The 144,179-nt window shown below is 36.4% G+C and overlaps 8 protein-coding genes, 1 long non-coding RNA gene and 1 pseudogene across 19 annotated transcripts; 6 read left to right on the forward strand and 4 right to left on the reverse strand.

Annotated features, from left to right (window-relative positions):
• Nucleotides 1-908: 908 nt before the first annotated feature.
• Nucleotides 909-2,643, reverse strand: LOC116165003. 2 transcript variants are annotated; one of them, XM_031479270.1, is made up of 5 exons: nucleotides 2,480-2,643; nucleotides 2,061-2,252; nucleotides 1,811-2,011; nucleotides 1,556-1,745; nucleotides 909-1,024 (listed from the first exon to the last, which is right to left on the reverse strand). In XM_031479270.1, exons 1-4 carry the CDS (start codon nucleotides 2,536-2,538, stop codon nucleotides 1,625-1,627), a joined length of 573 nt encoding a protein of 190 aa, XP_031335130.1. In that variant the 5' UTR covers nucleotides 2,539-2,643; the 3' UTR covers nucleotides 909-1,024; nucleotides 1,556-1,624. The 2 variants fall into 2 exon arrangements, with proteins under 2 accessions (XP_031335130.1, XP_031335131.1); XM_031479271.1 differs by having other exon boundaries at nucleotides 999-1,024; nucleotides 1,562-1,745.
• A 4,292-nt stretch (nucleotides 2,644-6,935) lies between these two features.
• Nucleotides 6,936-14,645, reverse strand: LOC116164425 (glycerophosphodiester phosphodiesterase 1). 2 transcript variants are annotated; one of them, XM_031478610.1, is made up of 7 exons: nucleotides 14,519-14,645; nucleotides 10,614-10,766; nucleotides 10,395-10,570; nucleotides 10,243-10,348; nucleotides 9,814-9,906; nucleotides 7,498-7,727; nucleotides 6,936-7,437 (listed from the first exon to the last, which is right to left on the reverse strand). In XM_031478610.1, the coding sequence occupies exons 1-7, from the start codon at nucleotides 14,615-14,617 to the stop codon at nucleotides 7,278-7,280; spliced, it is 1,017 nt and encodes a 338-aa protein (XP_031334470.1). In that variant the 5' UTR covers nucleotides 14,618-14,645; the 3' UTR covers nucleotides 6,936-7,277. The 2 variants fall into 2 exon arrangements, with proteins under 2 accessions (XP_031334470.1, XP_031334469.1); XM_031478609.1 differs by lacking the exon at nucleotides 14,519-14,645 and having other exon boundaries at nucleotides 10,614-11,024.
• On the forward strand, nucleotides 13,564-19,246 carry LOC116164424 (UPF0415 protein C7orf25 homolog). The gene is made up of 5 exons (XM_031478608.1): nucleotides 13,564-13,757; nucleotides 13,806-14,126; nucleotides 14,177-14,492; nucleotides 18,692-19,014; nucleotides 19,062-19,246. Exons 1-5 carry the CDS (start codon nucleotides 13,608-13,610, stop codon nucleotides 19,137-19,139), a joined length of 1,188 nt encoding a protein of 395 aa, XP_031334468.1. The 5' UTR covers nucleotides 13,564-13,607; the 3' UTR covers nucleotides 19,140-19,246.
• Nucleotides 19,247-20,737: 1,491 nt separating this feature from the next.
• LOC116164422 (probable E3 ubiquitin-protein ligase HERC1) lies at nucleotides 20,738-72,961 on the forward strand. 4 transcript variants are annotated; one of them, XM_031478607.1, is made up of 18 exons: nucleotides 20,738-22,034; nucleotides 31,363-31,690; nucleotides 31,853-32,199; nucleotides 32,247-32,827; nucleotides 32,873-33,182; nucleotides 33,234-33,687; nucleotides 41,752-42,528; nucleotides 43,846-45,608; nucleotides 45,656-45,790; nucleotides 59,884-60,052; nucleotides 60,131-60,328; nucleotides 60,378-61,268; nucleotides 61,315-61,703; nucleotides 70,961-71,185; nucleotides 71,240-71,309; nucleotides 71,352-71,453; nucleotides 71,499-72,038; nucleotides 72,091-72,247. In XM_031478607.1, exons 1-18 carry the CDS (start codon nucleotides 20,850-20,852, stop codon nucleotides 72,108-72,110), a joined length of 8,484 nt encoding a protein of 2,827 aa, XP_031334467.1. In that variant the 5' UTR covers nucleotides 20,738-20,849; the 3' UTR covers nucleotides 72,111-72,247. The 4 variants fall into 4 exon arrangements, with proteins under 4 accessions (XP_031334467.1, XP_031334464.1, XP_031334466.1 ...); XM_031478604.1 differs by having other exon boundaries at nucleotides 71,499-72,961; XM_031478606.1 differs by having other exon boundaries at nucleotides 71,361-71,453; nucleotides 71,499-72,961.
• Nucleotides 72,962-78,498: 5,537 nt separating this feature from the next.
• Nucleotides 78,499-80,766, reverse strand: LOC116163831 (zinc finger MYM-type protein 1-like). Its single transcript, XM_031477961.1, has one exon. It carries the CDS (start codon nucleotides 80,764-80,766, stop codon nucleotides 78,499-78,501), a length of 2,268 nt encoding a protein of 755 aa, XP_031333821.1.
• Nucleotides 80,767-100,407: 19,641 nt separating this feature from the next.
• LOC116164606 lies at nucleotides 100,408-100,995 on the forward strand. The gene is made up of 3 exons (XR_004143949.1): nucleotides 100,408-100,578; nucleotides 100,666-100,810; nucleotides 100,865-100,995. It is a non-coding gene; the product is annotated as an uncharacterized LOC116164606 (long non-coding RNA).
• A 59-nt stretch (nucleotides 100,996-101,054) lies between these two features.
• On the reverse strand, nucleotides 101,055-102,618 carry LOC116164605 (annotated as a pseudogene).
• A 3,689-nt stretch (nucleotides 102,619-106,307) lies between these two features.
• LOC116165170 lies at nucleotides 106,308-108,643 on the forward strand. Of its 2 annotated transcripts, XM_031479478.1 has the most exons (3): nucleotides 106,308-106,872; nucleotides 107,894-108,421; nucleotides 108,557-108,643. In XM_031479478.1, exons 1-3 carry the CDS (start codon nucleotides 106,354-106,356, stop codon nucleotides 108,584-108,586), a joined length of 1,077 nt encoding a protein of 358 aa, XP_031335338.1. In that variant the 5' UTR covers nucleotides 106,308-106,353; the 3' UTR covers nucleotides 108,587-108,643. The 2 variants fall into 2 exon arrangements, with proteins under 2 accessions (XP_031335338.1, XP_031335337.1); XM_031479477.1 differs by having other exon boundaries at nucleotides 107,894-108,636.
• Nucleotides 108,644-111,431: 2,788 nt separating this feature from the next.
• Nucleotides 111,432-118,040, forward strand: LOC116163597. Of its 5 annotated transcripts, none has more exons than XR_004143775.1 (9): nucleotides 111,432-112,144; nucleotides 112,261-112,883; nucleotides 113,008-114,035; nucleotides 114,126-115,037; nucleotides 115,130-115,765; nucleotides 115,829-116,453; nucleotides 116,524-117,387; nucleotides 117,444-117,702; nucleotides 117,795-118,040. XR_004143775.1 is itself a non-coding variant. In XM_031477612.1 (7 exons), the coding sequence occupies exons 2-7, from the start codon at nucleotides 112,267-112,269 to the stop codon at nucleotides 117,083-117,085; spliced, it is 4,380 nt and encodes a 1,459-aa protein (XP_031333472.1). In that variant the 5' UTR covers nucleotides 111,432-112,144; nucleotides 112,261-112,266; the 3' UTR covers nucleotides 117,086-117,781. The 5 variants fall into 5 exon arrangements, 1 of the variants encoding a protein (XP_031333472.1); XR_004143776.1 differs by having other exon boundaries at nucleotides 111,432-112,027; nucleotides 112,083-112,144; nucleotides 116,524-117,702; XR_004143774.1 differs by having other exon boundaries at nucleotides 116,524-117,702.
• A 16,002-nt stretch (nucleotides 118,041-134,042) lies between these two features.
• LOC116162617 (zinc finger MYM-type protein 1-like) lies at nucleotides 134,043-137,434 on the forward strand. The gene is made up of 2 exons (XM_031476259.1): nucleotides 134,043-134,807; nucleotides 135,067-137,434. Exons 1-2 carry the CDS (start codon nucleotides 134,555-134,557, stop codon nucleotides 137,316-137,318), a joined length of 2,505 nt encoding a protein of 834 aa, XP_031332119.1. The 5' UTR covers nucleotides 134,043-134,554; the 3' UTR covers nucleotides 137,319-137,434.
• Nucleotides 137,435-144,179: the final 6,745 nt, after the last annotated feature.

The raw sequence follows: 144,179 nt of genomic DNA on the forward strand, positions 1-144,179 counted from the left end.
GTTTTATTTTTGCATAGTCGTAGAGATTCAAGGCGGCGGCGACAGGAAAAGTAAAAACTGCTCTAACGATAATGTCAAATTTTGGGGCCTACTACTCAGTCGAACAATGGCCTAATATTTTGAAGTTTGAAAAAAAAATTTATTATTCATGTCTAATGGTCGTTTGCACTCAATTTGTCTCAATAATCGTTGTCATGGATTTTAACATACGCTTAAGCTAAGCGCCGCTTAAATTTGTCGGTGCAAACGGCCATAAATAGCAGAACATGATGAAAAGTGTTCTTACTTTTGTGCGTTTTTCAGAGTACTCTTGCTATAAAATGGTAATTTTACTTTCAAGTACTCAGATCATGTTGTAACATATCCTTTGAAGTAAATTTTTAAATTATTTTTACTTTGCATACATTTAAACATTAATAATTATTGAAAAGAGAACTTTGTCATATTTCCTGCAAACGCTCTCAGTTTGCATTACAACAGAATCAACATCATTTGAAGGTGAAGTTAAAAGTACACCAGTTTCATCTCAAAGAGAAGGCAAGTATACTTCTTGATGTGTTCACTATAGGTAGTTGTCAATAAAACTGCTACAAAAACATTTATTACATTTATTTTTTGAGAACGCATTCCTACTAAGTATTTAAAATATCAAATGTCGTTTACGATTTGACAAAACTGGGAAGTTGGAGCTGCATCTTTACATTGTACTTATCGAAGTAGGTGTACATATTTTGTCTTGGGAAAATTCTAATTCAGCCTACCATCAACGTATTTTTTGTTTCTTTGTTAATTAAATTTTTATCTTTAAGATGACTAAGCAAATTTTTGTAATGATCTAACAGTATACTGAGTCGATTATTTGTTTGCTTTAGTATTTTTATCTCATTTTTTCTGTTCTTTTATTTTTGATATATTTCTTCATCTTGGAGATTGTAAATGTTCTTGTTTAACATCTCCAATATAACGAGGATTCCAAAGTCTCATTGTGTGGGTTTTTGTAGACTGAGGCCTAGTAAATCAATTCCTAAAACATTAATTATTATTAAGTATAAGAAATAAACATAGGGTCAATCCATTCCCAGCAGTCCAGAAAAAAATCGATTGGCAAAAGTTTGACATCGCTATCTCTGTTCGATCTCGAGTTAGACGAGAAACAGAGGGACAAAACCATTACATAAGGGGAATTTTTTTCTTTCGAAAAATTCCCCTAAAAATGACCGCCATTTCTAAACGGTAAGCAATAAAAAATTTAAAAATATACTTGGGATGCAATGCATGAAGGAGTTCAATCACTAAATATCAAAATTTTCTGAGATGGTCAAGCAACCAGTGCTGCACCACTTGTATGGATTGACCCATTAAAATTCAGGTATAAGTGATTTGTGTAGGTGATACCAAGGTTAATTTACAGATGGGGCAATTTATCAAATGGATTAATTTTCTTAATATTATACTGCGGCCAGGTGTTGTATCAAGATTCATTCTATTAATTATATACCCAATATTCATATGCAACTGCAATAATTAACCTCGGTCTACCCTACAAAGTACGTACATTTACCTTCTGGTAGCTTTCGTTATGCAGTTCTCTTTGTAGACGAATGAAATGAATTCCATTTATAATTTAAGTGTGATGCCCAGACCTGTAAGAGACTTCTTGTGCTGCATTGTCCTCTTCATCAAACTTAGATATCTTCAAAGTGCTTTGATCATTGATCATTTCAGAAGAATCCACTGAGCAATCCCTATAACAATAAATAAATTCATAACCAAATAATTATAATTTACCTCGTAATTTACTATAACTTACTGTTTTATAATGTCTTTATGATCGTTTGCAGTGCCATCCACAGCAAATTCTGTAAATGTTTCATATTTTAATACATCTCCCACACAATTGAGCAGTAAATTACAATTACTCTGCTCAGCTGCGTTTTCAGTAATAATTGTAGGTTTTTGCTGTATTGTTTGATTAAAAGTAAGCTGTTGTATGGAGTTAAACATTTTATGCCTACAAAACAAAAGAGATCAGTGCATGTTTAAAAGCAATTTATACTTACGCTTTAACTACCCTACGAAGATTTTGTGTTGGTACAGCAGTTCGAGTTAATGTTCTTCTATCTATTATTCTATCTACTTGATAGTCGTTAACTGTAAAGTGTTTCGAGCAAACTTTTGCATATGTACTAGTATTATCTGGTAACCTAAAAGCTTCCAACCAAAGTTTCCTACGATTTGAATCCTTCGGAAAACTGGAACAAAAGCAAAGCGTTTGTGATGTGAATATTTGGTGTAATTTTAATTTTGCAGTACTCTGTATAGTGGATTCATTTTGTTCACATTTAAAGGGATGCACACTATTTTATATTATATTTATTATTCAATGCTAGTATATAATCAAGAGTGTTTATGCAGCAACTAAAATACGTTATTAGGTACTATAACTTAGAAATTACGAAGGAGATATTTTGTAACTTACCCATGGAATGAAATTGCACTTTCAGTACTACTACGTTCACCACAAATTAAACATAGCATTTTAAACTTTCGGAAAAACTACACGTCTTATATTTTCTACTCCAAAATAACGAAAATATACAACAAATTACAAAACCTTGATCATAACAAAACACGGTAAAACGAACGGAAATGTCCGAAATAACACGAAACACGACAAATTTGCATGTACAGTCATTGACAAAAGTAATGATCGCCGAAAGAGTAAGGTCTATATGAGAGCAAAGGGTATACAAGGAAACCAGCGAAAATCATACGTATATTATATTAGCGTGCCGGTATGCGTTCCCCGTTCTCTGCGTTAGTTCGTCGGGGAACGCCTAGCTACGAAATGAGTTTAATTTAAATTTTCCACCACGTTTTAAGACATAAATACAATTTAACCGGAATATAGTTAAACAGACAACTAGGTACTTTCATCATACTGTAATGGTCAACTACAAGTGTTCAACGTGAAATATGAATGTGTAGATAATCACTTGGAAGAAAAACAGAAGGCACAGCGAAGGCACAGCTTACTTAAGTAAGCTGTGCAGAAGGTGCAAACTTTAGACAATTAGGTTTTAATTTTTATGTTATGAAATTGAAATCATAACTGCATTATATTTTGAAAATTAATTTTCGACATTTCTTGAGTTAATTACCTAAGTAATACTGGCGGACGCGACCGACATTGTTCTCCCTGCGAAAATCTATAAAGTATAAAATAATAAAAAAAACTTTATCGGGGAGTTCAGAGTTCAGTGACACACACATACAGATGTAATAAGTATTTTTCATACAAACTTTCACACCTCTTTATACATCTTTTAAAATTTAAGGGATGAAATTTAAAAATTCCTTGACACGTGTTATTTTTTTTATATTTAGACACTAAATAGATACCTAAAGTGAGAAAGTTACCAAACATCCCATTTCGAAGGGACAGTCCCGTTTTCGTGATATATACGAGGGTGAGGCAGAGGAACTTGCTGATTTATTGTATTCGGCGCCCTTGGGCGACGGTTGCNCCTAAGTGGGCGTTCACAACGGCGCACCGCACATCGCACTGCACTTAGCATCGTACATAGCATCGACCGGTCGAGGCGAATAAAAGCATACATTTAAATGCACATGTTCATAACGAAGCATCGCACATCGCACGCCCAATGTTGGAGGCGATGGTACCATGCTATGTTAAATGAGCTTAGTATTTTGCATAGCATCGTATGGGTTGCACGAATATGATGGACAAGGAAAAGTTAATAACTTTAGTATTCTCAAGAGAGGGTATATGGAATAAGCGTCATAAACATCATCATAATAGCTTTATGGGATGAACAGTATCCTTTCTCACATTTTCAATGTACCACAAGTGCAATGGATTATTCAGAAGAATTAATTCTTCATCTGAAGAAGATTCGGTATAATTCGCCATGATACACGCGAGACGTTTCGAGCAAAACTATCGAGGCGATGCTCCAAACTTCTTTGCAGTGCCCCAACGTGAACATATCCATACCATGCTAAGTGCGATGCTATGTGCGATGCTAAGTGCAGTGCGATGTGCGGTGCGCCGTTGTGAACGCGCACTGTAATACTGGCGGACGCGACCGACATTGTTCTCCCTGCGAAAATCTATAAAGTATAAAATAATAAAAAAAACTTTATCGGGGAGTTCAGAGTTCAGTGACACACACATACAGATGTAATAAGTATTTTTCATACAAACTTTCACACCTCTTTATACATCTTTTAAAATTTAAGGGATGAAATTTAAAAATTCCTTGACACGTGTTATTTTTTTTATATTTAGACACTAAATAGATACCTAAAGTGAGAAAGTTACCAAACATCCCATTTCGAAGGGACAGTCCCGTTTTCGTGATATATACGAGGGTGAGGCAGAGGAACTTGCTGATTTATTGTATTCGGCGCCCTTGGGCGACGGTTGCTCCGACGAAAGTGGGAATAGGTATATTTGAGAGAAGGGCATATAAATTTTTTCCGCCGCGTAGTGTAGTCACCATCAGGGGGTGGACGAAGGCGGAACGCCCGTTCGCTGTCGAGGCATACTTTTTTAACGGTCGCTCAGTCATAGCCACGCAACGTGCATTCCGTACTCATTTTAATTTTTTTTCTTCACATCACCAGTTTCCCTAAAATTGTTTTTTCACTACTAGCGTCTGATGACATGATTATTAACCTTTTTTCCACTTGTAAAGTAGCCTTTCTCGGCATTTGTTCAAAGTGGTTAATAATGTGGACATTATTAACTAGTAGTCAATAATGAGAACTGTCACGCTGTCACTTTTAGAAAACACAACCCGAAATTTCGCTCGATAAACGGTTAGGCAAGTTCTCTAAAATGAATAATTGCCACCATCCGCCATTTCCAGAGAAATTACATACCTAAAATCATCACATTTTGAAAAAATTCGAACGAAATTACTCTTTGAAAATATCTCAATGACAGAACAAAATACGGCCTGTTTGAATTGTACTTCTACGTACTTGATTGACATGTTAAATTAATAAACAAAAAATTCTGTCCAACCGTTCACTTTCTTATCAGTATAATATGTTAATTTAGAGGACTTCAAGTGCTAGTAGTGAAATAAATAGTATATATATACCACGGTAGAGAAGTCTATTATTGCTTTCGCACCTTACACCCCTCGGCGCAAGCGCCTCGAGATGTAATCTTGCTGCTCAGGCAATAATACTGTACTTCTCTACCTTGATATATAATGTACTACTATTACCCATGAAACAATGGATTGTCGGCCAGGAACACGTCCACGTGGCGCGATATTAAAATGAGTACGGAATGCACGTTGCGTGGCTATGGCTGAGCGACCGTTAGAAAAGTATGCATCGACGGCGAACGGGCGTTCCGCCTTCGTCACCTAATGGTGACTACACTACGCGGCGGAAAAACTTTATATGCCCTTCTCTCAAATATACCTATTCCCACTTTCGTCGGAGCAACCGTCGCCTAAGGGCGCCGAATACAAATCAGTTCCTCTGCCCCACCCTGTACAATGCGATCAAAAATAAGTTATACTATCGAGTCACATTTGAAATTTTTGTTTACATGGGAAAGCGTCTTAGACTCTTTATTTCTTACTCTGAGTCTCAGACCACATAGTACATGGACTGCTAATTGTAACTAAAATATGGTCAAGGACATTGGCCCGTATGAATAAAAATAAGCAAATGCTTATACAATTCAAAGTAAATACTCGTAAGTGCCCCTTTATACTGGTTTGTTTAGCAGCGCTGCACTACGTCCTGTCCTTCTGCTTAGCAGCGCTGCTAAATCGCCCAGTACGAAGGAGCACTTACGAGTATTTACTTTGAATTTTGCAAGTATAAGCATTTGCTTATTTTTATTCATATACGGGCCATTGTCTGCGTATGTGAGTTCAGAGCATACTTCTCTTATATGTATGGTTCAGGGTAAACGAATTTGTCCGAAATTGTCCGATGAGACCCGATTTGAGACTGTCAACCTATAAATTAACAAACGTCAATTAATTAATCGACTAAATATGGCAAAAATAACAAACTTATTCTTATTTGTGGGCGTATAGAAGATAATGAAGAGCATTTAAAGCTCCCCGTACTACGCGGTTACCATAAAAGCTACTCTTTACTTACGCGATCCGATTGGTGTTCATACGACTTTAGTTTACCCTGAGATTCACATACCCACGACTACAGTGACCACCCATTTTGTATTGAAAGCATAGGGCTAATATGTAGCAGTCCATGTACTATATGGTCTAAGGAAAGCGTTTAACTTGAACTACCAAAGGCGACTCGATTGCCACTTATTTTTGATCGCCCGTTCCTAGTTCCGTGCTCCATCAAACATCTTTATAAAACATTAGTTTCTGTAAAAAATACATGTGACAATGGATTTCAAAAGTTTTGCAACACATGAACCAGAGGCTTCAAAAGTTCAAACCACGAGTCTACAAAATTGAGTCTTTTACTTTTAACCCATGGGGGGTGCTTTTTTTTGCACTTTCACTTTCAAAAAGTGTTCACGAAGGCTGTGGAACTACAGACTTGGTATTATGGTGTCAACTGTCATTCGATCCGAAACTAAAAATTATTTCATGTTTATCTGGGCGCCATCCCCAAGCGTGGCGGGCGAAGTAACATGGTGATTTTTTAGTTTCGTTTCCTATCTTCTTCTACAATTTTGGTCCGATTGTTCTCTAATTTATTTAGACTGAAGCGTTTCAAATTCGGCCTAAAAACACAACTTTTCAATAATTTATTTTGGGTTTATTTTACTCGCAAATAAAAATTGAGGATACACTCGTCTTTTTATTTTTAATGTACTTTGTAGATCAGAAATAAAAAATGAAGCCGGGATGCCCCCAGTTTGATTGAATTACTCTTTTGCACCAACATATAGACTAGGATATATAATCATATTTTATTGCTTATTTTGTACATACTCTGAGCCATTTCAGAGTCACTTGTGCATTTAAATACGTAATTAATTGAAAAAACATTACAACACATATAGACATACATATTCTAGCATGATACATAGGAGTAAATAAATGTAAAATCTTTACCTTAAAAAAATGTGCACTTCAAAAAATAATTACAAACTTAAGTATAAATCACAGATAAAAAAAGTGTTACTGGTTATGCTAGATACTTACAATTCCTGTATATCAGCCTTGTAATAAATACAAGATACAAATTAAAAGATTTAATTGTAAAAAAGTATGAAACTAAAGCTGCCAAGATGAAACTTATTCCAAAGAATTTGAATGTACAGTACTCTCTCCAGTTAAAGTATCAGTCAAATAAGTGATTTTCAGAGTTTTAGCAAAGTATTGTTTGTCGATGGGATGATTAACCGTCCATGCCATCACTCGTACTCCCTTAGCCTGCCAATCAGCCACCACCTTTCTATAAGAGTTTTAAATGTTAATCAGTTGTATACTATACAAAAGGCAAGGTACGACTTACGGACTAATTACATCTTTGTGCAATAATACCATGGATAATCCTAAGATGTTGTATGTTAGCCGAGGTAAAAGCCATTCGTGAAGATTATCACATAAGCAAAGAAATAGATGTTTTAAAATGTTGGTAGATCTTCTTTCTCCTGGTCCAGTCATAGCATTATACGATACATTTGCGAAAGAGTAAGGGCGCCAAGCTAAAGAACACACAATTTTAGGGTTGCTTCTTCTTATCTGCAATTTCAAAAATATACACTTAATTACTACAAATAATATTGGTGGCTATATTAAATAAAAGCAAGAATCGGGACAAAATCTGTACCTACACCCCTATCAGGCATGTAAGACTAATTTGAATATAACGAGGGGTAAACCACTTCGCGAAATCGTGTCACAAATTTCAATAAAACATGCGAAATGGCGAAATCTTTGTAAAAACTCTGGAAATCACGTTAAAACTTGCGAAATCGTTACATTTCTGAGAACTTTATTGCGATTGCGCCTACAGTGGAGGGTGTTTCTTTGATTATCGTCGATGAGCAAAAGGTATTTGAAATCTATTGCAGGTTCTAGCACTCGCCGATTATTTCGCGAAATTCCTAGGACATCTTCCTAATCTTTTAAAAGCTGCGAAATCCCTAACTATTTCGCGAAATCTGCAACTATTTCGCGAAATCCCTTACAATTTCACGAAATCTCTTGGAAATGCGCGAAATCCCTTATGTACAATTGCGCGAAATCCTTGCGAAATCGCATCAATTGCGCGCAATACTGTCACAATTCTTAATAGTAGTTAACCCCTCGGAATATAAGTATGTTCATTTCCCTGCAACGCTTGCCCCCTTGCTATGATTTCATATTTTGAGGTCTCTCACTTGAAATTGCATATTTATTTTTTTCTTAAGGAACATTTGGTTTTGGTTATCGTAGGGAAATTGTAGATGGTAAGAAGTAAAATTATTGAAATAATGTTCAAAGATAACAATGTAATTTAATTAAATCGTATATATGGGCACAGACAACATAGTATACAATTATCCACACCACGGTCACAGTATCAGCTGTGGTTCAATGGCCCGTATGAATAAAAGTAAGCAAATGTTTATACTTGCAAAATTCAAAGTAAATACTCGTAACTGCCCCTTCATACTGGTCTGTTTAGCATGGTTTAGCAGCGCTGCACTGTGTCCTGTCCTTCTGTTTAGAAGCGCTGCTAAGTCGCCCAGTGCGAAGGAGCACTTACGAGTATTTACTTTGAATTTTGCAAGTATAAGCATTTGCTTACTTTTATTCATACGGGCCAATGAATAAGAGAAATAGAAAATCAGTACCTAATAAATTATAACACAACAAAGAAAGAATCATGAACTTATATAGGTCACCACTATGTCACCCCTTTAATTAGTTACTTATTTACAATACAACTTCAGCAAAAATTTATATCAGGTTCCTGCAATCGCATATACATGAGTAGCACAATGCAATAATTTATTTCATCTAGGTAGTGGTTCTCAACCAGCGCAGCGTCCCGCGGAACATTGGTGCTCCGCGAATGCCTATCAAATGTTCCGAGAAATATAATTATGTAATACGTTACCTCTTAATCAGAATTTTGGATTTCTGTACAAGAAGAATATCCACTTCTTTTCAACATAGCTATAAATATTTTAATACAATTTTCAACATCGTGTTTATGCGAATTAGGTTTCTCCTCTCTAACAAACATTAAAAATAAGAAAAGGGAGAGACTACTAAATTTAGAAGAAGAAATGAGAGTCGCTCTTTTTCACATTAGGCCTGATATTGACAAAATATGCCAACAACATCAGGCACAAGCCTCCCACTAATAAACTTTGTTTCTTGTGTTACTTTTGGTTTTATATATTTTTAAGTTTCAGTTTGAAAAAAAATATGTTTTGTTAGTGACTTAAAATAAAACTTACTTCTTGATCAATTTTCGTTTGTGTTAACAACTCGAATTTGATTGAAATATAGAAAAACACAGATTTACTATCGTCATTTTATCTTCAAAGACTTTAAACCTTAAAATTAACTATTTCCAGTGTTCCAGTGGTCCAGACCTAAGGTCACGTGACTTTTTCGAGCGCTCCGGCCGGTAAGTATCGTAGGCCTCGGTAGAGGCCATGTAAGAGTATTAATCGAATTCTTATATAGAAGTTTCATTACTTACTAAACATTATAGTTGTACCGTGTGTTGCCTACAGGCAAGTTACAAAAGCTCTATGCATTGAGCAAAACAGTGGGTAGATATAGCATTTCTCACAAATAAATTACATTATAATTTAAAAAAACTACTTACATAGTAAATAATATTGGGGTAAAAAGATGTAACTACAGCCATCGAGTGTAAGGAAGGATATTTCTCGTATAGATCCAGTATTATGTCAATTATCTAAAATGAAACCATTTCAATATTAATAGCTTTGTGTGTACAGTTGAGGTCATGATGTAATTAAACTGACACAATTAGCATAGTAGCCACATTAAATAATATGCTTAAATTAACTCTTAATTTGACTTTTTTGAGCACAGGAAGTTTAAATTTAGGTACATGCATGCAAATGCAGGATTCCTCATTTTAAGGTACCTATTAAGAATGCTCGCTTCCAGATTACTATTTGATTATGTAATTTAAACATATTTTAAAATGCAATTGTAGTTATCATTTAAAAATAGAATTGGTATCTCATATGATTTTTTTCTTCAGAGTTCTTCCCACAGTCTATACCTTGCCATTTTGTGTCTTGATATCTATAAACATCCGCTGTTCTGCTTTCAATAATTGCTGAACAGTTTCATCCAAAGTGGGTATCCGCGTATTGATAAATCGTTCTCTGAAAGTAGTGTAGTTTACATAAATAAAAAAATCACTCAGCTCACCGATATGGATGTCGAACCGAAATATCAATTTTCTGCAGGTCTTCCCAAAGGGTTTTTGACAAAACTTTTTCGGAATCAGCCACTCTATCCAAAGTTTTATCGTGAAACACGACAGGTACATTATCGGCAGTAAGCGTTACATCAAATTCGATTATGTTACAACCCTTTTTGCTACACTAAACAAAACATAATTTCCGTTGTTTAATTTTGTACTCTCACCAAGTCAAATGCAACTAAGCTATTTTCCGGTGCATCCAAGCCAGCTCCGCGATGGGCGACTGTTTTCATGTAATACTCTGTGGGATTTTCACTTTCCTCTGTCAAAGGGAGTCCAATAAGTTTTTTAACAGTGTCTTCATCAGGCGGAGGAACCTTTACGGCATACAACCCAAAAGTAAAAATGAAAATTAATATAATCCCAATTGGTATAATTGTTTGAATCATTTCAAAAGCAATGTGACATGATCCATATATGTAAATAAAAATTAAACCACAATTTTTTAATATTCCACATAAACCGGTATTGCACATAATTGTAGGTAATTAACACCACAAAATTAAATATTATATTTGTGCTGTGTGGGAAAATACCCAACACAAACAGACTGATTTCAAAAGCAAATAAACATATCTAACCGCGACTCAGAGTGTGATACGCAGACGTCGAATTTCATTCCAGCAGCAACAAAGCTCAAGTCAAACGTTGCATAGGGTAGGTAGGCATGACCGCATGATATATAAAGCCCAGTAACCATGGGGTGCGGACGTGCGGTTGTTATACAGGTACCGGAGTGGGCTTATTTATGGGGTAGGTATCGTTTCTGTATCTACAGGTATTTCGAGGTCCACGAATTCGATTTTGGTACCTAGTTTTAAAAATACAATATCTGAAATGCGGAATTAAAATGATTAAAGAATCAATATAAGACAGATTTTCGGTTCAAGATAAAGCCTTTTGTTTTCCTATTTCGAGATTGTCATAGAATTCAAGTGTTGTGTTAGACAAGTTATGAGTTGCCTTAATATTTGCGTTATTGTTAGGTTTTTTCCCGTTGACCTGGGCAAGCGATTCCGGGATAAGTGGTATCACATTGGTGAAATTTCAAAGTAGGCAACAACGTCAAAAGCAGACATTGCTGCATGTTTGCTGCGCTTACAGTACACGCGGCCTTTGAATATAAAATTTTATAAACTTCAGATTCTTCATGTTTTTCGAATTCTTTGGATATTTTAGATTTTTCCGATCTTTATATGATCTTCCCTTTCATCAAATTCTTCCGATGCTTACATTTTTTCGGATTGTTCATTCATCCGTTTCTCTACCATACTAAGGTTCAGATCTTTCAAATCTATAAGTTCCTTCTTCAAATTCTTTAAGTTTGTTCATTGAATAAGTAATCATTTAGGTACTTATTCAATGGGTTGTTTCAATACTTCAAATTATTTAATGATTGTCCTCGTGATTGTCCAATAATTTGAATTCTGGAAATTAATTCGTCCGTTTCATTGATCCGTTAAATAAATATATATACGTAAAATTTTTTAGACACTCGGTATATTTTTCAAATCTATCCAATTCTTCAAATTCCAAAAGCCAAGAGATTCTTTTGTTTCTTACAATCATCTGGATCTTCCGGACTTTCTAGACCTCGGGCTCGTTTTGTCCCACGTATGGAGACAACCGCGATTTATGTGCACTAGAACTGTTTCTTGCGTATGATAGTTTTCGTACTCGATATAGTTATTAAGTCGCTTATTCTCTTCACAACTGTATTAATTGGTCCTACCCAAGTTGTTTTTTAACCGAATTTTTCCTGGAGTATGGACTTTTTTTCTCTATGCTTGAAAAATTAAAATCGTCGCACCTCTAGTTGATTCAGCTATCATGCTCGCAAATAAAGAGAATGGTATAACGACAAAGACGAGGATAATGAAGAATGGAGTCGAGTCATATCGATATATCGATATTATCGATATTTTCCTAATATATATATGACGATATGGCAAAACATCGACGATCGATATATCGAATATCGATATATCGACATATCGAATATCGATATAATATCGAATATGGAATATCGTTCGTCAATATCGACATCGAAATATCGAATAGCGATGTGTAGAACTTCGATATGCTGATGTTGCATAATAAATATCGAGTACCGATATACGTTATCGTTCACACGGACAGATAGATAGACAGACAGACAAAGGAACAGACGGACACACCAACAGACGGACGACAGACAGCAATACAAAATTATAAACGATCTCTAAGATCGGCAAAAGTGTAAAATTATGGAACATGTAAAAAACGATTTTTTGGTTTTTTTGCAATAACTTTTTTACCAATAAACGCAGAAAAGCAAGCCTCGACACCATAACGAACCAAATAGCGAAAAAAGTAGAACAATAGCTCTTAAGATAAAGAACTAGTAGCGTCTCAACGGACTAGCGGACGGACGGACGAACGGACAAACGGACAAAGTGGCCACAATAGCGCATCTTTTTTTATTTTTTTGGAAATGCGCTAAAAAGTTGGCACTGCGCATGCGCAAAAACAAATTTTGAAACTGGCGTTTGATTTTCCTTTATTCCACGGGCCTATGTATCAAATTTCTTTTAAAAGCTTCCATAAATACAAAAGTTGGCACTGCGCATGCGCAAAAACAAATTTTGAAACTGCCTTTAGATTTTCATTTATTCCAAGTGTCGATGTATCAAATTTCATTTAAATAATTAATAAATAGTTTGCAATTCGCTTTATAAATGGTCGAGATGCGAAAAGGGCACTGTGAATTTTGAATCGATTTGACTCAACTTTTGGCATTCCGTGTTATATGGCACAAGCTATGCCCATATTGAATTTCATGCAATTAATATAATAATAATAATAATCTAATAAACGGAGATATAAAAGCGATCGGACATTTCTAAACAAAGTTATCGTTTACACGGACAGATAGATGGACAGACAGACAAAGGAATTTTTATGTCATCCTATGGATATTTTAATTATCTATCCGAGGATGTTTTTATTTTTCCTGTAGGATGAAATGGGGAGCAGGAATTGCCGAAAATGTATTTCCCATCCCATGTTATTTCCCTATGTCCCGCAGTTGCCACACTGTATATAAGAGTGGCCCGGCTGAACGCGCCCATTGCTATACTTTTGTCTTTTTTTATGACAATTTCGAAAATATCAAAATAATGAAAGATTGTTCCGATCTGTTAAGTTTAGCCCAAGAAAAAGTGCAATTTGGGCAATCATTACTCAATTCTCTTACGCAATACAATCAAATCGAAGGAATACAAAAATTGAGCAGAAAGATAAAGCAAGAGCTAAGCTTTTTGGAAAAGGTTAGTAATTTTTTGCTTTGCTTTCTCAAGAGAAAACTAATTGTTTAGATTTCTAGGGATGAGAGTATTAAAAAAGAGCATTTGCAATGTTCCAATTTGACCCATTTCAATGCATTAATCCAAACCTTACGCGAATTACAAAACTGTCAAAGTGTCAATAAAGTGTTTAACTTGGGCGATAAGAAGATCAGCGTTGATATTATATGTGATGAAGGTTTAACATGGGTGAAAGTCATCGCTCGCAATCCGAAATCGCTAGCACAGATCAGTGCTGGTGATACTGGTTATGGTGTACGTAGTATTGTAGATCAAGCTGAAGATTATTTAGAATGTGCAAAACAACATCCATGTCTGTTTCGGACACCAAAGGTAACTTGTGTAGCTTATTAGTAGCACTTGTTTATCAATGTATATTTTAGATAATGTTTGTATTTTTCTCTGGAATTTCCAATGACTTGTCTGAAACATTAGAAGAACTTGGAATTGTAGTGAGGAGAACTAGAATAGAACACCATGTGGAAAATGGTTACAGTGCGGACAGTTCTGATCTATCAACCAAGAATGTGTCTCACATACTAAAGATAAACTTGGATGTGTCTGCAATGTTGGCATATGTTAGTTCCATTACGAATGGAAGTTGCAATAGGTATAAATTTACAACACCAGTTCTTATTCAACAAGCAGAATGGGAATCGAGAAGACCAGTGAAGCCCATTCTTGACGCTTACTTTCAAGGTAATTTCAGTAGTAACGACTCTTACCTTGATTAAGAACTTTCTTGCTTCTTTCACAATTAACTTATTGTACTGACGTATTGTGAAGATTCTAGCCATTTGAAAACCAACAATTCTGTTTAGCATCACTTAGCAGTAATTTTCATCACATCAATTAGACAATGCATACTACAACACTATTTGTTAAGTTGTAAACATGGAAACCTAATCCAGTAGGTATAGGTACACTTATGCCATCTTCATACTGTATGAGTGAATAATGTGCAATTATCACATGCAATAAACTTTTAGAAATCCAAAAACCTTCAGTTAAGGTTGGACTTTTTAAATTTACTTATTGCAACTACAGGCATCCTATTTTTTATGGGCGATATAATGGATTTTTACAGAGTGCGATAAAGGACAAAAAGAGAAATTCAATTGAATGCATCGCCATCATAGCCATGTTGATTCCGTAAGATCTAGTCACCCATGAATGTTTTGTTGAGAAACTTATGTAAAAATATAACCTATGACACATCGTTATTTTTGTTCTTTTGTCCTCTTATCTCATTCCGTAAAAATCCATTATGGCGCCCATAAGAAATAAGAAAGATTAGTAGCGTGGATGAACTATGAAACAGATTCACATGCTCCGAAAAAAGTGCCCTGCTAACGGGAGACGTCCATTTCTGACCAGTTAAGCTAGGGAAAATGAAAATGAAATTTAACATTTTCAGTTTTTGAGTGATATCTTAGTTATTTTCAAAGATTATTCAAACATTTCAAATCGGTTTCTTTACTCGCAAAAATGGGCATTCTAATGGTGGGCCACGAATTTGTAACACCCTGTACAGGCTGTAACCATTGGGGTCTCGGGAATCGTAAGAGATACGAAGCTGATTAAATGGAGGCGAAGTTATGTATTTTAGAAGCGAATGTAAAGGAATTCCAAGTACTTTCCAGAAGAAAACCAAAATTCTCTGATTTCCATTTTATTTTGTTGTTACTCTGTTTGCAGAGATTTTTGAAAATAAATGAATGTTTTGTTTATTTTGTTTTGGTGATTGTAAATTTAAATTCCGTGTTACAAGACTAGATTTAAACATCTGGAAATAATTGCATAGGATTTATAAAAGTTTATCTCCAGTTGTAGATAAGAATTTTTATTATCGTGGCGTAAGCTAATTAGTTTCAAGATAAGAAAACGCAGGTGCAGTTTATCGTTTAACTACGCATTAATTTGTTCAGAAAGTGAAGGCGGAAGTTGCAAAGCAAGGGAAATTGTTTTTAAATATAAGAGACGGGCGTTAATCGTGGCTTGTTTGGTTTGTTGGACGTTTAAATCGCAGCCGTTTATTGTTTTGTGTGTGTGGTAGATTTGCCGTTATTTGAGCGCATTATTGGTTAGTCAGTCTTGTTTAATTGTAAAGTTGTGCAGAAGAGAGCTAGAGAGTGCTGAAAGAATTTTCTGTACGGGGTGATAAAAGGGAACCTTATGTCGAGAGCGGAAGCGTATTTTCCTGTTTACGAAGAAGTTTAGACGGAGTGCAGCTGTGGTTATCGAGCGTTTGTTGCTGAAGAGAAGGTTTTCTTTAAGGTCTTCAAGTTGTTACGTATTTTTCGTTCGTAATTCCTACTCTCGTTTATATTTAAATTTGACGTTTTATTTCATATTATTATGCTATCTAGGTGTTTCGTTTTGAATCCACTACTTTTAGATGTAACTTAATTTTTGTAGTAAATTTGTTACTATCTTAGTAATATGTTTCTTTTACGATGTTCTTTGTTTCGCCGACGGAGGTCGTGCAGTTTTCCTTTAATTTCTTTTGGCGCACGTATTTCTTTGTACAAAGACGAGGTTTGATCATTACTTGTAGAAGAACATACACGCCATTACAGTTACTTGACAATTTTTGTCCGTGTTTTGGGACTTTAGTGCTGCATGAGTTTAGTGAAGTTTTTCTCCTATTTTGCTTTCTACACTTCACTGACGCGTTTGCGGATATAGTTCTACAGTAAGGAACACACGATCGATCATTAAAACAAACGTGTACGCGTGAACATTCATTTAGTCTGTATGGTAATGTTTGACGAATATGTACATGTTTGTCGTAATGACCAATCGTGTATTTCCAGCTTAAGGCCTTTTGGGTATGGTAACCAAAATAACGCTTTTACCTTTTGACTTTGAATAATCATTTTTAGGCTTCTGGTTTACTCTTTTCTTTATTATTACCTATCGGATTGTGCTTTCTATATCCACATACTACATATTCTTGAGTGAAAACCGCCGAATTTTGGATTTTCTGAATATTGCGTGTGCAAGGAAGATTCATTTGGGCGGTTCACCACCATCTTATCAAGTCAAGTACGCCATAGATGAGTTTCTATATTACCGGCTGGGAAAATTGTACTTCATCTATTGACCTACACTATTGTCTTAACGAACCGTTTAGAGAACATTACTTATGTAAATTGCTTCGATATCTCAGATTTTACTTAACATTACCTGGAGAATATACCATTACGTTTGTGTGACTCCGCGAATTCATTTAACTACGTTTCATATCCTTTATATTAATAATTGGTTTACCGATATTATTAGTCTTAGTGGCGTTATTCCAACGGCGTACAAACGGTTTAAAGTTTTTTGTTTACCATATATGCCAAAAAATACTTTTTACTTTTTTTTACTTCCTCTGAATACAAGACAAATATTTACAGTGCCTTCTAATCTTTTCAGTCCTAATTCGATGTTGCATTGATCTCCGTAGATTTCACCAGGTATATGGACATTTTTTATTAAAGTTGTATTGTTTTACGTTTCCGTCCCAAGGTTCATCAGGTGATAAACTGGATGGCCTTCAAAGTGGTCTCGGCTATCCTCCAGGTCAAAAGTATTCGCATGTACCAATATGAATAGTATCAAAGTTCACAAGTCTTGATTGTCGCGTTTAGTTTATTGTGAGTCATCCATATGTCACTGTGCAGTAATTTCGTAATTGTTTAATCCCGCTAGTAGATAACGTAAAATTTTCTAGATTATTGATTTTTATCATTTAAATATCACTTTGCACTTCGTAATTGTTTGATCCTTTGCAATCAAAATTTTGCAATTGTTTATACTTTGCTCTTTTTCAACTTCACACGACGCGAGAATCTATCAGAGTGTTTAAAAAAAAGAACACCCCACGCTGTCAGATTCAGGTTCTGTACTTAACTCCACTAAAAAAATCACCGGCGCTGTCAAGATTTTTACTTGACCCTGCGAGAGCAACAATTTCCCCATGTCTTCACGTTTCAGGACTGACACTCCTTTTGACATGAATCTTTTTCCACCAATAAGAAAACATGAATTTATTGACAGCTATACTTTTAAGTTCACGTTGACTAATTTTCCACCCTCTTAATTATAACGCAAAAGCCAGCGAAAGAGCGATTGTGGCGGAAAAAAATTTTTCATGCAACCTTAGACAATCCCGCCACATCTCACGCCTTAACCTTTTAACGCCCATTTAAAAAGGTAGGACCGGACTCAAGACCACTCGCGCAATGTACGTCAAATACTTTAAGAACGCGCTATCGTGAACCTCCCCCAGATTCTATTTTAAAGACGCGCAATTTTGTCCACTTTTTTCTTATCACGTAAACAAGAATGTTATCAATTAATGTCTTATCCAAACCGATTAACTTTTAACACACCTTTATTTTATACAAACGTAATGCCCACCAATTAATCTCTAAATATAAAGAAGTTTTACACAGAGAAACACCTGCAAATTTTATCTAATTAAATAACAGTAGTAATTTTGCATATCTTATCTGTCCTACACACATAATAAAACGAACCATCTGTAGCTTGAACAGCCTTTTACGTAAACTAAAATTATGCGTTTTATCATAGCATATTACCATCCTACATTTTAAGAATTTTGATGAATACGGTGGAATCTTGTATAAATTTGGAAAACCTCACATCTTAAAAGGTAAATGCATGTAGGTATGTCAAAACTTTTCAAATAATGTTTGCAAATTTACATCAGCACGACTTGTTTTTGTATGTGAGGTTGTTGTATATTCATATCTGAACCATTTTTCCCTATTCAGGATATTTACTAGAACCAATGCTTTTGAGATAGTACAAGGTTTCGTTTTTAACAAGAAGCGCTTCGCATTTCAAACACATGATTGTAAACTGATCTATGGCTCTTGTTTTAGGTAAAAACTTGTACTGTTGCGAAACTGCGAGAAATAGCTTCATTAACATCCTCAACACAGTTGGAGGATCAAATGAAAAAATACGAGGCCAAGAACTACTTTCAAAGTTAATTGTTCTTCCGGATAACGCGACTGCCAGCGACACCGAAGGAACAAATGCAAACCTCATCTGTTTTAGTAGCGTTCAATTTTCCTCAAACAAGGTTCTAAACGTCGGCGGTAAAATCAGAGAAAGATCTTTGATTATATTTAAGTTTGGCGACCGTATTCAGGCTGTAACTGTAACGTCAAATGATGGGTTTGTCCGAGCAGCAAAACAACAGGTAAGTTATTGGAATTTTTTGAGCAGTATTAATCACTATTTTTTTAGGGTATTTATTTTGTTGTGTTTGTTCATGAATCAAGGGCACTTACTGAACAAAAGGAATCAAAAGCTATTAAACTATAAAATAGAAACATTAGTAGGTAATGTAATTAAGTAATTTTTTTATACTTATATAACCAAGTTTATAAAATGTAAAACAGTTATAATGCATTATATAATTTAAATTTAAACATGTATTTAATACAGATGTATAATGCAGACATCCTCTTTTAGTGCCTCCAATCCCCAAGAAACCTAGATGGCAAATTTTGGCTTTCTATGTCCAGTAGTTTTGTCTGTGCGTTGTCTGTCAGTCACTCCGTCAGTAATGGAAAAGTTTTATACTTATACGTAGAAGATGTAATGCTGACTTGACTTTGCAAACATGGTTTCCTCGCCATACTATGCCTCTTAAGGTGTAACGAAGCTCCTGTTATCAGACTGGTTAGCAAACTACAGTTTCTTCAAGGTTTTCTAAATCCTTTCTGTACCGTCTGCAGGGTCTAGATCCTCATGATCTCTTGGATTGTTTGCCTCGCTTTTTTGTGTACCGGGTGACCCAATAAGACTGTTCCTCGGCCATATCTCGGGAGCCGTTCGTCGTATGACTTAGGAGCAAATAAAATTATTGGGTAAATCGGTTATGAAGAATCGCGGGAAAATATTTTCAAGTTCTAAAAATGGCCACCAGAGGGCATAACTGCCATCTTAAATTTTAAAATTGCATTTTCTTTAAATTTCACATAATAAACTAAACATTCTTTTTTCACATTTTTAAAGAGAACCAGTTTATCAATCATTTTCTTAAAAACAAAAACTCGGTAAATTCGAAAACAAAGATGGCGTAGGGTGTTCAATTGTTTTTGCAATAACCTGCTTTAACTTGTTAACCGTTTGACCGATTGTAACAAATTTGGTATCGTTGAAAAGAGCATTCCTTGGGCAACGAGAATCAACCAAAATATAGTTAATTTAGTTGAATCCTTCTCCGCCAGAGGGCTAGTTTTGACGCTATGATCCAAAATCCTAAAAAAATCAAATGGAATGATGACTTTTTCTTTATGAAAAAGTCGCCAAATAACACCCAAAGATGCCAATGACAACCGTTTTTCAAAATCTCGTACCTAACCTCAAATATTGGGAAAATGAGATTAATTAATTAATTATTACAAATTCTTAAATTGTATCTTACTTGACGTATTTCCGGTATTTGTCGATGGCGCGAAAGATTGTTTTGGAAAAGGACCCTACACTTTTAGGTAGGCATTGGAAAATTAAACAAATGAAACATGATGCATTATAAAATAATAACAGCCGTAATTTGTAAATTATTCTGCTGTGTTTTAATTCAGAAATTGCAGTTTTTTGAATTTGTAATTTTTTCTACACAATTAAAAAAATGACAACCTAACCTTAAAATAATTAAAGGTTGGTGAAATTGTACAATGACTTTAAAAACAACAAGAAATTGATTAAGTTAACAGCAGCGTAAAACCGAGTGTAAAACAAAGAAATTGTTCAATAAATTGACAAATAACTTCATGAAGTAATTGATGAAGAAATTGTTGATGTATAACTAGCTTTACATTTCTGGAACTTGACTATATCGACGTCAGCTTAGCTACAGTTGGCGCATAGAATAAGACCAAAGTTTAAAAATCTTACGGCTAGTGAGCCACAGCTCAACTTCATCAAAAATCTAGAAATTCTTGTTCGTTGAAAATGATAATTATTATTTATTAATTTATAATACTAAAATGATTTGTACACGAAGTACAAGAAGATAAATAGAAAATGAATGAAAACTTGTTTGCAAATTCCCAAAGTTCATCGACGATGGCAGGTTTGTCGCCTCTCAACGTTGAATTGGAATGGGCTGATCATACAAATAGCTCCTGGTCATCTAAAGACTGTGATAGTTTAGCTAATCGCGATACAACTAAAGCAATGTACGATAATCTGTTGTATAACAAAGAAATTCGAGTGGTGCCTCCAACAGTTCTGACGTACAATGATGTTCAACTGCTACCTGATTATCAACTAGAGTCCCTTTCGATTATTGAAACGGAAAATTATATAACATCGCTTTTATCGGCCCAACTAGAATTAGCGAGACATGTTTGTTCCTCTACACCGTTTGCGGTAATTTTGAAGCAAAGACTGATTGTGCTGAAGCGAATTTATCAGGCATTAGTTCTTAAGTATCACGAGAAAGCCAAAGTGAAACCGTCTGTACCGGAGGTCGCAAGTAGTTCCTTATCTGGTCCATCAGAAACTCTTTTTGGTTCTCAAGCTCTTTTGGAGATTGGTGTACAAACCGGATTAAGTTTCCTCTTTGCTTTATTAAAGCAGAACTGGTACTGCAGCAATGCCTTAGGTGTTCCATCTTTGTGCAATTCCGTATTAAAAACGGCCATGGAAATGGTTTGTAAATTGCCTCCTCTTTCACTTTCAAACGATTCACATCTAACTGCGCTGGGTGTTAACAGTTTGCATCAAGTGTGTACGTTTTTAAAAGAAGTAGTTCTGTCACCGGTAGTCGAAAATGCGGACGGTCAATTGTTAGCAGCCGAACTCGTACTTGGCATAGCTCTACAAAGGGGATCCCTTCGATACTTTCTGGAGTGGATCGATATGGCCTTAGATGGTTCATCTAAGGAGGGTAGTACCTGCAAAATTAGTCGTGAAATGTTCGAAACTGTTACTTCCCAAATGGAAAGTGCTCAAATCAATTTGGACAGCGAAGATAATGAAGTAGACCTTTACCAAGCCGCGTATTATTTGATGGATGCAATAGTTGCGATGGCCACGAATTGTCACAGTAATTATTCCATGGATTTAAATAATGGTAGAACGGGAATGGTAAAAAGTACGGAGGTTTATGTTTGGGGCAGTAATTCGTCACATCAATTAGCAGAGGGAACTCAAGAGAAGATTGTTGTGCCTGTTAAATCCAAGGCATTCACCCAAGTTCAACAGGTAATATACTTACTATCTCTTTTATTTATTTATCGTATGGCAGTCGACATTATTATAAAATTTATGTTGTTAGAAGTTGCCGTGTTCAGTTTGTATTCTGTTTAATGCCGATCAAGTTTTACCTGACAATTCAAAACTTGGAGGTGCCGGGGTAATGCAAGGCATCATAGGTTTTTGGTAACCGGTCCACTCCTGAATCCATGAATCTGTGAGTGTTAGTTGACAGCTTGCTTGATTTAAGTCGGTTGTGACTGGCTGCTTCAAGATCAAGATCATATATAAATAGTTTGCTGTTTCCCACAATTTTCTAATACACCAGAAGGTTTTTTCGGCGCATTTGTGGTGGCGGAATGCGTCTTAGTATTGGGAGTCATTGTGTGGGAGTGGATTTTACGATGTGTAAACTATTCAACTTGACTGGTACACAGTATATAAAACAAGTTAAAAAGTTCTTATGCAAACATAAATGAGGAGAGCGTATTTTCCTGTCCTGTCCTGTCCCCGCCAAGTGCCTATGTATTAAATTTCATTTAAATGGTTCAGTAAATAAGGATGTTTCTAAGCGCATATGCAAAACTAAATTTTGCAACTGGTCTTAGATTTGTCTTTATTCCAAATGCCTATGTATAACATTTTATTTAAATACCTTCATAAATAAGAAAGTGGGCATTGCGCATGCGCAAAACAACATTCTGAAATGTCGTTAATTTTACTTATATTCGTAGTGTTTACATATAACGTTTCATTTAAATATCTTCATAAATAAAAAAGTTAGCATCGCACATGCGTTAAACCAAATTTTTGACATTGCGCATGCGCAAAACCAAAAAAATATGGGTATGCACGGAATCCTTGGACCAAGCCCTTTCAAATGAGTCCTATATCGCCAAAATCGGTTCAGTGGTTTAGAAGGAGTGTGACGGACGGACGTCAAAGTGCAGCCAATAGCGATTTTTCACTGAGGAAAATACGCTAAAGATAAGAGGAAAAAGTAGAACATAATTAAGTACCTAGTCCTATTTTTTCAATATTTTTAAAAACAAGTGCAAAAACCGAGGCAAAAACTAATTGAACCATTTTTTGAAATTGCTATGTTACCTACCTTTTGAGATAGATCAAAACGGCTAAGCACAATCGAACTTTCTTGGGAAAGCAAGTCAAGAATCACAAAACCATTTCCCAATACCCTATACATCAGTGGTACTCAACCTTATTTCCATGGCGCTCCTTTTTATAAAACTAAAATTACTCACGCCCCCCCCCCCCATCCCGATTAAAAAATAAAAAGTACTGTTACTACAAACGTATTTATTAAAAAAATTACAGGGTGAGTTTTTTTTTTCATTATGGGGACTCGGAAACCGTAAGAGATACAAAGCCGTTTGGGGCTAATTTATTCAAAATTGTATGGTGATTATTTTTCCCCATTCCAAACAGTATTGTATTCCTACAAATAGCTCAACTTTCTGACGGTGCTAAAAAAGTTGTTATGGCCCCTAAAATATTATGTTTTTCAATCAAGTCGGATATTGCATCCATAACATCAACTGCTTTTGAGATCGTTTTTAGTTGATTCGAAATCTCTTCTTTTATAGCACATGTCATTAGCACCATCATATATCGCACACTGGCAACACTGTGCAACATCAATGCTTTCATCAGCATAAAAAGGCGAATTTACCGAGTTGTTAAATGCGAGGTTAAATACAATTGTACATAAAAATACCAAATATAAATATTTTAAACGTAAATATTTGTCTCAAACACATCAGGGATCACGCGCCTCGCTTAACAAAGCCTTGCGCCCCCCAGATTAAGAAACACTGCTATACATAAAAAAAAGTTTGCTTATTGGGACATAGAATTTAGGACACCCTGCTAGCGTAATTTGTACATACATGTAGGTTTTATTCCTGTTTTATTGTTGGAATATGAGAATAAATTAATTTTTTATAGGAATCGACCGATGCGTCATTTCGGCGTAATTTACAGAACGTTCACGTTTCATCTTTAATTTTTTTCTCAGGAACCATAGCGGGTAGAATGATGGTACTTGCGACTTTACCTAAAGGTCCCACACTCGGTCCCAAAATTAGTTTTTTAAAATTTGAAAAAAAGATCCAACTACAATTGAGAAGTTTCCAGTTTTTTGTATAATTAAAACAAAATAAAAATGCCAAACAATCATAAAAATACCTCCACAAATGAAAAAGTCACAAGAATTTAAAGTTGTTCTTGGAAGAATAATTTCGTTTCAGCGTACAGTGCAGTGCTACAGTACTTGATTAAGGTAGCAGATTCGTCTGCCATTTTGGACCCCACTGACAGTCCAAATCTGTGCACAGAAAACACTGTTTAATGCGAGGTTTAATGTGTAAAATCTATCTAATCTAAAATAGTTTTTCCTTTAAATGGTAAGACAATACCTCGGACAATACATGCAGGATATGCAACGTTTAGCAAGCGTTAATTGTCAGTGGGCTCCAAAATGGCGGGCGAGCTCATGGACTAAGCTTACGGACAAGTCAGCTGTGGTATATATAGTAGCTATAGGCAGTGCAGACCACTTATTAGGTTAAATATTGTATTATCAACATCGTTAATATATATTATTCGAATTAGAAAGAACACCTTTTTTTTATCTATGACAGATTTTATTTATTATATTGAACATAAAAAACCATAGCAACCGAGATAGCAACTCTTCCACAAACTACTATCGTCGCCAATTAATATACAGGCTGATTCAAATTCGAGGGCCACCATGGGGATCTCGGGAACTGTAAGAGATAGATAGGAAGTTTAAATTTGGCAAAGTTGCATATTTTGATGTTTCACAAAATGCAGTTTTGAAACTTAAAAAATTCCGATTACTTTCGGAGATATCCGGAAAACACCGAAATTTTGCAAAATCGTTTTTATTTTTTACTGAAGTTATTTAAAAAGATATTTCGAAACAAATAACGCATTTTTTCCCTCTACAAGATGCTGGATTCAAATTTTAAATCGGACGTTTGGTCTCCGGTTGACCATCATCAACTTTGTTTTTCTTATGGAAGTAATTTTTACTTTTTGGGTAATTTGATAGAGAATTCAAAAGAGAGTCCAAAAATATAAACATCACAATTTTTTTTAATTATTAATATATTTTCTTTTTTGCCTAGAAAACGTTGCGTTTTTATGAATTATATTTATGATTAAAAGATAGTGATGTTTACATTTTTGGAACCAGAAAAAAATTCTCCATCAAATGACACAAAAAGTAAAAATTACTTCCATAAGAATAAACAAAGTTGATGATGGTTGACTGGAGACGAAACGTCAAACTTAAAATTTAAAAGTAGCATCTTGTAGAGGGACAAAAGTGGTCATAATAATGTATCATGCTAAATAAATAAATAAATAAAAAATAATGTATCATTTATTTAGAAATATCCGAGGAAATATCTTTTAAAATAATTTTGTGCTATTTATTGCTGCAAATAAAAAATGTTGTGCTTAATAACTTCAGTAAAAAATAAAAACGATTTTGCAAAGTTTCGGCTTTTTCCGGAAATCTCCGAAAGTAGTAGGAATTTTTTAATTTTCAAAACTGCAAATTTAAACTAACTACCTATCCTTTACAGTTTCCGAAATCCACATGGTGGCCCTCGAATTTGAATCACCCTGTATATTATTCGAATTGGAAAGAACACCTTTTCTTTTATCTATGACAGATTTTATTTATTATCATTATTGAATATGAAAAACCATAGCAACTCTTCCACAAACCACTACTACTATTAATATACATATAGGTAACAATCGTGAAACTTATTCATTCATTTTATGCACTCTTTAGGTCCTTAATAACAAAAGCGTGGAACGGTATTTTTATACAACTCGCATTTTACTGGGAAAGACTATTCGACCCTAGATTCGGTCCTCGGCTCATCTTGGTAAAAAGTAGTTGCGCATCCGTCGAATGTAGAGCAAGGGCATCTTTTTAATTGTCAAAAAAAGTTAGGTTTCATTATTTTCTTGTTGAAAAGATACGAAGATACCAAATTTCATTGAATTCCGAATTTTCGGAAAATTTTGCAAAATGAGAGAAGGCATACACAAAGTTCTACCCAAATCCATTAATTCCATCTTCGTATGTTCCTATTGTTCGTATTAAACAACAAAAGCTAGACTTTGAAGTACGATCTCAGTTTGCAAATTGGAATTAGGCTACGAGTAAGGTCATAACTCATAAGTATATGCAATACTGGGACACCAGAGTGCGATTAACACAAAGTTCAGTATGTAACATAGGGCAATGTTATTTTTATGGACATAAATTACACAGCGTTGTCACAATTCCTTTACCTATTCTATCTAAAAAATACCACTGTGCATTCTCATAGGCATACGTTTAATCAAGGTTTATCCACTGGATTAAAAGCTCCAACTTTCGTGGTGCGGGATCCGTCTTGGTTTATGCCGGAAGCAAGGACGGGTTCATTGTAAAAAAATTCTGCAGATTGGTAATCTGCGACTAGATGAATGGAATCGTTGCGACGGATATTGCGCCCTATCACAGTAGGAAGTTGGAACGCATTGGAAGACGTTAAAAAATGGCTTGTTAGCAAAGATATTTTTTTTAAGATTTCAAAATGTGAATTATATGTGTCGTGATAAAGTTCAAAGATGAATTCAATGGATACGTCGTAGAAAATATTGCACAAAAACCGCAATAAAAATATAAGAATTTTAAGATTATCCCTGTGTCACTGTGATCTGAACCCTATTGAAGTGGTGTGGGAGCAAGTATCCACATAGTTTAATCTAATTCATTAAACTTTACTTAATTTCCGAAGCATATACCTATCAGAGAGTAACAAATGAAAATTGGGCTAATTATGTTCGATATATTGAGAACGTTGAAGAAAAGATGTTGCAAGTTGATCATATCACAGATGATGTGCAACTTCTTATTATAAACATAAACAATGATAGCAGTAGTGAAAGTGACTTATTACTTAATTTATGTAATGTGATGTAAATAAAACAATTTATTTATCTCACGTGATTATCAATCCAAATTAGCTTAATTAAATTAAATTGCGTATGATTGTTTGAGCACCATTGGTAAATTGCTTCTTTCCTTGAAATAGATGTATTGTATTGCCTAATTATCGCATCGGTACTTAATGGCACCTGCCATTGTTACATTAATAGGATTCTCCAACCCAGGTCTTTTGTGGGACAACACATTTTGTAACGCTATAGCTGCCTTCCATAAGCCCAATACTGAACTCTAAGTGTGAATCGCACTATAGAACGTGTATTATGTCATGTGGTGACGGGCAAAGCTGAAGCGGATACATTGTTTAATAGAAGGAGAGCTAGTGGCACATTTTATAAAACAGTTTTATTATTATTATTATTATTTTTTATAAATAAACGTTTAATGAAAATAATAGAAAAGGAACAAATTACATATAAGAACGGGGTTTTAAAACATAATAAATTTCGTCAAAAGAATTACAAAAAAAAAGGTAAAGTTCCTAAAATACATTCGGCATTGCCTTTTTGAATTTCTATACTTATTCGTTGGTAAATAAACTGGGTTGAGCGGATCTCTTCTGTTTTTTGCCTGAGTCTTTTACCAATTGCCGCTGTCATGATTTTGGCTTCATTTCCCCACGGACCCATGGTTTCTACAGCGAATCCATTAAAAATAAATGTAAGTTCTAAGGCAGCGTAAGTATTTTTCTTTCTGCGTTCAGCTAAAGCGGCTGCAGAACCTGCTTTCTTCACTGAGGAGAAGAGATATGAAGGACATAAGGTATCAACACAAGTAAAGTCCCATGCCAGACATCGTCCTTCCATCCAAGGTGTTAAAGTTCTCCCATCAGGTCGTTTTTTATCAATTCCAAAAAGATGAGGAGGTTCTAAGATGACTGAATAACCAGCCTCATGGAATGCTCTTTTCTGACATTCTAAGATGTTTCGATGGCGACTGTACTTTCCTGTATTCTTCTGACAAGATAAACCATGATGCCCAAACTTATCCACATTGGCACCACATTTACAGATATGAGGAGTACAAACTGTAGCGTAAAGCAACACTTATCTGCAAAACAGAATCTTCAAGATATGTGGAGATTATTGATATTGGGATATAAGTTGTATCCGCATAAATGCTTATCTAATAGCCTATCCGAGATGCTGGAAGCAATTTCGAGGATGGCGCGGCGGTGGTGCTCAATATTACTATACAAACGCACTCGTGCAATCGGTTAATGCGCGCAAGATCTTCAATACATATAGGTATATCTATTTGGGAGTAAGAGGAATAGACTGCCGTTAATAAATCTCACTCGAGTATCCTTGAACGGTACAATACTCCCACTTGTGGGTAGTGCTAAAAATCTTGGGCTCATTATGGATTCAGATTTGCGATTTAAGTTGCATATCTCAAAATTAATACAAAAATCATATTTTACTCTGAAATTGTTGTATTCTCATAGGCATTCATTAAACCAACATTTAAAAAATTTGCTTTGCGATACTCTCATTTTATCGAATTTTAATTATTGTGATGTCGTCTACAGTTCAAATTTGGATTCCTGTGAAATAAGACGAATTCAAATCGTTCAAAACTCCTGTCTTAGGTTTATATTTGGCGTCAGAAGAAGGGAAGGAATTTCCCATTACATTAGTAAGGCAGGTTGGTTGAAAATGGAAGATCGAAGGAAGCTGCATTGCTACTGCACTTTTTATAAAATAGTTGTCAATAAATGCCCACAATTTCTCGTTAACAAAATACGGTTCAGAACTGACACTCATAATATTAATATACGAAGAAAGGATTTACTTATTACAATCCCTAAGCATAATCTTCAATTATATAAAAGGTCCTTCTCTTATTTAATAGCTTTTTATCTAAACAAACTAAAAATTAACTTTTCATCTATGTCGCTAGCACAGTTCAAAACCTTAATTAAAAATAAGCTTTATTCTGGTGAAGTATAATACCTACCTATAATTAATGTACATTTGTACCATCTTCCTCAATTGAAATCATTGACTGATAACTTTCTCTCGTTTCCACAATTTAATGGATGTAGGTAGATTTCCACGACTGAAGTATACCTCTCTATGGCGTATTGGGGCTGAGTGGTAGACCAGATGGTTAATATTTTTGACCAATCTGAATCTTAACCCCTTGGGGGAATCTGGAAGGACTAAGAAATTGTAATGATCATGCTCATGTACCTGATGATGTATTCCATGTCAAACTAAATAAACGATTTATTATTATTATTATTATATAACTACGCCTACAGTTTTTAATATAATTAGGTCGTTCTTTTTGAATTTGGTAGCTTATAGCTTTGGAACCTGAGCCAAGAAAAATCATGACGATTAATGTGCGCATGCGCAGGCTGCGGATTATCAACTTTCTTATTTATTAATACAGTTTGTTGAAATTTTAACCACAGATACATCTAGTGAAGGGTAACACATCGAATATAATAAAAATCAGATGTGCGCATGCGCAGACTGCGCAATGTCAACTTAATTATTTATGGACATATTTCTTTTAAAATTTTAACTAAAGATATTTTTAGTAAAAGCAAATGTATCACATATTGTAAACATCAAATGTCTTATTTATCGAGATCTCTTTTTGAAATTTTAATCACAGATGCTTTTGTCAAAGGCAAACATATTTCTTATTGTAAACATTAGATGTGCGCATGCGCAGTGCCAACTTCCTTATTTATGAAGATATGTATTTAATATTTTAACCATAGATGCTTCTATTTTGAAATTTGCCGCAACAGGCGTGATAGTGCACCAATACTAAAACATAAGCTTAAAATTCAAAACAAAGTCAACTTTTGACGTTTAACCTAAATCAATGATTTAACCTTGTTTCCAAATTGAAAATGAAAAACAAAGAAAACAAAAGAGATTAAATCGCCCTATTGCCATTTGTTTCTCTGGAGAATTATAAGTTCTGTACGTAACATGCTCTTGAAAGTATTAACATTTTTGCAGTTGGTTTAATAATTAAAATAATTGTTTAAAATCTTGCATGACAAATATGAAAAACAATTTTCAAATTTGGAGGACTTATTTTTTTTATTTATTTTATTTTATTGCCTTTATTTTATAGTGGGCGGAGTGTTAGCAATTTGCTACTCTTCCCACTCAACCCACTATACAATCACAAACAGCCATGCCTTACCTGGGATTCGAACCCAGGACCCTTGTAGCCAAAGTTAGAGCTTCTAACGTAAGCTCTTCTGAGCACATTAGATGTACTTATGTTCCATGAGTGAGTAATACTCATTATCCTTTAAAGATTTGCTGTGTAAACTATTATGTAACTAGACATTTCTTCAGCAACATTTAGGAGTTCTCGGTACTTACTATATTTTTTACCCCAAGTTTAATTGCTAATTCTTCACTACCATTCGGATAAACTTCACCCAATAGTGGCACGTGTTGTTTCTGGAATTTGGACCACAAATCTTCACACATAAGCGAAATAAAACAAAAATTCAAATTCAGCGCACTTAAAATGGTACACGGTGGTTCTCAAAAATCAACATAGATTTTTCAATGAATCCGTGAATCGAGACCTATTTTTTGAACGAAACAATCTCGATTCGCGTACCTTTTCAAACGAACAGAAAACCTAATTTCCGTCACGTGCTCGGCTTTTCACAGAACGAAATGAAACTTTTACGTCCAAAGAAATTGTGGTAACTGCGCTTCTTGATTATTGCTTGACATACTTCCGTGCACGTTCGTTATGAAGCGGTACATGTGTAAATTTTTTTATGTTGAACAAAATACAAATTCGAAAAAGACATGCCTGCAATTAACTTCTGTGAGGGGGTGGGGTGTTTGAACTTGAACTTGTCACATCGCTTGCTCCGTTTGCATTTTACGTTTTACTTCGAGCACACACCAAGTGCCATGACACATGGTTCAGATCTTTAAATTGAAGATTTACCTTTGCGGACTAAATGGTGGCGATTGGGGTTAAAGTGAAGGCTGTTCCTGAATTTTTCGTAAAATTATGGTACCTGCATGGCGTTGTTAGGTAGAGGGTTGATTATGACAAGAGGGTCCCTACTTTGTGGGTCCAATCGTTGTTTGAGCATCGACAACCGCAACCAATTTGCTATTTTGAGTTTGCAAACGCAAATTTTAGGTAAGTCTTTCGGTGTTGTATCCTCCAGTTCTGGTTTTAGAAAGAAATGACCTTCTGCCATATGATATATTCAGTAGCTGTTTATTCTGTATCTGTGTGCTATTACCGATTATAATTTTTCATTTTAAGGTTGAAGCTGGTCAATTCTGCACATTTATAATCCATCATGACGGAAGCGTAAGCGCATGCGGGAAAGGTAGTTATGGAAGATTAGGACTGGGAGATTCGGCTAATCAAACAGTTCCGAAGCGCGTACTTATTGACAGTGTAGTGAAAAAAATGTCCAGTTCTAAAGGTAGCGATGGGCATACGTTAGCCCTTAACGACGATGGAATGGTATATAGTTGGGGAGACGGAGACTATGGCAAACTTGGACATGGCAGTAGCTCGACATATAAACAACCAAAAATCATTGGCGGCCCCTTTTTGTCAAAGACACTCAAATCTATTCATGCAGGTACTTATTACCTTTGTTTCCTTCCAACTTTTTGTTTACAAACTAGTCACAATTCTTGGTGTATTTTCTAGGAGCTATCGAAATTAGTTTTTTAACTAAAATGTTGTACATAATGGATAATCAAACATAGTTTTACCGTTAAGGCTTTAATGCTTTATATAGGTTATAGGCACAGTGCAGCTGTGACAGTCGACGGTGAGCTCTACACGTGGGGCGAGGGAGATCATGGTAGACTAGGCCATGGTGACAATAACAGTTGCCATAAACCAACACAAGTGAGGGACCTAAGTAATGTTGGCTCAGTAGCCTGTGGGAGTGTTCATACTCTGGTACTTTCTGAAGATGGAAAAACAGTATGGTCCTTTGGATCAGGTGACAGTGGTAGATTAGGACACGGAGAGATCGCGAGACTGTACAGACCAAAAGTTATCGAAGCGCTACAAGGTTTTACAATTACAAAAATATGTGCCGGTGCTCTCTTCTCAATGGCACTTACAAGTTCGGGACAGGTAACATGCTAATTTAACTGGAGTTCCGTTTTTCAAATTTTGCATAGGTTTACACGTGGGGAAGCGGTCCATGTTTGGGAATAGGATCAACAGATACAATTTCGCTTTTGCCTACATTAGTTCAAGATCTGACACCTTATAGAATTGTGGACATTGTTGCCGGAGACGCGCATTGTCTGGCGCTCACAGATAATTGTGAAGTTTTCGCTTGGGGATCCAATGCCATGGGACAATGTGGTCAAGGCCACACCAACAGCCCCATATCGGTACCTTTAGAAGTTCTTGGGCTTGCAAACGTGAACGTTCGACAAATCAGCGCAGGAACTTCGCATTCAATCGTTTGGACATCAGTTCCTATTGAAAGTCGACAGATTGCGCGTCATCGGCCCTTTTGTCTAGATATACACGAACGTACTTTCGAGTTACTTAAAATATTTTTAGAAAAATATACAAAGAATTTTTACGAAAAGGATCCACCTGCGCCTTTTAAAAGTTCTGCCGAACACCATCATTTTGTCCTTTTATGTTTGAAATTGCTCTTCACTCATTTGACTTTGTGCGTTAATGGTGGGTTGAATACTACAATATTAGGACAGCAGGCTAAAGGATTACGATCGCTTTTATTCAAGTAAGTAACTCTCTCTAGTTGCTACTGTTGCACCATTTAATTTAGTTTAATGGACGTGAATACGCCTACAGATATACAGTCTCTAGTCAAAGAAGTGTTAAATGTAGGTGCTTCGTTGCTATTACCTACATTGCGAGAACGAATGGAATTATTACACGAACAGTTGCTTCATGGTAAACACTTATCCACCGGTCAACATATGCTGTTGGGGATTATTCTAAACAGTTTAGAGGAACCTGAGCATATTGCTGCACTGCTCGGTTATAACGATGTACCTGAAAACTTAGACTCGAAAGATTTTCGTATTTTGGAAATGTTAATGACAACACTCTTACAATCGTTCAATAGTCATACGGTAATAGAATTATCTAGCTAGATTAGGGCGCTCTACTTTATCAAATTTTAGGAAGAAAATCTAAGCAGCATAGTATCACATATTGATAGCGGAGCTGAAGGCAATTGGCAGAATATCAGTAATCCAAGAATTGATCACTTGCGAAAGCTATTGTCCGCCTTACAAAATCACATACTCGCTGATTGCGTGGGAGTTCGGTCTAACAATGTAAATAACAGCATGGGTTTATTAAGCAATCACCTTGAATGTCTTCTGCCGCTCGCTTCGGAGATATTCCGCAAAGCCGGGCACATGTTGGAGCAGTGTCCTGCAAGTCTAGATCTCTTGTTTAACGTGTTACTCGATTCCTTGGCCGGCTCGATGTTACTTAAAATTTTGACCTCATCTCTGCTTTTGCCCGGGGCATTCCTGAAACTATTACTGCCACATTTGTTAAATGTATTGCCAAGCTTGGATCGACTGAATAAGTTGTTGCCCATGGAAGTGTTATCAGAAAATTTATCAGGTAAGTTGTAATTTACTTCATATTTTTAATATTTTATGCACGATTTTACTCAAATGTGGATGATATACGCTGACTGAAATTTTACATGTGCTTTTACCTCGGCTTGTACCTTCAATATTCATTTGCAGGACCAATATTTCATGTTATTGTTAAATTTATCTACTACATAGTTCATTTCATAGCCGGTTATCTAGAGATAAATTTAACTGAAACATGCAAGACCCATGTATAAATTATTAGTGAATTGCAAAAATAGCAAAATAGCAGAGTCATTTAAGGTAAAATACACAGTGATAGGTATTATCCTATGGCCACAGTCTTGTACACCTACCCCTAAATCGGCAGTGTTTACAGTTACTACAAGTACTGTGTAATGTATGTGTTACAATTTATATTTTCTCCTTCCTACCTCTGAGAGTTTGAGGCGAAACAATCCTGTAAAGTAAGAGGTTAAACGACATTCATGCGCATTGATAGGAAACATGCAAATTTAGTTGTAAATGAAACAAACACACTGTATAATGAATCACCGCCAGGTACTAAACAAAATTAATTGTATTTTTGTGAACACCCTGTATAATAAAAACTAAGCGAACTGTAATACGTTAATATATTAAGGATTTCCAGGCGACACCGACACCAACTTCATATAAAATTGCAAGTACTTAGGTCAGGCATGTCAAACTCGTTTATCGCCCAGGGTAAATCTAAGGGTTCCACATACAGCTTGTGGGCTACATCATAAAAAAGTTCACATTAAGAAAATTTTGATTTTTTATTATCAACATAAAAAGTAGGTATGCAAAATAATACAATAAATGAAAAAATACATATAATCATAAAATCATGAAAATATACCCTGTGTCCCTCGCTGTGTCCTATTTTTTTTGAGACTGCAGTCGTGTATCTCAACTGTTTTTAAAGATAAGAGACATGCGGTTTTCGCGACTATGTGCCATACTTTTTGGTAAACTTAACAACATAAACAAACAGAACAAACAGAATCAATCCAACTAAGTGTGTTTTTTTCTTATTAGATACGGGGTAAAAACGAAAAGGTTGACTTTTTGAGATGTTATCCTTATCAATCATACTTTTCTACCGATGTACGATAGAAAAAAAGGTAAAAACTACTTATATTAGATATGTTTACGTAAAATCCAGTAGCGTAGTAAAAAAAATTTGAATCACCGTTTCTGAGATTGAACCCAAACTTGATATTTTTTAAATGTAACACCCTGTATTTTAACGTCAATTTTTTGCATTTCTTTTTCGTGATTACATTGATGAATCATCCTATATTTTTTTAAATTATATATCATATTTTTCAAAATGACATGTTTCTACCGCCAGCCATTTTTATTGATTGACATCGGCTGCCGTAGTTACCATGGATCCAATAAACAGAACAAAATCTCCATGAATCCATGGCCTAACTATTTAAAAAAGTAAAAAGTAAGGTTTTTATTAATTTTCATCGATAAGATTTAAAAAAATATATAGGTTGTGATGCATCAGTGTAATCAGGAAAGGGTATGAAAAGCAATTGACATTAAGATATACAAGGTGTTTAAAAAAATACCAACTTTAGATCAAATCTCAGAAAGGGCGGTTCAAAAATGTTTTTACTACGCCGCTGAATTCTACGTAACTATATAAAATAGCCAGTTTTTATCTTTTTTCTATCTTACATTGGTAGTAAGGTATGATAACCTTCCAAAAAGTCAAAATTTTTGTTTTCACCCTGTATCTCAGAAAAAAACGTAGCTAGATTGGTTCTGTTTGGGGTATTATACGTTTCACCAAAAAGTGGCAGAGGGTCGCGAAAACCGCAAGTCTCTGCCTTTAAAAACGCTACAGTCTCAACCAAAATAGGACACACGGTACAATTAAACTAGCAATTGAATTTTATAATTTGCAAACATCGCCGTAGGTTGCAAAACGGCGAGCCGCATGCGGCCCCGCGGGCTGCGTGTTTGACATGCCTGACGTAGGTGGTTAAATTGCTTTTACATAAGTATATAGGTATATGTTACCGGCAAACTGAGAAATCCCGCATTTTGCAAAATCCCTAGGCATTTCCCGAAATAACCAATTCAGCAGGCAAAGTGAGAAATGGGGCTCGAGTTCGCACTTTGCCTCCCTCTCTTTAGGGATTTCGCGAAATACCCATACATGCAGGCAAACTGCAAAGGCTTCGTCATTTCCCACAGATTGCGCGTACAGCGTTGCCATTTGATTGTACGATGATTGCGATTTTATATAAGTTCATACGAATTTCTTCTCGATCGAATATCAATCTGGTTGAAATAAAAATATTGTAATTACACTAACGTATTGGGTGTTTGAATGCAATTACCTCCTTCTCTTACGGCTAACTGGTGCGTGGTAAAAGAAATAGAATTAGTACCTACTAAAGATAATATAATTTTCCACTTAGTATGTTTGCTGGTTTAAAATGGCCAAGAAAAATATGTTAGTACCCAACAATATTTGATTTCAAAAATAAAGCCATGCGTGTAGAATATATCAGATTGGGGAAGGTATACTAACGCGACAGGTTTACGTTTGACACCGCTGTACCCGCAATCTGTGGAAAATGGCAGAGCATTCTCACTTTGCTTGAATGTTTGGGCATTTTGCGAAATCCCTAAAGAACAGCAGGCAAAGTACGAACTGGAGCTCCATTTCTCACTTTGCCTGCGGCATTAGTCATTTCGCAAAATGCCTAGGGATTTTGTAAAATGCCGGATTTCGCAGTTTGCCTGTAACATATACAAACTTATGTAGCGCTTGAGCATAACATTCTCTTCTAGTCCAGGAAATGAAAGTTTTGCCCTGGCAATTTTTTCAAATTAAATCGATTAACTTGAAATTTTGACAGTAGGTAGAGAATAGCCTAAGGATCAAAATTTATATCATGCCAAAGGGCGCTTTCCCCCTGAGGGTGGTTGCCACCCCATTTCAAGGATGGTAATTTTTTATTGTAATGTTTAGACAGAAATAGCGTATTTTCCTCAAAGTGAAAAATCGGTATTGGCTGCATTTTGACGTCCGTCTGTCCGTCACACGTCCTCCTTCTAAACCGCTGAACCGATTTTGGCGATTAAAGTTTGAAAGGGCTTGGTCCAAGGATTCCGTGCATACCGATATTTTTTGGTTTTGCGCATGCGCAGTGTCAAAAATTTGGTTCAACGCATGTGCGATGCTAACTTTTTTATTTATGAAGATATTTAAATGAGATTTTATACATAGCATTTGGCATCAAGACAAATCTAACACCAGTTGCAAAATTTGGTTTTGCGCATGCGCAATGCCAACTTCCTTATTTACTGAAGCATTTAAATGAAATTTAATACATAGACACTTGGAATACAAGCAAATCTAATATCAGTTTTACAATTTGGTTTTGAGCATGCGCAATGGCAACTTTCTTATTTATGAAAGCCAGTTAAACGAAACATCATATGTAGGCACCTTGAATGAAACTAAAACTCATACCGGTTTCAAAATTACTGTTTACGCATGCTGTATGTTTAATTTATGAAGGTATTCAATGAAATTTCTAATGTAGACAATGCGCGATGCTATTTACGAAAGCATTTATAAAAAAGTTCAATATGTAGACACTTTGAATAAAAGTAAAACTAATGCCCATTTCAAAATTTGTATGTATTTGTAATCGCTCCACTATTTTTCATTAAACTGTATAGACTTCGACGATAGGCGGCTCATTTGAAAGAGAATGGGGTAAGGATCTCGGGCCTACCGGTATTTTTTCCTGGTCCTAGCATTAATATTATTAGGAGGAAAATACGATCTCGTCATTTATGTTTGCAGAAGGACTTTTTAAACTTGTTTTAGAAAGTTAATACTTCTCCAGTTATTCGCGACCAAAAGTATGAGTTTTTCATAGAAAAGAAATGTTTTTAATTGGTTATTCGCGAAAAAGCTCGAAAAGTATGCATTTTATTAAAAAAACTGTGGAGAACAAAATCGTAGCTTTTAAAAAACACAAAGAAAATGGTTTTTTAATACTTGCTGTATGACCAACACGAACCGAGATGTGACTTGTTAAAGGTTAGCTCTTATTCGTTAAACGCTAAATTAGAGAGTTTCACAGTCAAATAACGGCAAAACTATGCATTTTTCGAGAAAAACTTGTACAATAGTCTTTAAAGTATTTAAAAAAACCTTTCTTTTTTTTTTTTAAACAAACTAGCATAAAAGTTAAGTGAGTTATGATGAAAATAAGGTAGATCCGTACTTTTTGCAGCAAAAAATCAGCGTAAGCAACCCCCTAATTACCACCCTCATTAAAATTAGTCCTTCCCCTTTTCCAGTTTTCTCTAATTACGTATTATTAATACATTCTAGAAGTGCGACCAGTTTAGAAGACTTAATTTTCAAATAATTAAAGCTAAAAGTGAAAAACGAATTTTACTCACCTTATTAAGCTTTAATATGTAGTTTTATGGGTTTGGCAAAAAGGAGTAGTTTTCACCGCTAAAAAACGAAGAAATTTTCATGCGAATCTATGCATTTTGAAAAAATTGCCAGGTTTTACAATATTTTAAGTTTCGTTTCCTGGACTATTCAATAAGTCAAATAAATCAACGCACTACTTACGACGCTAGTTCAAATATAAGAATAAGAATTTGAATTTGAATATACAACGAGGCTGTCAACAACAAATTGCAACACGATGGAAAGCGGCAAAACTACATCGCGATAGAACAATTGTTCGTAAATATCTTTAAAGGTTATGGTGCCAAATTTGATACATATATGTACTTAGAATAAAAGCAAATGTACAACAAGTACAACAGGTGCAAAATTTGGTTTTGCACATGCTGTAGCCATCCAGGAGCTCGTTTGCTATATTTGTTTAAACGTTTATTATTATGGTTATTATTATTATTAGTATTACTTTAATTTTTATAATGTTCAAATTTTCATCGTTTCTTAATTGGAAATAAATACAACTGCCCTGAAAATTTTATCAAAATTGATCAAAGTACGCTGGGTGTTCAGATACTTATGGAGGGTAGTATAAACTTGACGGCAGCTGCTACCCACTACCCGCGATCCATTGAATGCAATGCCGAACACAACGACCCCGACAGGGACCTCTACAACTTGACTAAGAGGTTCGAGTGGGACGGAGAATATTAAGCGACATACCATCTCGTGATAAAACAAGATTGACCCGGGATTCATGTTTGAAACTTGATATTTACTTTTTTTCTTACATTTTTGAAAAAATATACATAATTGGCCCATGTCACAGGTATGGCGTATCGAAATTTCTATTTCTGACTATAAAAATAACTGGTGGAAAAATTTATAGGGTGTAGCCAATCGCCCAAAATTATTAACAAAAATGACATCTTTGTGCCGGTATGGCGGCTATGCGGGCCCGTCGCAGCGGTATGGCAGGTTGATTTTCGTGAATGACTGATTGACGACTTGATGCTCATAAAAAAATGAGCTTGTAGCAAATCACCCAAAAAAAAATCAAACAATCGACACGTTCAAATGAGTATGGCGCGCTATAAGGCCCACCAGAAAAGTATGGCATTTCGTTTCCGTCATTTGTTTTGTCACCGACTACCAGAAAATCCAAAGAATTTTGTGTAGCAAATTGTCCAAAATCATTAAATTTTCCGACATGTTTAAACAATCGTCAGGCAATAACGGTCCCACTCCCAGAGATTTGGCACCATTTTCGTTTTGAGGAGTACTTAATTAAACCTTTGAATGGTCGCCATACTTGTAGCAAATCACACCACAAAAAGTGTCACCATCTCCCGGTCTATATTTAATATTACACTTTTATAAGCGTCAATATATTTGTAGCGCGTTTTTTAAAAATTGTTTGTATTTTGTCCGCCCGTCATGGCCCACTTCTGTAGTTTTGAACTACTTTTAGGGGAATTGTCCTAAAGTTCTGGATTTTTTGCAATAGGTGGCGTATACTTTCAATTCTGCCAGACAGCCTTCATAGATTATTGTTTTAATCTCCCCTCAGTTATTTCCCGGGATGCTGGTTTTGGATGTGAAATGACCTTTACATGCAGTTTCAAGCGAAATTTTGACAGTTGAAGGGGGACCGGTTTTATCCTTCACGGTATTCTAATGAAAGATCTCAACTTGTCTAACTTTTTCCGTAAATTAGACAACAGGTCTTAAACTTCTAACAACTGCGTCGTCAATTAATCAAATAGGGTAAAATACCCGAATAAAGAGCCATACACACCTTTCCAACCGTCGCGAATCAGCCCGCTTTTTTGTGTTGTCTGCCGTATTAAATTTTAATCAGCACATCGAATCCCTCATAAATGCGTGCTACAAAGTAGTAGGTTTTGTAATTAGGAGTACCTACCATTTTACAAGCATTACCTCAATTATTACCTTACATAACGCGTTTATCAAATCCAAACGCTGCATGTGAACCTAACCTAACATTTCTAAACGAATAATAATGATTTATTATACAATATCATAAAGGGATGTTTTATCGTCGTTCATTGTACAAAACTTTAATTTATAGCAGAAGCCATATAAATCATCATAAAACTTCTGAAAATTCTGAATTCAATGTAGACGTCAAAAAGAGCAAGCTAAAGGTTCTGCCAGTATTGTTTTCTGTTCTGAACTTCATTTTATTTCATGCTCCGCGTCCCATTTTTAATAAGAACGACATGTCATTGGAATTGGAATGAAATAATCATTTGTTTCACTTTATCTACCCTTGCCGTTAAAGTGATCCTTTTATCTACTCTTACTGTTAAAGAGAGGCTTGGCCTACTCTTACAAATTTCTTTAAATGTCAATTTAACATCTTCTATACAATAAATAATATATGTATACATGACAAGACTATATGAAGAAACAACCTTGTTGAGAGAGTATTCCTTTAACTTGCTAATATTTCCGTAGCATTGATTGTACCCAGGATGTTGTGTCCGTTGTTGGTAGCTCAATTGTACTGGCCACTGAGTCTCGCATTGGGAGGGCTGCCCACCCTGGTAACTATCCGGGCCTGTTCTGGGTGGCCCTCTAAAGTTTAAAGATCTGGTTTCCAGGAGCTCTAACTTTCCTGCTGGCCTTTTAGACGCAGAGAGCGTGTAACTTTGCTATGGTTTTAACCCCTGGCTAAAATGTTTCAATGCTGCTTGGATCCGTTCATCAAGCTTCTTCTCGAAAACAGTGTCTCTAACGGGTCTCTCAGCTAAAACATCTAAAAATTGGGCATCAAAGTTCTGTAAGACGAGTTGGCGTCTTGATTCTGACTCGAAATCAAACGCATCGGCGATGAGGTGGCAAGCGTCACTGCTTACTCAGGCTCAAGTTTTGTGCGTCTTTGGCTTTGGAGAAAATCAAAATTTTCCGTTGGAGCAGTACTCCTCAAATCGGAGCGACTTGAAACCTATATCATAATTTTGTGCCTATTTTGTGCTCATTTGATTGGCGCACAAATTGGCACAAAATGAGTACAGCACTAACGACTTAATCATGCAAAGGAAGATCGCCTTCTCTTAAAAGGTAAAGGATCTCTGCACCGTTCTGCTGAACAGGAATGGCAGGAATTTCTGCAGGAACTGGCATTAGGAAAATCTACTATCATGATGACCTCACTCTGGCCTAAAAACAAACGATGTACGTTAGGGTACTGCCTTGCCAACAACTAATTATTGCAGATGTACATAGGTAAATCACGACGTGCATCTCTTAAATCGTAAAACAAGCAAGTGAACTACCTCAGGTAAGTGAAGGTTACGAAAATTGTAAACACATACATTAGGATACATTAGGGCGACACTATGTTTGAAAAATACCTACTTAAGGAACTACTACTTGTCATCATGTTATGATTATAAATTTCTCATCACGAAGTTTAGTAGGACTAAACGATTAGGTAATCCTACAACATCAAGCTTTCGAAATGCTCCTTATAAACAGTAAAAAAAAGCTCAAATCAAAAGATTGTGAGGTCTGTCAGTATATCGTGCTAATATTATTGTAATTTTGCTATTGTTTCCATTATTTTTGTTGTTGTAGGAACGGAAACTCCAACCCTAACACAACTAACAGATCAGTCATGGGTATGGCTAATAGACTTGGAGAGAACATGCTCCCTTCTAATTGGACAGTCATTGGGTACAATGCTAATAGGCGAACCGGCCACTCGAGAAGAGATACAGAGTAGTAATTGGCTAAAAACTTCATTATTTACATCAGGAATTCAAGTTAATTGTAAAGACATAGAGCTTGTCGGTCAAATATCTAGCATGGCGCTGTTATGCTCCCACGAAGAAATGCTTACTACAATTTCTCGTTTTGACGAAGAAACTGAAGCATTATGTAAATTGGCATTTAAACTACCCATACAATATGATGAGGCATGTGCAATACAGGAGGACTACATTGCTGACGATCCTGGATTTTACGAAGCAATGCTGGAGTCTGTTAAAAGTGATTCATGGTCCCCTCCTCCTTTTGATAGTCAATTATTAGAAATAGTATCTCGTTGCTTTCTGATAACCGCTTTAAAACACGTCGGATTAATCCATAAATCCTATCAGCATCCGCAAGTACAAGAAGTTTATCAATTTGTGTTAGAATTTCAACATAAAATAAGTGATGTTCATTATTTAGCGAAATTTAGCGAAGAAAAAAAGTGTGAGGATACGGAGGATGTAAAGGATTCCACTTTGGAAGATGTCGATTTGGACGTCGAAATTGACACTGCCACACAAAATACAAACAACTTTGAACTACAGAAATGTTGCGAGTTTGTGTTGGAAAGATGCCTGTACTTATTAATATTTGTAAAAAGTAAGTTAATTGGTCAATTTTTAAAATCTTTTCAACTTTTTATTTTGTATGCGTTACACTTAAAGTTCAACTTTTGGTATGCTCTAAAAAAAATAAAATTAATCTGGGCTTGTATGTTCTGTCGTGTCAGTACACATTGTGACTGACTTATTCATTATTCAAGGTATGTCAGGTCTCTTAACTCACTGTATTGTTGAAGTTGCAGCTTTGGAGATTACAAGAGGGTGGGTTGTAATACTTTCAGGCAACTGTTTGGAAATTCAGATTGAACTATATTTGATTGTTGTCATATAATTGCATTTGTGATTCAAGCTTAATCTTTATAGAAACCTCAAATGACTGTTCACTTCTGTCTCAAGTCCGCAAAATCCTCTGCACACTAAGTACTATTTAAGATGAAATCTATAAAGAAGTCCCAATATCTACCATGCTCATCCGCAAAGTAGGTTTCCTTATTTTTTTCTTTTAAAGTAAAAGTATCTATCTGGTAAAACTGCGCGTGCGTAACAGATCTATGACGTCACAGTCATATGCCTACTGGACAGATTCCAATTGGTTCCAATAGCATTACAGCAATGGCAGCTCTTATTCTTACTCATGCTGATTGTGAGGTTTGATCAGTGATAAAGTTCTTATGTTCAAAAAATATCCATTCAAAACAAGAGGCATGGAAGTCTAACTGCAGGTGTTGACAATGGTCGTTCACATACTGTTGGGCACAGTAACTGTTCTGCAGGAGTTCGGCTGGGAGTTGTTTGATCATCCACCATACAGTCCTGATTTTGCTCTCATATTTCTTGCACCTTCTGTCCTCCGATCAGCGTTATGAGATATGACAAAGAGCTGAAGATGACTATCGTCCATTCACAGGTGGCAGACATCTACGACACATGGATACAGAAATTCATTCTACGATATAAGTGTTTCAATTGTGGTGTCGAAAAATAGCTGAAACTTTGCTATACCTGTTGCTAATAAAGCTCCCATATATGTTTTCTTAAAAAAAATAGGGAAACTTATTTTCTGAATGCGCCTTGCAGGTAGGAATTTACAAAGAAGATACCCAAAAATGCAGCAGAATGTACAAGCTGGGAACTAACTTTATTTTCTTTGTCTTGTGTGTTAGAAAGCAAAGAAAAGTTTATACTGTGTAATGTAATGTATTAATTAGTTAATATTTTATATTGAATTGGAATTTTCTTTCTGGTTTCAATGTCACTTCCTATTTCGTCGGTATATCAAAGTGACAAGATTCACAGTATTTGATACATAAGAAAAAGAAAGCAGTTTGGTTACAGATTTGCTTGTTATTTTTAGATGTGGATGTAAATTTATCTGACCTGGATATTGATGAAGCCCAGCCTGAGAAGCATTATGTAGATTTTTACGAGTCTAGCCGTAAGACTTTCAAACCCAGTGTCTTAAAAGAGATTATGCATACATTAATTGGATATGTTTGCGGTGAACCCATTGAGAAAGAGATGTTGCTAAATACCACAAGTACAACAGGTTGGGTTAGTGACCCGCAAGTAATCCACAAGGCCATGTCGAGCCAGTTGCAACGAGCAAAGAGTAGACTGAATAGTTTAACGCACATACACAACTTACTCACCAAATCAAGAAATGAACCGTCAAATTCAGTTTTAAGTTGTGTGCATCAACAACTTTTAACTGGCTGCTTTTCGTTGAGCAACTTGCAAGCTGAGGAAGGATGTACGCAACTACACCATTATCTTGAAGGAGTTCAGGTGGCTCCTCAAGAAGTACAAGAGCAAATAAAAGAAATTGTGTACAATATTTACAAATTGCTCATCAATTTGTTACGGGAAGGTGTCGAAAACGAGCACGGAAAACACTTACAGCTTCTCACCATATTCGCTTTGAGCAGTCGCTTTCAGGCGCACGACTTAAATTTAATCATTCAAAACAATTTAATACCAATACTTACCCATTTATGTGGCTTGTACTTAGCACCAAATACCATTATAACAAAAAGTCAAACGCTTAATGTTGCATCATTAAGATTAATGCATATTGTGGCCATGTCTTCTCGGATCCACGCCAAACGTGTCGGAGTGTCGAATGTGGAAAAAATTATAGACACACTATACGAAGAACTTAATTACATAACTATTCATAATTATTCCAACCTATTCCAAGTACTGAAAGCTGTACCTCTAAAGCGATTTGTCACGAATTACAACAGAGCTTTGGGGGGGTTCTTGGTATTCCTACGAACAATCGCCGCAAACGAGATTATCCAAACAGTTCTAAGAAGACGGAAATGGCTAGATATTTTGCTGTCAATTATAGTTAGTAAAGACATTGAAGAAAGTGGTCTACAACTGAAAACCTTGCGACCCCGACTTCTTGCTTTACAATTGCTTCAGACAATTTTACCGAACTGCAAGGAATCCGAGATTAGCGCAGACACTAGTAAATACATTGTGCAAAAATTGTTTTGCTATCTCGCAAGTGTCATTTGGAAGGAACCATTATTGAGGGGTCCTGAGCAACATAAAGCGGGCGATAAGCACATATTGGCAGATTCATATGTTATTGACCATTTCCGTAAGGATGTTGATGATAGTTTGTTACTTCACGATACTGGTTTTGATCTTTTTAAATGCGTCAACTGTTTAGTGGAAGGTAACTTAATCTTGACACATGGATCGGGGGGGCGTGGTTACGGTCTTGGTACTCAAGCGATGAAGTCTGGTTGTTATCAGTGGAAAATTTTGATTGTTAAAGAAAGTAAAGGGAATGAAGGAACGTGTATTGGTGTGTCCAAATATCCAGTTAAAGATCATAATCATCGCACCACCAGCGATATGTGGTTATATCGGGCTTATAGCGGTAGCCTATATCACAGTGGAGAAAAGGATCTGTGTTTACAAAGTTACACACAGGGTGACTACATCACAGTCGTGTTAGATATGGATACAAAAACTTTGAGTTTCGGCAAAAATGGAGAGGAACCGAAAGTTGCTTTCGAGTGCGTTGATGCAACCGAGCTATATCCGTGCGTCATGTTTTATAGCACCAAGCCAGGGGAAAGAGTAAAGATGATTGATATGCAGGTAGGTAGATATAGACGCAGCATTATTTAATTAAAATTCCTTTTTAGCAACTGCAGGTTTACGATACGCACAGAGATTTACTACCTGGCGAGCCCGACTTTACTCCCTTTCCATCTGTGCTGGGAGAAGCAACCATCAGTTTAATTCGTATACTCCATTCATCTTCTGCTTGGGTTAAAGAGGTAATTATGATATAAATTGTGTATTGAGTAATCATGACAATAAAAATGATCTGATACTAGAAGAATAAAAAGGTGAATAAAGTTATTTGATCCCACAAATTGGTTAGCATGTATATCAATTTTCATTGTCTGTGTAAAAAAATTGGCGTGGTAGAATGGTAGGAAGACATTACATGTGATGTATATAATATTGATGCGATGATGCCTATAGGAGATTTTATGGGTATGCTGTGCCGTATAATTTCCAAAACGAATATGTTACTCTCATATTATATGCATTTACGAGGACATTACTTGTTAAAAAGTTTAAATAGAGAGTTTGTCATAATTAACCTCGCAGTTAGGTACCTATTAATATTTAAGTTTAGTGAATGAATTAATGAACTATTAGCATTGTTTATTCATTTATAGTTGTTCCGTTCCAATTAAGTGACTGATAAGTGCTGCCACATCACGTCGAATTTTGGTACTATCTGATTATTCAATTTGTTTGTGTATACTCTAATGTAAAGTAAAGAAATATAACTCCCGCGTCTTATACAAAATTTTTGTCATTTTTATATTCATCATTCAGACCACACAAAGCAATTGTTCCGTTGCAATAGTTTACACTATTATTATTTCCTGAGATGCTGTTTTTGAAAGTAAAATGTGCATAACTTTTACATACGACAACCAATTGGTCACAGATTTTGCACATGCCTTTAATGGTGCCAAGTTAAACTTTAGAAATTGGGGTTACACACATGTTCTACCCTTCATGGTATTCTAATGAAAGGTCTCATCGAAATAAATTTTATCTCTCATTGTATTCTAATTAAAGGTCTCAACGAAAGGCATTAATTTCTACCAACCATAGCCCTCCTCCTCGACCTCTGATCGTGATCGGGTATCGGGGAAGATGCTAATAAAAGGAAACTCTGGAATAAATTGAAACTGTTAAGCCTCTATTCGCATCCACAGTCAGTAATACCAGAGCATCTCAATAATCCTGAGGACATTAATACATTTTTTGTCAATCAAGTACCATGTATAACTCTCGCCAGGAAAGATTGCCGGTCACAGCACACCTTATATCGATCTACAATCTAAGTTTTTCTTAAGATGCGAGCGACTTCCGGAATAGGATTGTGCCAATGTTAAACGAAAAGTCTTTTTGTTCAACATTGACACGATACTATCCCAGAAGTCGCTCACATCTTTAGAAAAACATAGATTGTAGACCGGGATCAAGTGTTCTGTGACCTGCAACCTTTCCTGGCGAGAGGTTTATCAATATCCCATTAAAACAATTTCAATGTTATGATAATTTATCTAAAGGTATTCCGCCACTTCAATTTAGGATAGTTAGCGAAAATATGGTTTCTGATGTTATTCGAAGCATTAAAAGTAACGCTTTAGGGTCTGATGGAATCAATATAGAAATGCTTCGGTTGTGCTGCCCATATAAAATACCCTTCTTGACAAACATACTCAATAGTTATATTTTAGGGGGCATATATCCAGAAGCATGGAAGCATGCAAATTTGCCTATTCCAAAGGTTAAGGAAGCACACTCGTTTAACGATATGCGACCCATCAGTTTACTGCCTGCATGTTCCAAAATACTGGAAAAATTATTTACCAACAAATTTTTGAGCATGTAGAACAGTATAATTTATTACCAGAATGTCAGTCGGGGTTTAGGCCCAATCATAGCTGTACTATCGCATTACTCAACATAACAGATGATATCATATCGTCAACTGATAAAGGTAAACTAACTTTACTTGTTCTGCTAGTTTTCAGTTAGGCATTTGATTCAATCAGCCACAAATTACTTTTTGCTATATTACAATGCTGTGGATTTGCACCTAACTCAGTTGACTTAATATCGTCCTACTTAGATCATAGAACTCAAAAACGTTCTGAGGCCCACATCTTGTGAATAGGAGTTCCGCAAGGATCAATTCAAGGCCCACTATTATTTCAGATTTACACCTCTAAGTTCCCTAACAGCATCCACAACTGCAAAATTCAAATGTATGCTCATGACATTCAGCTCTATTACTCATTCGGTCCCGACGCTGTTCAAGAGAGTCTTAAGCAAGGTTTCAGAAGATCTAAATAATATTTTCGAAATTTCCACTAGTTATGGATTAATACTGAATGCTACTAAATCCGGTGCAATGATATTTGGTAATAAATCAAAATGTGAAATATGGAAACCAATAATAAATCTGAAGTTGAATGACATTTGCATTCCAGTGTTAGATAGAGCTAAAAACTTAGGACTAATAATGGATAATAACATGAGATATAAGGAATATTATATCAAAATGCGTGCAAAAATCTTACATGGGTCTTAAGCTTCTCTATCCCCATAGAACGACCTTGGCGATAAGTCTCTAGTTCTATCCCATTTTAACTTTCGTGATATAGTTTATGATCCACGTCTAGATGTTAATTCAAAAAATAAAATACAAAGGGTACAGAATTAGATTTATTTATGGGTTGCGTAAGACCGATCACATATCCCACAAACTCATTGATTGTCTCTGATTAAATCTGAATAACAGCCGTAAGCTTCATCCTACTACTTTTTACCATAAGTTAATTTTAACCAAAGTACCTCCTTATTTATCTAAAAAAATCACCTACCGCGGCGATGTGTAAAATTTGAACTTTTAAGGTAAAATAACCCTTCCCTCACACAGCACAACCTTTTTTGAGAGATCGTTTTCTTTTAATGTATATATGATTTACAATAGCTTACCCAATCGTTTTAAGGAGTTACCTCTGAAGTTTTTAATTGTAAATATAAAGATTTTTGTTTAATGAACAATGTACATTTGGAAGCTAAACTAGCTTGTCAGTACTAGATGGAATAACATATTCAGATAAATATTACTTTTTACAACGCGTTTTTCAGAAGAACATTTACCTGCGACTTTGATTTTGTTTGTACATATATATTGAAGTCAGATTGAAAAGCAGACGTTGATCTGAATCCGACGTTACGGTTTAAAACTGTAGTAGTTCACATTAAGCATTTATTTTTTTTTTTTCTATTTTTAATAATTTTTTTAAATCAATTTTTTACAATTCTCTTTAATTGCTTTTTTTTAATGGTAACTGTCTCATTTGTTATATGGCTACTGCAGTTATTCAATAAAGGCATATTATTATTATTATTATATTCCTTTACACGTCAAGAACGGATTGTCAGAAGAGGGTACTCACAAAGGGCGATTGAGACGTCTGCAAGAAATATATCCATTGGTGATATCAAAACAAAAGCGAGATCCCCATAGTGGCACTCGAAAAATGGACACTGTGTATATCATATTTCATTAGAGACCCGTCTGTAAATCACACGAGCGCCTCAGGTTTGAGGAACGGGTAATCTGAGTTCAGCCACCACTCCCTGTTCAGGAGAATAACTTTATAACTCTTCGGTTTTAGTGAGACAGCTTGGATCACATCCCTCATGTCCCACATGTACAGCCAAAAGCTCTTCTACATGCTCATAGACATGCAGTGGCCTTTTTGCTTATTCGCTCAATGTGCCCTTTCCAGGTAAGGCTGGAGTCGATGGTGACTTCCAAATATTTAACTGTCCTGTCAAGCCATCAAGATCCGCTCCCGTTCTGTTCATAAATGGAATAACCGCAGTCTTGTGCGGGTTAATGGAGCGGCCATGCCTATTTCACCACCTATCCACCTGTTTAAGAGCCTCCCTGCATGAGCTCTTTCATGGTGTTTGGAAACTTTCCAGTTGCGACGATCATGAGATCGTCCGCGTATCCCTGTGTACACGTTCCGTCTTCGTTCAGATTGGGGAGGAACCCGTCTAGCACCAGACACCGCAGCAGTGGGCCCAACACTCCACCCTACAGACATACATCCTGTAGTAATCGATGCGTTCATCTCCGTCGTCCCGATTGAGGATATAATGACCCTGCTTCCAAGCATGGCGGGGATCAATCTTGTGATCATTGCCAAAGCCTTCAGCAACCTCACTAATTGAATCGAATGTGGTGTTGATAAACGAACTTTCAACGCTCCCAGAGCTACTCCCCAGGTACTTTAAAGCTAGGGAGACTCTAAAGAGGTGCAACAAAGGCCCTTCTGCAAAAAAAAAACGGGAATATCCCGTTCAGTTCTACACTCTTAAATGGGCTGGATGTGTTGACCACCCATGTCAGAAATCCCTCGGTAACCACCTGGGCACCTATTTTCCTTACACCGATCCAGGGAGCTCCTTCTGGTGGGTCCGGAGTTATGTAGTCCCAAGAGCCTGGAATATGGGATTTTTTATTTATTGTTCCTGTCTTGTTATGGGCCCTCAACACGTTTTTGCCCAATTACTGAGTGACCTGCATAATGCTTTTTAGAGGTGCCCCTGTAGAAGGTCTTAAGTGGTTCTATACTACTTTGGTATTTACCTTACGAATTAGGAAAACTGCAGGAGTGTCAAAAATATGGTTTAACACATGTGCGATGCTAACTTTGTTATTTATGAGGATATTTAAATGAAACTATATGTAAACACTACGAATATAAGTAAAATTAACGACTTTTTCAAAATGTTGCTTTGCGCATGCATTTATGAATGCATTGAAATGAAATTTTATACATAAGCATTTGGAATAAAGATAAATGTAACATTAGTTGCAAAATTTGGTTTTGCGCATGCGCAATGCCAACTTTCTTATTTATGAAGGCATTTAAATGAAATTTATATGTCATAGGCATTTGGGATAAAGACAAATCTAAGACCAATTGAAAAATTTGGTTTTGCGCATGCGCAATGGCAACTTTCTTACTTATGAAAGCAGTTAAACGATATATCATACCTATGTAAGCACCTTGAATTAAACTAAAACTAATACCCGTTTCAAAATTACTGTTTACGCATGCTGTATGTTTTATTTATGAAGGTATTCAATGAAATTTGTAATGTAGACAGTGCGCAATGCGATTTACGAAAGCGTTTATAAAAAGTTCCATATGTAGACACCACTTCGAATAAAAGTAAAACTAATGCCCATTTCAAAATTTGTTTGTAGTTATATACGCTATTTTTCATTAAACTGATAAGACTTCGACGATAGGCGACTTATTTGAAAGAGAATGGGGTAAGGATCTCGTGCGTACCTATCAGTATTTTTTTCCCGGTCCTAGCATTAATATTATTAGGAGGAAAATACGCTCTCGTCATTTATGTTTGCATAATGACTTTTTAACTTGTTCTAAAAATGTACATGGTTACAACAGTGTATGACAATATGCGTGTTTCGCACACCCCTTTCCTTGTGAGTCATTTTGGAGTTTGTTAGTTTTACCTTTCTACATGTTAAGGTTCGGTAAATAAAAAAATACAAATCGTGACAAATTTTGGACTACAGCTATTCAATTTTTAGCCCATTTTGTATAGGATTAAAAAAGTTGTTTGGGTTTATTCGTTTAAATTTAGATAGGTGCTTCAAATCTGGTTTAAAAAGTACGCATTAATTTGTTTTCAATGCCTCATTGGATTTCTGAGTAGATGTGATATGATTGTGGAATGGAATTTGGAAGTAGTTTTATCTGGATATTCGCAAGTATATTATTTAAACAATTTAGTATAAATATCTTCAAAGGTACATATATTTATCATAGTGTAAACATCTTGTTTAAGTGCAACAAACAAAAAATTCAGTTGGATTATTTTTTTTTACTTTTAATTTATCTATTATTACTTGTTTGTGGGTGCGTCATTTGGACTACGTAATTTCGAAGCCTCAAAACCTAAACAGCCATTGGTTCCATTCTAAGAAAGATACAGAAGATATTTCACCTTTTCTGTCCAATTTTTTGTCATCACAATCAATACCCATCATGCTAAATTGCTGACAATTCTTAGTATTTTTATCATTTCTGGGAAAGAGAGAAATGTTTATGCTTATTTTGTAAAAAAAGTTGTCGCAGACAAAAAGGAGATATATCGATTTGTAAATATCTAACGGGTAAAACTACTTTCTAAATTACTTTACATAAAATTTTAAAAAAAATGTGTACTTACCTTACTAGAAAGTGCACAGTGCGCTATTTAGCACCTTGATATCTGCAATGAAATGGATTGAACAAACAAAAATCAAAATTAGGATAACTACTAATATATCAACAATTAAATATCCCCAAATTTGAAAAAAATTTACAATATCAATTGCAAGTATAAGTACAAGAACTAAAAATAGATCTTATAAAAAATTTGATTTATGCGTACAGGGTACGTCTTTGAAATACGTCTTTTGTGCTGACGCGATAGTAAAATGATAACGCTCTGTTATCTCATTCAGCCTACATACCGCAATATGAATGCTCAGATTTTTTTATGGTGAAGATACGCAACCAATAAATCATACTTGCAAGTGAAAGTGTGAGTTTCATTTTCTGAATGTAACGGTCTGGTGGAATAACTATAACTGAACAAACAATGCTATTAGTTTACCAAAATAAATCACAAAACGATGCAATGCAATCTAATTCAATTATTTATATACATGTAATCACATCTGATGATTGTTTTTGCCAGCATCAATAACTTGGATCTTTTGTTTGACACAATTTTTTTACCAATACGCCTATGTTTCATCACCTGATATTTACCACCATGTTAGCAACACAGCATTGTATATAGCCTCGCTGTAGAAGTAAATACACTAAAGCTCTAGCGGTTGGTTTTATAATTTAAAAATACCAACACAGGTATGCGCTATATAAATTAAAGTAGAATAGTTATTTATTTAACAAGAGTTCAATTTCGCGAATTGAGACTGAAGGTATTTTCACGAGGCGAAGCGGAGTCAAAATATCAGTCAAATGCGCGATATAACTTCGCGCTATATACAATATTTTTACTACAACTGAACCGATTGTTAATTTAATTTGCTGTTTAGGTTCAACTTTGCCTCGTGCGCGAAATACTTTTTTTCTCTGTTGGCGGTTTCGCGCACATTGTCATGAGCAACCTTACCTACTTATTAATTAACCGTTTAAAAATCGAGTACTTCGTGTTTCGAAATTCGCCAGAAAATGACAGGTTTTTTGACAGTTGCAGAAAATTAGCATTTATATATCAAGAGAGCAAGGTATATAATTTCCTCGCGGAGGGTCGTAATTAGCCAAAGGGACGTAATTATACTTTGCTCTCTGGTGTACAGTGTGTCCCAGATCGGGTGGGATTGCATGGGTAACTTTCTTATTATTAAAGATAGAGAATTGGTTAAATGGACAATGTTTTGCAGATTTAAATGCTTATTTAAAATTTCCTTATGGAAATTCAAAATGTCGCATAGCTTCGATGTAAATTAAAAAAAAACTAAAATTGGTCATTTCCTTGAATGTCATATCATCGAAAATATAAGAGGTATAAAAAAAGTTTTATATAAAAGTTACTCTCTTTGATACGCTTAATTTAGAATTGATGTCAAAAAAATTCAAGATGACTACTTTTGAGGAACATTTACCAACTTCCTAAAGTTAAATAGGCGCCATATTGAATTTTTAGATTAGTTCATAGATTTTTAATTCTCTTTTCGACGGGCTATCATAGCATAAGATTGAAAATAAGATACCATCAGTTATATCAACGGTTTTTATATTTTAATCAAGTAGTCTGTGATGAATTAAAAAAAACAAAACAAAATCTATTCGAGGCAACAAAACAATGAAAATAATTACATCAGATGTTTAATATAACAGGGGCGCACTCATGGGAGTTTGGGCGTTACAACTCCCTCCGAAATTTTGACTTTTATGACATCACTTATTGATTATCTTATTATCCATACTTACATACCTACAAAATGATGGTATAACTACAAACTATCCCCTCGGAAAAATGTCATGCCATTATCCTGTTAAACACATTTCAAGACACTTCACTTTATTTTATACAATGTATTACCATTGATATATTGGCCCATATGAATAAAAGGAAGCAAATGCTTATACTTGCAAAATTCAAAGTAAATACTCGTAATTGCTCCTTCACACTGGGCGATTTAGCAGCGCTGCTGAGCAGCAGGACAGGACGCAGTGCAGCGCTGCTAAACCATGCTAAACAGACCAGTATGAAGGGACAGTTACGAGTATTTACTTTGAATTTTGTAAGTATAAGCATTTGCTTCCTTTTATTCATACGGCCCATTGTCCCAGGTCACATTTTGTAGGTGGTTTATCCGCAAGAATATCGAAACTAACAGGATGAATCTTATTTTTCTAATGAACATTACTCGTCACAGGGAAACCTATATGTTGTAGTTTTACGTCAATGTGTTTTATGGCATAATGGGAATGGATGTAATTGGACCGGTAATCTTCGATGGAACTTTAACTGCTCACAATAATTTACAAATTCCCCAATAAACTTCCTTAAAGGGTTTTCTAGAGTCTACACAACGTATATTTCGCAGAAAGGGTTGGTTTATGGTACCTACCAACAATAGCTGGCTACCCAGGTCACAATTCACGAATTGTGTACATTGTACATTAAAGAATAAAGTATGTGGAAGTAGCTACAATTATAATAATAATAATAACGTACACAACTGCGCAAAGTCGTTGTAAAGGCGTGTTATAGCATCAATGGCAACACGTTGCCTAAAGTAAACTGTCTTGAAGTGTGCTTCACTAATAATGGCCAGTATTTTAAACATCTGATGTAATTATTTTCATTGTTTTGTTGCCTCGAATAAATTTTTTTTTAATTAATCACAGCCTACTTGATTAAAATATAAAAATCGTTGATATAACTGGTATCTTATTTTCAATCTTATGCTATGATAGCTCCTTGAAAAGAGAATTAAAAAATCTATCAAATAAATTAAACAAATATAGCAAACGAGGTCCTGGGTATGGCTATAGCATTGTTTAAATACTTTATAGTTAAACAACCATATGGAAATATTACTTGAACGAAATAAGTAGTTCTGGTCTAGAAAATCCAGTTGGCCTTACTATCGTGGTCTAAATAAGTAGTGACAGTTTACGACGAAAGGTTGCGCTTTATCATTACAGACTTTTTAGTAAGGCCTGCTAAAATCATCAACAGATGGCTCTCCTTCAATGTAACCCGATCGGCTACACAGAGTAACTGAGGCGACGTTGAGCAAGAATGCAAGTTGTAACTCGATACGGCTACGATTATACTATATAAACAAAACGCTGATGTATAGTTCGACAGCAAATTCCTTTTACTTTCCTGTTAAGAGAAAGAGTCACATATTTTATTTAATCTTTATTTGAAGCTCTAAAGTAAAGACCGTTTTTTTTCACTGCGCTTATAATAATTAAATTACGTACTTGTTTTTACCTATTGTGTGTTTAAGGGAATTCGCATTTATAATAATTTTTGTTGCGTTCAAACAAGATAAATTACGATAATTAAAATCTGGTAGTAAATTTTGCTTTAAGTTTGTATTAAAAAAAAGCATGCGACGGTGCAGTAAATACACTCTGATTTCAAGTCCCTACAATACAATCCCTGTAAAAGGTAAATCGTTTTTTTTGACGTAATGTGGATTATTCACATTTAACGATCCTCGAGATCGTTTATAATTTTGTATTGCTGTCTGTCTGTCTGTCAGTGTGCACGATAACTTTGTTTAAAAACGTCCCATATCCCTTTGAAAATTTTAACACAAATCAGAAAGGTCGTTATTGTTTTTCAGATACGTAGAGGTAGACTATCGAGCAAAAACAATTTCGAAGATCGTTCGGTATTCATTTGTATGGGAGTTTACCCAGAATATATGGATTTTATTATAAAGTCTTTAAACAATGCTATTATTAGAAGTCGAAAAAAAGCTGAATTCAATTGAAATGTATTTCGTTACCTTTATACCTATTATTATTTGTTCAAAACTCTAAATTACACTAATTTATTAAGGATCTTCAGAGCCTTTATAGTTTTGTATTGTCCGTCCGTCCGTGTGCACTATACCTCTTTTTAAAAGTGACCGATCATGTTGAAATGGCGTACGAGTAGATACTTTGGACATTAAGGTCGTATCGAGGGTCGGACGCTATTGATTTTCAGGAAGCTGGCTCAACAGGAACAAAGTTATAGGACTTCGAGTGAAACGGGAACAGGAAACACTGTGGGCTCAGTATAATAGAAATCAACATATTTTCATTGCCTAGGTCATGTATCGAGTTCGGATTGTCGCTAGATTATTCCCTGACACTTAGATGTGTAACAATTCAATATTCTTCTCTGTGGTTTAGGTCAAAAGTGTTAGAGCAAAATGTACCCAAAATTAGTCTTCTCACATGAATTTAGAGTTGTAAAAGCTTTCAATGCCGGAAACATGAATTTGATGTATTTTTATTGACCATATGTATTATGATCAAAACATGTCAAAAGATTATTCATGCACCAAGATAGTTGGGAAAAAGACCAACAGCATTATCTTGATACCCAAGCCATGCATTTGATACTTTTTTGTTGACCATATGTATTCTGATCAAATCATGTCAAAATCGTTATTCATGCACCAGGATCGTTGGGAAATAGACCAAGAGCATTATTATGATGCTCTAGATTCGAATTTATTTATTAGTATTTTGCAAGGTTGAAATAAATGGACGTTAAAAAAGTGGTGGACCGAGCTAAGGATCCTTCAATATTTAGCACTAATCCTTGAAATCGATTGGCGAAGGATTAACGTCGCTGTTTCTTTTCGTTTTCGAGTTTAGACGAGGAACAGATGGATATACGAACGAACAGACGGGCGGACAAAACCATCACATAAGGGCAATTTCTTTTGAAAAATTCCTTTAAAAGGTAACCGTATATATGCGTTAGGTCCACTTGTACGTTTTGCCATCATTTTCTGGAATATAATTACCAGTGGTTAGAAAAACAGTTGTGACATGGCTATTGAAGTAAACAACATGCAAAAACCATATCTGTTTGGGCAGCAAAGCTAGGTCTTCAGCTTTCAGTTGAAGAGAGTAATGAGCTTTCATTTATCAGAAATGAAAAAAGTTGCATCGTTTTTCTGTGAATACGAGATTATCAAAGAAACAATGCTTGTTTTGTCTTACAAATTTTTTGCATTTATACAGAAAAATTGCACATAGGTTCCTTCTTCTGTACAAATAGTAATTTAGAGACATTTCCATTGTCCATCGTCACTGCAGTCCGCACTTTGTCCGCGTAAAATAGCTTCGGCACCAATGAATCCCGTCGCACCTGGCAACACTTTGCAGTAGCTGTAGGAAAATGGTGAGGGCTGTTTTTCTTAAGTGATAATCTTTTTTGTAACTTGCATACAAACAAATAGTTATGCTCTCATCATGCACAGTTAATAAATAATAAGTAAGTAAGTAACTGTAATTTCATTTTTGCATGCAACGGCAACTAATACAAAAGAATGCAAGTACATAATCACTAAAATTTCTACCAAAATGATGGTGGTTTAAATTCAAAGATATTTTGAAAAAAAAGAATTAGCTAAGTAAACTTGGCAAAATGGAACTTTATTACTGAAACGGGAAACGTATGCAGTCTTTTATTAAAGGGATAATCGTCTCGTGGCATACATTGTAAGATAGCTGTAACTTGATATACCATTATTCAAAACAATGATACCTTATATATCTGCTCACCAACACCGACATTCCTCTAATGTTTTTATACTTTATCCTTGTTTATAAAGGAATGCGTAAAGTTGTGATCCTCAACTTTTTTAACGTACTTTTGTTTGTTATTAATAGAGTACACTACTTGGCGGATGCAAAATGCGGAAGGTACAGCTGTGTCAAAAGAAATATAACGGCAAGTATTTTTACATTGGATCTGTTCAACTATAAAGTATTTAAACAATGGCTATAGCATGTGCAAAACCAAATTTTAAACCTGATGTTAGTTTTGCTTTTATTTAAAGTGTATATGTATGAAATTTCATTTGAATGCCTCCATAAATAAGCTGCGCATGCGCAAAACCAAATGTTGAAACTGATGTTAAATTTTCTTTTATTCCAAGTGGTTATGTACCAAATTTAATTTAAATCCCCCTATAAATCAGAAAGTTGGCACTGCGCATGCGCAAAACGAAATTTTGAAACTGGCGTAAAATTTGGTTTTATTCCAAGTGTCTATGTATCAAATTTTATTTAATTGTCTCCATAAATAAGAAAGTTGGCACTGCGCATGCGCAAAACCAAATTTTGAAACTGCGTTAAATTTGCTTTTATTCCAAGTGGCTATGTATCAAATTTCATTTAAATACCTTCATAAATAAGAAAGTTTGCAATTCGGTCTGCAAGTGGTCGAGATGCGCAAAGGGCACTGTGAATGCTGATCGATTAGGCTCAACTTTTGGAATTGTGTTTTATATGGATAAAGCCATGCGCATATTGAATTTCATGCAATTCGGTTCATAACTAACGGAGATAAAGGGCCTACTTTATTTTTTTTGGCTACATTGCCAATTCACGAACTCCGATCTACAAATTTGATAAAGCATCCACCTGCAAAATTTCATCGTAATCGATCCATTCGTTTATGAGTTATCGTGCTAACGGACGGACGGACGGACAGACGCCACAAAATTAGAAACTCGCTAGGAGCTCGTTAATAATAAGGAAGTTACCCATGCAATCCCACGCGATCTGGGACACACTGTTAGCTGGTTTTGTCTTGGCGTTCATCAATTCAACCATTAAATCGTTTTCGTTTAAAGAAAACAGAGTAGCTACCCGCTTGGAGATAATTAGTTAACGGACATCAATTTACTCGCGATCGCCCATTGTTATCTAGCAACCAACTGTCAATACTAACAATTAATTGGCAATTAATTTCAAGCTTTCAATTGCGCATTTAAAGTAACCTGAGTAGTTTGGAAATCTTTTAATAGCGAGTTAGCCGTGAAGAAAGATATGGACATCAAATACCCAAAATTAACTACATTTCTGAAATGCCAGAATGTGGGTTACAGACCAACGCATTTGCGTTTCCATGGAAATTACTTTAACTCCCTTAGGGAGTTTTTGATTACTTTACCTCCCGCAAAAAGTAAACGTACACTTTGTTCCCGCAAATGAGAGAGGCCTCAAACTGTCTCAAGTGAGTCTGAACTTGAACTTTCGGCGTACCGATACTCTCACACGTTTCGGCGGCTTCTTTGCGGGACAGTTGTGGAACAGCAAGTAGATCTTGTGCTATCAAAGATGACACAAAACTCATTTCGGATTCTTCAGTTAATACCATAAATTGTATCATATGAATTTTATCTTGGACACCCTGTATCTCATCTTGAATTTTACCTTTTACTTCCTGTGGACCCGCTTCGATTTTGGATTGTTGACCGGCTTTTGTTTGAGCTTGACCAGTTTCGAAATTAGCTTCCATGATTTGTTGACCAGTTTTCATTTCATCTTGACCGACTTTCATTTCTTGCATCAACTGCAGCAGTTGTTTCATTTTTTCAGACTTAGATCTGATCACTATTGGCATAAACTTTCACTGATTGTCCACTTAACACAACCTGATTCTTGTAGACCAAGAGATAATGACAGATTTTGTGCGATGATTAGTAAACGTCTGTCAACGCAATTTTCTCTTTACATAAGTTAGAACTAGCGTATAAAAGTATATCATACGTCTGTTGAGTGGTCGGTTCTATTTTTAAGAAATTTTTCAAATTCTCATCGCAAAAAATCTGCCATTATCTCTCGGTCTATTGACACCAGTGTAATGTAAACTTTATTACGTTTTAACTAACAATAAATTTATAAGTCTTAAAATGGATTAATTTATAACAGCAATTATTATTTGTCACTTACAATTATAACATAACACAAGCGTATTGAAGTTGGAACTGCCCAGCAATACTCTACAATTTGCTTATATCGTAAACAACAATTGTTCTATAAGAATGTTTTTAGAACGCTTTGGAATGTTCTTGAATATATGTCATTTTTCCTGGTAGGATTGCGTCACATCCGCCTTCGCTCTTTACCGCCGATGATAATCTTTCATGGCGCCTGGATGCCTACCAAAATTTCTGGAATATTCGCTACAGTATGTCTTGAAAAGTATAGCTTCGGTTCTTTTTTAGGTGAACTCGTGCATTATAGAACGCCTAAATCAAATTGAAGATTTACTTCAAAACATTACCACTTCATCACCAAATGATTGTTTATCGAATACGGAAAGTGATCCTGAAGACTATTTTAATAGTAAAAAACTTTGCAACGTCATTTGGCCAGCTTTAGCCATTATTGGCGGTGAGTGTGGCAACATTTTTGTTTCGTTTGCAACTAATCTTAACTGAGGCATACAACAACTAGTTCGGCATGTTTTAGGAATTGACCGAGGTTTGCGAATGGGTGGTTTATGTCAGCACAAAAATACAGGTCGCAAAGCTGTGATACTTGGTATCGTAAAAAGAGGCATAACAATGGTGAAAGTTCAATGGATTCCTGAGAACGAAGTGTCCGACATCTCAGCAGCTTTACTAGTTCATTTGGAATCCGAACCGTTCGATTGTTCCAAATTAACAGGTAGCTAAACCGTATTCTTGGGCATATGCTCGTCAATTTCCCACCTTAGGTATATCAACGGAAATATTGAGAAATATTGCTCGTCTTAGTGGGATCATTGAAGAAATTAAGTTACCCACGATTACATTAACACAAGCCGAAGAAAATTTGCTAAAACCAGAAAATTCGCAGATGGAACATTTCGAGGCTTGGGGCGGAGATGAATGGCGTTCTAATTCAGACACTCAAGTTCAAGATAAGGGTAATGTTACAAAGACTGTTGAGTCAATAACAAATGATATTGTATCAAAAATTATGTGTGAGGTTAAAAAAGTGAGCGCTGAAAGGATCGCCACTCAAAAAACATCTACCGTTAATACCGCATATGAGGAGGCACAGAGACAGGCAGTTCGACAAGATGCCAAACAACTTAGACTCAAACTTTTAAATATTGAAGGAATTTGTTTACGATTGTCAATACTTCAGTTTTCTTCCTTGAAAGTGTTAAATGTGCTACTTACATCGGGTAAATATTTAGATGCACTGCTTGCCAACGTTCAACTTAATAAACGAGATAGCAAGAGCAGTGAAACAGAAGATAAATTTGAAGATGAGAATTTATGTAGTTCTGTTAAGGAAATAATGTGTAGTCTAGTAAGTAAAGGAACATCACGGTGTAAATTAAAAAATATCGCTAATATGATGGAATTTGAACGGGCTGAAAGCGTTTTACATTATAATTATGTCAAGTGTTGTTCTGAGGATGATATTGATCGTGATCAATTTGCTCAAAGCGATACGTCGACTAAGGAATGTTTCAGTCTTAGCTCATCAAGCAGGCCCAATCTTCCATCTAGCTCCGCATGTACCAGTTCAACACTGACCCACGGTCAAATACCTATAATCTTCTCAAGGCCTCTTATGAATTGTTATGAGCACACCAATTCCACTTCTCGATCAGGTTTGTATTACTGATTAATTTAAATTCCCATAAGTAATAGTACCAGTTCAAGCTCGTAGAGGTCGAGCCCGAGGACGGGGGCGAGTGTGGTCTGGCAATGTAGTGCCAACTGTTGGTTGGTTAGAATCCCAAGCGGACCATTTGTCTCCTCTTCCTCCACCAGTAGCGGCACCATTATTGGAAATGGGTTTTACTCTAAAGCATATTTTAAAAGCTGTGCAATCGACGAGAAGCTCTGCCGAAGTCAGTGCTCACAACATAAATGCGCTTGCGACATGGATGATTGACCATCCTTATATTGAAGATGGAGCTACTGGAAACGTTGAGCTTATCACTGATACGACCAGATTATCTACAGAAAGCGACGCTTCTAATTCTTATGAAGTGAACAGAAACTCTAGATTTTTACCTACATCAGATGTGCATCGTGTGCAGGTAAGTAAATACGTTTTCTATACCTTTGGTTTAGTTTGCAACCGTAAATATGACGATAAAGGGGCTTTTTTCTCTAAGGGACATAACCTACTGCAAAATCTGAGCCAATCTCAAACAAAGATTTTGACAGTTTTTTTAAGTAAATGTCAAACTTCAGTTGGTAATGGTCTTCGATCATACATATTAACATGGACGGAGCATGCAGTTACACTATATCGCCAACATGTTCTGATTCAAGAGTTCATATTTATTATTTAGGGTAAAAAAGGTTCTCACTCAATACATGAATAAATACATCTTTATAGGACAATTTACTATTACAGAACTGTATTAAAAGTTTAGTTTCATATATAACCATGTAAAGTCAAGCAAGGTTAAACAACAAAAACAGCTGTTTGCGAATATACGATCTCAAGCGGTCAAACGTCCTTACAATCGCCATAGAGTAAACAACGTTTAGAGATGCCACGGGATAGGGAATGTGGGTTTATAACAATTATGGCCTTGCAATGCTGCTATCTAGTGACAAATGCTGGTTGCTGTATTCGAATCTGTTATATCTGTCTATAAGAGCCTTTAAAAAGAGCTTAAGATATTTCAAAGCTGAGCTTTAAATGAAATTACGTCATCATTCGTGAAAGTTGCAACTGCAACTGTACTCTAGTGTAGGTAGTAATTCGCAACCGCTACATATTCATAGTATGAGTAAGTTCATTCACAACGAGGTACCAGCTGCTTTCATTCCGTTTATCTAAAAATAACCTTATCATAAAGATATTATTAAGTTGGATTATATCCAGCGTTAAGAACACCGTACACCTTAAAAAAATGTTAAAAAGTTGAGAGAAAAAACTTTCACTTGTAAAGGAAATAAAACTTGCAATTTGATGAGTTACTCGATTCATAGAGGTATGAACATATGGGCACAGAAAGAATATATCTGTGGTATCGGGTATGGTATATCGTTGGATTCGTCTTGACACAGAATACAAATGGGAACGCTACCAATTACCAAACAGTCATATTTACTTCGTTAATTATGTGTAACAAACACTTTTTAAATCGTTCTGTTATACAATTTTTCATGGATTATTCCATAACCAACGACTAATTACCCAAAAATCCATATTTTACCAAAATGTCTTATTTATTTCCATATTAGTCCAGGCCACTGTGGTATAGACCACCGTATACCACCGTGGTCCAGGCTAAATACCTAGCTGCTAAAATAATTTTTTTCAAAAAAAATTAGTTATGGGGCAAAACCGGGGAAATTGGGGAAAAATAATTAAAACAGCTGAATTTTTCCGCGGGTGAAATCCTGGGGGTTGAAAGGGGTGAAAGTGGTATTTCGCAAATTGTGGCAAAACTATTAATTTTAGACGAAAATGGTCAATGCAAAAGTTATAGAGAATAAAAAAATGAACAACTTTTGTATCTGCACTATTTTCACATAACCTCCAATTTTTTTCTAGAAAAACCGGGAAAAGTGTTTTTTTCGTTTTTAATTTTTATTTTTGCGAAAAAAAGGTTTGAAATTTGGAGGAAACATAGCGTGTTTTATTATAAAAAAGGAGAGATTTTTGGGACCGTAAAGTTGAACCGTTTCCGAGATCTCACGCAATTTCTGAAAAAACCACCTCTTTTTCAAGGAGATGAAAAATCTATTTTTTTCATCGTACACAGTTGCTCCAGGTACCAAAATTTTCGTAAGGACTTATTACTATTTTATTAATCAAAAATAAAAAATATTATTCCAATAGAAAAATTTCAAGAAAAGCGGCAAAAACTGGGGGAACAGTTTTAAGAGATACACAGTTTTGTGACATAGTATACCTAGCTTTTTTGGCAACTAACTAACGTATTCGATCCGCGCTAATAAAGAGTTTTTGAAATCTGTCTTCTCTCTCCTCTTTAATGTTGCTAAAATATTTTCTTTTGTTTCCTAGTTATTCATTCGACTGAACTTACCTTCATAACATTTACGAAACAGTGTTATCGCTTTTACATGAAATTAAACAAAGCGCTGTTGCCAACAAACATCTCTTACACCTGAACAACTTGTTTTTATTCACTAACTCTTCTTCCTGACTGTTTTACACCTGATGCGATTGCGCTTGGCCTGTTGATCGTTAATTTACAGGAATTATGAATAAAATCCTCATGAAGTTTATTCCAGGGGATTATATCTCAAATCATTTTTGCCACAAATTGTCAATTACCACTTTCCACCCCTTTCAACCCCCGGGATTTCACCCGCGGAAAAATTCAGCTGTTTTATAATTATTTTTCCCCAATTTCTAATCATTTACATCATTATACATATTACAATAAATCACAGTCGCGCAGGCCTTGGTTGGAGGTATTCGTTGACGTGATAGTATGGATTGTTTGTGAAATTGTGAAAAATTCACCGACTTGACTTTTAAATTTTTTGGCCGACGTAGATGTCTGCAATTCTTGTGGAAGATGGTAGAACAGTTTGATCGCCAAGCACCAGAGAGAATCCTCGAATAGTGTGATGTGATACAAAGTCGCACGGAATTGCAGAATTTTATGCTGACTATTAACAAAACCCTTAGTAATTTTTTCTCAGCTTTCTAATGGTGCTAACTTAAAATTTTCATGACTTGTGGGTTTCGACTATATCACATCAACTTTCTTCTGTCTTACGGACGCCACATTGGATTTTTACGTCACTCGATCGAGAACAAATTACAATGTGATCCAGTGATGGACATTTCCAGTAGGTAATTCCGTATTATTCCGGTTTAGTAGGTGGTGGTTGAACCTTGCACATATCAAAATAGACTCTTAATAGAATTTAATAGATCGCTAACCGTAGATTTTCCTTTGATAAAGCAATGATGCAATGCATAGAGAATATCAAATTTCTCAAAGCAGCTAACAAGTCGCGTAACCTTGCATTTTTCGAAAAATTTGGGAAAAACGGAAACTATTAATAAAATAGGTTGATAGTTTTTTAGACACCCATATCCACAAATGCCCTACCAAAGAGACATCGCGTTTTAATTATTGTGCAACTATGCAACTAAAAAGATTTAGCGTAGATTGCCGGATGAGGTCAAATTAAATTCTGTGGTAATCAAATCAAAATATGTATAGGAAAGTACAGTAGGTTATTACGCAAACGTCAATACACCCCGATTTCAGGCAATTTTGCCGAATATTGCAAATATCTGGGTCCAATTAATAAACATTTATGCCCCCCCCCCCATTATGTAACTGGGTATTTAAACATGTGTTCATTCAATAATATAACCCTTTTTAGTGCATTTCCACAAAAATAAAATAAAAATGCGCTATTTTGGCTATTGTTCTACTTTTTTCGCTATTTGGTTCGTTATGGTGTCGAGGCTTGCACCAAAAGGGAATTTTTTCTGCGTTTATTGCTAACAAAGTTATTGTAAAAAAACTAAAATTTTACACTTTTGCCGTTTATTAACGATCCTAGAGATCGTTTATAATTTTGTATTGTTGTCTGTCGTCTGTCTGTTGGTCTGTTCGTCTGTTCCTTTGTCTGTCTGTTCCTTTGTCTGTCTGTCCCTCTATCTGTCCGTGTGAACGAAAATTTTGTTTAGAAATGTCCGATCGCTTTTAGATCTCCGTTAGTTATGAACTGAATTGCATGAAATTCAATATGCACATAGCCTTAGCCATATAATACGCAATGCCAAAAGTTAATTCGAATCGATTCAAAATTCACAGTGTCCTTTTCGCATCTCGACCATTTATAAACCGAATTGCAAACTTTTTTTCTTATAAAAGTATTTGAATCAAATTTGATACATAGGCACTTAGAATAAAGGAAATACAAACGCCAATTTCAAAATTTGGTTTTGCGCATGCGCAGTGCCAACTTTTTTATTTATGGAAGAATTTAAATGAAATGTGATACATAGGCACTTGGTCTAACGCTAGTTTCAAAATTTGGTTTTGCGCATGCGCAGTGTCAACTTTTTTTATCTATGGAAGCATTTAAGTGAAATTTGATACTTTGGCGCTTGGAACAAAGGAAAATCTAACATTAGTTTTCAAATTTAGGTTTGCGCATGCGCAGTTCCAACTTTCTTATTTAGAAAAGCATTGAAATGAAATTCTTCTCATAAACTGAAATTGAAGTAGCACGTCAAAAATGGATTGCCCATGTGCAACGCTACCTTTCATATTTGTGGCCGGATTTTTACGATTTTAACAGAAGTTGCATCTTACAAATGGGAAATGAATGCAAGTGGAAATGCGCTTTATGTAAATCGTTTACGATTACTTTTTAACTTGTTTTTAATTCTTGACGCGCACATGTTATAATAATATCCAGTCACAATGTAGACGCAAGTTATGAAAATAAAAACCATTTTGCTGGCCGCGCAATTTATAGGTATGGGACGTAGGACACGTATACAGTTACATATTTATATCATAAAAACCTTGGTATTCGCGAGCTTTTAATTGCGAAGGTTTGAATCCTAGACGGAAAATAAGTACACTACTCTGGAATTAAGAGGGAGGCACTTGATTCTTTCAATGGCCATCTATATTCAATTCAATTCAATAATTTACACAGCGCGGTATCTCTAAACGGTGTTCACTGTATGCAATCGCCAAGCTACCGCACTTTTACAATCAACCCTGCAAAGGATAAATACATTACGACTTACTAATAGTAAAAGATGATAGGCATAAAAATGCAGGTTGGGATGTTAGCGACGGTTGTCTTTTCGTAGAGCTTATGAGATAGCTCTATCCATGTCAATATATATGATCTAAGGTTATGGTGGCACCGCAGAGTTTTGTTTATTAGCTTTGTATTTAGAAATGCCAATATTGTTATAAATGCTTCTAGTAGTTCAATAGTCTGGTCACAAAGGCCATGGTATTATATTTAGTGGGAGCTTCCTGAAATGTTTGCCTATTACGCTTATACGTCCTTATTTAAGTGACGGCGACGTCTACAACACTTTTGCAGGTATTGAAGAAGTACAAGTATAAATTGCGCACAACTTTTGTGCAGATAAAGCGCATTTTTTAAAACCGAAATAACTTAGTAAATGGTTGCGTTATAAGGTAGTTTTCTTTCTTGTTAGAATATTCATGGGAAGACCTCACCAATAAATATGTCTCGTCCAGACAATTAATTTTGCCTTTGTGAGTACTTTCCTCCGACAAAGCGTTTTCGAGATATTCGCTCATAAAGTTTTGACATCACTAACAGATATATTTCTTCCAGACGTCTCAATCGCCCTTTGTGAGTACCAGCCTCTGACATTCTTTTCTTGAGATATAAAGAATTATTTCTATCCGATCACGATAAAATGTCGAGGAGGGTGCTATGGTTGGTAGAAGTTAATTCCTTTCGTTGAGACCTTGCATTAAGAGTACCCTGAAGGATAAAACCAGTCCCCTCCCCCCCTCCCATTTTCTCTTTTGATAAGGAGTCGGAAAGTAGGGCGGTAGTTGTTAGAAAACAGTTTTTTTCGTTGAGACCTATAAGATAAAATTAATTTCTTTCCCTCTCTCTTCCTCCGGCCAGCTACTTATCTCGGAAAGGAGACGTACAGGAAAGTTATAGTTTGTACAAACCAATTCATTTCGATGAGACGTGTCATTAGAATACCATGAAGGGTAGAACGTGTGTTCGCCCCCTCCCCCTCCCCCCATTTGATCGCCTGTTATTGGTATATCTGGTTAAACCAGTTGAATTATCGGAAAGCCTTAATAAAGTCATGTTTGTTACATGAATAGTGTTCTTCAGGGTGATAATCAGATAGCAAAGTGTTTTTACTTGTAGTACTGAAGATCACAGTAGGTCCAGTACAAAATAAAATTTAGGTTATGACTATACCTTGTCAACGTATGATGTGGACGTATTGCTATCAACCTGAACAAAATGTACTATCTGTTTCACAAAATGCAACAGACCAACTGAGAGTTATGAACCTACGTTTAGACAATTTAATTACATGGTGAATCCAACCTTCTGTAGGCGACATAAATGGCCGCGATTAAAAACATGTAAAAAGGTCTTCGCCTTAAGGCGAGTAACTTTAACGCAAATTCCATGCTTTGATCAGTACTTCCCAAAAGGCCATTTATATGCGAGCTTTGTTTTTCTTTACTAATAGTAGCTGTGACAAAAGGGCAAAAAGTGAAGACGAGGTTTCCATGCGACAGACATACGTCTACCGCGGGTGAGGCGCTCACATGCCTCCTGGAAACACATTTTCCATGCTCTGGGCCGACCGACTGGAAAGTAGCTGTCCAGGTGGTTACCGAGGGATCTCAGAAATGCGCGGCCAACACTTACAGTCTTTTGGAAAATGCGCTTTTGTGGTGCGAAAAGCCTTAAATCATTTTTGGATATACAGGGTGTTCGCGAAAAGTCGTGTGCATGTCGACATGGTTTTTGTAAACAGAGTGCCCTGTGTTTTTTTGTATTTTCTGTTCCCCCTCAATAACAGAATTCTTTTTAATGATTAAACGAGCTTACCGTAGTGAAGTTTAGTTTTAATTATTGTATAAAGAAAGCTCATCTGGGACTTACGCCTCAGAAAAGGAATACTCCCAGAAGTTGCACTTCGCGTCGGTTCCTTAGATGTTCTTTGTCTCAAATAGAACTCGTAACTATGGCAGTTGATGATTTTTCACGCTACCTTTAATTTGACAAACTATTGTATAAATTCCCATGAGTGCGTAACAAAATTAAACGAAATTATTTACAAGAATTTTGTTTATTAAAAGACACGTCTTTTCTAAGGACTAAGGACGTTATTTAAAATTAGTGATTGTATTTATTAATGGGAGTTTACATGACTGGCATGAAAAATAAATATCCAACAGAGATATACTTACTTTGCATTGTAAGTAGAACATCGCATATACACAGTGGCATTTTAACAGACACATGAGACTACCATGATTTTAAAATGTGTCCAGTGTGACTTTGGAACGAACAATGAATAAAGAGGAACGAATGATAAGTCTAATTATAAATAGTTATTTATGCATCAAGGGCATTAAGGCGATATTTATGCCGAGGGCGACAGAGCCCGAGGGATTGTAAGTCGCCCGAGGATTAAATATGGAGTAATGCCTGAGGCCATTTTATTTTTCATCATTCAAAGAATGCATTTCCAATATACAAATGTCATGATTATTGTTTGCCCAACATTAAAGTGCTTCATACGAATCAAGTTGCATCTTTTTTATTACATAATATAACTCCGTCAATCAATTTGACAGGCCGTTTGAGGGCATAATGAGATGACAATCCATTATGCCCTCTCATTATGCCCTTGGGCGTAATAGACTGCTTCATATATCACATATGACAGATATAATTGACATACAGGGTGATTCCTATAGTACCTGCCACCGTTTGGGAGCGTGTAGGTGGTGCGTAGGGGAGTATTTTGATATAGGACACTTGGGGTCGGAAATCTAAAATAAGGGTGCCAGAGCCAAATTTACCTTCTGGAATTTCGCGCCTGTAGGTAGGCAACCCAACCGGCCGGCGGTGCACACGGAGCGATCTCAGGCGGCGATGTGTGGCTGACACTTGATCAGAATTTTGTTTAAACCCACGAAATCCCGTCTGCAACGACGCGTATCAAGTGAATAAACACTATGGCAATAGTATAATAATAGTTGGCTAGATGTAGGAAGTGCATTGAGAACAACGGTGGCCACGTTGAACACTTGTAAACGTTATTGCTTTTGACTGTCGTTTTCCCTCCTTCCCTCCCATGTCGCTTCCTCGCGCTAACTCGCTCTGCATCGCTCCGCGCGAAACGTCGGTCGGTTGGGTTGCCTACATACAGGCGTGAAATTCCAGAAGATAAATTTGGTTCTGGCGCCCTTATTTTAGATTTCCGACCCCAAGTGTCCTATATCAAAATACTCCCCTAGGCACCCCCTATACGCTCCCAAACGGTGGCAGGTACTATAGGAATCACCCTGTATAATAGGCAAATGAAAAAACACATTTATTAACCTACAAGATCATCAAGGATTTAAAGTGGGCCCAGTTGCGCGTTTGTCACCAAACAGTCTTAAAGCACATCTTAACATCTAACATGACGTGTCAAGACATTGAATCTGCCAGGATTTAAAATGTGACTGGTGTGATTTTGTTACCAAGTACAAATCAAGTTATAAAACACATTACTACTAATTCTATTCAACTTAATCACTGCATTGTTTTTATGTACATGAATTAGGTGTGTCTATTTCAACCGCTAAATTTACCAAAATCGCAAATTAAAAAACGTAAATAAAAATCAGCTGTCACTGTTCCATATTTGCGCTCCGAAGCTGCGCGAGTTGCAGCTTTAGACCATTGTATGTACTATATGGTCTAAGGTTGCAGCTTTTACATAGAATTACGACGAGCTGCGACTTCTGGTAAGTATACATTTTCTGGGCTTACGCGCCACACAATGTAAAACAGAAACAAAGAAGGAGTAAAGGAGCACGTTCCTTCTACACGCAAGAGCTCATTGCTATGACAATCCACACTACCGCAAAACTGGGTAGGTGAGAGTGGAACCAGATCTTTTGGTCCTACAATTATGATTGAACTTCACTGAGGTACTAAAATTTGTTTAATCATGAAATTGTATTCCGTTCTTTTCCGAGTGATCACTATATGTTTAAAGAAAAAGTTATAATGATCACAAAATTTTATTGTACATACTAAACATACGGAGTAAGACAAAAATCGTCATAATAACATTAACAGAAAACACCTTGTATTCATTATTGTGTCGTCGTGTTGACGTTACTTTGTTCTAAACACTGAGAATAATGATGGGCTACCCTGTATATGAGAAACATTTCAATCTTATTAAAGTAAATTGAGGGTGCGAATAAACACAGAGTTTATTTCATTTGAGTTTGTTTTTCTGTAGTGTTATTTCGTTTTAGAATTTTTGTAATTGCGTATTGTTTATTTAATTGTAAAATGTAAAATTGTGTGATAAAATGTAGAAACATCTGCTTTAAGTTTCTTGTAAGTTGAAGAGCTACAAAATGGCACCTTATTTTAGCACACCCCAAATAATACACTTAAAATGAGTAATAGATCCTTCTCACACACTGCCCGCCTGCAGTAAAGTTTAGGTATTGTTTCACAACATAAAAATCGTATATTTTGAAATAATACACAAACATGGAAGATTAAGCTTATAATTTTAGTCACTATTCCATAGTACGATTTTGATTATACTTTTGCTTTACAGAGTCAAGAAAATGCAGAACCGATTTCTTATTTTGGTCGCCAGGTCGTCTGTTCGGTCCGTAGACCATATTCGGATCTGCTAAGACATATAACGGATAGAATTGAGAGAGTAGAACGTGGTTTGGAAAGGCAGCATGTACGAGGTGAAGGGCATCCTCTTTTATCCCCATTTTCTTTTGAAGATCTCTCAATTGAAGAACCTAACACCGAACCCACAAGCGTTGAAGTAATTAAGTATAGTAATCGACTGCATAATTCAAATTTGTCTTTATCATTGTAGGACATGGCTCATAAAATTTGTAAACTTAGGCAGTGTAGACGTGAACAGACCACGCCCAGTAACGCGACAGGTATGTTAACAATTTATTCGTAATAATTATACTGACTTCTAGTGCACGTAGCGCATTGTCCTTTTTGCAAAGAAGGGAGAGAGAAAGAAGTGGTTAGAACGAGTTTACAACTTCAAGCTCCCGATATAATTTTTGCTCACGATGGTAAGAAATTGTACCAGCGGTATAAATAATAGTTTAAACTTTTAGATACAAGCGAAGTTGATTCGCAAACTATGCAATTCAGAGTTCCCGATTTTTCGTCGGTTGAAAATATAAAATCCTTTCTAGGATTACCCTTAGTATTACCCGGAAAAGATTATCTGAGCCCTGTTTCGTTTCTTGAAAATGATCCATTAGGCATGTCTGCTGTTTCTACAGTTGGCAACAAATGTTTTGTGAAATGCGATTATCAAATGCGCTATCTTGGGAGTCAAGCAATCTCATTGAAAACATCTCAAGATAGGGTTGAAGCTCTGAAGTATTTGACTACATCTGTGCATATTTTGCTTTCACGTTCGATAGTATTGAATATACTAACGCAGTTAGCAAAGACTTCGAATTTAACAGGTCTTGTTAAAAGTCTAGAGGCAATGGGTTTGACAGATATATGTAAAATTGTACGTTTGATGACGTTGGTTGCTATGAAGCGTGTGGAGATTCCAAATGGTGAGTGCGAGATGGAAATGAACAATTCCGCATCGTTACTGCTAAATGTTTCACGTTGGGGTTCTTCATCATCAGTTGCAAGTAGTTGGCTAACTAATTTAAGCGTAATAATAGCGGCACTCTCTCAAAATAGCCCTGATTCTTCCAAGTTAGTTGTGGATATGTGCACGAAAGATTTATTATTAATGGCTATGTGTCCTTCTATTGCAAGAAGTGGTTTTGAAGTAACGCAAGCATTGGTGGAGGTTTTAAGTGCACATGGTGGTTATTCTCTCACTGTGGTACAGAAAGACGATATTGACGTTTGTGGTCCACTAACTTTGGAAAATGCTTTGTCCGCCTTTCTACTATCATCAAAGACATTTGCGGAATATAGACAGTGGGCCGCTGAACAATTATTTAAATGCATCGCAACAAAAATTCAAATTTTATCGGTTAAAACCTACGAGCAGGTCGATCTTTCCGACATTACGTCCACAAATCCAGAAAAAAACGTAACATACTTAGAAGGCCACGAAAATAGAATTATTGCTTTGGCTTGGTGCAGCAGTAAACACTTACTTGCGTCGAGCGCGTTTGATGGTACGGTACGTCTTTGGAAATGCGCAAATTCAAGTACATATTTGGAAAGAACGCTGGTGTTTCACGAGTCATTGGATGCATATGGTGCAGAGTTGCAAGGAAAGTTAATAGGCCATATTAAGTGGTCACCTAAAGGCGATTATATTGCGGCCGCGATGGAAAACATTGTTAATATTTGGCCTGTAAATTCATTTCCCGAAGAAGAATATTGCGATGAGTGGTTCATCGAAAAACAATCCGAGTGTGTGACTTGCCTATCCTGGCCCACATGTAAAAAACAAGATTCGACAAACAGAAATTATTTGTTAGTGGGACATTTAGATGGCACTGTTTCTCTGATTTCCATATACAAAAATAACAAAGAAGTTGAAGTGTTAATAAACTGTTCTTTACATTGTGGTAAGTAATTTATACTCAACGATCTTGTTGAATTTCTTTCTTCTTGCTTTAACTTCTACTGTTGGCCTTCTAACTTAATTTAGAATATTCTCTCTGCATTAATCAGTATGGTTTGAAGGCTATTTCTCTACTCTCTGCTGTTCTATTGTCTACATGACGTTGGGAGATTCCTCTTGCTCTGAGCTAAGGTAGGTGCGCTACAAACGTGTGGTATAAGTAACATTTGGTTTGTTGCCTGTGCGACGAACTTCCCCCTTCGCTCGTGCACAACCGGTACCTTAAAAGATGAAAGCACAATATTATTTCAAGTTCCTTTAATGGATGACTAATTATATAATTGTACGATTCAATTCACAAAGTAAACGGTCGGTCGGTCTCTCGGGCGCCACCAAGACTTCACTCAGCACCCCCGAAGTCTTGGGAAAAGGGGCGGTGCGGTCTTCGCGGACGGGGTGGAAAGCCTCCGGGTATCCTCTAGTGGAGAACGGAATAACCAGGGATCGGTCAGGGTTCACCACAAAATGGCGGCGGTCACTTCCGGATTATCTAAAACAAAATATGGCCGACGGCCCTGACGGTAAATTTCCTAAAGGGAATAAAGCAATAAAGCACAAATCAATTAGCGGTGTCTAGGGGAACGAAAAGCGGAAAAACAAGGAGAACAGAATATACTTCCCCCCCTTTAATCAACGTAATTGAAAATTAAGCGCTTACCTTGGTTAAGTAACGGTGATATTAATTAAACGGTGGTAACACTATCGATAGAAAATACGGTAAGCTTAAGGCGGTAATGAAACTTAGCGGAACGGGGTAAAAGTTACGGTAGGTAAAAAAAAGTAAACTCAAAACGGAAAGGATAACGGATTGACTTACGGTCGCTCAAACGGTAAAAGGGTAAAGCAAAAGGGGTTCGGTGGATTCGGAATGATACGGTTTCGCAAATTAGAAAAATCAAAAGGCGTACTTACAACTCGAAAGTATGAAGCAGAAAGATCCCTCCCAAAATGAGCATTTTCCTTTTAAAGGAAACCAATTTTGGTGGAAGTGGAACAGGGAATTTCCAAAGCCGGGCGGTGCTCGTACCGAGAGCGGTAGAAAATAATTCGGTTTTTAATTAATTGCGGCTCCTGTGATTATCTTAAAAATCTGGGACAACTTGCAAACAACTAGAAAAATTACAGCGCCTCTGTGGACACCTCTCTCGACGGTTTCTGACAAGGTTTACTACTGCCCATTAACATGGCATTAATTAACAGCGCTTACCTAATTAAGCGTAATCAAACCTAAGTACTCATCAATCCAATCTGCAACTAGCTCCCTTGGACTTTTTCTTCTCAAACGGCGCTATCGCTTTAACACTCTTATCGCAACATGCAGGCATACGGACGGGACTGCAAAACTTGTAAACAACTCGATTTGAACTCGTTCTATCCTTGATTTTACTTATTATGGAAATCTAAAACATCTTATAAATAATTAACGGCGCTGAAACCAAAGAATATTAATTGTCCCTCATCTTCGCCAGGACAACATCCTTCGGTGGTTACAAAAATATCGCGGTCTTTTTGCGTAACGAAGCCCTAACCAATCGTTACATACAGGGTGGTCTTTGTAAACGGCATACTAAATGGAGAAATTCCAGGTGCTTCGTTACACCTGGTATCTTTACATTATTATTATTAATTACCAACGTGTGTTAAAAACAAGCATGAAGTACAATTGACTGTTTTACCTCATGCTCAATAAACATTATTTTATTATTATAAAAACTGTAAAGATCGCATTGCGCACGAAGAATTGATACGTGACGCATACAACTGTTGATTACATACCCATCTTATCCCAGAGCAAGGTGACTCGCACTTCCTCTTAAGCATGGAATATATAAGTGTAAAAATCGTCAAATTTACTGTTAAATGGAGAACAAGTTCTTTACTGCAAAAGGGATAAATGAAGTTAATATTATAAAATGATTAATTAATGAGAAAACGATAACACAGAAAATATATTTGACATGTTCAAGCTCCCACACTTCACTGTCACTCGCGCCGTCACTCAGCAATTCCTTCAATAAGTGAATTTATTTGGTTTTGTGGTCTGGCGTCTTTACAACAGTGTTACTGCTATTTGAATTTCAACTCCAGTACCATTCATTTAATAGCTAGTGGGTTGCATCGTTGTATGTCATCCCTTTTCATTTCAGCGCTAGTAGAAACCACTCCAGTTTGTGCGGTAATGTAATATTTAGTGACTTAATTCTTAATTAGACTGGGAGGCAGCGTACATAGTAACTAAACCATAAGCGACAAAATATTCGACAATACAGGCTGAAAGTACGTTGAACACTAGTAATAAAATCACTCGTCTGCCAGTCGTAAGTGGCAGCATTAACATGGGGCGGCGCTGAATAAGTGACTTCTTTAGGTGATCAACAAAATTACCAAACTATAAGGGCCACGGAAAAGATTTTTATCAAGAAAACACATTTTTTCTATGGTTTTAAAATATGCTATGGCAGACGACTTCAAGTGAAGCGTTGAAGGCGCTAGACGCCCTTCAATGTAGGGAAAAACACCCCTGAACTAAACCATGAGGACCGTATAAAAATTATACATAAAAATTTCCTCTTTTTGTCACTGCTTTAAAATATATCCTGGCAGACGATATTAAGTGTAGCTTTAATAGTGGCAGACGTCTTAGAAGTTAAAAAATTTAGGTATAGTAAATCCCAGCGAGAGCGAACGTGTGAGAGATCAGCGCGCGAGGGCATAACGAACAGAGATAGCGATAGATTTACGCACCGTTCCGAGTTGGCAAACGAATTAAATTATGGAAAATAATACATTGTTTATTTCGCGATAAGATTGTCGGTATTTCTTGAATTCTTTTCACAAGAAAACCTGAAGAGAAAAGAAGATAGACCTTCAGTTCATTCTTAACTATCCTCTGACTCCAGTGCCGTTGTCTCAATGCAACATTGATGGATCGATGATTAAAATCGACAAGTTTGTTTTGCTTAAACTTTTTCGGAAGTATGATTCTCCTAGTCCATCGCCAGTTGTAGATGTTGTTTTAATCGATGGGTTATTTTTTCTGTATCTCTTAAAAGACCCCTGGTAAAACTTTGAGCGATTTTCTGAACACATCCTCGGCAAGATTTGTGCTGTGTCAGCGAGAGAAGTTCATCTGATTTTTGACAGAAAGTTACCCCTTCCATGAAGGACGCAAAACATGATCGTCAGTCAGAAGCATCCTGCAAATTACATAAAAGCACTTCGCAATGATAGTTTCAAAGCCTCTCTTATAGATTACTTATACCAATCATGGGCAAAAAAGACCTATTGTGCTTTACTTGGAAGGAAAGTTGTGTTTCCCACATATGAAGATAAGTGCTATAAATTTGTGACAAGGGAAGATGATGTGGTAAAAACTGAATTGTTCTGCAGTCACTAAGAGGCAGATTCTCGAATAATTTACCATCTTGGTAAACTACCAACAAGTAGAGAAGTCATTATTAGCGCTTCCGATATGGATATTGCTCATATTGCTTTAGGAAATGTAAGTAAAATTGAGGCTACCATCAAGGTATATGTAGATGGAGGTTTTCCAATAACACACAGAAATTCATAAATATTGGGGAGAGTTTCGTGAATTTGGTTGTTGATGTGTGTAACGCGCAGAGTAACGCGTTACTGGGTTCCCACGTATTTACTGGGTGTATGACTTGTGTATGGTCCTCATGGTTTAGTTCATCGCAATTTGGGCGAATGCCACCGCAAAATGTCTGACCTTCTACAATCTGTCTGATTGAAGTGGGTGGAACTATGTGAATGAGAAGTTTAGAATCAAATGGTTGATGTAAGATGTCTGCCACTATTAAAGTTACACTTAATATCGTTTGCCAGGATATATTTAAAGTAGTGACAAAAAGAGGAATTTTTTTATGTATCATTTTTATACGGTCCTCATGGTTTAGTTCAGGGGTTTTTCCCTACATCGAAGGGCGTCTAGCGCCACCAACGCTGCACTTGAAATAGTCTGCCATAGCATATTTGAAGAGTATGAAAAAAATGTGATTTCTTGATACAAATCTTTTCCGTGACCCTTATAATTTAGTAATTTAGTTGATCACCTAGAGAAGTCACTTATTCAGCGCCGCCTCAAGTTAATGCTGCCACTTACGACTGGCAGACCAGTGATTTTATTACTAGTTTTCAACGTACTTTCAGCTTGTATTGTCAATATTTGGTCGCTTATGGTTTAGTTACTATGTACTCATGCGTGGCTCACCATTGGAATCTCTATAAGAGTGAGAGATACAGTGCAGATTATCTGGGGGCAAAGTTTCCCCTTTTTGTAACTAAAAAAACGCATTTGAAATTTTTGACAAACAACTAATATATAACCAAAAAACTAGAATGTCAAATGTTATTTTCAATTTCTCTAGCTTAAACGGTTGAAAATGGACGGTTCCCGTTAGTACCTTGTATGGGCACTTTTTTCAGAGAGTTTGAAGCTGTTATCAGAATTTCCATAACACGCTAGATGTAGAAGCTACAGGCTACTACTTTCTTATTTCTTATGGACGCCATTCGGCCATTTTAGATTTTTAGAGAATGAGATGGAAGACAGAAAAAGAAATTCATTTGAGTGCATCGTGACCAGGTCAATTATTTTGCAACCCTAGTCCCCATTCCCAAAGTCTGTGAACAGTGCAATTACACAACAAATAATAGGTCATATAATATAACTACGTAATTCGTTGACACATCCCACTTTGAATAACTTCAACTGCTACCAATGTAATTACAGTACAATTAATAGCTTAAAGCGTTACCAATTAACACAACCTTTTCAAAAATTGATTTGTAATCGGTAATCAGTTTAATTATACGCTAGTCACGACAATCATAATAATGCCAAAAATAGTAAGTAAAGCACGACACATGAAAAAATACCCATTGCTTATTTTGTGATCAGTGTAATTACCTATGGTACAAATTGCTTTAGATTGTCTACGGAAGTTTGGGTGCTCGTGACCCAGTCTAGGTACAGAAACTGTTTCTTGAAACCCTCGCTCTCCAGGTATCATGGCGAATGGGCGTGCAACTATTCCCATCGCTGTCCCCTTGGACAATAAATTCGTTTCCCCTTGGCTTGCCTCCATTTGGGATGTCTCGTTTGCACAAGCGCCGAGTTTTGAAAATTCTCATGGGTGCTCACTTTCAGTTTCGAGGCCATTAAAGAGGGGGCTTAGGAGGAAAGTCGAGTATCCTCCCCCTTCCCTCGGTTTACGAGGGGTCAAAAGGTCCTCTTTCGATGTTTAAATTTTGAAACTCTTTAAACGCAGTTTTTAGCTGAAGAATGAGAAAAAAATAAATGATTAATGAATAAGCATAAAACAAATGCGACGGTAAACAACTGTTTTAAGATTTATTAGCAAAAAATAAGAGTAGAAGAGTACCTACAAATAAAATAAAGAAGAGTGCAGTACAAGTACAACTACATTCCACAATACTACAAATAAGTACCTATCGATTAAAAATAATAAATTTACTTCTCATGTACCTAAGTAAAATGTATTCCGACGGACAGATGCTCGCTTGATAAAAGTATCCGCCACAAAGCTAAGATCTAATAGATTCCCAAGCTTTCTATAAACATGCATGATTGCGTTGTCATTCAATTTAACTTGAGTCATACTGTTGCGTAAATAGGTTTTCAACCTCCGCAGTCTGGAAAAAGATCGTTCCGCCGTACATGTTGAAACAGGAATTGTCAGGGTTATTTTAATAAGTTTGACTACTTCTGGGATCAGCTCTCGAATATTTTCGTTGGCCTTTATGTACTCCACTAAATCACCGAAATGTTTAGGTGAAACACTCTTTGACTTCAGAATATCTAAGAGCATATCTCTGTGCAAAATCAGACGGTTGCTATCAAAGTCATCTTTGTAAAATGTGGTCACATAGTCTTGGTCTTCATCTTCCTTATTTTTTCTAAGAAGGAAACTTTCAACGTGCTTTAAATGAGAAGTACTCGCTTGTGTAAATCTATCATCGATGGAGTTTATCACTGTGTCTACCACTTGATAGTAAATTTGTCTGTAATAGTCTTTCGGACTTAAAAATCTAGTGGGCTGTGCGCCACTATCATACCTTTTTGGCACTTGCCTCATTCTTGGCTGTTCTGGTTCACCAGCTTGATATTTTTCGGCCATTCCTAAACTAGAATTCCAGACCTCATCAAAATGCTCATCAGTTCGATAGGATTGTATTAATTCTTTAGTATTATCTACATTATTCATAGCCATTTGTAGATGCAATGAAGAACTCTGCAGTGCAGCGTTCAACATTTCTACAGGATCAAGAATTTTTATTAAAAAACACGACATAAAAATGAATTCAAAAGACTGCAAATGCTTCAAGAAGCCATTCACTTTTGCTCCAACATCAGATCTGTCGGTACCTTCAATTTCAGTCAAAAACAATACAAGTTCTTCGTAGTTTTGTATAATCGTTTTCAAAGAACTTATTCGGCAGCACCATCTGGTTGGACAAAAAGGGCGAAGCCGATGAGTTTGAGTTACATTGTCCAAGGTATCATCATCTGACATTTGTAGGGATTCAAACATGGCCTGTCTTTTTGGAGATGCACACACAAATGTTATCAGATCCTTAGCAGTTGCGAGATAGTCTCTCACAGTTGACTGTACTTTCATTGCCTCTTGAACAACGAGATTCAACGAATGGGCTAAGCAATGAACTTGAATAACTCGTGGTTCGATTTCTCGAATTTTTGCCTGCAAACCCGATAAAGCACCGGTCATATTCGCCGCTCCGTCAGTCGCAATGCCTCTACAAAACTTAATATCAATATCAAAACGAGTGAGAACATCACGCAAAATATTTTTCAAAGTTTCAGCAGTGGTGGATTCAGTCTTATAAAAACCAAAGAAGACTTCGTTGATCTCAAAATCGTCATCTACAAATCGGAAACAAATAGACACCTGTTCATGATTGGTCACATCAGCAGTTTCATCAATTAAGACAGAAAAATATGGAGCGTCTCTATCTTTCACGAGTTTCACTAAGTGTTTTAACACCTCATGAGCCATAATTGAACCTAATTCATTGGTAACATCATGAGAAAGCCACTTGTATTTAGAACGCTGAAGCCAAGATGCCAAATCTGTATTATCCTCGGCAACCAAAGCCAATAATGCACGATAGTTGGAATTTTCATCGACATGGCCACGAATTGCTAATCCCTGAACCATTAGATAACGCAACGAAGAAATCATCCTGAGAAGAGCTGCTCTAGCGGATTTCATTTCATTTATCTTGCCCTTAGATATCAATGCATGTACATTGACTCCATCATCGATTGCTTTTTTTCGGGTGCAGCAAAAACGATGAACTTCCGATTTTTCGTGAGCTGCAAATCGCTCTAAAGCCTTGTTCCAAGAGGAAAAGCCAGTTTGTGTGTAAGCCTTAATTGTTTCCTCATCTCGAGAAGATTTTTTTGGCATGGGGGCACCCGATGACAAAGCTTCCTGACACACTGAGCAAAACACCTTGTCATTACTCTTGTCGTAAATAATCCAACCGTATTTTTCTTTCCACTGTTCTTGATAAGAACGCCCCCTTTTTCCACTTTCTGCTGTATTCTGTTTCTGAACACTAATGTCATTAGCAGTAGCATCGTCACAATTGCCCAAGGCTGAGGCATCTTTCACCGCGCTACATGTTGACGTAGAACTCGTGGGAGAACTATCAATTATTTTCGATGCTGCTGCACGGCCTGCACGGATCACAAATTTGTCCATTTTGTCGCGATAAATATGTGGTCCGTTGTGAGAGAAAAAGAATAGTGCCGCCAGGCGCCAGTCCTATCAATCAAAGCACGAAACAACCAATCACACAGTCATTTTGTCACTAGGAAAAAAATATATTTGGCTCCAAATCTTCACAGTTCACTTCACGAATTGCACGAATAAACTAACGCCTGCGTCGTCCTGCGAGTCCTGCGACCTGCGCCCGGCAATATCCCCCCCTACCTGTTGCGCAGCGCAGATCATGCACCTGAAACACTCCGTGTCGAAAAATTATTCGGTTAAACGGAGAAAAAGCACTGCATCCTGGCTCATGGGTGCTCCGCACCCATGCGAAAATTCTCGCGGGTGCTTCAGCCCCGGAGCACCCACGGAGTCGGCGCCCCTGCTCGTTTGGACTCACCGGAGATGCCGTTAACAGGGTGTGTGGATGTCTGTGACCGAGGTCATTTATAAAGAAATACAACCTTCAATGCACGCTTGATTCGGAAAATTGTTTTGTGTTAAAACTTAACTAGACCCACGACATTAAACAGAGAAAACAAAATTTTGATGACATTAATTAACCAAATAGGCACCTGAATCCATTCCAAATGTCTTACATACAATGACCTGAATGCCATTGTTTACACAACAGAGTTTATTACGACTGTTATGTAACGGAGCCTGACATTCACGCCAAGGGCTCACAGTACGAAGAGTACATATAATATACCAGTTTTGTTAATGGTTAAGAGCTCAGTCACCTGCATTAGGACATGACCTGTCTCACCATGACAGCAATATAGGGGTATATTCAGGGTTTATTTTCATGGTTTGAGTTCAGGCTAGGATATGACCTGTCTCATTGAATTAAATATACAATGATATTTATTCAGAAGTAGACATAGGGACTTATGTATATTGTTTTTCCCTATCTCTACTTTCAAAACATAATTTTATACATCCAAAAAAACAAGTAAACATCTCACTGTCATATTGATTAGTTTGAATATTGTTGCTTTGACTTAACAGAAAATAAATCTCTTACGCTCCTTCAGGGGCGGTTACTACTAAAGTGCTCTCATGCTCGCGCGCCACCTGAATAATATAGGAAATATATTCCTGCAAATTACAATGAGTTAACTTCAGCGTACTAATACTAATAAATTAAAGATAATAATTCACAGATATTTTTTTCCATTATATTGCGTTATAGCGCATAGCAAGCAAATCGCACTTAAAATATGCATCAGGTATAGCGCAATGTACTCTAGCAGTGGGAGCTGGGAGCACGGGATTCTAATTACAAACTCTGGCGCATTCAGGCTAGCTGTCAAATGCATTTTTAAGCAGGCGACGCGACGGTGCGCACGTTCGTAATTATAAATTGTTCATTTCTGATTATTAACGCTATAATTCGAACGTAAGTGTAACTGTGAACTTTTAAAATGAATTCGGTACAATTTATTTTAAAAACCCCCTTTTTTACTTTACCATTGGAGCAAAAATGGAAATTAAACATCTTGGAAGACCTACCTCAGATATTACTATAAAAGTCGCCGTAAAAAGTAAAAAATAGTTATTTGTTTCATTAGTACAAAAAATGTCAGTTTTCGGGACGAGGAAGATAGTTGCTGGACGACGCGTCAGCGGAGTCCAGCAACCTTCCGAGTCCCGAAAACGCATTTTTTGTACGAATAAAACATAAAATTTTTTCTCCAACCCCCTTTACTTCAAATTATATTCGAATTTAGATTCAGTCACAGTTTCACTACTAGTATAAGAACTTCTGCTTTCTTGTCCTCACGTGTCATGCCACTCTAGTTTTTAGGTTAACTTATAACCTATTCGTTCTTACTTCTTACTTCTCACCTCTCGCGACTTTGTAGGGAGCAAATCTTGAGGTAGCATGTTCTGCCGTTTCTATAATCTCTGGCGGAGTGCAATCCATGTCGCTATCAGTTTCAGTCATTTTATTGTATACACAATTAATATTGTTATATTTTGTATTGAAATAAAAAACTTACCATACAGTTTTTTAATTAAAATTAATTGCAATTAACTTTTTCAAATTTTGAATTCAAAATGACAGATAATAGTGCAATGGGTCTGAAGTAGATGGCGTTACGCGCGACGGCGGGTTGTATACGTATTAAAATTACGTTCACCAAATATGTAAATTACGTTACAGTTACACATGGTTTAAATAAAAATAGGGAGCGCAAATCATTTTCAATACATGTACATACGTATAGGTAACAGCATTATTTGCATTGAATATGCAAAAATATTTGATTTGTATGTATAGAAATATCTTACAACCTGCAATGTAAAACGATGTCAATGTGACATATCTCCGTGATTGTAATTTTTTAATTGGCCAACTTTCAAGGTCAATTTCTTTTTGGTACTAGGACCAAAAGTATCCACTTTTTGTACAGTTGCCATGGTGAAAGCGATTAATCCGCAAAACGTCAATTTTACGTACCGAACACTGTCACAAAATAGCGTCTTATTCAGGTGGTTGGAGAAAAAATACTTTTTGGTAGCATACATATATTTGTGGTTATATTTTTCATTACTGACATATTAAAATCAGTACAACTAATATATTTTGGAGTCTTGCCAAGGTACCGCCCCCTCTGTACTAGTAAAATACTTTGCAAAACCATCTCTTACAGAAAATCCTGACCTATTAGTTTCTACTATAGCATGTTCAACGTCTGCAAAACCTTTCACAGTAAGAGTATGATGAAATGCATAGCCGTCTCTAATGCATACATAATTGTGTAAAGCAGAGCAGGATTGGATAATTTTCTTGGACAAGCGAAGCGATACATTGAGAGGTCTGTGAAAAATTCGCCATTTATTGGAGAGAATTCCAAAAGAACACTCAATGTAACGCCTAGCTCGAGTTAGTCGATAATTAAATATTTTTTTCTTATGCGTTAAATTCTTCCTGGCATAGGCACGCAATAAATGTGGACCTAGACTAAACGCATCATCGCCAACAATAACAAAAGGCATTGGCTTCTCTGTTCCTGGCAGATATCTATCTTCAGGAAGATTTAACAATTTTTTCTGGTATCTCTTCCAAAATTGACTGTTAACAAACACATTGGAGTCCGCAAATTTCCCGAAAGCTCCGACGTCCACATATGTAAAACAGTAATTCGCGTCGCAAATTGCCAAGAGAACTACCGAATAAAATTTTTTGTAATTAAAAAAAGTAGAACCACTGTTTATGGGTTTGATTATTCTGATGTGTTTCCCATCAACGGCCCCAATACAGTTAGGGAAGTTAGCATAACGGGCAAAATGCGATGCAATTTCCAGCCACTTTTCTCTTGTAGGTTCAGGGAAAACTTCCGGTCTCAGTATGTCCCATATGGCGTCACATACAAGTTCCACTATTGCACTTATGGTTGATATCCCTAATCTGTATGAATAGTGCAGGTCTGTAAATGTGTTGCCACTTGCCAGATATCTGAAACAATAGCCCAATTACCTCTTTACGTGGACAGTACCTCAAAAGAATCAAGCTGCAGGGTGTAAATGATTATTAGTAATACAGGTTGTTTTTTTTTATTTTCAGTGAAAATTGTTGTACAGAGGTGGAGAACAGCTCGTGATGCATACCGAAGAGATCGTAATAAAGTATATAAAACCAAATCTGGACAAGCTGCAAAAGGCATAAAGAAATATGTATATTTCGAAAATTTAAGGTTTCTCGATAGCGTTTTAGATATAAATAATACAGAAACAAGCCTTCACAATAGCATTGAGGACGATGAAATTAGAACTACACATGATAATAGTGACTTATCAGAAGACGAACCACATACTCAAGAAAATATTGTAGAAGAACCTGATGCTAATGCACCTGAAACACGAAAAAGGTTTGAAAGAAAGAAGCGGCGACAGGACGACATATTGGGTGAAAAAATGATTTCATTGCTAGAGAAAAGTAATGAGAAAGCAACGGAAGAAGAAGATGCTGACAGATCATTTTTAATTTCACTATTGCCAACTTTAAAAGGTTTTGATGAGGATAAGAAGCTGCAGTTTCGCGCGGAAGTGCTTCGTATAATGATGGACATTAAAAAAATTCGTCCATTTTTTCAGCAACCCGAAAACCATCAACTACTGCCACAAATGGGTGATCCCCATGCATACATACATTACCAATCAAGTGGTCCACCAATGAATTATGGGTATGGAGCTTTTTACCCTCATCCCAACCATCATACTACTGACTCCCAATCAAGTGCATCCTGCTCAAGGCCTCAATCTGCTGCATATGCTTCAAGCTGCACCCCATCACCATCACCAGTATCATACCCAAGGCTGTTAGGGACGGATCTCATCGATGACAGCGTGACAAGCGGTACTGTACATAACTGTAGATATGACTAGGTGTAATTAATAAATCTAATCACACGTATCTCATTATTGATTAACGACACCAACGACGTACAAAGGCCTTCATCTGCTGCATCATCAAGTAGAATGCAACCATATACTCAATCTCACCAGCCCACTCTAACGCAGCTACTAGGTGTGGACAGTGAAGACCTCGGTGAAATACAAATGCTTACCTAACGTTTTAGAAAATATGTTTTGGTTACTAATAAAAACAACTCTGCGATAACTTTGCAGTTTTAGCTGGGATCGGGACCAAAATACTTACCTCAAAGCTACACAGAGTCTTTCCACAGATGAGACAGATATTCGTATGTGATTAGCAAATTTTAATCGATTTTCTAGTTTGCCGTGTAGCTCATCAAAGGATCTTGTAGACATGCGAAAATAGTTAAAAAATTTGCGTTCATCTTCCCTCAAAGTTGAGTATAATGTCACAAATGCACCGTGTACACTTCTTGCCATGTTAATGGGGTGTACCCATACTCTAGATTTTTTATTCTTAACTTTTTTGCGTTGTATTATTCTCTTTATACAAAAAGCGGCAACAGCGCTGTTCCGGAGGCGCTGAGAACCGTCTCGTAGTAAAGACATTTCCGTACTGTACGTTGCATGTGAAACTATGACCATGACCGTCAGTCCGTATCATCAGGACTGACCGTCAGGACTTTATCAGTCGCATGTGAAACGGCTCTTACCCTAAACTTTACTTGACCTATAAATATCTATTAACGTTATCTTGCAGCCAAGTCAGGTGTGAAACTACTTTTTCCAAATTAAAATATGTTCAAAATCGTTTACGAAATTGTTTAACACAAGAACATTTGGAATCTTTTTTACTTATGTCCATAGAAAAAGATGTGTTGTTAAACATAGACAATAAAGATGTTATAGATGATATTGCTAAAAAAAGCGAATTATTAAAAAAAAGCCTGGTTTTTTAATTTTGACGGTGTATTGTGCAATACTTGTATCTATCTGATTTAACTTGAATGTTTTTATTTTGTTGTATTTTTCAAATAAATTACTACTACGAAATTAATCTTTGTTTTCATAGTCTAGAAAATCACCTGGTAAAATTGGGCCGATTTAAGCTTAAAGCTCGGGCCGAAACAAAGTACCAATCCGGGCCTGCTTATTACCATAATCTCGTCTTCGTCTGAACTACTGCTATCAAATATTTCGTGAACAATATGAAATAGCGGTATAAATTCGTTGGTAATTTCCATTTTTAATACACAATAAATTTTTTCTATTTCGGTGTCACAATGATGATTTTGTACAACCGAAAACAGTTGTACAAAGACAGTGATTATAGTCGTTTTTTTTTGGTAACTCATCTCTTAAGTTGGCAGTTACTAGTTAGTACAAGTAGGTACTTCGTTGGGTACTTCCATGTTTGAACTTCAAAATGTCAGTCTTACTACGCTGCCAACCTAAAACTTAACGGCATAAAAAGTGTTCCCAACATAAAACATGTTAGTTCTAATGTTCCCTATAGTTTCTGATAATGATTTTTTTAATTAAATTAAAGCACCGAAATAGAAAAAATAGTATGAAAAACGCGTGTTACAATGCTTTATTGTAATACTCCTATCTTGCGGACACTCGTGGCTACGCTTCGCGTCGCCACTCGTGCCACAAGATAGTCGTATTACAATAGGTCGCATTGTAACACTTGTCTTTCAATATACTATTGTTGAGTTATTTATGCCTTTTAAGTCATATATCTTTACATATTGGTTTTCAATTTCATTATAACCTAAAATCATGCATATGCGACATTGAAAGGCCAAAAAGCAATGTAACTGTAGGTGGGGGTAGATACGTCAACAACAAATGGGGTACTTTCGTCATTGATGAATCTACCCCGCCTGGTCTAATATGCTTGTAAACTTAATTTAGATGCCTCGAAAGTACGTGAAAAAGACAGACAGGGCCAATATTGATGAAAGAACACAAAATTCTTTTATTAATTGATAACCATGAATCACACTTGTCTGTTGTTGAAGCGATTCGTTTCTGTAAGGCTAATGGAATTGTCCTCCTTTCATTCCCGCCGCACACGACCCACAGAATTCAGCCCCTACACGTGGGTATGGTCCTTTCAAAACCTACATAGCAACCGCCTTCAATGACTGGATGTTGGCACACCCGGGTCAAGCGATTTCAATAAGAAATATAAGCAGTTTATCAAGCAAACCATATGAAAATGCTTTTTCAATGAGAAATATCAACAAGCTTTCCATAAAAAAGGATTGTGGCCACCTAATCAACTCGTTTTCACAGACGCTGATTTGCAAGTACAGTTACCGACAGACCCATAAATCCTCCTACTGACAGACCCATCAGTCCTGTAATCGAAAATATCAACGTGGTTCCAACTTCAACCACTCCTGAGGGCAATAACATGGAGATTGAGACCCTTGAGGATGACAATATGCAGTTGTATTTTGAACCGAATGCTCCGTCAACTTCGGATCAAATCACTAATAATAGTACCTAATGGCCAACGACCTTCTTTAGAAATGCTGTTTCCTTTCCCTAAAGCGAACGTTACTAAAAAACGAGTAGTACGAAAAAAATCCAAGTGTTCTATTTATACCGATACCCCTGAATTGAAAGCAAGAGAAGATCGTGAACTAAATAAATCAAAACGTCAAGCAATTACCATCAAAGGAACAAAGAAAGTTGTTTTTAAGAAAAAACAACCGGCCAAAAAACCGGTAAGCAGTTCAAGGAGCGAATCCGAAGTTTCCCTGGACGATGTAAACTCGAATAGTAGCGATGACCTGGAAGAATTTGAACCAATATCCAGCGATGAGTTTGAAATCGGAAAGTTTGTATTGGTTCAATTTACAGGAAAATAGTACATTGATCTACAAGTTTAGAAAAGTGTTAGTTTTCTAGTGAGTGTAAATGTTTGAATTCACGAGTGAGCGCAGCTCACGAGTGGATCAAATTTGCACGAGCATAGAAATTCATTTTTCTTACGTGTAGACCATGCTATTTTTTCGTGTAGTTTATAAAAATACCTCTAATTGTAACGTTTTGTTTTGATGTCGAAGAATAATTTATTATAATATCAAAGTATGTTGAGCATTTGTTGATATGGTAACAAAACATACGAACAAGTAAATAATTTGTGAATAACGCTCATTTAAAATGAGTCAATCAAACGGGAATAATGAAGAAATTTTACAATTGGTATTAGAAGCAGAGTAAAGTTTATTACCCAAAAAGTCCAAAGTAAAGTACGAGAAATGTTACCTACAGTTCTGTGACTGGAGAAACATAAAAAATGTGCAAGGAGCAAATGAAGATATTCTAATTGCGTACTTTATTTTATACTCGTATTTATCAAATTTATTAGCACTGATTTTTAAATATTCTTAGGCATAGAAACTTAAAGCTTCTACACTATGGTCACAATACTCGATGCTGAGAAGTACTCTACAAATAAATGAAAATGTAGATATTTCTGTTTATAAAAAATTACTTGCTTACCTGAAACGTCAAAATGACGGTTATGCGGCAAAAAATCGAGAGTTCTATCGATAGATAACGTAAAGGAGTTTTTAGAAAAGTCTCCTGGTGACAAGTTTCTGTTTATAAAGGTCGTGTTGGTAATTGCCCTGCACGGACCTTGTCGGTTACTAAAAGTGGATGATGTAGAAGATTGCGGAAATATTTTGGTTATAACATTACACGGCACAAAATCAAAGATAAAACGAGCCTTCACAGTTACATCGGAGGATGGATTTATATTTTATAAACGTTGTGGTGGCTTTCCATATCTTCTGGTGTAATATTTAATACCTTCATTTGTGATTTATAATAATAAACAAAATGAATGAAAAAAAGTGTTGCTAACTGAAATCGTGAAGAAAAGTGTTGCTAACAAGAAAGTCTCACTTTTCTTCACGATTTTTGATTTAACAATGCGTCACTTTTCTATTAACTACACGAAAAACAGTTGTTATTCACTACATAGGATGTATACAAAAAATACACCCCTCCTCCCTCTTGATAAAATTTCTGAGAAGAAAAGGAAACAGTCATATTAGAGCATAGTAGAGGACATGTCTGACGTCGATTTTGCTGATGTTGTTGCAAAATTGGATGCGCCATCTCAAGCTGGAACGGCAAGATCATCCTCAATCTACACATTCAATTATAATTTTAGTACTCTCACTGTAAAATGACCACATAGGAGCAAATAAAGAAGTTCCTAGTTTGGATTATTATGTCATTGTTTTTTTGACGAAAGTACCCCATTGCTATGGCGGAACTACCCCACCATTGGGATAGCTTCGTCATATTACAAATATATTTTTTTAAAAATCTCTACTCCAAAAAAATAGCACTAGTAAGTCTTTGAACTGTAAATTATAATCCTTACACTACATACAATCTTATAGCAACCAAAACTTTGACAATAACAAAGTAGGCTAAAAATTTCAGGGTCAGGTTAGCGAAAGTGCCGAATCATCCCCACTCTCCCCTAAATGTTTATTAAATATGACATATCAATGCGAGTATCAATGAGTAAACATAAAGATAAATGTATACCAGGCGCTTTCATTTCGTGAAAATTATGCAAAGAAAGTGTTTTAACATTCGTTCATGTAGTGCAGTCGTAAATAATGTGCTCGAGCAAGGTCATGGTGTTCTATTACACACCATGAGCAAGGTGGATTCAAAACGGTGGCGGCACCCCGACAGTTTTATACAGGGTCATTCTTGACGAGGGTCAAATAGAAAGATATGGAGAACCTTTGAAAATGACACTAAACTGATAAATCCGCAAATACCGGAAGTAGCCATCAATTTTGTTATTTTAAATAGCGACCCCCTATTTTTCGGATTCTACGTTTGGAGTACCTGTACTGAATAGTTGACCCTTTGCTCCAAGGGCTTCGTCGATATTCAAGTTTTTATGTCAAAAATGGAATTTGCAGGGGTAAATTTAAAAATTTATTATCCGAAAACGGTGAGAGATATTGCAAAACACTGTTTTATTAAGGAAAGATCGAATTTTCTTATGGTATGCGTAACCGTCTAAAAAGTGAGACTACGTCACTCTTTCAAAGCTCTCAACTTTTAACATTTTAAATATTCGTAACACCATTTTTTTAAATGGCCCCCCCCCCCCCTCACATTTTTTTCTTCGCTGTTGTTTTCCTTTTTCCGAGACCTTTAATTTGATGCAAAATGTCAGAGTCTGCTTCAAACGGTTTCCGAGATATTCCATGTTTTAGTCACTTCTTGTAGCAAATTGATTAAAAAAATTAATACATTTTTAAAATTACCCCTGCAGATTCCATTTTTGACATAAAAACTTGAATATCTTTATTCCTTAAATATTCCAGCTATCATACTATAAACTATAAACAGTGTCATCAAACATACTGTAAACTAGTGCATCTACTAACAGAGCAATTTACACATATAAATAAAATAATAAGAGGTCAAGTTAAAATACAGTAAAACACTTAAGTAAAATATACAAAATATCACAGAATATTAGAACACCAATCGGTAAGTAGAAACTCTTCAAAAGTGTAAAAAGCGTTAATCTTAACCCGAATTGTCCCAGCGTTGCCATATGGCAACTCACGAAGCGCTATAAAATCTAACTTCTTAATCGACCCTGGTAACCTCTTTCAGGTAAAAAGAAACCTTTTTCATCGACAAACGTTAGTATTCCGTTAGTCAAATAGGTGCGCGCTATTTATAGTTTAGCCGTTGTTGTGTGAACACGTGGTAAATTTGTGTGCGTTTCACACAAAAGATGTCGAAATACAGTGATCCCACTTACATGACAAGGTAAATAAATTGACTTACACTTTCTTTTCTATATTGTGTGATATTTATCCTATGTTTTAGTATTAAGATAAGATAATAATTCTGATGTGGATTTTAATTTTTAATTAGTGATCATAATATGGGCTCTAAAGTACATTTTGTTTCCATGTTGCCATGTGGCAACGCTGGATCATACAGCGTTTTTCTTATTGTGGTTGTTGTTGTCAAGCAAGTTATACCCTAGGTGTTTTTTTAGGAAAATATCCTTGAAAGAGGATGAATTAGCATCTGATGACGAAGAACCTAACGCTATATACATAGAACCGCCTGAAGTAGAAGATGGAATACTAAGTGGCGAAGACGATGGTGAGGAAGAAGAAGAAGCTACGCCAGACAACGTATGTCCTGGACAACTAAAAGCAAATTGCGAAATTGTATTAGCTTCTGGGCGTCGAATTGATGCAATTGAATGCACGCAGTCCGAAAACGGAGTAGGAAGTGAAGATTTTGTTGATGATGAAATTTTGACTGGTGTACTAGAAATGTCTTCCAGTGCTGTTCCAACCGATTTACAAGGAGGGGACTCTGACAGCGACTCCGACGTACCACTAGCATTGTATAGAGATCGATCAAATGTTTCTGGGGGGAAGATACTTGTTATATACCTATATTTCCGCCCGCCAATTATACAGATTGTTCTGGAATAACACCTCATGAACAGTTCGAGAAGTTTTTCGATAATCATTTGCTACAACATATTTGCGACGAATCTGAAAAATATGCAGTTTTTCTGGGTAAACCAAATCCAAATATTAGAGTTGAAGAACTGAAAGTTTTCATCTCTATTTTACTTGTAACTGGATACAATTACCATAGCCGAGCTCGCACACTTTGGAGTACTGATGACGACTTAAAAAATCAAATGGTGAGCAAATCAATGCGCAGGAACAGGTTTCAGCAAATACTACAGTTTCTTCATTTTGAAGACAGTCGTAAAAAAACAACAGAAAAGGATAAGATGTGGAAACTGCGTCCAATAACAGATCATCTGAAAGCCAATATGATTAGGAACTTTCATCCAGAACAGCATTTATCATACGATGAGAGCATGATTGCATACTTTGGCAGACACGGGTGCAAACAATTCATCAAGGGCAAACCTCTACGTTTTGGGTACAAAGTCTGGTCACTGTGTACTCCGTCAGGATATCTTGTCAATTTTGAAATTTATCAAGGAAATAATCCAAGATCAAATCCGCAGTATGTAGAGAGATTTGGAACATGTGCTGCCCCGTTGCTGAGTATGATTGATGATTTTCCACTTGATGTTCAGGAACTTTCATTATCTTTTTATTTTGATAACCTTTTTACCGGATTTCCATTATTAACCATTTTTGAAATCCCGAGGTTACACTGCCACTGGAACCACCCGGGAAAATAGGATTCCAAAGAATTGCCCATTACCGTCAAAAGAAAAAATTTAAAAAAAGGAGCGAGGTTTTGCCGTTTCATCACAACTAATAATAATAATAATAATAATAATAGCTTTTATTGAATATTGAAGGCTCCTACACCATATTCAATTGGAATGCACAGGGTCAGATAAACTGAAAACAGTTATCTGTTCTTCCCCCTGTAACCACAATAAAATCTAGGTATAAAATAAAATTGCAATGACAACCATATATACATAATTAACATAAACATATACTATCCTATGCTTGTAACTAAATAACTAGCATAAAACTTAAAAAAAAAAAAAAAAAAAATTTTCCGGTAAGCAGTATATAAGTATTACAATAGGTACGACAAGTAACTAAAGAATCACGACCTACTTGTAAGTATTGTCCTTTTCATCGCCCTCTTAAATGAAACCTTTGATAAACTCAGAAATTTAAGATTTTCTTTCTGATTACCAAATTTGCAGATGTTGTAACTGAAGGATCTTTGAAATACTGACGTAGAGAAAGATGGAGTAGATAACAAACCTCGATATCGCAAATTTAGGTGGTGAATATCTGTTCTAAATGTTATCCTATTATATAAATAAGGAGGTGTTCTATCATTAATAATTCTGTGATAAAAGCACGAGGAGTGTAACTGCCGTGTTTCCTTCATATTCAGCCATCCTATTATGGGAAGTGTATGGGAAATCTTTTCATATTTTCGTATGCCAAACACAAAACGTAAGCAAGAATTTTGAACTCTCTGAATTCTATCACGATCTCTAGCCAATAGACATGGTCCATAGACAACGTCAGAGAAATTAAAGTGTGACAAAACCAGAGCATCACATAGTACAGCTTTGTGTTTGGTGCTAAGAATACGACGGCTGCTATACAAGAGACGCAAATGGCCGTACGCCTTGGCAATCAGATGATCGACATGCTTCCTAAATCTAAGTTTGTCATCAATGTAGAGACCGAGGCTTTTTACACATTGAGAATTTTGGAGAATTTGATCTCCGATTTGAATCCTTATTCTATCTATGGCTGCATCTCTCAGTTTATCCTTTCCGAAGACAATTATAGAAGATTTATCGGCATTAATTTTAAGCGAGTGTGCTGTTGAACTTCGTAGCACGCGTAAAAGGTCTTCATTAACGTTAGAGACAGCAATGTCTAAGTCTTTGATATCGAACGAGAGGTATATTTGGGTGTCGTCAGCATAAAGATGGTATTTGCAATGTCTTAATGTTGATAAAATCTTGAAGGTATAAATAGTGTACAGAAGTGGACCTAAAATTGAACCCTGGGGAACACCTTTTGTCAAATGTAATGCTGTAGATTGTTTGCCATTTAATACTACTTTTTGTTGTCGCCCATTTAGGTAGTTAAATACCAATCGAACAGCGGATTCTTCGAATCCTATGAACTGTAATATCGAAATAAGAGTGTTGTGGTTAAGGGTGTCAAAAGCCTTGAAATAATCAATAAGGACAAGAATAGTTAAATTTCCCTTGTCTGTTTCCCTTATTATGTCATCTATGACACTCGAAAGCGCAGTAGCACAATTATAGCCAGCACGAAAACCAGATTGCGTTGAGGGTAAAATATTATGTGTTTAAGAAATGTCTCATTTGATTTTCCAAGACCTTTTCCATTATTTTCGACAACACGGGTAATATGGTTATAGGACGAATTTGACAGAGTTACCATTAGGGATTGGTGTAACAAGCCCTTCCTTCCACGCACTAGGAAACACAGAGTTCACTATACAAAAATTTATAATATGTACAATATGGGGTAGTAGAAAGGGGTTACACATTTTGATTATATCAATGTTAATGCCATCAGAACCGTAAGATTTCGTCCTTATTTTACTAATTACATTACTTACAAATCTTTCGTTAGTTTCAGCAAATGAAAACTTGGGAACCTTGTCATCGCGTGAATTCCTTTTATAGAAATTGATAAGATCAGCATCGTCCTTTATAGTTAGGTCCGCAGACTCTACAAAATATTTATTAACGCAGTTAGCATCAAGTAGATTAGATGGAATAGTTTTAGATTTATTTGATAAATAAATGTTCATTTTTTTAATTGTAGTCCACGCTAATTTTGGGCTTTTATTTTTAAAAATGAATTGTAGGTATGCTTTTTTCTCTGCCTTGATAGCATTAGTGGTCAGATTTCTTAATGATTTATAGTAGTTCCAATGAGCAGGATTACTACTAGATCGGAATCTTTTTAAGGCTTTTTCTCGTAACGATATCATTATTTTAATGGTATCAGTTAACCACGGTGTAAAAGGTTTTGTAAACGTAGATTTTTTAAGTGGTGCGTGCATGTCTAGTAATGAAAGAATATTAGTATTTAAAAACTGAAGTTTTTCCTCTACAGTCAACATATCCATCATTCTGTTCCAATTTATAGCTCTAAGGTCATTATCAAATGAATCTAAATTAAAAAATTTGAAATCCCGATAAGTTTTACATAGAGGTGTTATATTTATTGATTCCTGAACAGCAAATTTACACGACACCAAGCAATGGTCAGTGAGAGGATGCATGTCGATGACATCTGTTTCCAGCACGGTGCAATCGTTTCTTGTTATAATAAGATCAATTAAGGTTGATGAAAAGGCAGTGACACGTGTGGGTAATGTGATTATTTGCTTTAAATCGAGAGATCGTAAAATTGAAAAAAGGTTTATGTTAAGGTAATTGTTATTATCAAGATAGTTTATATTGAAGTCCCCCAAGCAGAAGATTAAATCCTTCTCAAGGAACATATCTGTAAAAGATGATTCAAGTGCAGATAAAAATGACATACCAGCTCCCTTAGTGGGACGATACACCATACCGACTATAAAAGTTTTTTTATTCATGTAGATTCTCACCCATATTTGTTCAATAAAGTCCGCCAACTCTACTTTAAGTACGGTGAAATGCATGCGACTGTTGATGAAAAGGCAAATACCGCCCCCTCTGCCATCACGATCTCTTCTCACTACGTTATAGCCATTTAGATGAATAAAATTATCCAGTGTGTGTGGCTTTAACCACGTTTCTGTAACGCCTACAATGTCATAAGAAGAGGTCTGCACCATATGTGAAAAGGCAGCAAAGCTGGGTAGCAAAGAACGCATATTTACATGAGCCAAGCTTATACTTTTTGATCCCATATTTCTCCTAAAACATAAAAAAAAATCCTTTAGTAATATAGACTTTCAAGCCTCATGAGTGCGAGTTCTAGATATTTAGTTTACAAGCATTTAGTTACTTAATGTGTAATTCAAAAAATAATAATGTAGTTTACAATACCAACAACACAAATTACAATTTATGGGTTATCAACAAAGCAATATCTGATTTGAAAATTTAGAAACAAATGTTTATTATGGAAGATAATTTGAAATGTAAACGATATGGTATAGGAACTATATTTATTTAAACTGCCTAATGGAAGCTATATGCTATTATCAAAATGAATTTGTTTGAATTTATGAAATTAATTAGTACAAAAATTTAACAAATTTGATTGAATTTATGAAATTAATTAGTACAAAAATTTAACAAAGTAGCACCTAGTGTCAGGTTGAGCAAATGAGTAAGAAAAGATTAAATTAAAAATTATGCCAATAGCATCAAGACGTGTAAATAGCATTGCGGGATTATCGATAACTGCATTACGAAGCCAGCTTGGACAGTTCATTTTCCGATTTGATCACAAACTTCTTCCCGCTACGTTTTATGAATATAGCTCCGTTCATAGTCCATACATTTTCTTTCTGGAATTGGTTTATCGCGCTTTTGTAAACGGACAGTCTTGTTTTAGTGAGGTCTTCAGCAATTCTGATCCCAGTGCCCTTTAATAGCTTTTTAGACCTGAACACCATGTCCCGGTCGCGAAAACTGATAAACTTCGCAATAATGTGCCGACCGTGCCCAGAATCCTTACCGACCCGATGTGCTCTTTCGATCGCCGTAACATCAAGATTTAATTTTAACTTGTTATGCAGGGTATCGCGCAAGATGTTATCGATATCTTCAGAGGGCTGCTCCTTGATACCAAAAATACGAATGTTGTTACGCCTTGTATATTGTTGTAAGTCGTCTAATTTGCTTCCCAGATTTTGAGTTTCTTTGACCAACGTATCATTACGGGATTTTAAGGTAGAGATTTCTTGCTTTAACGACTTAATAACTTCGTTTTGGTCATCGAACGTTTTCCGGAGGTTATCACTGACAATTGTGGCAACATTTTGCGCTATAGATTGTAAGAAATTTTTATCACTGCATAGTGTTTGAATGGAGCTATGCATAAGGTCTTGAATGTCCTGAAGTTGAGATTGCGTTAACACCATTGTATCACTAAAACTATCTGTATTAATCAATATTATGTAAACAGACTTCGACACTTTTATATTGATATTAGTAACACCCGCAACTGCAAAAGACGTCTTCACTCGCCCGTAGTCATTGCGCGAATCCAATAAAAGAAACAGATATTGTTTTGACAAAATGGGTCGATAATTCCGTTGTATGTGCGGCATCTACGGCATATGGAAAAAATCCAATGTCCAATGTACAGCGGTATTCAAAGGCAAAAAAACAAAAAATAACTGTATCCCGTCCTTGCGTTATCGGAAACTATAACAAGTACATGGGAGGCGTGGACCAAAACGTAAGCCTCTATCGCATTGGCAACAGGGGTAAGAAATGGTGGAGCAGCATATTCACTTGGTTGCTTGATGTATCGGTCCAAAATGCGTGGCAGCTTCATAGATCGGTTCACCCAACAATGTCACAGTTAGAATTTAGACGCAACATCGCAATCTTTTACGCTAAACACTATGGACAAGAAGCGAAGGGACCTGGACTTTTACGCAAACGAAAAATTGAAGATACAGCCTATGAAGAAATAAGATTTGATGGCTTGAACCACTGGCCGTTGCCTATTGAAAAGAAAAGGAGATGCGTTGGATTATCCTGCAACACCATTGGTCGCACGGCCTGCGAAAAATGCAATGTAGGTCTTTGTTTGAAATGTTTTAAGAAGTATCATACGCCAATTTAATTATTTTGTATTAGTTTCATAAATAAAGTTCTTATGTGATAAATCAATTATTTATCTTTCCATTAAAGAATAGTACGGTATGACCCAGTGTTGCCATATGGCAACGTACAATTAAAGAAAAACGCAAAATCAACAAAACAAAACAACCCATTTTCTATGATATTGTGACCTAAATGAATACGTTTATAACAAATAATGAGTTGTTTTGCAAAAAAAAAGATCTGGGACAAATCGGGTTAAGGCTAATCACAGCATTTCTTAATTAATCGATAATTCGTTTACCTTCTAAAGGTCTTTTGGAGTTACGACAAGCATCATGTGAAGCTCAGGAGGTGTCTAGATTCCGAATGGGGTAGTTCAAAGGCTTTTTACAGGCATTTTAAAAAAATTTGGTTTTTCATATTTTAATAATTATATTTCGACATCCAATCCGAAGACATTAGTTAGAATACTATGTAGTTCGTCCTTCTCGAACTCAATCACGAGTGTTTAAAGAAAGGTAGATAAGAGCAAACAGGCCCAATCCTAGGTCCGCCACTGGCACGCAGCTCGACAGCGCCGACTCGAACTTAGGTAGGGTCGGGTGGGGTAAATGTAAATTAGGGGTAATTGTTAACAGGTCTGTAGAAAGTATGACATTTGAAAATCGGTGTTTTCGCGCCTATATATTAGTAGGTACGACAGTGCTGCCCTCCTAACTTTAGTTTTGTTTGTTATGGTCGACTAATGGCCATATGCACCGTTTTTTACCTAAGCTGAGCTTGTGTAAGCTCGCTTAAATCCTTAAGCCTTACTTGGATGTGATTTGTATTCACCGCAGAAAATTAATCTAAGCTTCGTTAAGCGTTAAATATATTTGACAACATTGCGTATTTGTGCTTTTTAACCTCACTATTTTCACATGTTTATAAGTTATACGACCTTTTGTATTTTTTATGGTATTCTGAATCGTAAGCACCTTTCTATTGATCTGTGATTATATGCATAAAGAGCCTCTTTACGGGCTAGCCCGTTATTTTTTTACGGGCTAAGTTATAACGGGCTGTTTAGCAACAATAGGTACATATTTATTAAAGATATGCACAGGCAGAAGGCAACAAATAAGAAAAATTAAGAACAATCATTATGTTTACACATATGCACTTCAATCGTGCAGTTAGAATTCCCACTAATCATTAGTCCAGCAGTTGAAGACGATGCAACAGCCCCATTTGGCGTTGAGTGGATATTGCTAGGACCCGCCAGGGGTATCATTGCTGCAACTGCCATTTTGCTCTTCACTGACGCTTCGATGTATCGCTCTGCCACTCTTGAGGACTTCCAGCCGCCAATTTGTTTTACTGGCAGAAGATTTCCAGCAGATTCCGCAACCATACTAGCACCACTTCGTCTTAAACAGTGCCCAGTATACTTTTCAGGGTGGTCCAGACCAAGGAATTCTGCTACTTTTCGCGGTACACCACCAATGGTATGCATACCAGCCGGCTGAGCAACGCACTTTCCTTTTCTGTATCCCAAAAAAAAAGCGTCTCGTTCCGACATCAAGAGGACGTAATTTAGCATATTTTTTATAAATCTCATAAGGATTCAAAGATCCATTTGCATCAGGAATAAGAAACGATCTAGATGTATGAGTCTTCGTATATTGCAACTTTACTAGAGCGTACTTCTCATGGTCCTCAATATGATCCACAATTAGCTTAAGTAATTCATCTCGGCGACAAGCCCCATACAGTCCAAAGACCAAGACAACTTTGCAGAGCAAAAAATCATCTGAAGCTTCTAAAATAAATTTGCGGGTGTCCTCAACAGACAAAATCTTAGATTTCTTCGGCACGTAATTAACATTTTGAGCCTTCATGAACGCGATAACCTTTCCAAATCTATAAAACCAATTAAATTAGGTAGATACAACAAATACGGTGATTATTGTTCTCGCAACAAACCTAGATATATCAACATTGCCATTAACTATGAGAGCTTTCTTCAGCATTGAAAATTTAGTCCATAGACTTGATGCGTTGAAAACTTTTGATAAACCAGAAACGTACGCCAAGACAACGGTCTCGCTCAGTACCATTTCGCCGACTCTCTTTGCTCTCCATTCGTTAAATGCTGTCAGTTCCTTTTCGTACCGGTTTCGGGATTTCTCAGGCATTAATTTTCCACTAGCTTCTTCCGCTTCTTGGATTATTTCGTCTGGAAGATCCATTTTCTGTCAGGATTCAAGAAAAACACAAAACGTTTTTTTTGTTTATACAACAATGTTGTCGTAGTAACGTTCGCCAAATATTTTCAACGGCCAGTTCGATTGAATAACTTTCGTTTTTTTCCAAAGAAAAAGAACTTTTCGTTAAAGATTTACGATTCGGAATACCATAAAACGTTGTACAACTGCTCACCCGTTACCCGAACTTTACAAGCTCGCACGGATAACAAGCTCGCTTGGTAACTTCCGTGCTCGCTTGTAAAGTTCTATGTAACGGTCTCGCAATGTAAACTACTATAACGTGTGTGCAAAGTATAATTTTACGAGTTCGCTAATTATTAACAAATCATGAGCAAAGAAAAAATTAGGGTGGCAAACTTTTCTAGTGCAGAGAAACTGCTCCTGTTAACGATGATTTCAGAAAAATATAGTAAAATACTAGAAGACAAAAAAACTGACCGCATGTCTGTCTCTCAAAAAGAGCAGGCATGGTCACAAATCGAAATAGACTTTAATGCTTCGTCTACTACAACGTTCCGAAACGCATCCTGTCTAAAGAAGTGTTACGAAAACAGGAAGAAAGAACTGCGTAAAACTGTAGCCAATCATAAACGAGACGTCTTATTAACTGGTGGTGAGCCACCACCTAAGAAAAAGAAAGACGATGACGAAACATTGGTTGATGATATACTGACATCAATCATGAATGAAAAGACTTTGGTAGGACTACAAAACCCATTTGATGACGATGTTGATGAAAACGCAATCCCACAACGTAATACTCAACAATTCGATACAGATACTGAGTTTGTGTTGGAGGTTGGCAGTGAATATTATGCTGATAACAACACTTCACAAATTCAGGTAGGTTTTTACGATTATGGTTGTCATATCTGATCATTGTGTCTACCCTCAAAGTAAAGTACATTACTTACTTGCATTATATTTTAGACTGCACAGGGCGTCATGCCAGCATCCAACGTTATGAATTGGAAAAGGAGTACTCCAAATCAATTAAAACAACCAATAAGTGCAACACTTTGTGCCATTGCAAATGGCACCACAACTAGACATCACCACACCTAATAGCTCTAAAGTAAGTTTTTAGAAAAGAAGAATTCATTTTAATCAAGCCATTCATTTTGTGTAGGCGCGAACACCAAAACAGTGTAGCAGAAGAAGACCAACAACCGTCGTGAAAACGCTAACATCGTCTGAAATTGCTAAGAAATACAATAATATTACTTGATAAACGAATTTCTTTATTGGATGCACAACATAAACATATGGAAAAAGAAAATGAATTGATTCTCAAAAAGCATCAACTAGAAATTGCTTTGTTAACTAGAAAATTGAAAAGAGATGAAGAGCTTGACACTGAAAATTAGTAATTATCTGTTTTATACTTATAGTAATATAGGTAACAATAATATTATAAACTGGTACATACGTAAATGTGTTAAGTAACAAATACATATTTTATAAATGTGCAAAATAATTATTAACAATGTGTGTTCTGAAATCGTAATTAATATGTTGGGGTCCCTGTATAGCTTCAATCTGACCCTGCTGAATTAGATACTCCAGTTCCTCCCCATTTATGTCATTCGGAGGTGGTGGCATGTCTTCATGCATATTAATCGCGATGTTATGCAGAACTGCTGTTGCTACAATGACAGTTAAAGCGGTATCAATATGGCACCGAAGTTCGTAACACAGTACTGGAAAACGTCTTTTCCATACACCATTTGTTCTTTCGGTGCAATTCCGTGTGCGAATGTGCGACTCATTATATAATTGCTGTGCTGGTGTGGTTGGATTCAGAAGCGGTGTTAATAAGTATGCTTTAAGTGCATATCCACCGTCACCTTAAAACATTTTGACATAGTACAATGCACTTAACCTACAGTAGGTAGTGAAATTGAAATAAACGGTTACTTACCAAGAAGAATAGCAGTACCGAACTCCCCTGCCTCACACCTTGTCCTCAAACGACTGTTATTAAATATTGTTGCATCATGTGCCGAACCTGGCCATCTGGCAACAACATTTATGATTTTTAGGGTACTGTCACACACTAATTGTACATTTATAGAAAAATAGGATTTTCTATTTCTGTACACTTCTCCATCTTCGCCACCTATACATTGAGATGTTTAGTTTTTTTAAACTATGTGCACTTACTTACCTGGAGAACGAATTTTTATATGTCTCCATCAACACATCCAATTACGCGAGGAAAGCGTGCTACCCTGTAAAAGCTATTTTGACTAGCAACTATTTCCTCTGGGGTCGAGGGCATCTTTATGAAGCGGTTTCGAAGACCAGCAATCACTTGTGAAACTTTTTTGATTACACGCGAGACAGTACCTTGGTTCATATGCAATGTTAATTTGGTGGCTACTGCTGGCATAAAATAAAAGGGTTGTTAACAGTTGATTTATCGGTTATACACTGTTGTTCCTGAAACATTAGTAGTATTTTTAAATGTTCTTATATTAATCACCAAATCTGTAGTGCAATACCATCATGCAGCTGCAGTATTGCTATGGGATACTTACAAATCATTATCAAATTCCAACTAATCTTCGATAAGCTCCAGAAGTGATATAGTGGCCTGTTTTGTTAACCTGAATCTTCGAAAAAAATTCATATCGTCCATGCTTTCAATATAATTGGGTCTCTGGTATATTATACGAGGAAACCCATATTCGATAATATCCATGATATCCAGATCGTCATCTAAAACTATTTCGTCTTCGACTTCCATAACAAACAATAAACAGAAAAATATGAGATTTGAGGTTATGCCTTCCAAAGCGTAGCTTAAACGAATTAAACCGCCACTGTTGGAGGCTTAAGGTTAAGCGAGCTTAGAGAGCATTTTTACACCGGTGCATAACAAATTAGTGATATAAGCACGATTAAATATTAAGCTGAGCTTTTTATAGTACGGTGCATATGGCCATAAAAATAGGAGTAGCGCCGAAGAATTTTACAAGATTGCAAAAAAAGTTGAATTTCAATTTAGTGACAGTTTAAGGTCGTGGAGTTTACTTAGGCTACAGCAGGGCCGTATCTGGACAAAAATTTTGGGGGAGGTTAAACCATGGAATTTGATTTTGATAATAAATTAGGGATTTAAAAAAAACTGTCATTTTTTAATAGGTGTATGTGTATTATATGAAAATATCAGGTTAAAGAAAAAAACAAACAATTTAAAATTTTACAAATAGTAATCATAGTAGCAATTGAATTTTTCTTTGCTTTTCCCTCGCAAAACGATTTACCACCTCCTCGGTATCAATTTTAATATTTCTGTGAATGCTTAACAGAGCAAGTCCTGTTAGTCGCTCTTGACCAGTTGAATTGCGCAAATAGTCTTTCAAACGTCTTAGCGAGGAAAAGGATCGTTCTGAGGAGGCAGTAGATACGGGTAATGTGGCCAGAATTTGCAACAGAATATGAATATTGGGGAAAAATGATCGATTACATGCCGGGATGGGACGTTTTGGCGCGGCCGTTTTGGCGTGGCCGTCTGGGCGCAAGCCGTTTTGGCGCGGGTTGTTTTGGCGCGGGTCGTTTTGGCGCATTAAAATATCAAATTTGAACTAAAACAAATTTTGATGGTGTAGTAGAACGGCCGGGGTCGACCAATACGTGATCGGAGTCTTTACAGGTCACAAATTTCTTTCAAAAATTTTGGACACGACGAATGTCTGACAAACGCAGAAATATAATTTTGTTAGTTCAGTGAATTCGCTAATGAAGGCCAATCCGCATTTTGTGTGTCTTTGTTTGACACAATAAGGCACGGGTAGAACCACTTAGTGTATTGTTTACCTAATCCCACTATTCTAATAACATCGGCTATCCTTATAAACCATTGAAAAGGAGTCATTATGATATAATTAATAATAATAATAATATAAATTTATTAAGGGATAGGAGAAGCCATAAGGCCATTAGTATCCCCCCTCTACAAACTTGGTCGCATCAGATACTTATAACAAAACAAGTTAACAATATTATGACATACAAAGTAAATATAACAAAAAAAAAAAAAAGTAAAAAGTGAGTTAAACAGTATAACAAGAAAAACGAAAACATAATAGCTCTCTACGTATAAATTTACACATTAAACATCAAAAAAACATGTTCAGAGTCCTGCAACAAACAAAAAACGTGCGATCGAAACCATTACAGGACCTGGTGTGTCTAACATCTTCTGGCAGCTTGTTCCACAATTTGGCCGCTTGTATATAAAAGGACGATGCTCCAATGCTTGTCTGAGCCTTAGGAATATAAATATTTGAAGTCCTAGTACCGTAACAATGGAAACTACTGAGTGCCCGAAAGTTTGTGTAGAGATAAAGCGGTATTCGATTAAGAATGATTTTATGCAAAAGTCTTAGCATGTGGTATATTCGATTAGTTCTCATATTTAGCATATTATGATGTTTAAGTATAGGTTGTATATGATCACTACGTTTAAGATTACACGCAAAACGTAAACAGTGATTTTGAATTTGTTGTATTTTATAAGACAATTGTTTTTTGAGTCCCTGATAACACACATCACCATATGTTAAATGAGGTAGTATTAATTGTTTTACCAGCTTTAGTTTAATGTGTGTACACAAAAGATTTTTAGCCTTATATAAGGTTCTCAGTTTATATAGTGATTTTGAACAGATAAGTTTAATGTGAGGTTCCCAGGTTAAAGTTCGATCCAGAGTTAAACCAAGGACTCGCGCAGAGGTTGCAAATTCTACACAGACACCATTTATTTTCACAGCTTGTGTTTGTTCTTGAAAAAATCTTTGTATGCCTTTTTTGGTACCGACTGGGATGATTATAGTTTTAGCAGGGTTCAGTTTAAGATTATTTAGTGTTGCCCACTCATAAATAACCATTAAGTCACAGTTTAGTTGATTAATATGCTCATTGAGACCCTTTAATGGTATATTTTTCAAAACTTGTATATCGTCTGCATACTGATGTATGTCACTGTATTTAATGTATCGGTGAAGATCAGAAACATATATATTGAATAGCAAGGGACCTAAAATGCTACCCTGCAGGACACCACATTTAATGCTTAGGGAGTCAGAAATCATATATATATATATATATATATATATATATACATATATAATTAAATTTTATTAAATATCTAATTACTTATGCAAAGAGGGAAACAATACCAGATATTCCTTTTGAATTGGTATGTTGCATCCTTTCATTGATGGTACTTAAATTTGGAAACTCCTTGGAAGTACAACACTTGAGCCATTAAGGGAGGGATTAAAGTCTCATTTATTTCATCTCATTCTTAATTCGTGCCTTAAACCTATCAGTATCTTAAAATTGTGTTTACAAGCAATGGCTGTTAATATTAAAAGTAAACGTGAGAAAGATAAGTTCGCGAGTAATGGTCATATATACGTGTTTGATCGAGTGAGTGAACGAGATGCTTCTATCCAGTTTTGGAGATGCGAAAGGAAAAATGTTTGTAAGGGAAGAATTCATGTAAAGAACAATGAGGTTATTAAGGAAGTCAGAGACCACAACCACGACTCTGTAGCTGGAAAAATCGAATCCGATGTAGCTGTTTGTGCCTCCAAGGATAGAGCTGCAGAAACAATGGAACAGCCAAGCCAAATAATAAACATTTGCTCGGCTCCACTTACTGCAGCAGCACAAGGTATGCAAATAATTTTAATATTTTTTTGTAAATGAACATTTACTGCTCTTTCTTCATAACGTAACCCTTGTTGTAATAATTATATTTTTTATTTGATTTCATGGAAAGAGTGGACTCAATATTATATGGAACTTTGACCGTAATTAAAACTGCTAAAGTAATTACATCCTTTAATATCTTGACTATTACAGCTGTCCTTCCGAATCGCAATGCCCTAAGAAAAGTTATTAGACGCAAAAGGAATGAGATTAATATGGCACCTCCCAATCCGGTAACGATCCAAGATCTTCTTTTTCCTGACGAATACAAATATTATCAACTGCCGAATAATGATCAAGAATTATTTTTATTGGCAGACAGTGGACCAAATCAAAATCGAATTGTAATATTTGGGAGACAACGTTCATTACGTGTATGTATCTTCATTTTATTACGTACAACAATCCATGGATCGACGATCAATTTTAACTCTAAAATATTCGGAAATATTATAAAATTTTTGATTTATTTTCCTATTCGCAATTGCCGTAATTGTATCTAATACTCCAATTGATACTTGCATGACACAAATTTAAATAATTTCTTATCGACTATTAAATTTCCTTCCATTAAGTTTTCATATCATGTTGCATTTGAAAGTTTAAAAACAGTACTACACATAGTAATTACCGAGGTAATTACATTTCCTAATTTATTACTGATCTATTGTTACAGATTCTGAGCGAGTCCGAACACTGGTAGGGGAGACCGGGGACAATTGTAACATTTCAAATATTACCGAAACTAGCAAGTCTTTATAAGTGTTATTTATGCAGATAATGCGCATGATCGTGACGTTCATAACGCCATAACGCACGTGATCACAGTGCCATTCGTTAGACGGGGGTTACACGCTCAGTTTGGAATCAGTTCAGTCCGTGATTGTGGTCAGAATGTTGTCAGACTTCGCGTGTAATGCGTTGACTGATGGACTGATAAACCAGACTGATCGATATTTAAATATTTTAATAATTACTGTCAGTCTGTCGAGGATTGACGACAGATTGATCGTGTATTGCGCACAAATCAGTCTCAAATCAGTTACCTTCCGGTCAGCAATGGAGGTGCACGTGGACGACTCGCAAACGCAGCCGTTGGAGGTCGAGAAAGATTTTATTATAACGTTTGAAACCATGCCAATCCTATGGGATAAAACGGACAAAGATTACGTTAACAAATATAAGAGAAATGAAGCTCTGGAAAAGCTGTTGGTCATATATAAAAAAATAAAACCTCAGGTTACCTTGGATGATGTCAAAAAGAAGATAAATACATTAAGATCAAATTACCGTCGTGAACTAAAAAAAATAGAATCATCGCGAAGGTCAGGGGCTGGAGGGGATGATATATATACCCCAAAAAGTTGGACGTTTGAATATCTTCATTTTTTGGGCAAATTTGAGAAACCTCAGGTAAGAATTGCATTCTTTTCTTTTTGCAATAGATAGTAATAATAATAAGTGATAATATATAAGGTCGTGGAGTAATAATAATAACATTAACGTCATTAATATGTAATTTATTTCCTTGACAAATTTACATTGTATGGAATTTGTTCGTTTGATTCAGAAAATTATTAGCAAAAGTAAAGTAAAAGTAGTAAAATTCTGGTTGGTAATTCTGAGAACAATAACTTAATCGCTTTTGCGAAAATGAAATTTACCTTCATTATTAAAGTAATGACAAAATTTTTCTCTTATTGTTTTCGCATCACTTGTTGAATTTCGAATGCTAGCTGGCTCCAAATCACGTAATGCAGTATTATCTGCGTTTGTGATTCTCCAGTTTGATGCTAAATAAAGCCTTGGCTGTGTTTTCATCAAGTAATTGTGTAAATAACAGCTCGCTGCTACTATAGTTGCAGCCTTTTTGGGCTCGAAACATATTGCTTTGTGGAAAATTCCAAATTTTGATCTGAGTATCCCAAAGGCACCTTCTACAACTGATCTAGCACGTGATAATCGATAATTGAATGTTTTTCGCTCATTATTGCACGCATTCTGTGGGTAGGGCTTCATTAAATGTTTTCCGAGCGCAAAAGCTTCATCTGATATGAAAACGTAAGGAAATGGTTCTTCTATATTTGGCAGAGGCGCTGGATCTGGTATATTTAAGTCACTTCTTTGATACAGCTCCCAGAATTTAGTATAGAATAGTACCCACCATCGGATATTCGGCCATTAGCACCAACATCTATCATGATAAATTGTTTCTTGGAGTTAACTAACGCCATGAGAACTATGCTGAAATGACCTTTGTAGTTGCGGTATAATGCTCCAGAATGTGCCGGTTTTTGAACTGCAACGTGCTTGCCGTCCAAAGCCCCTAAGCAGTTCCAAAACTGATATGTTTCCCCAAAATCAGAAGCAATCTCTTTCCAATCTTCCTCTGTCATTGGCATCTGCAAAATTAAATGTATACTGTTTTTTTAAGATTCTCGATACTGATGGAGATGATAATGCAGATGGACCTAGTCCAGACCTAACACAACCACAAGAACAGGAGAGAATGGAATCGCAAAGAAGCGTTTCATCCATTTCCTCTGCAAACACAGTGATGCCGCCACCGCCTGCGAAGAAAGCGAAGAAAACCATGCTTGCAAAGCAAAATGAGTTATTAGATCGGGCATGTGCATATTTATCTGAACCCAACAGTAGCAGTAGTGGTGCTAACTCACTTGCATGTCATTGGGCAGAAACTTTAGACCGACTTGATCCAACTCAAAGATTGTATGCTAAAAAGGCAATCAACGATGTGCTATTTGAAGCGGAATTAGGAAATTTACATAGACATGCGGTTCAAATTAATACAGCCACATATATGCCTTATTTGCGCTCACCTCGGATATCTCAGCATTCACCTCAGCCTTCTCCCCACTCATCTCAACCATCACCCCCACCTCCACATTCACCTCAATCATCTCCGTACTCACCTCAACCTTCTCCGGACTCATCTCAACCATCTCCGCACCTATCTCAACCATTTCCACACTCATCTCAGTCACCTGCTACCAACGTGTTAACACCTCTTTCATCCCCTTCTCTCGCACTTGAATTTGAAACACAAGATTATCATCCTACATACTCCAATATTGGGTCACTATTTACTGACTTTACAGGAAATTAGTAAATAATTGCATTATGTTACTTTTTGGTTGAGATACTTTTCTCGTTTTGTACCCACTTGACATTTTTGAGTTTGTGTTTTTTAAGTTTTGTAAGAAAAGTATATGCTGTAAAAAATGTGCGTAATCTTTTATTAGACTTACCTTTATGTAAGATTGAAGAACATAAAGCAGCGCTTGACATGTGTCCATTATTGCCTTACTGATAGCAGCTGGTGACATTATAACCGAGAATTTTAAATCTTGAATGTTCCTACCGGTAGCAAGGTACCTTAAAGTGACAGCCAATCTCTCTTCCGCACTTATCGCCTTCCTCATAATCGTATCTTTTTTCGTCAAATATGGCTTCACCATTTCCAACAAGTCGTCAAAGCAGGCCTCTTTCATTCGAAAATAATTTGCGTAGTCTTCCTCTTCTTCTGCGTTTCTTATTTCAGTCAACAACTTCAAATGCGTATACTGATCTCTTTTCAGTAGCCACTCTTTAGTCCACCGTTTCCTAATGCGACGTTTTGTTGCACTCACAGCAATTATTATTGCAATAGCAGCTTTTTTTTTACGAATATCCATAGTTTTTAACACGGAATATGTGTTTATTCTAGCCCGTTCTCAATTAGACTGATATCAGTCTGAATGATCATGTAACCATTGAAGGGAGTCCATCAGTTTGCGATCAGTCAATTCCTGATCAAGGTCATGGACTGAACTGATTCCAAACTGAGCGTGTAACCCCCGTCTTACAGTGATATGTACGGTAGTGTATTTTTCAACTTTAAAAGTAAGTTCTATCTATTTCGTTTATAGGTATGTGACACCTTCAAATTTCTTTTCTCCGTAATTACCTCCCCTGTATGCATTTGTTAGGGTTTGAGGCCATGTTTACTGTACTTATAATATCAGTGCCGTATCTGAGTGTCCTTTAAAACCTCGTCTCAATTTTAAAATAGCTGCCGGGGTCGATTGTACCGGTACAACTGACCCCAGTTTCATTTTTTTAATTTCTATAGTACGTTGAATTTCATTACAGATGCCCCGAAAAAGGATAAATAAAACATAGGTCGTCACGTGACGGATCTTTGTATGAACTGGCCCATAATTCCGTTAAATCAGGATCTTCTATACGTGCAGCCGCAGCCCAATTCGGTTTGTGTCACGTATCGCTACTGAGGTACCGGAAGAAAAGAAAAGATGCTGCAGATAGTAGTGGTGTAGAAGGGACTGTAAATGTGAGTATGGGGTATAAACCAGCCAATAGGGTATTTTCTGTTGAACATGAAAATGAAAGGGTCAAGTATACTATACAAGTATACAAGCACTACAGCTGGCAACGAAATACAATTTAAAATGTCCAGCAAACTGGAATGAGAATGGCTTAGCTGGTGAGGACTGGTTTTTGGGATTCATGAGGAGACACCCGGATTTATCTATCAGAACTCCACAAGCAACAAGCCTTTCCAGAGCCACCAGCTTTAATCCTGCAAACGTTAAATTGTTCTTTGATAACCTCGCAAAAGTTATGGATCGTGAAAAATTCGAAGCCAAGGACATATATAACGTAGACGAAACTGGAATTACCACAGTTCAAAAACCAAATAGAATTGTAGCTAAAACTGGAACAAAACAGGTTGGTGCATTGACATCGGCTGAACGTGGTACTCTAGTAACTCTTACTGTGGCAATTAATGCATTGGGAAATTCTACTCCAGTCATGTTTATATTTCCTCGACTAAGATATCACGAACATTTTGTGCGTGATGGTCCTTAGGTTGTATTGGTGCTGGTAACGGCTCCGGATGGATGCAAGAAAAGGAATTTATAATATTTTTGAAGCATTTTCAAAATCATACGAATTCATCGTTGTCACATAAAGTCTTATTACTATTAGACAACCATGCTTCCCATATAACCATAGAATCACTAGACTTTTGTAAAAAGAACGGGATCATCATGGTTTCTTTTCCACCTCGCTGCTCTCATAAATTGCAGCCCCTTGACCGCTCGGTATATGGTCCATTAAAAAAAGCAGTAAATGCTGCATGCGACGCATGGATTAGAAATCATCCAGGGAGACCAATGACCATATACGACATACCGGGTATTGTGGCCACTGCAGCTCCCTTGGCTTTGACACAAAATAACATTCAGGCCGGGTTTAGGTGCACAGGTATTTACCCATTTAATAGAGAGATCTTTTCGGATTTAGACTTCGGTCCTTCTTTTGTAACTGATAGACCAGCACCAAAAATTCAAGATTCAATTACTGATACAACAGGCCGAGAAAATTCTCCAATTCCTTCCACATCCACAGATAATGTTCCAAACATTGAAAATTTACCTGCTACTAAATCAGTGACAGAACCAACGACTCCTATACCAAACAGGGACCCTTTACGAGACATTACAGTTCCATCAATAGCATCTACACCAGATGCCATTGTCTTTTCACCTGAAGAAGTGAGACCATTTTCTAAAGCGGCGCCTAGAAAGACTGGAACGAAAGGAAAGAAAAAGCGAAAGTCGGCAATATACACAGACACCCCAGAAAAAATAGAGATAGAAAATGAAATTAATGAAGCTCGCGCTAAGCGAGCCAAAAAAAATCTAACAGGAGACTCCAAAAATAAACGCGCGCCAAAAAAAAGGCAGAAGATAATAGTTTCTGACAGTGAAGACGATGAATGCTATTGTTTAATTTGTATTGAACCATACAGCAACAGTAGAGGGGGGGAAAAATGGATCCAGTGCACCCAATGTAAATTGTGGGCACATGAAGAATGCATCGGTGCAGAACATACATTATTTTATACTTGTCACAATTGTGATTCTGAATAATCACTCTTTATTAAGAGCCACTTCCCCGTTCCTATCCGGTTGAATTATTATATTACACTCACTGACACCTATGGGATTACCGCCACACTGTTTGAATCTTAAGCATGGGATTACCGCCACACTGTTTGAATCTTAAGCAAGGATGTTGCGTCACATTGTTACGAAATTTAAATCCAAAGCATGGCCTTTGTAACGGGACGAGACTGATTGTGGAATCACTTGGAAATAATATTATAGAGTGCAGCATATTTTCTGGACATCGTAAAGGACAGAAAGTTCTAATTCCGCGAATACTAATTGACTCATCAAAAACGGTTTAAATTTAGTGGAAAGCATTTTCCTCTTCGTCTTGCTTAATTAACAAAATCGCAAGGACAAACGTTTGAAAGGATTGGTGTGTACCTTCCTCAACCTGTTTTTACACACGGACAATTGTACACAGTATTTTCGCGCGTCATTGTAAAACTTGGATGGCAAACGTACTGTTTCTTTCAAGGTTAATTCAACATAATGCAACGTAATATTTTTACTCGATCTGAGTGGGTTTAGTTTTACTTTTATTTCACATCACTTTTAGGAGTAAAAAACGAATAAAGAAACTGACAGTAAAAGTAATTTTTAATAAATCTGTTTATTGTAAATTAGTAAACGTTGTTAAATTTATAGTGTTGATTTAAATGACGAAATAGAACAATTTATGGAATAAAGTAGCTTAACACAAATTGAAGGTAAGTCAAATACTTTTAAATACAATATTGGTTAGTTGATTGAGTTGATGATGAAACCGGCATGGTTTAGTTAATGATGAAATCTTGGCAAATTTTTAAAAGTGTTTAAATTACAGAAAACTATGAATTTGACACCGCCTGTAGCCAGTTCATCAAAAACTCCAACAAGCGAAGAACGGAAGGCACGAATGAGAGAATACAGCCGTAAACGTCAAGCAAATAAAAGTGATGCGGAAAAAGAAGCCGATAAGCTAAGGTCGCAACGACAAAGATTAAAAATGACCCCAGAACAACAGAAAGCAGAAAAACGAAGACTTCATTTAAGAAACGAAAGTCAAAAGCTACAAAGAATGAAATTACCCCCGCCATCTAAATATGTTGCTCGAAATCCGGATAACCGGCCTGACGAACACTATTTGGGAACAAAAAGTTTTAAATGCGTACATTGTGGAGCTTTACATTTCAATGGAGAAAAGACATTTAAAGGACATGTTTCTCATTGTTGTGAGAACGGAAGTGTAACATTACGACAACTGAATGATTATCCTTTGGAACTACGGGAATTAGCTACCCAGAGCACCGAAAACGGCAAAAATTTTATGAGAAACGTACGGAACTTTAATAGCGCCTTCGGATTTGCATCATTTGGGCATCAACCAGTTAAACTTCGTGGTGGTCCTCCAACGTTTGTCATCCATGGTCAAGTCTACCATCGCACAACAACATCCATTAAACCCAGGTACGTTAAATTAATTATGGATTATTTGTTTTCAATTGACGGAATGTAAAACTCGAGAGAACGGTAATCAAGTACGGAATGAACAAAAAATGCAACTTTGGTTGTATCCATTATTTATTTATAGTGACAACTTCGACAACAAAGAAACAGAACCATCCTATGCTCAACTTTACTTTTTGGATCCCGAATATGCAAATAACATGCGGTCTCAGAACACACACAACGAGGGATGCAGAAAAGAAGTTTTTGATATTATTGAAAAAGTCCTGCGACGTAATCCATTTGCCGAAGCCTTTAAAATGATGAAAGATCTCATGGATATAAATCAAAATACAATTGAAATGTGGATTATTAAGGATAGACAACATGACCCTCGCCGATACAATTTGCCTGTAGCAAACGAAGTTGCTGCAGTGTTTGTTTCTAAAGATGGGGAACCTGGATTTAAACGAGATATGGCTGTTTATGATAAGGGAACTGGACAGTTGCAAAATATCGATATATTTAGTCCAAATTGTGATCCTATGACCTATCCAATTATGTTTCCGTTTGGCGATGCAGGATGGCAGCCTGGAATTAAGAAAGCTGACGAGACAAGAAAGGTTGTAAATATCTCCATGCTGGAATTTTATTCCTACCGGATGCAAGAACGAGAGTCTTTTAACCCAATCCTTCATTTAGGCAAACTGACGCAAATGTATATTGTGGATGCATTTTTGAAAGTCGAAGGTGGACGGTTAGTTTGGAATAAAACAAATCAAAAGAAATTGCGAGTTGACATGTACAGCGGCCTTATGGATTACGTACACAACCAGGCGGAAATAAAGGATTTAAAGCCAGGACGAATTGTTATTTTGCCATCCAGTTTTACAGGAAGTAAACGCGCTCTAACTCAGAATTATCAGGACGCAATGGTCATAGTTGGGAAATACGGAAAGCCAGACTTATTTATTACTTTCACGTGCAATCCCACATGGAAGGAAATCCGCGACGAATTAAAACACAAAGAAACAGCAATTGATAGACCGGATTTGGTTGGGACCGTTTTTCATTTGAAGCTAAAGGAATTTATTAACGATTTGGTGTCTAACAAGGGAGGAGTTTTTGGAAAAGTAAAAGCGTTTATTTACACAATTGAATTCCAAAAAAGAGGTTAGTACATTTTTAGTTTCATTTTAAAATCTTCTAACCAACTTTAATGGAATGATTAAAAATGAAAATTTAATGTGTCTATTGCTGCAGGTTTGCCCCATTGCCACATGTTAGTTATTCTTGACGATGAAGACAAATTTCGCGAAGCCGCTGATGTTGATAATGCAGTTTCTGCTGAGATTCCGGATCCTGTTGCTGACCCAGTTCTATTTCAAATAATAACGTCTTGCATGATGCATGGCCCGTGCGGTGAACTTAAAAAAGATGCCCCTTGCATGGAAGAGAACAAAGGGCATATTTCCTGCATTAAAAAATTTCCAAAAGAATTCTGCGATGAAACAAATATTAATGTAAACGGCTATCCAATTTATCGTCGCAGAAACTTGGACCGTACTGTGGAAATAAAAGGAGTAAAACTAGATAATCGGTGGGTAGTCCCGTACAATCCATACATGTCGCGAAAGTACAATGCTCACATTAATGTTGAAATATGCTCATCAATCCAGAGCATAAAATATATTTTTAAATATATTTACAAAGGCCATGATGCCGCCATTGTTCAAATGAATGAAGCAACGGGCTCTGGAACTTATCATTGGGATGAGGTCAAGATTTATTTAGACACGCGTTATATAGCAGCGCCGGAAGCTATGTGGAGGTTAAAAAAATACGAAATGTCCGGAAGGTCCCACTCTGTTGAGCGATTACCTGTTCACCTCCCGCTTGAGCAAATGGTATATTTTGAAGAGGGCGCTGAGCGTCGTGATTTGGAAGCTGCTGCCAAAAAGGGGACCAAATTAACGCGATGGTTCCAGTTAAATGCAAACGACGTAAATGCACGGAAGTACTTATACTGTGATATACCCTACCACTATGTTTGGAGATCCAACCATTGGCAGCCCCGGAAACTAGGTGGAGATAAAGTAGTTGCCAGGATGTACTTTGTAAATTTAAAGGATATGGAAAAATACTGCCTTCGGCTTTTGTTGCTTCATGTTCGAGGTAAGAGTTAAAAATGGATTTAACAAAACTTACATTTTTTGTTTATTCCATAAGATTAATAATATAAATCAAAATCTTTATTTAATTGACAGGCGCCACATCCTATGAAGATTTACGAACTGTGAACGGAAAACTTCACGATACATATCAGGAAGCTGCTAAAGCTATTAACCTTTTAGACGATGATGAAGAGTGGGACAAAGCCATGGACGAAGCTGAACTTTTTCGAATGCCACGAGAATTGCGTCTACTTTTTGCGACAATATTAATCCAGGTTCATCCGAGCACCTCTTCGGAATTGTACTTAAAATACAAGACGTCGTTAATGGAGGATTACCTACAGAACCACAGTGAGTATATGGCAGAGCAACAGGCGCTGAGAGATATTCAAGAGCATTTGATGCAATTTGGAAAATCGTGCAAAGACTATGGACTTCCAGTTCCAAAAGACGGCTATCACATTTTGGAAGAAGTTGACGCTGTACACGAGCAACAAGAAGCTGATCGATTGGTTACAATGATGAACGACAATGCAGAGCAATTGCTTGCTTACAAAACTATCATGGATTCTGTAAACGGCATCTCAGAAAACAAATGCTTTTATCTATCTGGAGCAGGAGGATGTGGAAAAACGTTTGTATATAAAGCATTAACATCAACAATCCTTGGAAATGGAGGAACGGTCAAATCTGTAGCTCCAACAGGTTTAGCTGCAACGTTGCTCAAAGGTATTTGAATGAAAACAACAAAGTGTACCTGAAAATGTAAATTCACTATGACTTTTATTTTAGGTGGAAAAACCGTCCATTCTGGCTTTGGCATCCCCATCAATCTTGATGAAACAACTACATCGCGTTTTAAACAAGGCACAAACTCATGGAGGGAACTCAAAAATACAAAGCTAATTATATGGGACGAAATATCAATGTGTCATGCTCATCTTTTGAACGCTGTTGATAGAAGCCTACGATTTCTGATGAACTGCGATGATCCGTTTGGCGGAATTGTTATAGTGGTCGGGGGGGATTTTCGCCAACAGGCACCTGTTGTTCCGCATGGAACTCGGGTCCAGATTGTGGAAGCATGCGTGAAAAGCAGCCCGGTTTGGAAACATTTCAAGGAGCTTAAACTGTTACAAAATATGCGACTAAACCAAGGCAATGCAGTATTTGGAGAATGGCTCTTATCAGTTGGAGGTGGAGTTGATGCTGCAGCAAAACACTGTGATTTTGTTCAGCTAAGCAGTGATATAATTACTGACGATATTGTCAAATCTGTTTACGGAGAAAATATCAATACGTTGTCCTCAGATCGTCTTGCGTCAATGGCTATTCTATGCCCAAAAAATGCGGACACGCTATTAATTAACGAAAAAGTTTTGGCCATGTTGAATGGCGAGCAAAAATCATATTACAGGTAAATACGAGAACATTTAAAGTTTTTTTTACATTATTTTACCGCTAAACTAACTGTGATAATATTTTAGCATTGATAAGGTCGCCGAATGCGAAAGTGAGGAGGAGGAGGCTCAGTATCCGGTTGAATTTTTGCACTCACTGACACCTATGGGATTTCCGCCACACTGCTTGAATCTTAAGCAAGGATGTTGCGTCACATTGTTACGAAATTTAAATCCAAAGCATGGCCTTTGTAACGGGACGAGACTGATTGTGGAATCACTTGGAAATAATATTATAGAGTGCAGCATATTTTCTGGACATCGTAAAGGACAGAAAGTTCTAATTCCGCGAATACTAATTGACTCATCAAACACGGACCTTCCATTTAAATTTAGTAGAAAGCAGTTTCCTCTTCGTCTTGCTTACTCGATTACTATAACAAAATCGCAAGGGCAAACGTTTGAAAGGATTGGTGTGTACCTTCCTCAACCTGTTTTTACACACGGACAATTGTACACAGCATTTTCGCGTGTCAAAAGTCGGGATGGCCTATTTGTGCAAATTGTTGACGGGAATAGCCAAGGAAAAATTTACGAAGAAGACGACGCCGTTTATACATATAACTGTATTTACCGAGAAATTCTTTAATGCCTACATATATACGTTTGCGTACCCAGTAATGTAAAACTTGGATGGCAAATGTGCTGTCATTGTTTAAAAAGTATTTAAACAATGGTGCTGTTTTTCTTTCATGGTTAATTCTACGTAATATTTTTACTCGATCTGAGTGAGTCGTTGTCTGTAAAATGCTTAGTCCGCGGTTTAGTTTTACTTTTAAAAGAGTCGTGAATACATTAATTTCAGGTGCATTTTAAGTTCATTTCACATTTGTGTTACGTGAGTGAAGGATACAGGACAAGTTTAACTTTGAAATCGAAGTTTTAATTTAAGTTAGTCAGTGATAATCAATACGTTCCTACTTTTTTGTGATACTGATTAATTTTAGAAAAGTCAAAAAATGGCGCAACCAAGTGGTACTCAAGAAAGACGGTCAGGGGGATTTTCTGCGGCGCACTCGCATAATTTGCCAGTACTGACGGACAGATTCGATCGATTTTGTACTAATTGTAACGCGGTTATTGATTGTTTCGCGTTGGAAAAGTACCCCAACCAAAAATGTCGTGTTTGTCAAATAGAAATAGAATTCCTTGATAAATCCGATGGATTGTATCGTAGATGTGTACGCTGTTCTGTATTTTTGAGGTGTAAGTTAATATCCGAGTTGGTAAAATTTAAACACTTAAATGTGAATTTACTATTTTATATATATTTGTGTGTGCCTCTGTGATTGTTACAGGTACTGCTAAGTTCTGTTACCTATGTGGCCGTCCAAACCAACATTTTGATCCAGAGAAACCAGCGCGATTGGATACTGCGTTAAAATCAAAATTACGAGCTGAAATCCTCAATGAAATTGAAATTGAGAAGCTTTCACAGTCCTGTGTAAATGATGGGGAATTCGATGGAAATAATTTTGAAAACCCTGAAAATCCAAATTCTGAGCCTTCAACTCAAACGGAAACTGATGCCGCTAAAAATTAGAGTTTAATTAGCTTCAAATTTTTAAATAAACTGAGTTTTAAAATTATAAATTTATAATAAATTAATTTCGATTACCTACCTGTTATTTAAAATTGAGTTTCCAAGGAAGCTTAACATATGATTCATTGCAACTTCTCTGCACGCTCAACTTTGACGTAAGTAAAAATCACTCATCACTGTAATAAACTTAATTTGATTCAAGAGTCGCATTTTAACAACACCAAAAGAGTGATACTTGAAAAGCTCTGATTTGCCGCTTTCTGAGTTTTCGATGGTAGTGTATAGTTGTGAATGCACTTTCAAGTAGATGATGAATTTGTTTCAATTGTATTGAGTGGGCGATGAACTACATATTATAATGCTAGCTATTAACAAAGTTTTAATTTTAACATGCAAATATAGGACTGCAAGGCGTCAGCTTGCATAAACAGCTTGTAAGTACCTATATGAGTCTCCAATAAGAAAATATAACTTGAATCTTTGTGTTTTTATTTTTGTAGGCATGCTTGCTTCTATTTTTTACTTTATTTCTACGAAATAGAGATTGATTCTATTTGTTACAACCGTCCCCTATCGCTGGTACAATTGACCCAGAGCAGGGGTCATTTGTACCATTATCTCACTTTTGTTCCCTAAGACCTATAATTTTCTTTCCACTTATGATAAAGGTATTAATGCTTTTAAAAATGGATTCCCGGGAGTGGATATACACGGTTGTTTTTTTCACCTTACAAAAATTTTTAAAGTAGTACACCTTGGAACCCTAGAATTAACACACCGCTACAACAACGACGCAGAATTTGCGGTTTTGGCAAGAATGATCACATCTTTGGCTTTTGTACCGATAAACAATCTAGACGAAGCCATTGATGCGTTAGCGGAAACTTTGCCGTTGGAACTTCAACCTGTTTTGCAGTGGCTCGAGGATAATTACGTTGGACGACCCAATCGAAGAGGAAACAGCAGAAGAGCACCCATTTTTCCTCCAGATATGTGGTCATTGTTTGACAGAGTGTTAAATGATAACGATCGGACAAATAACCACGCAGAAGCAGCGCATCGGAGGTTACAAGTAGAATTAGGAATGGGGATCATCCAAGTATATGGAAATTTATCGATGCATTGAGAAACATTCAAAGGGGACGAGACATCGAGTACGAACAACTGTTAGCGGGAAGGCCACCCCCAAAGAAACTAAAAAAGTACCGTGACGCCGACGCAAGAATTAAGAGATTAGTTTTAGATTTTCAAAATCGTAATATTATTGATTATTTAAGAGGCATTTCATATAACTATGAAATGAACCCCTGATGTTATTGTGCATTATTAAAATATTAAAGGTTATGAGTATTCTAGTTACTACATTTTATCATAGAGTAAATAATATAAAGAGGTGTCATGGGATAGGATATTGTTGCAGTAGAAAATCTTGTAAGGAAGTGTTGCTATCTTGTGACCGTTCTTCAAAGCTGTTGTATCACTGTATTACCATATAGCAGCATGTAACCTGTATTACCTACTTTAATGTACTGACAACAAAGTTGAGATTTGAATTACGTCATTACTTTGCGCCAAACACAGACCATGATACTGTCAGCATTATATTTAATCACCGGAATGTGATATTATGCTTCCTACGCAAGTAGTCTTTTAATTCTTTCAGGCCGTGGACCTATTTATTTTATTATTTTAACGCCTTACCTTTACCTAATTACAAACTTTATTTGAATTTAGCTAGCAATGAAAATTAAATACAGTGAGAAAATATAACTGATTATATGCGTATAATTTCTAACGGTTTTGTTGGATTACCCAGCTAGCATGGTGACGTCAAAATGACGTGAATTTTTAGTCACGTGATTAATCACCTTATAAAGACGTGTATAGAACGTGATTATGACGTGAATATGGCACAGATCTGTTGACGGACCAATGACGTGATCTGTTGACGTACCGCTGACGCTATTAATCACGTCACATAGACGTTATATTTGACGGCATTTTAACGTTATATCTGACATCACTTTGACGTGATAGGTCACGTCATCTAGTGCGTGAATTTGGGATAATAAAAAAATAGTAGGAATAAACTGTATATATTTAAAACTTACTTAGTATGTACATTTAGAGTGCTCTTAACATATAATCTTAATTATAATACATTAAAGTGTATGTAACAAGGGCATTGAAACAAAACGATGATCTTTGTATGGGAAAACAATACATTTCCCATTAACATTAGATAATGGCCAACTTTGTAACTCTGACAGCTTATCAACAACATGTATATTTAATGAAGATGAACTGAATGGATAATCATATAAACAAGAATACGAAGAAAACATTTTGCCTATTATTACCAGACTCCCATCAGAATAACATATAAAATTGTGTATTTGAATAACTTTTTCCTTAATCATACAATAACTGTCAGCATTTGACAATGAAGTTACTGAAAATTGATAATTTTTAAAGTAAACTTTTTTGAACTGTTTATATCGCAACTGTAACATTAATGAAAGTACTGGTCCACAAAAATGTTCAATTTGTGGTTTACCATTAACAAAATTTGACGTTTTGCCGTCATTTATTAGAAAATTAAGCTCTTGTAATCTATTGCATATTTGTATCAGTGGTTGTTTTGGACTCTTAATTAAACGTTTTAATTGGCCTAGAAAGTTTTCGAAAGGAAATGCAGAAAAATTGTCAAGTGCGCCATATATTGCCACATCTGTTGGTAAATGAATTAAATTGTGAACATTAAAAATTAAAAACTCTGCATCATAGATTTGCTCACTGTGCTGTACAAAATTTTTTAAAAGTTCATAAGCTGCTTCACATCCAAAATCCCTGATATGTTTTTCCGAGCACAAAATCACTATTGCTGCATGAAGCAATAAAAAATGTTCATGTACTGATATGTTTATTATTCCAGGAAGAATAACAGGTCCAAGATATAAAAGAAAAGTTCGAAATTCGGTTGCCTTAAAACGAGCTAATTCGGATAAAGAACGAGGCTTTCTATTTATTTCTGTTGGAGTACAATTCTTTAGGTGAACCATTTTGTCAGACAGAATTTCAACTGACCTGGAAGGTAATCTGACTCTATAAATACCACTAATCCGACAGTTGAGAAGCTTACGAGTTACTCCTAAACAAACATTATGCATATAATCAATTGGAAATGAAGTTACCAGTCCAATGTTTAATTGCAATAGAGGAGAATCATTTAAATGATGATCTTCATCTAGTTTTAATCGAAAACTCATCTGTTCTTAAGTCTGCATTGATGTCATTTAAAATAACTCTACCTTTATAATAAGTCCCTGCCACAGTACATTTTTCACAAGAAGAGTACCCTCCATGTGATTTGATACATTTTAAGTACGATCGTGCTGGTGCATCACACACAAAACAATTAACTGATACTTTAAAACTCTTACTATTAAAGTTAAAACCGTTTTGAAGTAAGGAAGTTAATTCTTTAATAAAATCTTCCAAATAATCATTAAGTAGTTTTGGCTTTGATACTCCACAAAATATTGCAATTGGAAATGGCGTTTTCACATTAAAATTTTGTATAAGTCCTAAAATAGGCCATAATTGCATATTTGAGCTTTTGAAAATTGGTAAACCATCAACATTAAAAATAAGGTTTATTGTATCATCTAAAAAGTTATTAGAATGTATCGAAAGTAACGCATGTAAAGAATTTTGAATGCCCAGGTAGATTAAATCTCCATTTTCCAATTTCCGTATATTAAATTTTGAAGGGGTTTTTAAAAGAGTTCGAGAATCAAGCGGCAACTCTGGATGAAAAGGGGCTAATATGTGAAGAAGTGAAGTTATTGCTGTATGAGGGACACTTGGATTTGTAACAGCCCATGTTCTAATGGCAGAGGTTATTGAATTTAAAATCTTATTTTCCTTTGAAGTAGTAGCAGGAGAAAGATGGTCCATATTTTCAAAAGTATTACAATCATTACTAATATCAGATACATTAGAATCATCACTAATTTCATCAGAACTCAAAGTGAGAACTTCTTGATTAGAACTTTTAACATTACTACCATCAGTTGCAACATTAGGAAAAGTTGAAGTTGAGGTACAAGGTACATTTTCTTGACAGACCTCAGATTTGCTGACTTTGATTTGTGAACCAATAATTTCATTAACATCATTTTCAGCTCTTCGATATAATTGCCTCTTACTCACAAAAGATTTTGTTTTGAACTTAATTCTACGTTTAGGAATGTTCATATTAATCTATTGTATTTTAATAACTAAAGTAAAAATACTAAATAACTAAAAACTACTAAAATTAGTTTTAACGTTTTCTTGAAATAAAAAATATTGTATTGTCAAACCTTAAACATTTCTTTTTGCTTCTAAGGCTAAGCGCTGTGGTGCATGTTTCAGCCATACTTTGATACAGTTGTTTACATCTATCTCGAGTGTGTTTGGCAGAGACACCAAAACTGCAGCTGAAAGATAACATTATACTCCTAAGTTTAAATATAGTTTAAATCAAAATACATACCTATAATGGCTTTACAAAGTTTTAAGGTAGAAAACGCTTTTTTGTTCCCTCTGGAGCCCAAAAAACTGTATCGAACAGCAATACCATTGGTAAAAACATAACGTAAAATGGTATTTGTTTTTGATGTTATGTCACGACCACCAATAGTAGACATATAAGAACTCTAAAAATAATAACATATTACTACACACACTACATCTAAAAGTATAATTAGCAGCTTGAATAGAAATATTGCATACCAATGCAGAAAGGTTAGTCTCCTGCGTTAAATATTCTTCAATCAAATCAACTTCTTCCAGATTCTCAATGGGGAAGTTCACAGGCAATTCTGGTTGGTGATGCAAATTTGTACTGTCCAATTGGCTGGGTTTATTTTTTAAAATATGCAATATTTCATCATTTTGTTTACTTAGTTGTTCGTTTTGCCTTTTCACTAAGGCAACTAATTTATATAACTGTTTAATAGAAACATGTAAATTATCTAAAACAAAAAAATTATGAAATGAAGGTTATATTCTGTATAAATTCCTTACCATCAATATTCGATGTCTCACGATCTGGTTGTTCCACAGCAGCTACCGATGTCACTGATGGGGATGGTGAACATGATACAGTACTTCTTGAAGCAATACTCTGAACAGATAAAACTCGCAGAGGTGATCGAGTAGTTGGAGTCGTAACACCTATAACCCAAAATTGTAGTTATTGCAGCTTATACAAAAATACTTACAATGACTTATTCTAGGAGGTCGTTTAATACTCGACACAACTTCATCATCCTCATCTGCACTAGATGAGCTTATACGTCTATGCTTTCTTTGCCGCTTTTTATCTTGCTCAGTATCGGTCGTTTGCACGTCAGAAGTTGTTTCACATCGTTGTAATTTTTTTTAAGATTTTTCTAATGCATCTGAAAATTAAACACATAGTTTAGTACACATTCAATGAAAAAATAAAAACCCCTTGCATTATAAAGGGGCTGCAGTATTTAACAATATCGTAAAGTTGAAAAAAGTGCAATATAAAAAATTGTTCGAAATATACTGTAGACCCTAGACAAGTGGTTCACATCAAATACCCACCACATTAGAAAAATTTACGTTTTACTGCGTAAGCCACCCAGGTGTTTTCATCAGGCTCTTCCCCACACGACAATGCTTTATTAAGAGTTTTCGAACTTTTATAAGGTGGCCACCACACATGTTTCTTGTGGGGAGACATCCACGTAGAATGAACTACAGCAATTTCATCGACAGCATCATTGTCAAATTCAATTCCAATAAATGACATTTTAGAAACTACACAACAGTAAGGATTACAAGTTGCACAGAAAAATGTAATCATAAACTTACCTTTTATTAGTATCACTTTACGAAAAAGAAGTATATCGATCACAAATCCACAAGATAATGGTCACTCAACAATACGATGCGAAACGCTTAAATACAAACCACAATTCATATAAATTAAAAGTGATGCAACACACAAATAATAAAATGGCGTTGTGATTATCACGTTCTCTTTCGATGGAATGTTGTTGATGTTGATTGGGTAAAATGCAGTCACGTGCAAAAAGTGCACGCGTGTGTCTCGACATATCGCGAACTTGACCGAACACACCTATACCGCAGAACAATTTCAAAAATTAAGCGGGAAAAATTTATTTAACGAATATATAGGTTAAATTTTTTTCATTTTTACTACCTACAAATAAACAGTTATACTAAATATATCTTTTAGTTGTCACAAAAATGTTATTAGATACTGTTATAGAAAAAATAGGATAGCTATAACTTCAATTTTACATTTCTTTCAATTAAATCATCAAAAACTTCAGATAAATTCCTTTAGAACAATTACAAAAAATGACGTCAAGAAGTCGTCTCATCACGTCATATAATGACGTCAAAATAATGGTCGTCAATATGACGGCCCGTCTAGGTCACTTGACGTCGAAGTCATTAAAATGACGACATGTTCACGTTCTTCTAACGTCAGCTTGCTAGCTGGGTAGCGGTACACGTAGACCGTTTTAGCAATTTGCTGTGGAATTTACGCAACTAAAAGGTGGGAGTGTTGTTGTATAGTGTATTTGTGAGAGCAAGAATCCATTCCATACTACGCATTCAAATAATATACTACATCGGAACTGATTCGGCACTGGGCATCGGCATGGCAGTTCCGCACAGAAAAATCAGGAAAATTCTCTCTTCCCTGACCTACTTACTTAAGGAATGTGTAATAATAGTAATAATTTTGAAAAACGATGACCTGAAAAATCATCATTCAATATGTTAGAATTTTGATACCTATATATAGTTTTCTACTAACCTTTCTAAGTATTTTGAACATTCCTTAATTTTTGTGCATGCTGTTTTTTGTTTTTTTGGTTCAACAAATTAGGAATTATTTTTCGACAGCTGTACAACTTTGTTCTAACTATTAAGTCCAAAAGAAATTTTTTATGGTCTCTGCAAGTATCTGTTGTGTGTATCCACTGGTGAATCTGGGGTTTATTCAATAACTTGTGCAATATGTTGCCCTTTATGCGAACCTCGTGAGGTTTGTTCAGAAAAAATTTTTCGTATGTGTTCAGAGCAATATGAACGCACGACACAACATCATCTTGAGGGTGGTGTAAATACGAATACTTATCACAGCTTTTAGAATAGTCTCGATTAAGTATTAGCAGTTGCGTCTGATCATCTAATCCAAAATGGTCTTTTATTAGCGCATCGCGACATGTATCGCACTTAAATTTATTTAAAGTTTTTGCGACACCATAACCGGCAAAATATACCACTGAACACGATTCCAAAGTAAATTCAGCACCTGTATTAATTTCATCGCAAGAACTATCCTCACTGGTGCTATCTTGTTCTATTGATGAGGGGTCTTGTTGGTTTGACGTACATGGATCGTTGATGGTTGGAGTTGGATGTCTGACTGCGATGGTCTCAAAATCACTTCTACTAAGAAACTCATCTTCATCATTTTCGCAATTCCCATGCTCGCTAGATTTCTCCAACGCCGAAACTATGATTCCTTGCAACGTTAATCTAAACTGTTGAGCAGATGGGTTCAAATCAAATCCCCTTCGCTGTCGCACAGTGGAAAATAAATTTTCTATGGGATCTTGATTTAATCGATTGGTCATTAAATATGGATATGAAGCATTAGTGTCTCTCCACAATTGTAATATGCTGTTGATTGTTAATAACAGACCGTCGAAACAATATACCGGTCGGCTAGCCGGTGACCAAGTTTTAATCGATTCAATAGCATGACTTAATTTATTAACAATAGAAGTGTTCGCAGCTACTGAACACTTGTTCTCGTTTGCATCAAACAAATTTTTCGAATTTAGGTTGTCAAATAAATCGTTCATAAACAATATAAAATTAGCGGTATTCCACATTGTTGGAGACGATAGTTCCCTGGATTGTATACAAGTTATCAAAGCTGCATAATATGATTTACTAAAGACCTGCACCGCAAGCTTCACACCCATTCTTTGAAAGTTATTCGGGTGAATGTGGTTTATTGATATTTTGGACAATGCTGTTGATTTGTTCCCTTTGTTTATGTTAAAAACTCTCACAACATCACTCCACGACACTCGTTCATTGTTAACTAAAATGTCTTGGTTTAAAAGAGTATTTCTGACGCTTTTAATCAAATGCGGCGCGTCAAACACACAAAATATTTTTTTCCCACAATTCCAGAAAAATGGATTTTCTGGAGATACATTCAATAGTCTGTAATACAAGGACCTGTTTGTGCTACCTTGGTCACAAACCAAAACTTTAATATCCAGTCCAATGGCACGTAAACGTTCAATCCACTCCAGTATTAATTTGTGCAAAATGTTCGCTGGTGTGGAAGTGGAGGAAAGATAATAGGCAATAGGAATTTTCCAATTATTGTACAAACCTCGAATCATAAATGTTAAGGCGTGATTGGCGTATCTACAATTTCTACCTATGGACGGTCCAAAATCTTCGAATCCTTCCACCAAATCAAATTTGACGGCATAATCTAAATGTTTTTTTATAGACATTTCATCGAACATTAAAACACATTTTTTTTATTGCTCTTCCATAGTAGCAACTTTTAGTTTAAGTACCTGATACATAGAGTCGTTGCTTCCAGGCTGAAGTTTAATGCTCCCAAGATGACGTCTTATCGTACTTAAACTAGGTAGTCGTATTCCATCCTTTCGCATATATGAATAGCAGGAAGGAGATTTGAAAAATATACCCAGTGACAATTGCTTTTCCTTTCCGGACCACATGCGCGACTTTCGGGGCACTTGCATCTTCACAAGAGTCTTCGCCTTATCACTATTGACTTTCGCTACTACATTGTAAATTGAGGTTTGTTTTTTTTAACTGTGATACCTTGACTAATAGACGATTTCTTTGACGTTGCAGGTTTTGAATTTTTCGGCATTTTATGCGCAGAATGTTCTCATAGTCCGTTATAGATTTATTACTTGAGACCATCTTCGGGGGTGTGTTCAGTATAGACGCATCAAGTGAGAATAGCGTGGATTTGAGTGATGGACTTGCCGAGTATTCTTCTAGTAGTGACTGAGAAGAACTAGTGGGAGGTGTTGAAGGGAATAATTGTCTCCTTAAACCGCTATAGTTTCGTTGTGGTGGTAAAACCTTTAACGGCGAATTCTCGCTTGATAGAGTTGTAGAAAACTGCGTACCAAAACATAGATTTAGTCCATTGACACCTAGCAGTCTTCGATAGATTACTTACAGACTGTTCCTTGCAAATGTTTTCTTTTGTGTGATGTAGGGAGCTAGTACGGGTTCCACTTAGATTTTTCACATGCTAAGAATCAATTATTTCATATCTATAATACTAATAATGTAAACTTACCGTAATCGCTACAATTTCGGTATTTTTTGCGTTCCACATTAAGGGGACTGCATTTTTAGTCAGATATTGACGGGAGTTGTTTATAAAATGTTGGTCATTAAAGTGACGTTCACAAATTTTTAAATATTGCAGCTGGTTGGGTGTATATTCTGGAATCATAGGAGCTTAAAGTAATGACAACGAATCCCGTTTCGTGACCAACCTAGTAATCTTCTATTTCCAACACTTTGAAGCCATATCGCTCCATTCGTTCAGGGTTCTTTATAGGAAACTTATAAAAATGTAAACCAGAGCCTTTCTGCTTAGAATTACACCCATAATAATTGCATCGCGTGTAAGACATCATTCAACAAAAAATAAAACGAAAAAATGCAAAAAAACGTACTTTTATTCAGACAAACCAGAACAGAGGAGTTAAACACACTGAAATGAAATGCACCGTAAATAAAATATATATATGTAAGCGGAACTTCGTGAAACATGAAAACATCACGTTTTATTACGGCTCGCTAAAGCTGGTCCCAGACGATTCGTGCATTCGGCGAACGTTCGTAATTCGGGGTAGTTCGCGTAGCGTGTGGGAGACCAGTTTGTCTTGCTACGGCGAACGTTTTTCATTCGCCAAAGCTTTCCGCAGATTGTCGGTAAAAGTGTACGAATCAAAGGGATACAAAACGTGGTTCGTCAAGCTCCCACACGGTTCGTTAAGTACCCGTACTTTTAAACGACTTATTTTAACCGTTTTTTAACTCAGTTGGGTGATACCAGTGTCGGAGGTAAGTTGTATAGGGATTATTAACCACGAATAGAATGAGTTCTTGCTTTGTGTAGGTACGATTGTACGAATAGTAAATATCAAATTCAAGAGACATGGAATGGACCAATGAGGCAACGTTAGAGTTTCTGCAACTATACGAGCAGGAAGCGGTGTTACGGAATCCCAAAAACCCGGACCACAAAAACCGTAATAAAGTTGCCGATGCATGGAAGAAGATTGAAAACTCTTTTACTGGCAATTGCGCAGTTAATGAACTAAAAAAAAAGAAAGATTCTCTGATGGCAATATTTCGTCACTTACTAAATAAAGTTAAGGCCAGTATGAAATCGGGTGCTGGTACGGATGACATCTACAAACCTAACTGGTTTGCTTATGACATAATGGAAAGGTTTTTGAAAGTTATTTACTTCCCAAGAAACACATTAAACACAGAGGTATGTACATTTTAACTTTATTCGTACATTTGAAGGTGGTAAATAAAACAACGTAATTTAAATCAATTTAAAGATAAGCTAAAGAATTTGAAGTCAAAAAATAAAGCGAAAAATAAAGCTATTCTGAAATAACTCCCGATATACTAGATATGTAGATATTTGTAAATACATATAAAATTTAACAATAGGCGTCTTGCCATGGCAATTTCCCAGTAGTGGCAAAATATTCCGCAAAAGAATCTCTAATTTCTTTAGGCAAGCGTGATGACCTTCGCGGAATATTACGGAGCGGCAGTAAAGACGACATGTTACCATCTTCTTGTCGCCATGCTCCTGGAAAAACTTGCCCATTGTTCTCTCTATCAAATGTGCCAGGAGGCGCGTAATGGGATTTTGATGTTTTACTTTTTCGTAAAAAATTGTGTAGCAATATACAAGTCATAACAATGTTAGATGCCTTGTCGGGTTGAAGTAACATTGGTTTCCTAAAGACGCGGAATACTAATGCCAGTATACCGAAAGCGTTTTCTACTACACGGCGAGCACGTGATAAGCGATAATTGAAATGCCTTTCTTTACTACCTTTTTCATGAATCCCTGGATATGGTTTCATTAAGTGTTCGCTTAAACTGAAGGCATCATCAGCAACTATTACGTACGGTAAAGAAGATTGGTTTGCGCAAATGGGTTCAGGTAAGGGAAAATTCAATTCATTCGCTTCCATTTTCTTAAACAGGGTGGTGTTTCGAAATACGCCTCCATCGCTTATGCGCCCCTGGCAGCCAACGTCAGCATAGGTGAAACAATAATTGGCGTCCACCAAAGCCATCAAGACAATACTAAATGTGCCTCTATAATTAATAAACTCTGACCCACTGTTCGTTGGGGACACAAGCACGACATGCTTCCCGTCAATTGCTCCCAAGCAGTTCGGGAAATTCCACGTCGTGTAATACTCTTCCGATAATTTTTTCCATTCTTCAGTTGTCTGCGGCATCTAAAATCAATTGTATTGTTCATACATTATTTGATTACTAAATCAGTAATTGAATCATGGAAATCAAAAACACCACAAGTCACGAAACACCAATTTTTCAGGAGAGAGGAAAAACTATTTTTATCTCGTAATTCCCAATGGAACAATCTTATATTCACATAACATCATGGATACATCGAACCTAGCAAGCTACCAGAGGCTAGTTTTACTAGACATCCATTTGCACCCTTTTAGAGGGGGTTGAATTTTGCAGACTTAGAGGATATTTGATTTCCAGAGCAAAAAAATTTCAGAAATAAACATTTAATGCGTACTATAAGAATATATATAATATTAACATAAAAACAAAATAAAATTTATTCTGAAAAGTATGATATATCCTCACACAAAACGCAAGCGATACAAAAAATGTCACGTTTTTCACAGATATTCTGTATCCGAGTCACTTTCAGCGTCCTCTGGATTTGTACCCCCTTCAAATACGCGAGTAAAGTACTGCTGTCCTTCCTCAGAAAGGTACTGAATCAACAGCTTCAAATTGGCTATCTTCTTTTCTTTTACAGGAATGGGTTCATCATACATTGGGCGAGTGGGCATAGAAATCTTGGTGTTCGGTTTCATTATTCTGAAGTTTGTAAAAAGTATGCCACTCATCGCCGTACTTACTGCGATTTCATTAATGTGGGAGATGGAGTATTTGATTATTTTTGCTTCTGAAATAAGGAATTTTTCCTTTGAAGCATTCGTAATGTTTTTTTTGAAGATATTGGTAAAATGTTTTTTAAAGTCAAAAATCATTGTTCTATTTACCTCAACAACTTCAAATTTACAATCTTCTCTGACTATCTCGTACCAGCGTTGGGGTATCTCCACTTTCCCTTGCTTTCGTTTCTGGACTTCTATTTTCGCGAAATCTCTATCGTTGGGCAAGTAACTGTGTCCTCTTATTGGGTATCGTTGCTCAATGTAATCAAATCTTCCTGTCTTGATTAATGAGAAAAAAAACTCCACCAATGTATGATTTTTGTTCTGTCCCGTGCAACCGTCGGAGAAAACGTATAACTTTCTAACTGCCACAGGAACATAGTTGTCAATGTAATGTTTTAGCATGCTAGTAACTTCGGAACATCCTTTTTTTGCTACAGTCTCATCATACATGTACATAACTTGCTTGTCATCTGACATCCCATGAACTCCGAAGTTATACACCCAGAGTTGTCTTAAATAAAATTCGTCGGAAACGTTAGTCACTGGTACGGGGAGATTTTGTTCATAGTCAAATGTTATCATTTCAGTATCGTCATTGTTTTTTGCAAGCGTTGTGCAACGTTTTATTTCATTGTAGAACGTCTTACCCTTCACATTATGTACTTTCAGTTGAGCCTGAAGTTTTTCCCTAATCGTGACGTTTTTTTCAGTTTGAATCTTCACATTCAGTTGCTCACATTCCCTGCATTTATCTACTTGCGGCCTACCAAACCCGTAGTTAAAGTGGTCACGAAAATATTTTAGGAAGGTACGGTAAGATGCTACTCCATGTATTTTATCTGCGGAAACCTTTTTTGATGTGAGTGTTCTATGTGCTTCTGAGTCATGTTTTTGTAGAAACAGCTCATACATTTTTGTAATAGATAGTGTACTAGCGAGGTACCTTCGTTTTTTGTTACTGGCAGCGTAATGCGATACACGATAAGGGAAACTGCGAATATGTTGGTCAATCAACATTAGAACTTGAGATGACACCTGATTTGGACGAGTATTATGTTTACCTCGCTGCTCCTGTGATACTAGCCCACTATTCACAAGCCGTGCTAGTCTTTTAACCCTGTCAGGTTTTATTCCATGTAAACTACAAAAAGCCTGAGTACATACTGGAGTTTCCTCGTTTCCTATTTTAATTTTATAGGTATAGGAAGCACACCTAGTGCTTGAGGGAGTTTCTTTTCGTGGCCTACGTTTTTTGATCGCATGAGCACTTATAAGTCCTTGTAGGTACGTGTCCTGAGCTATCTTATTTCCATCAGAACCAAGTTTATTAAACTGGTCCAAAATATGTTGCTTGGAGTCGGCACTGAATTTTGAAAAACACAGGCGTTTGCAGCTACAATAATGAACACCGTGTTTGCCGAATTTGTTCTTAGTGAGATTATAAAAACACTTACCTACAACTGTCTCCAGTAGATCTTGCAGGCACCAGACGTCCTTTCCAGTTAACATGTGCTTTCCCTTCAGCTTTTAGTCTCTTTATTTTATTACGTTTCCATTCTTTTTCATGCCGTCGCTTTTTTACATTGATTTCTGTTTCACTGTGACCCGAATCATTTGATTCTGACATTATACAACACAAAACAACGTGTCACTAATCGTACGTCGATAGTAGGTAATTAACTACAATATTAAAAATTTCAATCAGCTGTGAGTTGGAGGTGGACAACCACGCACGGTCATGCGCATGGAATACAAAAACCCACTTAGTCGTTAGACTTAGGGAAGTTTTGCTTTCCACGTATATTTTATACTCAAATAAGTTCGCTAAAGGCGATGACTAGGAGGGTGTTTGTGTTCCACATCGTGCAAAATGTGATTTAGAATGGATGTTACGCAAAAACTTAATTTCACCAAAATGGCGACTTAGTGGATTTTTGATCTCCCTTATTCAATTAATAGCTAGTAATTGCGGAAGTATCACTAACTGTTTGGTATCACATTAAAATGTTTTCGACAGTAACTCTAATTTTACAACATTTTAACCATGGGCTTGGTTTTAGGCAGAAAACGATAATTCAGAGATGGTGGAAGACAATGAAGAACGAAGTCTCGGAAGTCCGAAACCTGTTTCACTTGGGACTAAGTCTAATAAAAGAAAGACGATGTCATTGGAAGCGGTGGAAGACCATTTAATAAAAGCGGCAAATGTAATGGAACGAGTATCTAATAAGCAAGGGAAGGACGATTGCTGTCTTTATGGTGAACTTCTTGCCACCAAACTGAGAGCCTTGGATGAGTGCAATAGAACCATTTTGATGAACCAGATAGACAATTTGGTATTCCAAATGACGATGAAGGTTAAACAAAATTTTAATAATGCAGCTTCTGCGCATTATCCAGTTTCTCAGTCTTATTTGGAATCATACCATGCCAACATTCAACCTCATCCAAGTAGCGTCTCTGTCCAAACACCTAATTTTTCACATATACAGCCAAATCCACCTACAGGCAATTACCTTCAAACCTTTAACACACGTCGACCATTTTCCTCATTGTCCACACATTCGCCACATTTTTCCCCTCAGCCATCCCCTTCAAGCTCTGCTTCTATTCAATCACAAAATTACTCCCCTCAACCATCTCCCCTTCCACCAATTTCTCTCTCCGTAAATGAGAGTGATTATACTTTAAGAGACAGCGAAATCGAGATGCAGAACAACAATTATCAAACTCAATAATTACGTTATATTCTGAATAAAAATGTTTTTGTAATAATATTAATTACCTAATTATTTACCTGTATTTCTTCTTTCATAACTTCTATGATAGCTTGGCAGACTTCATGAACAATGTCCGATATCACTTGATTGGACATTTTAAATAAATATGACAAACTTACAAAGCTGTCCCCTGAGGCCAAAAATCTTAGTGTTACCGCTAATCTTTCATTGGGTGGAATAGATTTTCTCATCACTGTGTCTTTCTTGGTTATATAGGGCCCTATTTTGTTAAGTATGTGCTCGAAATCGACCGCAGACATTCTACAAAAGTTTTCAAATTTTCCGGACGGTTCATTTGTTAAGTCTTGCAGCATATTTGTTCCACTATAGCTGTAAATAGATAGTTACTAAATTACTGTAGAGGAGGCGAAGTAATCACTTCGCAAACGATTAACTAAAGAAAATATTACATACCTTCCGCGGCTTTTATTTAAAGACAACGCCCACCATCTTCTTTTTCTTCGGGACTTGTTTTTCATTTTCAAAATTAAGGCACTGCTTAAAACACATGAAGCCGCAGCGGCGGCAATAACCTCATCTTCGCTATCCATTCTTTAGAACTCAAACACACCTACTGCACTGGCGCGATATCATAAAGTTTGCTAAAATAGTTCGCCAAACTACCCGGAACCCCGAATATTCGTCGAATACGCGTACTGTGTGGGAACCTAAGCGAACACGCAGACGTTCGTGTATTCGCCGAATGCACGAATCGTCTGGGACCAGCTTAAGGCAGCTTTATACCAAGGGGTGCGCGAAGGAGCGCGGCCCACATATGGGGACTTCGTACGCGTCATCCAAGAAAGACGGTCGAGAAATAGAGCAATGTATCGAGCCATTGTTACTGTTCAATAAACGCAGTGCCGTATTTCCCATTACGCAAATTACGCCCAGGCGTAAGGCGGCAATATTGGAGAGGCGGCAAAATTTCAATTTTCAAATCAAAATTAGGCGTCTTCCTTCACCGACTTCTCACCACCTATGTCACCACTCAACTCACGGTGAGTGACTCACCTCACCGTCATGTTCCCCTTCCCACACGTAAGAAGCAAGTGCAATATTTGAAGTTGTCAATATGCAGTGATCATGATCAGTGTCGTGAGTGAATTGCAGCTGAAAGCGTAGGGGTTTGTATGTAGTGAATTATATTATATTGTGAACGGTGTGTATCGTAATTCGTAATTCGCATTCGTATATCTGTTTGCTTTTTACAGATTAGTGTTATTACTTTATTAGTGGTAGCACAGTCTAAATACAATTAGACTGTGATGGTAGATAGTCGTAGTAATCTGTGATCACTGATCAGTGCGTTTTACCGTTTATTTATAGTGTTGAGTTTGAGTCGAGTGTCACAAACATTTTACAGTATAACAATTAACAATACTATGAGTGACGGCCGGAAACGGTTAAGTGGAGCGCAGTACAAAGCACTCGCTGAAGAAAAACGGAGAAAGATTCAGGCCGTTTTAGACAAAACTCAAAATTTGAAAAACTATTTTTTAACTAAGCCTACAAATTCCCAAGAGCAAACAGATTGTTCAGAATCGGAAGATTTGGAGGTTGTTAGTGTTGTACCTATACCTATACCACCTGACAATGCAGTCAATGCAGAAGCGGTGGACACGGTCACAGAAGCATGTAAGTAATTAAGTATCAGTTATGTCATTATGTGTTTTTTAAACCACGCCCCCACATATTTACTCATTAGGTACTTTCGTCTTTCTGGGCACCCATTTGATAAATTTTTATTAATTTTATAGTCTTATAGAATGCCCGTTGGGATTAAATGAAAGTCAATTTTCCACACGTTTACAACTTTGTAATTATCAACAATTGGTGCTGTTGGTGCTATCAAAAAAAAATGTGCCAAATTCTTGACAGACAGGTATTGTTACAGCATCATCATCGAACGTAGAATCTGCATGTCCATCACCATGTTTGCCAGCAATTGTGAGCAACGACCCTGCCGATTGGAACATCAATGATGATACTATCAATTATTTAATGTCATTGCCCAATGAAATATGCCAAAATACAGATGAGGATTTTTCATTAACCAAAATTGTTAATGGCGGAAAGTCACGATGTCTCACTAAAAACGTTTTCCGCCGGAAACTTGCCAATGGGGAAGAACAGCCTCGTAAATATTTGATATATTCATCTTCAAAGAAATCCCTGTTTTGCATCCCATGTCGACTTTTCGGAGGAGCATCAAAAATGGCAACTGAAGGCATAAATGATTGGAGTAATGTAAATAAAATTTTGAATTTACATGAAAACTCCAAAGAACATGCCAAATCTCAAGTAACTTTATTAAGGCGTCGACAAAAACAAAACCAAATTGATTCACTGCTGTGTCAGCAAATAAGTATTGAAGAAGATTACTGGCGAAACGTGTTGAAGCGCGTAGTTGCAGTGACTAAAAAATTGGCTTCCAGGGGGCTACCGTTTAGAGGAACAGTTGAAAAATTTGGTAATACGAACAATGGCAATTTCATGATGTGTCTGGAGCTCATAGCAGAATTTGATCCGTTTCTAGCCACACATTTATCTCAGCACGGAAATCCTGGAAGTGGTAAAACGTCATACCTATCATCTACAATATGTGAAGAGTTTATTGACCTCATGTCGACTGAGGTACTAAATCATATTATGACCGAAATTAGAATGTCAAAATACTACTCAATTATAATTGACTCCACACCCGACATGGCTCACATTGATCAATTATCCGTAATAATCAGATATGTTACAAACAACGGAAAACCAGTGGAGCGTTTTATTGGCTTTTTGCCAAATGTGGGGCATAAATCTGAAGATTTAGAAAATGCTATCATGTCAAAATTGGAGAAACACAACTTGGAATTAAAACATTGTCGAGGTCAATCCTACGACAATGCGAGTAACATGTCGGGATGTTACAGTGGTCTACAAGCAAGGATTTTAAATCACAACCCACTCGCTTATTACCTACCATGCGCCGCCCATTCACTGAATTTGGTTGGAGTCTGCGCTGCTGAATGTACTAGAGAGGCTGTAAGGTTCTTTGAAACGATTCAAAACCTATATACTTTTTTCTCGGCATCTACTCGTCGTTGGGAAATTCTACTTTCCAGTTTAAAACCTGGCGCTAAAGTTCCAAAACGCGTAGATGGAACAAGGTGGTCTGCACGCCATGATGCTTTAATGAGCTTATGCGGAGGCTGGGGGGATTATTTAAATGCTTTGACAACAATTGAAGAATCTATTTCTGAAAAACCTACGGTCCGTGCGGAGGCGGCTGGGATTAAACGTTGCTTAAACCGCTTTGAATTTGCCTTCATGTCGGTTTTTTGGGAAGCGATATTAGAGCGTTTCCACAGCACTAATAAAATTCTTCAGAGCGTCGAAATCGACAATGGTGACGTAACTAGACTCTTTTCGTCTTTGATAAGTTTTGTAAAAGCTCTACGAAATACTACCATGTTTGAAACGTACCTTGATAAAGCCAAAGAAATTATGGATGAAAGCTACGACAATGATCGTCAAAGAACTCGGAGACGTAAACTTTTCCCAGATGAAAATATGGATGGCGACACAATTCTGACAGGCAAGGAACAACTAAAAGTAGAAACATATTTTTCCATACTGGATAGGGTTATGGTGGAACTGGAAAAAAGATATGAAGCATATGACAGTGTTTTCAAAAAATTTAAGTTCTTTTTTACTCTAAAAGAAAGTTCTCAAGAACAGTTGATTGAAAGTGCCAACTACCTGCAACAATGTTATAAGGACGATCTGGAAGATGTATTTGCAACAGAATGTTTGCATTTCGCGGAACTTTTAAAAGAAACAGACACGAAACACGAAAAATGTACCTTATCAAATAATATGCTTTCATACATTCGATCTCACAATTTAGAAGCAGTTTTCCCCAATGTTGAAATTGCCTTACGTATGTTTGTTACTATGGCGGTCACAGTTTGTTCAGCGGAGCGTTCATTTTCAACACTTAAACGTTTAAAAACATACTTAAGAACAACAATGCAACAAAACCGTTTAAATGCATTGACAATTTTGACAATAGAGTCTGATATAACAATAAAGTTAGATTTTGATAGTCTTATAAACTCATTTGCGTCTATAAAATCCCGACGAAAAATAATATAGTTGTGATAATAAATAGGTATACAAAATTTTATAATCTAGTTTTATTGCTCATACTACCTTACCTACTAAACTGAAAGCGGCACTTTTTGGTTAGCGTAGGGCGGCAAATTGGTAAATCCGGCACTGAATAAACGCCCATTGTAAATTGTTGTATAGTGTTTAATTTAGGGGTGTAATACCCCTAATCCTTTATATCGTTAGTGAATCTTTTACATATATTCAAAGGTTAAACTCGGTGCTATACTTATTTTTATAAACATGCAACGTGCGCACTTGCACAGTGCGTAATTTATTGGAATTCATTGTAGGTATATTATACATTTTACATTTCTCACAACTATAAGGGAAGTTTGTGAAACTAAAAGCTATACCGGCTATACGTGAAACCAATAATCCGAATTCTATACCAAGGCGCCACAGCATTGAAATTTCTTTTTTTTGTAATGATAATTAAGCTACAGAACAGTGATACAATCTTTATAAGAGTTGATGGCGTCCGTCTGTCTGTCGGTGAACACGATAACTGCCAAACGCTTAAGCGGATTCGGTTCAAACTGTACATAGTTGGCTTATATACCATGTGTACTAATAACCCTATTAAAAATGGGCCTTATCCAAGCACCCCGTACATGCATGTATTTCTCATGTTCAAAAACATGCACACAATAAATATGAAACTTTTTTGCCTATTGTACTCAATATCCGAATTTGAGTTTTCATAAAATAATTGTTAACGTAAATCAGTGATGGCATTTAAAACGCTATGCCGTCTTGGGATGCAAATTATAGCTAAGATAATGTTCAATCATGGGCATCATCAAGCGATATGCAAAAGGTTATTATTAAATGACAAATTGTGGTAGGTAAAGGTAAGGATCATTTTTCGTGAATGGCATAATAAGCAGCACATTCATTATAATGTTATGTGAGTAGCAAAATGTTGCTGATAAATAAAAGTATACATTTCAGGGTCGCGTGTCGCCCACTCCATTCTCCAGTTAAGGCACAGCGAGCTGAGATAACAACATTAACAAGCAGTGTTAGTAATAATTTAGTACACTATTCTTGAATTCAGAGGGAGCGCCGGCATTTGCTTTTCGCCATCTATGTTCAGGGACAGTTTCTCACTGCCACAAATTTATACAGCATGGAACCTCTTTATATTATTTACTCTATGATTTTATGTACTTTCTATTCATTTAATATTTGAATAAAAAGCACACGTATCAAATTATCCTACGCCAAATCGGCCCGCGCCAAATCTGCCCTCGCCAAATCGTCTCGCGCCAAACTGGCCTGCGCCTAAATGGCCACGCCAAAACGGCCGCGCCAAAATGTCCTATACCGATTACATGCTGATAATAGGCGCTTTCCATTCGAACTTGATTTACTCCGGAAGTGCTCTGCACCTGCTCTACTCTTTGACTACACCGCTTTTAGCGAATGGAACAGTCCAGTTGAATTTGTTTGCGTTTGTACATAACCTTAGAAATTGATACAATCATGTGTTCAAATAATTCAGTAAAGGAGTTAATATTAGTGGACCCAGAAAGTAATATTCAGCACACTTTTAATTTAAATGACGAGGATTATATTCGCGTCCAGTCCGAATATATTATCGTTCACTATGTAGTCCGTCCCTGGCAACTCTGCGTGCACCAATTAAAAGTAAAGCAAAATCGGCGTTTATTTCCCCCAACCCGCGCCAGTTCTACGCATATGTAAGTTCAATTTCTCATTCGTTTTTGGTGCACTCTGCCGTGCTGGTGTTGTAGCGTTTCTTACGTTTTTTTCCCACGTGTTAGTGGTTTTCAGTCTTTTCAGTTTTTAGCTTTTTTAGGCTGGGACGATTATGGAAAGTAATACTTATTCTTCCGGTTCTTATTCTCCTATTAGAGAGATAAGAGACTTGCGAAAGAAACTTAAAAAGTTAAAAAAGAAGGCTCGAAAATCAGAAAGAGGCCGATCACGATCTCCACGGCGGCGCTCGTCTTCTGGGGCGCGCCGTAATCGTAGTGAACGTCGTTCTCCTAGTAGGACGAGTTTCCGATATCGTCACCGTGAACGTCGTTCTCCTAGTGACACGAGTTCACGTTCTCGTCACCGTGAACGTTGCTCTCCAATTCTTAGTGAAGTAAGTTCACGCAGAGACAATCGCACCTACCGAAGTCGATGTCGTCAGCTTGATAGTGAAAGTCGCAGTCCGAGTACTGAGAATTCACATTACTCTCGAAAAAGCGCGCATTGTGCTTCGGTAATCGATGTTTCTGCTAACGCAGAGTCAAAACATCCGGATCCGGTTCACGGTGACAGGTCGCTCGATACGAATTCGCCAGTGCTTATTCTTCACGATGACGCTGGTTTATCGGAAGAAACTAGAAATATTTTAGGGCCTGATCCCACACAACTAAAGTCACCCGATTTTACCCTACACTCAGCCGTAGAGGTAATTTGGTCACATATTCTTGCCCTTGGCATGCCCAAGGACGAAATCGAACAATTAATTAAAAAATACGACTTTCCCGAGAATTGTAAACTGGATCCACCGAAAGTAAACCCGGAGTTAGTTACAAGTATGAACGCTCTTTACTCAAAAAGAGACGAAACGCACAGTCATTATCAACACGAAATTGGCGTAATTCTTTCAGCTTTAGGTCGAGCATTAAATGTTATTTTGAAGGACGTAGTCAATCTACCTACGTGTAGCAAGGAACTTATTTTAGCTAGCGTAGCTGATTCTGGGCGCTTGTTATGCAATCTTTTTAATGAAATTTCACATAAGCGACGCCAGCTTATTCTTCCGTTAATGAACTGTCAAATAAAGGGCCTAGTGGAAAACATCCCACCTAAGGAATTCTTATTTGGGCCCGACCTTGGGGAAAAAATTCAAACTTTAAAAGTTTTAGAAAAAGCAGGCAAGGATCTGCGACCCTTACCACTGCAACCAAATTTTTCTCGCTCTCAACCATTCAGCAAAGGGTTCCATAAGAACAAAGGAACGGTGAGCGTTAAACCTCACACCATTACTAGCGGTCAGTTAAACAGACGACGCCCGACCCACCCAAGGAGGGAGGTGAGGACTCAAAAAGGGCGATCCTCTTACAATCAGAAATACTCGACTCGCAAACGATACTAAAGGTAAGTAATACTTTTGCGTTTGCTGGCCGTTTACAATTTTTTTCACTACTAGCGTCTGATGACATGATTATTAACCTTTTTTCCACTTGTAAAGTAGGCTTTTTCGGCATTTGTTCAAAGTGGTTAATAATTTTTTATTATTAACTAGTAGTCAATAATGAGAACTGTCACGCTGTCACTTTTAGAAAACACAACCCGAAATTTCGCTCAATGAACGTTTAGACAAGTTCTCTAAAACGAATAATTGCCACCATTCGCAATTTCCAGAGAAATTACATACCTAAAATTATCACATTTTGAAAAAATTCGAACGAAATTACTCTTTGAAAAATCTCAATGACAGAACAAAATACGGCCTGTTTGACTTGTACTTCCACGTACTTGATTGACATGTTAAATTAAGAAACAAAAAATTCTGTCCAACCGTTCACTTTCTTATCAATATAATATGTTAATTTAGAGGACTTCAAGTGCTAGTAGTGAAAAAAATAGTATATATACCACGGTAGAGAAGTCTATTATTGCCTTCGCACCTTACACCCCTCGGCGCAAGCGCCTCGAGATGTAATCTTGGTGCTCAGGCAATAATACTGTACTTCTCTACCTTGATATATAATGTACTATTACACTCATGCTTGGAGATTAGTGACCTCTAATCCCACGATCTTGTCTTGGACTCGAGGGTATAAAATTCCTTTTTCTAAGGTTCCCTCTTTTAAACAGACGCTGATTAAGCAACGGTTTTCAACGCACGAACTCGGTCTAATGGATCGAGAGATCAAAAAGCTTTTAGCATTGGGAGCTATCTCTAAATGCTCTCCTCGTTCTGATCAGTACGTTTCTCCAATTTTTTTAGCGGATAAAGCTGGCGGAAAGAAAAGATTTATTCTAAACCTTAAAGAGTTAAACGCTTACGTAGTAGCTAAACATTTCAAAATGGAAGACCACAGAACGGCTTTGAGGTTAATAAGTCCAAGTTTTTTTATGACAGTAGTGGGCTTAAAAGACGCTTATTTTTCTATTCCAATTCATCCAGACTATAGAAGATTTTTGAGATTTTATTTCAGGGATTCTCTGTTCGAATTTTCATGTTTACCTTTTGGACTTGCGTCAGCGCCATTTTGCTTCACAAAAATAATGAAACCCATGGTTTCATATTGTCGCCAAAGAGGAATTCTTTGCGTGAATTACTTGGATGACTTTTTAGTTCTTGGAGAGTCGTTCAATCGATGCTTAGAAAACACTAAACTTTTGTTAAAACTGTGTGATTTTTTAGGGATCACTGTAAATAAAGATAAAAGCTGTCTAACACCCAAAACTTCTCAAAGGTTTTTGGGCTTTATTTTTGACAAAAATGCAGCTTTTACTCCCGAGGGAAAAAAGAGAAAATATAAAAAATCAGGCGAAACATTTGAAGAATCTCTCATCATGTAAAATCAGAGATTTTGCAAAATTTGTCGGTCTTCTGACTTCTGCTTGTCCAGCAGTCAAATATGGCTGGCTGTATACAAAACAGCTGGAACGAGAAAAACTTTTGGCGCTTCTCCGAAATAATAATAATTTTGATGCCATAATGTCTATTCCATTTTATTTGAACCAGGATTTGTCTTGGTGGGAACTGTCTATTTTAGATTCCTTTAATAACATTCGATGTGATAATTTCCAACTGGAAATTTTTACAGACGCTTCTCTCTCAGGATGGGGGGCGTGTTGCATTAAAGGGAAAACTCACGGATTTTGGTCTGATCTAGACAAAACTTCCCACATAAATTTTTTAGAACTGCAGTCTATATTTTATGGATTAAAATGTTTCTCAAGTAATCTTTCTAATTGCGACATTCTAGTAAGATGTGACAATACCACTGCCATATCGTGTATTAATCGCATGGGTAGCGTTTCACACCCGAAACTTAATCTGTTAACAAGACAGATATGGCAGTGGTGTGAACGTAAAGATATTTGGATTTTCGCTTCATACATTAGTTCAAAAGAAAATGCAGAGGCTGATAGAGAATCACGCGAAGTGCCTTCGGAAAAGGAGTGGGCGCTCTCTGAGACTGCTTTTGACATGATAGTAAATTTCTTGGGACAACCGGAAGTCGACCTATTTGCCTCTCTTATTAATCACAAATGTGACAAATATGTTTCCTGGCGCAGGGATCCGGGGTCCTTCGCTATCGACGCATTTACGTTGAACTGGAAGCCATTCAACTTTTATGCGTTTCCACCTTTTAACCTGATTTTAAGGTCTATACAAAAAATAATACAAGACAAGGCCGAAGGAATTTTGGTGGTACCAAAGTGGCCATCTCAACCATGGTTTCCACTTTTCTCCAAGTTAATAGTAGGTCGCGAGTTATACTTAGGCCCATCGCCTGACTTGCTTTTTTCTCCTTCTAGCATAAACCACCCGCTATCACACCACCTTACCCTGGTGGCCGCCAGATTATCTGGAATTCGTACGTAGCCCGGGGCGTACCCCAACCAGCAATAAAAACCATGATGGCGTCGCTCGCAGACTCTACTATCAAGTAATACAATTCTACGTACCGGCTGTGGTGGGAATATTGTCGAGAACATCGGATACCATTATTTTATGCAAGCATTAAAGACGTTCTTACCTTCCTTCAGAAAGTTTCAGGCGAACGGGATTACAAATACGGTGCTTTAAATGCTCACAGATCGGCACTGAGTCTCATTTTACCAGGCGAAATTGGAAATGACCCGTACATTAAGAGATTTATGAAGGGCATGTCTCGCTTGCGACCGTCACAACCTCGTTACGCCAACACTTGGGATCCAGCTCCACTAATTAACTTAATAGATAACCTACCTTTGCCATTGAGCCTTACGCAACTTTCTCATAAGTTGGTTACACTTTTGGCCCTCACCACAGGCAGCAGACTTCAGACTTTGTCTCTGATTAGGATATCTAACATTTTCGAGGATAATGAGGGTTTCCAAATAAACATCACAGATACAATAAAAACCACCGGTTTAAACAAGGAACAACCTACACTTCATATTCCGTTTTTTAAAGAAAAACCAAATTTATGTGTGGCTACAACACTTAAGGAATACATCAAAACAACAAATTCGTTTAGATCCACAGAACAAGACCTACTTTTTCTCACCATTAAAAAACCCCATAGGACCGCAAATAAACAAACGCTAAGTAAATGGGTATCAAAGACTCTTTTATGGGCTGGTATTGATACCTCCAAATTTAAGCCTCACTCCACAAGACACTCTTCTACGTCTTCGGCTCTTAGACAGGGTGTGACTTTACACACCATCTGTAAGACAGCTGGATGGTCGGAACGAACTGGTACATTTGCCAAATTCTACAACCGACCCCTTTCGGACAAGACCAAAACCATTCTGGGCCTTTCGTTAATCTCTTAAAGATAGCATTTATTTTGTTCTTATATAGATTATTTTGATTTGTTTAAATGCATACTTAAGACACGACGCGTTTGTTTTTGCATAATTGCGTACTACCTTAGTTCATTAATCGACACCACAATTACTTTGAACAACTACATAGTGAACGATAATATATTCGGACTGGACGCGAATATAATTATACGATCAAACGAACTTACCTATAGTGAAGTTCGATCGTAATTATATGAAGCGTCCAGTCCGAATATATTATCAACCCTCCCACCCGCAAAAGCCCCGTGTTCGATTAATGAACACATACTTTAAAGAATGAGAAAT

This window comes from Photinus pyralis, unplaced genomic scaffold, assembly GCF_008802855.1.
Source record: "Photinus pyralis isolate 1611_PpyrPB1 unplaced genomic scaffold, Ppyr1.3 Ppyr1.4_LG2, whole genome shotgun sequence".
Classification (NCBI taxonomy): domain Eukaryota; kingdom Metazoa; phylum Arthropoda; class Insecta; order Coleoptera; family Lampyridae; genus Photinus; species Photinus pyralis.

Excerpts from the sequence above, each read along its gene's own strand:
- LOC116163597 (XM_031477612.1), top strand. The coding sequence starts at position 112,267 with ATGAATTTGACACCGCCTGTAGCCAGTTCATCAAAAACTCCAACAAGC. Across the intron at positions 115,038-115,129 it reads TTTGTTGCTTCATGTTCGAG|GCGCCACATCCTATGAAGAT; the intron begins GTAAGAGTTAAA and ends TTTAATTGACAG. Across the intron at positions 116,454-116,523 it reads GAGCAAAAATCATATTACAG|CATTGATAAGGTCGCCGAAT; the intron begins GTAAATACGAGA and ends ATAATATTTTAG.
- LOC116164424 (XM_031478608.1), top strand. The coding sequence starts at position 13,608 with ATGAAAGATTGTTCCGATCTGTTAAGTTTAGCCCAAGAAAAAGTGCAA. Across the intron at positions 14,493-18,691 it reads TCTTGACGCTTACTTTCAAG|GTAAAAACTTGTACTGTTGC; the intron begins GTAATTTCAGTA and ends CTCTTGTTTTAG. Across the intron at positions 19,015-19,061 it reads TCCGAGCAGCAAAACAACAG|GGTATTTATTTTGTTGTGTT; the intron begins GTAAGTTATTGG and ends CTATTTTTTTAG.
- LOC116164422 (XM_031478604.1), top strand. The coding sequence starts at position 20,850 with ATGAATGAAAACTTGTTTGCAAATTCCCAAAGTTCATCGACGATGGCA. Across the intron at positions 45,791-59,883 it reads CTTCTGCTTGGGTTAAAGAG|GTGAACTCGTGCATTATAGA; the intron begins GTAATTATGATA and ends GTTCTTTTTTAG. Across the intron at positions 60,053-60,130 it reads AGCTTTAGCCATTATTGGCG|GAATTGACCGAGGTTTGCGA; the intron begins GTGAGTGTGGCA and ends GGCATGTTTTAG.
- LOC116164425 (XM_031478609.1), bottom strand. The coding sequence starts at position 10,925 with ATGTGCAATACCGGTTTATGTGGAATATTAAAAAATTGTGGTTTAATT. Across the intron at positions 10,349-10,394 it reads TCGGTTCGACATCCATATCG|AGAACGATTTATCAATACGC; the intron begins GTGAGCTGAGTG and ends CACTACTTTCAG. Across the intron at positions 7,438-7,497 it reads CACAAAGATGTAATTAGTCC|AAAGGTGGTGGCTGATTGGC; the intron begins GTAAGTCGTACC and ends AAACTCTTATAG.
- LOC116162617 (XM_031476259.1), top strand. The coding sequence starts at position 134,555 with ATGAGTGACGGCCGGAAACGGTTAAGTGGAGCGCAGTACAAAGCACTC. Across the intron at positions 134,808-135,066 it reads GGACACGGTCACAGAAGCAT|CATCATCATCGAACGTAGAA; the intron begins GTAAGTAATTAA and ends GTATTGTTACAG.
- LOC116165003 (XM_031479270.1), bottom strand. The coding sequence starts at position 2,538 with ATGCTATGTTTAATTTGTGGTGAACGTAGTAGTACTGAAAGTGCAATT. Across the intron at positions 2,253-2,479 it reads AGTGCAATTTCATTCCATGG|TTTTCCGAAGGATTCAAATC; the intron begins GTAAGTTACAAA and ends CTTTTGTTCCAG. Across the intron at positions 2,012-2,060 it reads CTTCGTAGGGTAGTTAAAGC|GCATAAAATGTTTAACTCCA; the intron begins GTAAGTATAAAT and ends TTTGTTTTGTAG.
- LOC116163831 (XM_031477961.1), bottom strand. The coding sequence starts at position 80,766 with ATGGACAAATTTGTGATCCGTGCAGGCCGTGCAGCAGCATCGAAAATA.
- LOC116165170 (XM_031479477.1), top strand. The coding sequence starts at position 106,354 with ATGTTGTCAGACTTCGCGTGTAATGCGTTGACTGATGGACTGATAAAC. Across the intron at positions 106,873-107,893 it reads GCAAATTTGAGAAACCTCAG|ATTCTCGATACTGATGGAGA; the intron begins GTAAGAATTGCA and ends TGTTTTTTTAAG.